General features: G+C 43.9%; 1 protein-coding gene across 3 annotated transcripts; it reads right to left on the bottom strand.

The window, feature by feature from the left end:
- Window positions 1-14,651: 14,651 nt before the first annotated feature.
- HOS1 (ubiquitin-protein ligase) lies at window positions 14,652-106,215 on the bottom strand. Of its 3 annotated transcripts, XR_015541994.1 has the most exons (12): window positions 106,021-106,215; window positions 92,690-93,068; window positions 92,374-92,508; window positions 92,097-92,272; window positions 69,665-70,105; window positions 46,723-46,881; window positions 45,311-45,841; window positions 18,084-18,218; window positions 16,888-17,025; window positions 15,714-16,672; window positions 15,161-15,451; window positions 14,652-14,874 (listed from the first exon to the last, which is right to left on the bottom strand). XR_015541994.1 is itself a non-coding variant. In XM_087383656.1 (11 exons), the coding sequence occupies exons 1-11, from the start codon at window positions 106,063-106,065 to the stop codon at window positions 15,268-15,270; spliced, it is 3,282 nt and encodes a 1,093-aa protein (XP_087239782.1). In that variant the 5' UTR covers window positions 106,066-106,215; the 3' UTR covers window positions 14,900-15,267. The 3 variants fall into 3 exon arrangements, 2 of the variants coding, with proteins under 2 accessions (XP_087239782.1, XP_087239783.1); XM_087383656.1 differs by lacking the exon at window positions 14,652-14,874 and having other exon boundaries at window positions 14,900-15,451; XM_087383657.1 differs by lacking the exons at window positions 14,652-14,874; window positions 106,021-106,215 and having other exon boundaries at window positions 14,900-15,451; window positions 92,374-92,499; window positions 92,905-93,059.
- Between the last annotated feature and the right edge of the window lie 24,742 nt (window positions 106,216-130,957).

Consider the following 130,957-nt stretch of genomic DNA (forward strand, 5'->3'; position numbering starts at 1 on the left):
TTCTAGTCTTGTAAGTTCAGGAATTTCAAAATCCAAAGAACGGGCAAAGTCGCATAAAGTAAGATGATGCACTTCCTTATCCTCCGGCCACTGTTCTTTCAGCCTTGAAAGAGTAGCAAGAAGAAAAGCTCTCTCTCACATAGAGAGCTGAAAACATGCTGTCAAAACCTCCATATCCAGCCACTTGTTTGAGCCTCTATCCCACAAAGACTTCCAAGTGGAAATACCTTGATTATTAAGCATAACTGACAACCGAGGGTTGACTTGAATTGGGGCCACATTGTTCCTAAAAGGATGATAATGAATCCAAATATTCTGACCCAAGGAAGCATCACCTTGAAGTGTTGAAGACCCTACCCATTCACAATCCTCCAATCACTTTCTCCATATCCCAATAAGCTTAGATAACATTTCAGAATGCCTGAGATGAAGCAAAAACTTACACATAAGCAATTCTTGCCAAGTTGATGAATTCCTTGAGATGCAAAGTACACCTTGATTCTGAATTAATCCTTGTGCAATCTGAGCCCAAGGCTGAGTCGACTGTAGCTTTAGAAGCAATTTCCCACACAATGGATTAATCTATTTCCCAACAGTTCCAATTCGATTTCCATACCTAAGAGGCATACAAGATTATTTAACACAAAATAGCCAAAGACATTTCACATGTCTTCCACATGGCACTTGTCACCAATAATCCGCACATGAACAAACTCCATTCTTAAAGAGATGGAAACGAATAGCATCCCTCACCATAATATCCCGATGAATAAGTTTTGAGATAAACTTGATGGCTGCAATCGCAACCCTTAAAAGACTACAATCTAAGACCACCGTGTTGGCGGGGCAAAATCATATAGCTCCATGGGATTGAATGCCATCTTGATAGCCAAATAAACTCTTTTGCCAACTTATCCCCTCCGCAAACCCTCACTGAGAAAAAGGCAGCACAAAAGAAGTGAATACTAGCATCGGCTCAATAAAGTGTTTAAATCCTGCCCAGAGTGGAAAGGTGTTTAGATCTCCACTTTTCAATCTTGGCATGCAGTTCGTTAAGACACCATTCCAAGCATTGCTACATAGATACACCAAACCCAATAGGACAGCCAAGATAACGACAGATAGAACCCTATGGAACAATCGAGAAAGCCATATTGCATCAACCAAGCAAAAGGGTCAGCCCAATCCAACAAAAGTAACGTGGACTTGTGCTTATTGTTACGAGAATTGGAATTATCCCATTAATTTAATCCTTCAGTATTTAGTTTAGTGAGATCCAACATTTTTGTCACGCAAGTGATGCATGTGTGCTCGCTGTTCCGTAGTGATACATGTGTGCTCCTACATCGTTGGATATACGGCTATGGCGGCTGTATGAGTGTGTAGCATTGTGTGCACCACTTACACGATGACGGTATGTGTAGCATGTGTGCACCATCCGTATGATTTTATTCATGTGTAGCATCAGGTGCACCATGAGATGGTATGTGTTGCATGTGTGCACCATTCATTTGTGATTTATTGATTTCGCATTGCTATAATACTGAAAGGTTGATTGATTGTGGTGATTAATTCCAAGGTTATCTTATGCTTGAAATATTTTATTACTATTGATCGTGTGAATCCAGGGGAAAAGTAATTGATCGGGCGATGGCATCTGGCAAGCATGATCCGCCATATTTTGGGTGCGTAGGTGCAACTCCAATGATGCGGGGATGAATAAGGCTTATGCCTAATTTTTTATATTACAAAAGCTTATGTATATATTTGAATTTTGGAATATTAGTGGCTTGGCTAAGTGTATAAACTAAAGTTAGAAAAAGCTTTATTTTTAGAAAAAGCCAGCTATTCTAGAAGGTGGATGGGCTATTTGTAAAAGGGTGTATGGAGGAAAGCAAGGGGTCTTTTGTATGATTTTTGCTCGAAAGCTTTTTGGGGAATATACATAAATACATAGGAGGTGGAAGGAGAGCACCACTCCTATGGGAGGAGATTGTACCTAGCACGCTTGTTCTGTCTCTTTCGTTTGTGAGTTTTGAGAGTTTGGGCGTATTTTCGAAGTGTTGCTTTGTTTTTCAAGGATTTGTAGGTTCTGTGAGTGTTTCCCATCGCAATGGTATCAGAGCCAGGTTTCGTCGTCCATAGCACGGGAAGCACACACACCTCGCGTTCTGAACAAGAAACCGTAGCACGCATCAGATTCCCACCGCGTACAAGAGCGCAACGAAGTTCGAAGCAGTAGAAGCGAATAGCATAGAATGGCTCGCGGGTAGGAAAACATGTGGCGAAGAAAAAAAATCATAGCAAAAGAAGTCGGTCATATGTAGACAGATCAAAGCTTGTGAACACACACCCACACCTTAGCTCCTCCAAGCGTATGACCAAGGCGGCGACTAAGGCATAGTCCTTGGCATACTTGGCACTGAAGGCACCGTTGGTTGCGCATAAGGAAGCCTTGGGAGATTGCTCTTAAAAACTTCCCGAGAGGTCCCCCATCTCGGTACTGTTCTAGCTCAACTCCGCTTAACAATTGGTGACTATCCACTAGATCAAGTCACTTTGTTGCTCTATTCTTTGAAGTTCCTAGTCTCATAAAGATATCCTTCAAGGAAAAAGTGCAAACAAGGGAGCAACCCAATGGATTTTAAAGAGGAGAATCTCAAAAGCAAGTGTTCACAAGAGCAGAAGGCAGTCTACAAGTGCTATCGGACACGAGCTTTACTTTGCAGCTTGCAACATGGATTTACTTGTTGGAATCGTGTGAGTTCAAGAGCCCATGGAGATACTATTCGACAAATAGCCACTTTCAAAGCTTGGAAACTGAATTGAGATAAGTCTTGTGTTTGTGTGTATTTCCTTTCATAGTGATTTTTTCTTTGCACTGTGCACATACTTAACTATGTCTGGAAGGCGTATTCCATCAGAGATAGGTTATCCTGAAGATCTACATCATGATGAGGATGTGGAAAACGATCACCATCGGTCAAGAAGAAGTTCAACACCGATGACACTTACTGAGGAAGAATGGCGAGAATGCTATTAGCATGAGAAGCAACAACATCAAGAGATTGAAGATGCTCTATGCCAAGTGACGACAACTTGGAAGCCACCTTTATCAATTGAGGATGAGGAACCTATGCATGCATCAAATTCACTGGATGCATGGAAACATTATGCACAGGATCTTGAGCAGGAACTTGAGTACATGTGCAACATGTGCGACACGCAACGAAGAATGCACAAATCGAGTGTTAAAAGAGATGACTGAAGTCACAAAGAAGCGTATGAAGGACAGAGATGATGAAAAAAAGTGAAAGCAGTAAATCATCAGAAACCAATGATAGTGAGCATGGAAGAAGCAAGACGAGACATCAAAGGAAGAAGAAGCGACATGTGAAGACTTCACTACAATGACATCATGACACTACTCCTTCACATGAGTCTAGCCGATGAAGACAACGTGGGAAAGACCATCTTGAAAGCACTCAAGTTTCGTGATAAGAAGAAGTCTGGTAAGATTAATTGCAAAACTTTTTCTTTTCCAAAATATGATGGTAAAACAGATGGACAAGCTTTACTTGCGTGGATTAGTTCTTTCAATCAATACTTTTTGGGAGAATGGTACGAAGAGATCAAGAAGGTAAAACTTGCTACGAGTCACATGACAAGTAGTGCACAATTATGGTGGACTGTGGTTGCCGAAAGCACTCATGTTCCAAAGACATGGGAAGCATTAAAATCAAAAAGTGCTTCCTACCTACACAGTTTGAAGAGGATACTCATAGGCAATGGCGAAGATTTAGGTAGTTGGATAATGAGAGTGTGGACGCATACACCGAGAAATATCTTTCCTCTCTCCTTCAATTGCAAACAATTGAGAAAGTGTCCCGAAAGGAGCAATGTCGTACCTTTGTTGAGGGTTTATGCCCTACTATTCGTGCTGATGTACGTATGCTTCGACCATCTACTACTTCTGATGCTATGGATTTGGCATTAGAGTCAGAAAGAAAGCAGGGAAGAAGCTTTGCTACTCGCACCCCTCAAGCAAAGAAGCATAATTCATACTTCAAGTAGGAGGGTGTAAGTGGTAAAGTTGGTAGATAGACGGTAAGTCTAATTGGAAACTTGCTAAGTCACGCATTAATCAAAGAACCAAAGAACTTGTCACATGTTACGAATGCAAAGAGAAGGGACACTACTCTTATGTACCCAAGCAAAGAATGCTACCAACAACAACGGAGGCAATGGAGGGAGGACCAATGGATGTACCAATGGTAATAGTCAGTGCAACAACTTCGCACGGATCAACTACATTGATGATGGATCCCATGATAAATCTTTCAAGCAAGAGGGCGAGGATGAGGATGACACTAAAGATGCCGACTACACCCCTTCAAGTAAGTATTATTCAAGTAAAAGTGCATCTTATTTTCGTACTTCTTTGTTACATATGACTGCACTATTGCACGAAAAAGAACATAGTGTCTTATTTGATGATGGAAGCACCCATGATTTCATTTTGCAATGTTTAGTTGAAAAGTTAGGGCTCGCAACCATCAAAACAAAATATAAAGTCAAATCATCTTTTCAAGGATTGAATTATAATTGTTTTCAAATGGTTAAGGATCTTGAGGTGACTTTAGGGCCATTAGTTGAGAGCCGTGATTTCTTAGTCGCTCCTTTGCGTGAACAAGATCTCATTCTAGGGATGCCCTGGTGTATCGATCATAATGTCAAACCTGATTATCTTGAATGCACCATTACTCTGACTCAAGGCACTGAGACTATGACTCTAGAATGCGATAAGAATCTTCCCTCTTAGCCTATATTGTCACATACCTAAGCTAAAAGAGCTTTGCGTAAACGTGAGAAGACATATCTGGTTATGGTCAATAAGATTGAGGCTAGTCTTGAGACTAAGAAAACTAAGCAAGAGCCTTTGGATCCTTTTCTAGCTACCTATAACGATTGCTTTATGGAAGACTTACCCCCTGGCCTACCTCAATCTAGACCTGCTGAGGATCATAAGATTGACCTTATTCCAGGCATAGATTCATTTAGGCTACCTTACACACCATTTAGTAGCTATAGACAAGCAAGGAGGTCAAGGAACAAAATAGTACCTGAGAGACTTGAGGACTATACCCCAAGATATTCATTAAATTAATTATCAAGCATCACAAGGTTAATCTGACTATCTGCTAGTACCTTTTGGTTTTAAGTATCTGCTAGTACCTTTTGGTTTAAAGTAATACTCCAACTGTCTTGAATCAGATGATGAGCCGAATATTTCAAAAGCATAGATATTTTGTGTAGACATGATTGTTGTTGGAGCTCTTAAGAATTTGAACTCATGATCATTCGTAATATGGGAAAAGTACTTGCTATGGTTGAGTTTCCTTACACAACAATACAATCTATTCGAAATAATCTATGGTAAGCAAAGACCTTTGCCAGTTATGGCTAACAAAGATGAAGTATTTGCTACTGAAAAGTTCATTGAAGATAAAAAATCAACTTATCATTAGGGGAGAATTGGGGTCTCAAAAGGGCCTCCAATTAGTGTTTCCTAATTTCAAGGGATTAGAGAGTGATTTGAGGTGTACCAATGAGAGTGCTAGAAGGTGTGGGGCAATGGTATGTTGAGGTGGAGGGTGGGCAGGCCGGCAGAGAGTTTCTCCCCTTACACTAGGGACCACCCAAACCATCCCCCCCCTCTTAACCCATGTTTAACCCTCCTACCAGGTGCACCTCCCCCACATGAGCCCAAAATTGCCTTTAATGGAATGGTAGGGCCCTTGTGGCAAATTTGTCTTCTCCCCTCCCTCTTTCTAGGACCTTTGCCCCCCAGTGTTCTGGTCCACTAGCCTGCCAAATCACTCAGATTTGAACCAAATCCCATGCATTTTCCCTCTTCCCCCTCTTTCTCTGCTCCCTCCTGCTCTAGCCTGCTTGTTGCAGCTCCTCTCTCTCTCTCTCTCTCTTCCCTCTCCCTCTCATGTGCCTCTATTGGAGCTGCTTTGTCTCTCTTCTTCTCCCTCTCCTGTGCCTCTGTTGCTGTTGCTCTGTCCCTCTCCTCTGTCCCTCTCCTTCTCCCTCCTATGCCTTTGTTGCTGCTGCTCTGTCCCTCTCCTTCTCCCTCTTTTGTGCCTCTGTTGGAGCTGCATTACCTTGTGTAGGAGTCCCATTCTTGCTGTTGCAACCTCTGCAAGCATGGTAAGGAGAAAGGCTACAAGACCACGCAATGCTGTGACCTCTTGTGTCTTCCACAACACCAGAAATGCATTGGATGAGTGGATCCCTTGCACCTACAACTTAAATGACTAGATAGTGATGAAAGGATCAGCCAAAGGTCCACATAAGCTTCCTAAGAGCAAGAGAGATGACATCTTGCATGAGTGGAAGGGGCGCATCTTGACGTTCAAGTTTGGGAAGAAAGGATGGCTCGCAAAAGTGCAACATGTTTACATGGGAAAAGATATGCGAGTTCCTCCATCATTCAATCAATTTAGGATACCATCACACTGTGAGCCTTTCTATCTATGTACCTTTTTCACCTATAAGTGTAATGAGTCCATTTGGAAATTTTTTGTTTGGTTTCTAAGAGCTCTTATTCATGGTGGCAGATGTTTTCTCTTTGGACCTTGAGGAGTGGGAACCAGTTGAATCATTCATAGGCAAGTTCACTACGATTCATGAGGATTTAGGTAAGCAAATGCATGCTGGGGAGAAGTTGGCCTCCTTGCGAATGAAGAATGTGTATTGGTTTAATGCAACATACATCACTCCAATGACATCATCAAGCTATGGCCATTTGCAAACCATTGCACCACCACAACTTCAAGACATGGATTGCAGCAATGTGGACTCGAGGACATTGCAATCGTACAAGGACAAGATTGCAAAGGATGTGGGCATGGCCATGAAGTTTACATTTGGATCCAAATGGGCAAGGTTATCTTGGTTTATGCATCTGCACATTTTTACTTCTTTATATACATATGCATAGAACAAAAACTATGTGGTCCTGCAAGCATGTAATGAAGATGCTCTTGAAGATTTACTTGGGATGAATTGGGGAACCAGGTCAAGTGACCAAAAGGGTGATGTGTTTCAATGTCACGCATGTAAAGACAATGTGGTTATTAGATACCATTTGTCATGCCAAATGTTGTATTTAGCTTTTCAGTATAGGCGCTGGAAGAAAACAAATGGCTGGTGGCTTCCCCTAGACTCTAATGATGAAGACAATACGGGGGTAAGTTTGTCTATTGATGTTGAAGAGCGAGATGTCAAGAATGTGAATGTCACATCACAATGGACTCTAAGGGATGTGCGAGAACACCTATTGGTCATGGAGGATGGCATGTCAGTGTCCTTCTACTTTATCTTAAATGGTGGTAAGATCAGCCACCATGTGGAGAAGCGCATGCATAGTGCCAATTTCATTCCTCCTGCAACTTTGAAGATTGCTAACAATGTGTTTGACTAGTGCAGCATTTAATTTTTTGTCTGTCAAATCCTAGTTATTGCTTCAAAAGATGATGGACAATTAAATTAAAATGTTATTTCTTTTAATGTTTTCTCCTTTCAGTTCATGGTGGTAAATGTTTTTCAAAAAATTTGGGGATTTTATGATTAATTTTAATTTTTAGGGTTTTGATATATATTAAGGGGTAAGAGCCCTTTTTACATCACATTCTCACTTTCACATTTAGAGAGCCATAGAAACTCCTGTCCTCAAAAGTTACTCCCTCCATCAACTGCTATTTGCCATGGATTCAACTAGAACTGCGTTCCATGACTTCATCTCATGAACTGCATTTGCAGATCATGAGGAAGAGCTATTTTTAGTGTTTGATAGGACTTTAGATGTCCTAGGCACATATATGCGAGCCAAGGATGACTTCTCAAATCTCATCCTTTGCATGCAAGATAATTTCTCAAATTTTTCCTATACACTTGACCACACTTCAAAGAGATGGGTTCCCACAGATTACATAAAGTATCTGTTTGTAGAGGAACCCAAGTTTGTAAAGCGCTTGGCCCGCTTTTGTGACAACCTTATAGATGAAGGGTTTAGGACAGTCGAAGTGTAAGACATCCTAGACGTAGGGATCACAGGAAATACAGGCACCAAATTCCTTTCATGGGAGATGACATTCATCTTCCTGCTCCAAGAAGGAAATCTAGAAGAAGAAGCCTCATTGTCTAGCACCCCCTCTATTAGAACTACTGATCTGATCGTCGCTAGACTAGACTCGACGGACATCTACATGGAAGAGAGTCTTGACGATCCAACAAAGGAGATGGAAGCATCTCAAGCATTGAGCCTATTTCAAGAGCTCCCATTAGAGCAAGAATCTGCATCGGAGACCATTGACCCAGACTCAGAATTATGGTCCTTGTCCCCCCTCATCATCAATGGAGAAGAGTACGTATTCCTCCATGACATAGAGATTCTTTTTGGACTATGAGAGGACGAGGCACTCAGAGTCCTATCGGGGTTCAATGTTAACACAAGTGTCAAAGATCCTAGGATTTTAGGTACTGAAGGCCAGACAATGGAAGACTTTCTCTTGACGGTGCTGGTTTCAATGAGGGATGCAGACATGTTCGTATACGATGCACAACCCTCTCATGCAGAAGCTTCCACCTCCAACACAGGTAAGGAGAAAGCGTCCACCTCCCAAATGTAACATCACACAGCACCTAGTTCCATCAACATTGCAAATGAGGAAGGGATAGATGCTGTAGTGGTAAGTTCGAACAATATTTTTTATTTTGATGTTCTTTCAGTATAATTTGTTTTGTCGGTCTTCTAATGTTTGTTGAATTGTTGTAGGATGCGTTCGAGCTTGATGAATTCTCATCTCGACAAGGTAATGTTCGCAGAACATTTAGGCGAAATCATTATTTGGCCCATTACCTTGGTAAAGTCACAGAGCATATCGTGGTCTTTCACGGCAAATTTTCTCCTCGAGGTCCTTCGGAGCTGCTGAAGTGCAAGGCATTATCGCGCGCTATTGGATACTCCAACATTACTCGGAATGCCGACAAAGTCATTTTGGTACACCACCTGGCTGCTATCAATGCCTTTGGATCGAACATTCATGGCAGGGCATTGACGGCAACGACTATGTCTTTGGTAGCAGGAGAGGAGGATGTTAGTGCTGTTGCTACTAGATTTATATCTAGGAATCCACTAGGGGATTCAAAGACCCCTATTCTCGATGTACTCGAACTAGCCAAGCCTGTGAGGCCTTTTGTATATATAAACATATAGATAAATGGATATTTCAATGGATACATGACTACATGTCTTTATTATTTGTTTTAAGTTATTATTGCTCGTCATGAATTCCATTGTATTTTGTTTAAGTCGATGATATATTTTCTCCATCATTTTAATTGTGTTAATTTAATAAATTCCTAGCCAATTTAGTATCATTTTCACCAATTCTAGGTATCAAGAGTTCATTTCTGTCAAATCCTGAAGGAATTTCATCGTCACGCAAAAGGGAAAAGTGTCTGGCACGTCGCAGGACCCCAGAAAGCCCAAAACCCGCCACGGCACGAATTTGGGCATTTTGACTTCATAATGCCCAAATTTGCATCGTGGTGGGTTTTGGGCTTTTTGGGGTCCTAGCGACGTGCTGGACACTTTTTCCTTGTGCAACCATGAAATTCCTCTAGGATTTGACAAAATTCAAAACTTAACTTAAAATGATCATTTATTGCAAGCATTGAAATGGAAAATATACAACAATGCGATAGTGTAGAGAATGTCGATATATTTTATTAAAAAAAATCGACCCTTGGGCCTTAGATACAAGATAGTGCCTTCAAGGGCAAGGGGTGGTCTAAGTCCTAACAGTGGGCTGCAAGAGAATCTAGGGCTTCAAACTTGGGTCACTCCGTAGCTGCTTCGCCAGAGCCATGTCCTTGTCCATGACCGTGATGCGCTTTGCATGGATGGCACACAAGTTGGCGTCCTCGAATAGAGCGGTGGTCACTTGTTCTGTAGCCTCTTGGAGTGTCCCCATAGCTTCTGTGTTGAGGCACATGTCATCCTTGTATCCCTATGCGATCTCCCATACCACACGTTGGAAGGGAGCACGGGGGATCAAGTTGTCGGTGGTCTTCTGCATTTGCCTGATCTCCCTCAGGGCCCGCGCACCTGGTTTTGCTCAGTATGGCTTCCTAACTCTTGGTGGGGGCGTTACAGGTACCGGAACACCTTCCCACGGCCTCTTGTCTGCCTTGAACTTCTTCTGCTGCTCCTGTCTGCGTTGGTCCTCCTTCGAGTCCTCCTCTCGTTGACGTCTGGAGCTTTGGCCTTCTTTGGGATGGGGCTTCCTCGGAGTCTGCTTTACCCTCCTCATGGGCATAGGGGTCATCTCTGCCATGGGATGTATCTTTGGGAGAGGGAAGATGGTGCTCTTCCTGGCAGTCTGCTGACCCTCAGGAAGCCTCTCTATATCTGGGAGGTTATCGAACGCATTTTGTTCGATCGGGAGAGGGATCTCATGGGGAGGGGAAGGTCGAGGGGAAGGCTGAGGGGAAGGCTGAGGGGAAGACTGAGGGAAAGGTTGAGGCTGAGGGGAAGGCTGAAGAAAAGGTTAAGGGTCATGCTGAGGCTGAGGCTAAGGGGAAGGCTAAGTGGAAGGATGAGGGGAAGGCTGGGGAGAAGGCTGAGGGGAAGGCTCATGCTCTTGGGACTGGGGAGTGGGATCACAGGATTTGGGAGGAGAAGAAGGCTCAGGAGACTGGGGAGTGGGCTCACAGGACTTGGGGGACTTAGGGGAGGGCTCACGAGAGTCGGAGGAGGCGCCACCAGACCCGGATAGGTTCGTGTGCACGGATGCCATGGAGGTCGTGGAGCTAGAGGAGGAAGGGTGGAGGCGGCGTCCAGTGGGTCTAGCAGTGTTCTTCACTCTTGCCATTGAATAATGAGAGTTAGGGTTTTTTTTTATATGGGCCCATCATGTTTTGACATCCCTTTTAATTACATTTAGGGTTTCATCGTGCCCCTTGCCCATGCCCTAACCCCTCCAACCCCCCCCACCCTCGTCGCCCTCCCCCCCCTTGCCCTCCCTCTACTTGCCTCGCCCACACCCGTTGCCCTCCCCCATACCCCCATCCGCCCCCCCAACCTTGCTACCACTCCACCCCTCCCCTTGCCCCGTGCCCCACGTCCCTCCCTTCTCTCCCCCCTCCTTCACCATGTCCCCACTTTCCCCAACGTCGTGTGAGTACAAAAATTGTGGTCGAAATAGGCAAGATATTAAAGAGTGAGTACACAAATTGTGGTCAAAATAAGCAATCTATTTATTTCATATTTGTATACAATTACACCATAGCTTCTGTTGGTGGTTGGACCCATCTGCTCCCTTCTCTCACTCTAGCTTGCAACCAACATGCAACTCCTTGACTCCTTATGGATGCTTTCCAAGCACTATGCCTTCTATTCTTTGATACAATTTAAACTGCTTTTGCAAGTTCTGATGCCTTTGCCTTTCAGACTTCAAAGTCCTTCCTAGTAAACATCTAAAAGACCAGTCGAACATCTCATGCAATGCATTGCTGCGAGTGACACCACCACCATGCCTTGAGTTCTTGAAGTAGGCTGCCTTGGCTCTATAGTGCGACTTCTCCATGCCTTGTGTATTCCAAATTGACAAAGGACCCCAATTTTGTACAAACCATGGTCCGTGTGCATAGAGAATATGCTGCAAACAGGATGAGAATCAAATCAGCAACAAAAACTGTTTGTAAAGCAAGTGCTAAATATTACGATGGTGCCAAGATTACCATGTAATGCATAATGTGCGACTCCCCCCATGCTTTCACCATTAATTGCATAAACTCTTTCATAGCCATCCTGAACCTTTCATGATACATCTCATCGATTTAAACTTGGCGAAGCAATTTTATCAATGCATCTACCTTTGTCCATACTTTAGCTCTCAAAGTTGCTACTTGAGGATGAGAAGCCTTATTGGTCGTGCATTCACACAATGCTTTCCAGTATTGCCAACCCAAACTACTTTGAGACAATGTATGTTTGTCTTTGTCGAGATTGTGGTTCGATAGGAATCTCTTGCCTTCCCTCCACCCATGGACACTTTTCGTATGTAAATATCTCTTTTACGGTATTATGGTCCTTCATAGGTTGAACACAGGATCATTGAAGTTCCTTTTCGTTTGTGTCTTCTTCCCCATTGAAAGATTCATAATGCTTTTCACGTTAATTTGTTCAAGCATCATGAGAAACCTACACCCTCACCATTTATTGATGAGGCGCAGCCAGACGTGGATGATGAGGATGAGGTTGTCATACCTAAACAAATCCTTTTTCTCAATAGAAGTGTACGCGAAGAGGACAAATTAAGCGCAAATTTCTTGTGCAATTTTAGAACTACCCTACTATCAATGCAAAGTGGGTAGACCAATAGCTTTTTTTAAATTATCCTTATTTGATTCAACTTTATGAGCAAGCACTTCATTTGAGTATCTTTGCTTAGTAGTTCTAGGTGCGAACAACTGCTATAGCGACAAAGGGAATGTAGCACACCTACACATTTTTTCATTGGCATTATTACTACACTTCCATTTACTGATATTCATTTATTACTTACTAATCATGCATGTGAGTGTTTTCTATGGGTTCTTACATCATGACACTTTACCAACTTAACGTAGTAAGGGCAACTTTCTATTGAAGGATCGGCCACAGCTGACACTTCCTATGTGTACAACTTCTCGCGTTACATTGACAAGATGATGGGTGAACTCCACTACATAGTTTTATTTCACAACCTATAAGGTTGCCCAAGACCTTAGAACTTGATTAATTACTAGATCACCCACCACCTACCAACGTGCCTCACTAATTTAAAGGCATTGCACATCAACGAGGTTTCCATATGCAACACTATAGGAAATTTTATACCCTTCAATCTTTATACTAGCTTTAGCAACAATGTTGAGTCTTCCGAGAACTGAATGAGTTTAAATCCATTAAACATGTGATTAGGATATAATCTCTAGAACCAATAATCTTTGAGAGTGATTATTTATACCATGATTACTCACATGCACATTAGATAGTACACATCAAGTCATAGGGTTTCAATTTGGGTAGATTCTGCTAAGTGTAGATCAAGTTATGACCTTAGCAAGCCTAAGGTACAATTAAATGTTCAAGGCCTAATTGTGCATTAACTATGTGCATGGTAGAGGAATCATGGGACAATTTTCAAAAGAATTAAAACTCATCTAAAAGCTATTCAAGTTGGGAAATCCTAGTTTAATGAATATATCCACATTTTAGATTAACTAGGAAACATTTTGATTTTTTTTTAAATAATTTTAAGACACCAACCAACCATATGAAGCACCAGTTGCTTTTCCCGTATCATTCTTGCACGCTTGCTATTGAGGTCTTGGTTGCTTCCTCGCTTTTCAAGCTACTAAACCCTAAAACAACAAACTTGAATTAAAGTATTGCCTCCTATTGACCTCCAAACTCTAATTCCATTCACCAAACACCCTCTAAGGAGGTCAAACTCTAATTCCATTCACCAAACACCCTCTAAGCAACAATTAGGATTAATTTTTCGACATGTTCCTATTGTTTCGGTCCACTATATTTAGAAAGCAAACCTACTGAAGATTTCCTAAAGATACCGAATTGCTCCAAAACAATTGTAATTTGATATGGGAGCCAAATGGTTGTTGATTTTGCAAATTTCATTCTTTCCAAGTTTCTTGTTTTAGTTCTTTATCTGCCCATTCTTCTTCTAGAGGAAAAGTGAAACTTGACCGAGTCACCAAGCATCTAACAAAAATAACATTTGGCTGAATTGCAATTTGCTAGAAGCAAGCCCCGATCAAATGCAATTTGTTCTAGTTTGATGTTTCCATACTCTAATCAATTTCAAGCATCATATGGTATTGCGATTTGTTTCTTCTAGTGACGTTTCTTACTTTCGAGACCAAAGTTTCTACTTCTAAGTTGAGGATTTCATGTCAAAACACCTTTCATCAATGTTCGGCTCAAAATCTTAGGCTTTGACATCATCTGGCTTCTTTTTTTCATTTCATGGCCAAATTGAGGTGGAATCAATTTTATTGAGAACGTTGGAGGGGTTACCAATATTTTACCTATTTTCACTTGTGGGAATTGGATTCCTAACACAAAGACTGTGTCACAATCACTTCCCATGTTAGAAGGTTAAGAGGAGGAAAAAAGCATGCGGACTTCAGTTTGAACCTAGTATATTTGCACAATTTTGGGCATCTGATAAGATTCCAAGCGTATGCCACATTGACTTCATCTACTACTATTGTTCTACTTACGGAAGCTTAGTTTTATAAAGGAGTGGTCATCAGTTTTTTGTTCTCCTAGGATTCTAGAGGCTCCGTCCTACATTATAGAGTATTTTTGGAATAAAAGGCAACATTAATGAAATACAAACCCGACGTGACCTCGCTTTATTTTGTGTTCCATTCTCAGTTTTAAACAATGAATGTTGTGTGGTGTTATTAATTCTCGGTTCATTGTAATTAAATAAATCCTCAAAAACATGCTTCGGCATAAGACGGCCTTCACACTTGCAATATTTTTCAGAAAAACAGCTTTCTACATATTCAAATAAGCAAGCCATGCATAACCCATAATGAAATGTAGTGCCTAGCTTTCAAATATCTGATAAGTAGTTCCTCCATTTTATAGAGGAAGATTGACAATTGAAAGCATGCGCACTCGTATCACTGGTATTAGCAGTTAATTGATCTTACAAACATAAGCCTTTAGTTATGTTGGAACAACGTGCAACTAGAGACATATTGCAAGCCTGCATACAGCACCTGCATAAAGCAGATATGCAGATAAGTTTGCATCAAGATTGTATGATTCCTCACCACAAGATAATTCTAAAGCACTGTAACACAACAATATATTTTTCGTATTTCTTAATCACTCAGGTCAAAGAACAGCGAGGAGAATCCAGAAACCTAGGCACACAGATGCAAATAGCTTTTAAATAAAGATTGCACCCAAACTCGTAGACATTATCATTCAGAAAAGAAGTTGCCACCACCACATGAAACAGAATATCATGGTGCAAGTTCTGTGTCCAATGGCAGAAAGTACCGTCGAGTCCATGGCAAACTTTGTGCTCCCAAAGGCAGACGGTACCATGGGGTCCGTGGTCAGCTCAACAAATGATAATGGTTCGCTTCCAAGATCAGTAAGATCACCTACATTGCATAGCTTCTGAATGATCTGCTGCCACTGATTGTCCTTCCCACATTAGACACAGACTTACTCTTGCCAGTGGGTATAGTAACTGAAGATGACTCCAAACCACCATCTTCTGCTCGCCACCTCAAGCTACTGTTCCTCTGCAATCTGAATGCAGCAGTATCACTTTCTTGTGACAATCTGCCATAACCCAAAATAAAAAATCATTCCTTTCAATTTAAAATACATGTTCGAAGCTTATAGGCATCCAGATTGGAAACGAGTACTTAAGACATCAGTATCGGAAGATCTGTATTTCTCTATCAGGTACATAGTATTTAACGAAAAAGAGTGCACACCTAGTCTATTTCTTAAACGAACGCTTTTCAGAGATGCCTTCCTGGAAACTGCTTTAAACCTGCCTAATCAAAGAGCAACTGAACTCCAGGAATGAAGGGCCTACCCCTGTTGCAGGTGATGCAGTGTCTTTTGGCTGTTGTCATTGAAAAGCCCACCTGCTCCCTCCAATGCCCCCTCTGAAAATGCATCTAATTGCAGGTGGTCATCTGCTTTCCTCTTCCCATTAGGGCTTGCATGTAGCAATTGCTTTCTGGGTCTGTGTTTAAAGCCCTCTGAACTACCTGACAATTCTCTGTTTTCATGTGCTCCATTTTCTGTCTGCCTGAAGCATAAACTGGATGGAGTTGAAGCCATTGCAAAATCACCATCCTCAGATGGATGTAGTCCCCCATTCTGTGCTCTTTCTAATACATTTCTCCCAATAAACTCACCCTGCAGTAATTCTGCATTGCCATAAGACCATACTCGTCCAGAGGATCCATTTTCTCCTTGTGATTCTGAAGCCAAATTCTGTGGGACAACTCTATCCTCATGGTAAGTATTCCCCTTTGTATTGTCCCTTGGATGGTCCAGCACATTTGACATTTTCTGATTAGAATTCTGCGTTGACTTCCTGATGGCATATGAAGTAAAATCACCCTCCCCATTGTAACTTAACCTTCTGCCTAAAATTGGACTCACTAGTCCCTCCCCACTGTCCCTCCGAGATGCAGCGCCACTGTAAGCAGGTTGTTCCAACTGAGACAACAAAGTGGAGCCTCCTGATGAAGCCTTAAATGAGGGCTTTCCATGAAGTATAGAGGGTTGTCGGAAGTCCGCCCACCTAATCGGCATATCAGATGATGTCTTCCTGGACAAGAATGATGATTCATTCCTGCCATTGAACGTAAAATGTGATACAGATGGAGAAGCTTGTACTCCCTCAGATGAAAATGGATCCTTTGTATCTACAGTCATTAGTTTGCTAGGACTATCCTTATGTAGATCCATTGATGAAATAGGAAGAATAGCATCCTGAACTTGGTGCCGCTGTTTTTCTTGCAGCATCTCAATAGACATTTTCTGAGACCCAATACACAATACATTATTAGCACCTCATCTAAAAGAGCTAAAAAAGGTAAAACATTAGAGTTGGATTCTCCACTCCGTATGTCTGCTAATATCTGCATTTCCTTCAGCAGCATACTTAACAAGAATCCCACCTTCAGGAGAGTACTGGTAATCTTTAGCACCTCCCTGCCAAAAAAGAAGACAGCATACAAAGGAAAAGCTTGTACCCCATCAGATAAATTTGGATGCCTTGTCTGGGCATCTTCTTTGTTCGTATACACCGATGAAACAGGAAGCATAGTATCCAGGACTCCACTTTTCAGTTGGTTCCGCTGAATTTCTGGCAACATCTCGATACACTTTTCCTGCCTCCCAATAAACAAATTATTAGTAACCATAAAAGAGGGATTAAACTTCACAAGCAAGGACATGTGAGCCCATAAAATTTAAGAGATTCTGGTTTGATATACTCTTGAGGGCTCCAAGTTGTCACAAGAAACCTTATAGCCTTCAAGGTTGCATCTGAAATTTAGACTTTACCCAAGGCTACATACTCAAGGAAAGAATTGGAGAGAACCAAAAATCTTTCAAGGAACCTTATAGCCTCAAGGTTGCATCTGAAATTTAGACTTTACCCAAAAGCCACAAACTCAAGGAAAGACTTGGAGAGAGAACCAAAAATCTTTCAGAGAATCCAAAAACTTGGTAATACCTACGTATCTTCCTCATGAACGTATCTTCCTCATGAACCTGACAAGATAGCTGCACTTGGGAGACAAAATACTCAATAATTCAAAATTTCAAAGCAATGTTGCCCATGAAGATTAAAAAAGGATGAGTTGAAATCTGAAGGGGGCATCTCGATTGTAGAAGACCAAACTTATATGCACTTTTAAGCCTTAGTCGACCAGACTTAATGGAACACACATACAGTAATTCCCATATAACGATACAAAGAACCTCTGGGTATTGTTCCGCAAGAAAAGTTCAATGATGGGTTTCCCAATCATTTGCAAAGAAAAAGCCCTACATATGAAGGATGACATGATACCATCCTTACAATGTGTACCCTATGTGTCCACAGAAATCTTGGAGTTAGGCAAAACACTGGTCAATGCTTAAAGCAGTATGAAGGGTTCTCATCTTCTTCTACACCAGAAAATTACTGCTGTGCTCCTAATCATAGCAATCTTTACTTAGACAAGAGTGATCCAATTGTTTGGACGCAGGTCCACACTGTTCAGCATAAAACCTAAATTCACTCATTTTGACCATTCTAACAAATTTTGAGACTACATTCAGAGTGATTCTTACGTCTGCACTTGTCCAAGATTAGACCAGAACAAGAGGAGACACTTTTAAATGAAAGGCCAACAACATACCCGTATAGTTGACATTTATAAAATCTAGGCTTTCGACTCACCACCAGAAGTGCTCGTTGTGTACATATATTCCTCAAACAAGAGTTCTTCCCTTCATCACCACAACGGTCCATATAAGCTTTCTCTGTTGCACATAGCCTTTTGTGCACAAGGTATGCCTCCACGTTGCGGCACCTCTGCCCACAAACAAATCAAGCCACTATAAGCTTGTAGAAAAGCCCACCCCTCCCCAAAAAAACATCATTCTGTTTTGCAATGGCACATCTACACCATTGGTAGTAATATTTCTTGACTTCTAGATGACCCCACTCAAAATGTCTTCCTCATGTTCCTTATTAATATAATTGGCACTGTTGAAATTATTTTGGTATAACCGCAAAAGAATCAACAAAACAATTTTCGATTAGAATTGGTTGTATACAAAATCATACCAATACCGTCAATTGTCAGTAGATAATAATGCCTGCCATCAGACACTCTCTTTTCATTGCAATATCCTTTGCAATCAACAGACTTTGACTTCAGCGACAAGCATTAATTTTACTTTCTATTACAATATCATTTTTTGTGAGCAGATTTCAACATCAATCAAAAACATTAAGATCGCATTTCATTAGTAGTTATAGTGTAAAGAAACACTCAGATTTCCACGTCAAGATTTTACCCTTAAAACAAGACAGTTTCCTGTTTCTATAGTTAGCAACCGTTTCGCAAGGAAAAGGTGTCTGGGAGAAGGAGAAGAGAGGGAAAGGCTAAAAGTGTTATATCAGCAAACTCTAAATTCAAAACCTAAAAGAATGAGATCAATACCTTAAACTGTCCAGTCCAAAGACTATAAGCTCTTAGTGAGAATCTGATTCAGTAAGTTACTTGAACATGTCTGACAAAGACCCCTGGATTCAAGTAATTGTTTAAGAAGCATATCCAGCCCATCAACTATAAACCATCATTCCTTAGGAGCTATTTAGCCACCAGTCACAATTTCTATCATCAAGCCTAGCAGAAACAAGGAAGCTTTATACAGAGCACCCCATCTATACAGATGAATCAAAGCTCAAATCAAAGAATTCTTGTAAAATCAAACAATTTCTGCAGAATCCACGAGTCAAATATACTCATGCAGGAGACAGCCTACACACTCATCGAGACCTTGAAAGTAGGAAGAAGAGCAAACGAGTGGAGAATGCAAGACACAAGCACATATTATTTTTTTCTTTTCAAGAAAAAGACTTCTATTAAGTATGAACAAAACCCACGAGAGCAAGCTCAAAGTGGAAATACAACATGCAGTGCATGAAATACAGCCTCAAGATGGCTCAAAAAACCTCCTCAAAAGGAGGTAGAAAAATCCAAGGTTGAGGCTGAAAATGCCATCTCAACCCTGTAGAGGACTCCCAAGAAGAAGGGGGACACAAGAACGTGTCCCATTATGAATCTTCAAAACTCGATAGTATAAACTTGAGTGCCCTACCCTAACCTTACAAAAACAAATACTGGAGTTTAACCTCCATTATCATTACATTGTAATTGTATCCTTCAATTCCCCTCTTTAGATGCTATGGCTGAATCGCTTCTAGAAACATCTTAGGAGTGCCTATGATAGAAAATCAATACTCCACATTATGGACTTCCACGGTTAACACATAAGGCCACATACGAGGAGAAGTCAAAGAGCAAAACAATGGGTGAAGAACTCAAGCATCTTGGCCTAGCGGTGTGGATATGGCAGATGGTCATGCAATGCTTGGTTTCCCATGTAGGCCATCTTCTCCCAGTCGTATTGATGCCCTCTAGGCCCTGGTATGTGCCATGTAGCTTTAGTTATTGGCACTTAGATCACCTCCTCTAGGCCTTGGTATGTGCCATGTAGCTTTAGTTATTGGCAATTAGGTCACCTAGTACTAAGACTGTCTTATGACACCTAGTACTAGTGGTACCACTAGGACACTAGGTCCTAGGGTTCTCTTTTATAGTACTTTGTACTTTCATTTTCATTCTTCTAGTTGATGTGACGGCTTCCACTTCTTGCTCCACTCTTGTGCATGAGCCTACAGTGGTATTAGAGCACTTCCTTCCCGAACTTGTTCCCTACTCCTAGCTTCCTACTTCTAGCTCCAGCTCCCGCACTTCAGCTCCATCGCCAAGCTCAGCTACCGGACGTCCCGCACAGCTCCGACGCGATCCCGCGACCTGCTGTCCGTATGATCTTGTACAATCTGTACGATTGTACACAACCCCACGTACGGTCGTACGATCCCCGTACGGTGCATCAGGTCGTCCATACAGTCGTACAAATTTTTCGTACAACGCGTCAAAAAAATCTGTCCATACAACGCGTCATATTTGACCGTACAGTTCCGTCCGTACTGTTTTGTACTTGCAGGATTCATTTGCAGCTCAGCTGTGCATTCAGCCATTGTTTGGCTTCGAGTTTGAGAGCAGACATTGCAGTAAATCTGCAATTTTTGGTGACATTTGGGGCTTTTGCATTCGGGCTACGATTTTGCAGGTAGATTGCAGATTTGTGGACAATTTGGGGCTTTTCTTGAATTTGCCCCATTTTTGGCTCAGTTTTGCTTTACAAATTGGGGCTTTTGGGTCTATTGCAGGCAGATTGCACGATACTTTCAGATTTGCAGTGAAATTGTCAAGAAATTGCAGGCCATTTAATCACATTTGCAAATTACAGCTTATTTTGGGACTTTTCCAGATTTGGACAGCAAGTCCTATTTTTTGCAATTGCAAGCCTTGAGGCTCTCTTTTGGGTCACTTTGTCAGTGCTTTTTGACTTGTCCCATTTGCAATGGCTGGCAACAATCATGATTTATTTGGCATTCTTCGTGAAGATGGTAAGTTGGATGGCACCAACTATCCGATGTGGTCTTATCTCATGAAACATATTCTTGTTGCAAGAAATTTTTGGAACATTGTTTTTGGGATTGATCTGAGGCCAGCCTATGCTACAGTGGCTTCCCCTACTGCTGTTCCCTCTGCAGAGGGTACTCCTCTTGATGCTTTATACTCTAGCACCCCTGTTGCTGCTCCTCCAACTCACGAACAAACAAGATGGGATGCAAGAGATGCAAATGCACATTCCTGTATTGCTTTATCATGCAAGAGAATTATTATTCCACACATCCGGTCATGCAAGACAGCAAAGGATGCTTGGGACAAATTGGCTTCTCTTTATCAAATTCGCAATGAGGCAGCCATTGCCTTGGATATTAATATTTATAACACCCCTGTACAGTGACAATGTCAAAATGTACAAGAAATAATATCAATTACCAAATGGGTATAAGTTTAAAGCTTTGCAAAAAGCCTCAAACTTTAAACAAGGTAAGGCTTTGGTGAAAAGGTCCACCACATTTTGATGTGTAGGAAAAAAGACAAGTTGATTTCTACAAACACCCAAGTGAATCTTGTGAAGTCATCAATGAAAGTGACACAAAATAGAAATGATCCCCAAGAGACCATGTTGTCATACGACGACAAACATCACTACGACCCATCCGCAATTTCTTTGCAACTCGAACTACACCATCCTTAGAGAACCTATGCATTTTTCCAAGAATACAGCCCTCACATATATGCTTAGGAGGAGTTTCCAAAGGAGGCAAGGCATTCACCATCTGAAATTTCTGCAAAAGCATAAGACTACCAAAGTTGAAATACCCAAACCTGGCAACCCACAACTCTACATATTGCATGGCAAAAGTGGATGTAGAAACTGAAAATGTACTTTGTGCCCTTTTCTCACATGCATCAAGCTCTAAAAGACTGCAATAGAGTATGCCTAATAACACTCATGCATAGTCGTTCTCTCTTGCACGAACCGTACACCTATCATCTTCAAAGATGACCTAAAATCTCCTTCTAGTGAATGAGGGCTCCAAGAGTAAATTCTTCTTTATCCCAGGGGCATACAAAGCATCATGGATGCGGAGATCAAAAAGCAATTGATGACTGTAAGAAAAAACTCACCAATCTCGTAAAAAGGATAAGAAGAGTTGTAGGCACCAATTTCCAAAGATACCTTGTTGACATGCCAACAAGAGCACACACATGATAGCATGTCAAACAAGTCCTTGGACGTAATGTGTTTGGATGCACCACTATCAAAATACCATGTATCAATAGTTTCGTTAACACTAAATGTGAGTAAATCCTAAGAGGCATCATAACTGCATGTGAAGCAAGCCCCATCATGGTCTATAAGATTTACTGGGGCATCATTTTTCCCTACAGGAGTGGCCGGAGAGCTTGAAACAGCCATATCAGATTCTTTCTTCTTCTCCTTTGAAATCCTCTTTCGACACTCGTTGCTGTGATGAATTGGTTTTTCACAATAATAACATTTGCCTTTCTTCGTAGGCTTTTCGGCATTCTTATATCCTTACCACAAGTATGCCCAGAAGTATGTCCAGGAGTATGACCTAGATCATATTTGGGCTGATATTTGCCTTTGCCTTTATCTCTTGCAACCAAATCTTGCACTTCACTACGCGTATTCATTGACATTCTGCTCCTCTTGCAAGAAGAGTCCAGCCAATTCCTAAAAGGTGAGATGGTTGCCATTACCCCCTCATGGAAAGATTGAGTGACGTATGAAAAGAAAGATATGACTCTACTAAGGAGTTCAGTGTAGTAGAGACAAGTTGTGGATCTACAATGACTTCATCAATATTGAATGTTGCTCACGCAAGTCCTGAATCCTCCTGACATTATCTGCCCTAGAATCTCCTTCATTGATGAGCACCGAATCAAACACTCTAGCTTTCAAAATATCCCAAGCACCCTTCGAAGTCCGGTAGGACCGAATATGAACTTGAAGTCAAAGTCAAAGCATGTGCATTGTGTATATCCCATCTCCTATGCTTGTGCTTGGAGTGCAGCCTCTTATTGTCCACGTCCTACACCTCGATCCCCTTCTTGCTGCAAAGGAGTGCCTAGTGTGTCGAAGGAGCGGGACGGACTTCATCACTAGTGTTATCGTCCCAAAGGCCCTTACCAAAATACTTTTGACCATAAAACTCCACAGAGAATAGTTGGTGCCATCCAACTTACCCTCTTGGGCAAGCACACCAAAACCATCATTCATACATTGACCCATATCAAACAAGAGGCGCACATGCCTAGAGCATTGCCCCCAAGTGGCTGAGTATAAATGATGTTGTACCAATTTCAAAGGGCATCAAAACTAGCAAGTTTGTAGTAGCTAGAGCCCTGCCCCTAACGAGGCATTGCTAACAAATGCACAGAGGCAACAAAGTCTGTCAAGTTCAACTACAAAAAATATGCTCACTTTCCAAGACAATGCTTGGCTTGAGGATGCACCTCCAAAAACTGTCAAGACCAGATGGCAACGGTTCACTATTTGAACAGTCCCAAAATCCATGATGCAAAACAGCTAATCCGTGACCAAATGGCAGCACCGAGTGTGCTCAAGACAATAGTCTTCTCAGCCTGAGCAAAAACAAAAACTTTTGAACCTCTACAGCGGCTGGAGACTCTAGCTGAGATAACTTTGTACTGCGCTCAATCCAATTCCCTTTTATAGTAGACCTTTTGGTCAATGTTGTAATATTGCCTTGGGCCAGCTCAGGGTATCTTCCCACAGATTAGACGTTGAGGCCGGCAGGATGCGTCGTACAGCTACCGGACATAGACCCAGGCGAGAGACTAGGATATGCCCTTGTTGCACTATGGGGGAGGTGGAGACTGAGGAGCACTTTGTTTGCAGATGCCCTTTATATTATGAGATCCGTGGCAGATTTTACTGTTTATTTGGGCACGGATTTGGACCTCTCTCTCGGATTATGGAGTATGAGGATCAGTATTGCTTAGCGTTGTTCATCAGGGAGATCACCAGATACAGAGAGAGATTCCTCAGAGAGCACCGTCGCATCCCTGCCAGAGACCTGGTTATTCATGAGGAGCAGGACGAGGCGCAGGACCATGAGCACAGAGATAGCCCATCTTGCCAGAGAGCACCGATGGTTCCACCCCGAGGATGTACATATGACATGATCCGGCAGCACCGCAGGATGATCTTACACAGAGGCCGTACCCGTTGCTTTATTTCTAGACGACGGAGGATGATGGCAGATTTTCGGAGGAGATTGCTCCATGGAGACTTGGCACCGCCAGCAGCCCATTTGACACTTGCCCAGATCTTCACACTCATGGCAGGAGGCATGGTCGATGGCCATGACTTCCATCATTTCTTTGGATCACAGACCCCTTAGGGAAGACGATGTTCCTCATATTCCATATTTTACATTTTGTATCTAGGCAATTTTGGTACTCTATTTCATTTCATTTTGTATCTAGGATTTTTGTAGCCATTTTTGGCATCTTAGCGGTATTACGATGAGGCCACCTAGTTGGCGCATCGTTGATGATGTATTTTCCTTTCGGATGATTTTGTGTCCCATAGGCCATGTATGGCCTTCCGTGGACCTTTAATAAAATTTCTTTCTTTCTTTCTTTCTCTCTCTCTCTCTCTCTCTCTCTCTCTCCCCCCTATCATCCTCAGCAGAGGGATTGCAAAAACATCTAAAGGCTCTCGAGATGTTCTGCAGAGAGAGGGACTTGACAATTAACCTTGGAAAAACCAAGGTTATGATCTTCAACACCTCACGAGCAGTGTCCCTCCGCCATAGTTTCCCATACCGAGACGAGCCAGTGGAGATGGTGCAGTCTTACACATATTTGGGGGTAGTGTTCATCGGACCAAGTTTCACGATGATCCATGCAGGTATGGTACGACTCACACGAGGACGGGGTGCTTTGGACTGACTAGAGAGGCGGTGCTTCCATGCATACTTCTAAGACCCTCCGACGAAAAGTTGGCCTTTTGACACGCTGGTGAGACCGATTGCCACATATGCAATACCTTTTTGGGGGAGTGATATTTCAGCGACAAAGTGGAGGAGATCTGAGAGGCTACACGTGACTATGGAATCCAGAATGATTCGGAGTAAACCCTCAGTCCCCCATCAAATTATACAGACAGAGTTCGCCATGACCCCTCTCCAGGTTGATGCCATCTTTCAGACACTGACGTTCCTCCACAGAGTCTGGGCCTTACCCCAATGGAGATTACCGAGGTTAGCATTAGAGTCCTCCAGGGGACTAGCAGAGAACGGTGTTGATACGGCATCGTATGCACGGATATTCACGTGGTTTGGTAGTCATGGCATTCAGATGGACAAACTTCCCCCCTTTCAGTACACTCTTGATGCACCACCCAAGATGATCCCACGGGATGAGATCAACCGTATCATACGGTTGGATCTCCTCCAGCTCCATACATCTAGGGATTAGGGGGGAGAGGAGTTCTCCACCAAGATCGATTTCTACCATAACCACTTCCTGAGGGTCTCGGAGCATGGTCCCGTCATCAAACCTCAGTACCTCGAGGATAGGAGAGTCTCACATTCATTGAGGATCGTCATCGGTCAGTCGCGAGTCTCGTCATATCCGATGAGGAGTGAGGCAGGGAGAGCTGAAGGCATACCCAGAGATAAAAGGATTTGCACACTATGCCAAGACAGAGGAGCACTTTTCATGTGTCCGTGCCATTAAATCTTGCCCATATGATATGCCTTTATGGTTTTGCGTACTGGAATGAAATGGCCCTGCTTGCTGAATCTATCAATGATAGTCCATATCCCATCATTCCCTGATTTTGATCTTGCAAATAAAAAATGAAGTCCATTGCAATACTTTCCCATGGTGCCTGAGGCACAAGAAGAGGCATAAGTAGGTCAGGTGTCTTTTGCCTGTCATATTTGACCTTTTGACTAGTGAGGCATTCTATAAGAACCTGGTGTATATCTTTACTCATAGCTGGCCAATAAAAATGCCTCTCTAAAGCCTCACTAGTAGCTGCAATTCCTCTATGCCTAGCATATGGAGGTGCATGGCATTCCTCCAAAATCTTTGTCTCATATCTCAGGTGATGCATACGCAGTCATCCTTCATGAATAATCCGTCTTCCAAGGACTACTAAAGATTGCCTTCCTGCATTTGCTCAAATATTTCCCCAAGGTCTGCAACAGTAGCATAGTACTCTCTCACAAAGTATCAACCACTCTATTCTAATGCTCTCGGAGTATGAACAATCTGAAAATGATACATTGACAGCATATTTGCCCATTTCATGTGCTTCTCTGAGAGCTTAGTCTTAGTCTCAGACTTTGGTGGTCATACTTCACAGTAAAGTTTGCACCCAAGAGAAAGCGTTTCCATGTTTTAATGGCATGAATTACAGCTAAGAATTCTTTTTCATAGATTCCCAAGTATCTCTCAGCATCTCGTAGTCTTTGGCTTTCATAAGCCACTAGATGACCATTCTGATGTAATGCAGTCCCAACACACTCTCCACAAGCATCAAAAGGCTGATACATATCAGGAACTATCAGAATTGGCTCTACGGTCAGCTTCTCTTTGAGTGTAGTGAAATTCTTTCTTCTGTGGAATACCCCATCTGAAGCCTGCATTGTTCAATGGTCAACTCATGAAGCGGAGCACCAATATCAGCAAAATGCCTAATAAATATTCTGTAATATAAAAATGCAGTAATATAACTAGGGAATTAATCTAATGGCTATGGGATGCAAAAGTACCTTGGGGAAGACATATTCATCTTCAAAAGGCGAAATGAGACCCAGGTAGCATGATCTAGAAGTAGAGAAGGGAAGATAGACAAGACCCAGGGTCCCACGAGAAGAAAGAAAATGCAAAATCTGCCCCACATGAGAGATGGAAAATGAGCAGCATGTACTCGTAAGATGTCACGCCTATGCACACGTCAGAGAAAGATACACGCGTTCTAGATTGATGAGGTCTCCCCAAATTACCGGATACAGGAGCAGAGCATTCAGCGGATAGAGCTCCATGAGGTTGTCCCTTCTAATAGCCTCGTTCCTCATTCTCCTCCAGAGGACAGCATATGGGAGGTAGGAGGTAGTAGCCAGTCTGGTGATGGCCGGTTCCACCCTCGGCTACCTTGGTCGCCATCTGGCAGAATATCATCTACACCCTCCGCTCCACCTGGGAGCATGGGACCCAAGGCTCTAGGGTGACTATCGCGAGGCATGCTCGATTCTGCAAGGCTTGGCCTCGCCTATAGGACTTTTTTACATATTCACACCTCGAGGGTTTTGCTGGTTGTATAGTCCCCCCACCTGACTGTTAGCCCCAGTGCAGAGACCCCTAGGCAGTGAGTTGGGTTTCTATGGAACAGGTCGATTTTTTCTTCTTTCAGCCTTTTTCCAGTTTTTCCATACTCAGCACCTTCGGGGCTGCTGTTTTGTATGAAGTCTTTCAAGCATTAATAGAAGATCTTTATGTAGAAGTGAAAGAGCAGGAAGCCAGAGTACATAATAAGAAAATACAACCCATTGGGGGGATATCAGAAGATTGTCTTGGCTGCTTTCAAGATGAAGGATACAATGAAGAGGAGAGAATAACATGCCTAAGAAAGGAGATGGCACAAGTTAAATGGGATGCAAATGGTAAGGTATAAAAGGCAAACAGCTACAAGTTTATTTCAATGAGGGCAAGAAGAGTAAAGATTCTTCACCAGACAAACAAGCTACGCCTCCCTGGCCCGACTAGAGAGACTACAAGTTTATTTCAATGAGGGCAAGAAGAGTAAAGATTCTTCGCCAGACAAACAAGCTGAAGGATATGCAGACTTGAGTAGAGGTTACGCCTCCCTGGCCCGACTGGAGAGACAGTGCTTCCACTCACACTTTCAGGACCTGCTGACCAAGGTTCTCCTTTTCGACTCCTTGGTCCGACCTGCAGGCATGTATGGTAGCACTTGTTGGGGACCAGACCTCTTCGACACAAAGTAGACTTGAGTGGAGAGATTACAGGTTCTTCTATTCTCACGGATGATACACAGCAAGCCATATGTCCCTCATCATATCATTCAGGCTGAGTTCAAGGCATCCCCACTGCAGTTAGATCCGGCATTCCAGACTATCACTTACCTCTATCGCGTCCGTGCGTATGGCTCATGTACCACAGGGCGACGCAACTACCTTGGTTGGTACTAGCATCTTCTATGGCACTAGCAGCACAGGGTGATCAGAGATTATGGTGTGCGTGCACGCACATGAAGATGGTTTGAGAGATTGGGTTTTCATATAGACAGGCTGCCACCCTTCCTGTACAGCATTGACGCTCCGTTTCTCCCGTTCCGACGCAACGAATTCAACCCAATCATCTCCTATAGCTACACACATTCAAGACATGGCTAGCACAAGCAAAGCTTCCTATGAAGCTCAGCTTCTATCGGGACCACTGCTTGCACATTTCAGCAGAGGGTTTCATCATTCCACTAAGATACACCCAGAGCCACCTACCACATTCACTCACGATTGCCCTTCGGCAGTTACGTGTCATCGTACCGGCTTCGTATCGAGAGCGGGTGTCACAGGGACGTGAAGTTATGAGCTGTGACTAACTTTGGCTTAGGGGACTAGCCCAGGGGAAGCGACACTTCCAGAAGTCCCTAGGTGCACACACCAGGCCTACTTGCTAGGGGCAAGGCAAGGTTTAGAGGGGTCTAAATGTTCGGCCCAAGGAGAAACCAATGTTTCTTTGGTTGGAAGGGGTTAGGACTTTAATGTGAGGGGGAAACCAATGTTCCATTGGTTTGGGAGGGTTAGAGCATTAATGAGGGGCCCTGTGGCAATCCCCCATGCATGCATCTCCCCCCTTCATTCCTCTCTCACGAATCTTGAGGCACCATTAATGCTTGTACGGGCTTTCTGACGTTGCTGGTTTTCACTCTCATTTTCACGCATCCCAAGGCTGTTGTGCAGACAATTGCACACACCCCGAGGGAGCTTGGACCTTGAAACTTTGTTGCTCCACCTTTCCTAAGGTGATTGGAGCTGCAAACTCTGTTTTTCTGCACCGATTTCACGGCTGGAACAGTCCCCAACGCTGGCACACACCTCAAGGAGAACCCTTGCAAGCTGTACGGCCTGTTTTTGCTGCTGTTCTCTGCATTTTGGAGTTGGCACGCACCCCGAAGCAGCATCTAGAAGCTGTACACTGGACTTTCTTCCATTTCGAGCTGTCTTCTTTGCTGGTGTCTATGATTTGCACACATCTCCAGGCCTTGGAGCTGGTGGACTAGGCTTTCCCTCTCATCTTTTGGCCTCTTCACCAGTGAGCCTTGCTCTTCTCACATTTCTCAGCTCCCAGTTTTCTTTTCTCTCTTCCTTCCCCTCTCCTAGCCGCCAGTTCCTCCTGCTAGCCTCCACACTGGATCTGTTGCTCCTAGAGGTATTTCGGAGCTCGATTGAAGTCAGATGAAGCTGGTTTGAGTTCTCTTGTCGCTATCCCTTTCATGTTGATTGCATTTGGTGATTTTGGAAGCTTGTTATTGCTCCATTTGTTGTTGGAAGCCCCTCCTGGCCATTCAAGTAGTGATTGGGCACCCAGTTACAGAGGGTGTAATCAAAGGGGCAATGTGTGGATTATCTTCCCGTATTGTGGTCACTTGTTCAGCCTGAGATCTGTTTGAAGCTTGATCACCCCGAGAGGCTGGTCAGTGGGTTATGGGATTGCCAGTCCTGGTTGAGTAAGTTGGATGCTTTGTGGAATGCTTGGACACCTTTACACTTGGTCATGGACAATGGTGAATGCCTTAGCCTTACCTTGGCACTTGGGTACTAGTGTGTGCACTAGGATGAAATGCAAGTTGTAGCCAAAGTTTTGCTTGGACAGTGGAGTTGCCCGTGGGGCAGAGCACAAGGGTGAGCCCTTGTTGTATGTACCAATTACATTCCTAAAGAAATAAATTAAAAATACCGGAAGGGGCGCCAAGTGTTTGGGGTCAATGTGGTGTCTTGTACTTTGTTTCATTGAGCAGGGGCACTCTAGCCTCCATCTAGTTATTTCTCATATTGTTTCTAAGTGGTATTGTTTAAAGTTAAGTGGTTGGAAATGATGCAATGTGGCTGTGAATAATGAATATGCAATGATAGTTATGGTCTACTGCCCTTTAGGAAACTGAAGGCCGGTTACAGTGGGCGTGCAGAAGGGATACCCAAGGAGAGTCGCATCTGCACATTGTGTGAGCGCCATGAGGTGGAATCAGAGGAGCACTTTCTTTTCCGTTGCCCAGTCTACTATGAAATTTGTGGACGATACCATTGCCTTTTCAGAGACGGATTTGAGGGCCTCTCTAGACTCCTCCTATACCCAGATCAAAGATGTCTGGCAGCTTTTAATCACGAGGCAGTCTGACATAGAGACCGTCTCATCACATCTGGGAGACAGGAGCAAGGTACCGTGCCCGGCCCATCTCAAATTACGATCAAAGATTTTTTCTAGGCAAAGCAGGTTGCTATCCCGGCCATTGTCAGTAGGAGAGGGAGAGACTTTGAGACCATGACACTGCACACCCGGCAGAGGACAAACACACAGATCAGACTCGCTGACACCTCCTCCATGTTCAGACCTAGGGTGCTGCCGACCGGGGTTACAGTGGCACTCGTCAGACGTCGGGTAGCAGCCAGAGGAGGGCACGACAGGTTACTCGTCTAGATAGCAGACAACGATCCATTACGGGCTTCTTGCCTACACAGCCCAATCCGCCATTGGGTGCAGCTTGATGGTCTCTATGCCTATTATATTGTATTGGATCAGACTGTGGCTCCACATGAGTTTAAATCAAAATCAAAAGACTCTCTCTCTTTTATTTCAATCTACAATTTAGCTAATTTAAATAGCTTGGAGTTGCTATTTGCACTCCTTAAGAGCAGCCTTGTGCCCTCCTAAATCAGATGTATTAGTTGGAAGATGTCTTTGTTGTCCCATAGACTCTTTGTTGTCCCATGGACCTATGGTCTCCCGTGGACTTTAATAAACTCTCTCTCTCTCTCTCTCTCTCTCCACATGGAATGAGATTGAAAAAATGCAGAAAGCTTTCCTACAAAGACATCTAGGAGTCAAGGCAACTACCCCTTATTCAGTCCTCTTATTGGAAACAGGCAGGCGGCCAATTGAATTCCATGCACTGATCATAGTGATGCAGTACCTAGTGGAAGTACAACAAATGCCAAAAGAAAGATTGCCACATAGAGCATGGACTACTAGTATGAAACTTCAGAAGAATCATAAAAGCAAGATCATCTGCACAGGATGGGGGACAGATATAAGAAAATGGTTCAGCAAATGGAAAGTGGAATCATACCTGACTATGCCCCCTGAAAAGGTCAAGATGCAAGAATTCCATTTGTCCCTACTATGCACTCTACAAACCCAATGGTTGACATTAGAAAAGAGGACCAAGCTAGAATACTATCAAGACCAAATAAATCCTTTATGCTGGTCATCTTTCATGACACCAAATGCCCCTGCTCAGCCATACATCAATACTCCCATACCTCTTCTCTATCGCACGAATATTGCCAAATTCCGCACACGGTCACATACCTTGGCAATAGAGACAGGAGCTTGGCTAAATCAGCCGCGACATGTCAGAGTTTGAAAATTTTGTGATGCGCAGACAGTAGAGACAGAGGCACATATAGCCCTACACTGCCCCCGATATGCACACATCAGAGACGACTATCAGCAAATACTGGCAGCCCTACACTGCCCCCGATATGCACACATCAGAGACGACTATCAGCAAATACTGGCAGACACCACTCAGATTCTTGTCAGTTCTCTCCACTGCCTCTCCAGCAGCGTTGGGATCTTTTGTCACTCGTCTTTTTTTACACCGTCAAGAACTTGAAAATTCTTGACCCCTCCACAACGGAGGAGATTTTTGTATTGAGGATTAGGTCCCATGGGTCATTTTTGGCCCCCCGAGGACGATAATAAAATTCTAATTCTACTTCTCTCTCAAGCTACTTCCAACAAATGATGAATGATACATTGGACTCACAACTGTGCCCGCTACTTCCAACAGATGATGAACAATATATTTTTGCCGTCATTACATCTCTTGATGACATATTGTGTATAGGTGAGGGTTATCTTAATATATTGAACAATTTAAGGTGCTTTTCACTATCCTTCGAAGAGAGGTTCTATCCACAGAGATGACCAAGTATGGGTTCTTCCAAAGAAGACTATTATACCTTGGCCACATGATTTCTACTATTGACAGTATCCATAGTGACCTAGAAAAGGTCAAGGTAGTCAGTGAGTGAGCAAATTTACATATTTCCACAAAAGTGAGATTCTTTTAGGATACATGCGACTCTTTCAAGTTTTTAAAAAAATCTCATTTGGATGGGTGGTCTCAACGCCTACTTTAGGAGTTGAAGTATGCGGTGACTATTGCACCTATGTTGCATATTGTGGATACAAGTAAAACATTTATGGTTGAGCCACATGCCAATGATTCTGCCATTGGCGCCACCTTATTCCAGGATGTTCCACTTGTAGCTTTTATTAGTCAAGCTGCCACCAACAAAGGTCAAATAACCTACGCATGAAAAAGGAGCTATTTGTTGTATACAGCTCATGCATTAAAGAAGTGGAGGCAGTACTTACATGCCTCGAAGTTTGTGGTGTGTGTGGATAACACATCACTCAAGTACTTCTGTAGTAATTCATACTTGCGTGGTCATAAGGCTAGATGGTATGATCTTATGCAAAATTTTAAGTTTGAAGGGGTAGATTGTGAGCTTTCTGAGTTCCCTTGAGATGCGAACTGATCTCTTTCTATCCCTAAAAGGCTCATTACTTCAGTTGTAGTTGGCATCATGCCCAAAAGACCCAGGTGATTCAAGTTTAAGAGGGAAAGAAATCCAAGATCTGCATCCCATTCAGAATGGTCTCTTGTTCTAAAAGCGTAAAGTCTACATACCAAACATCCAAGACAGAAGGAAAGATATCCTCTTGGAGGGTCATGATACCCCTTGTGCTCGACATTATGATGTCGAACGTTATGTTTGAGAGTGTCAACGATGCCACGTCAACAAAGCAAAAAGCTTGAGACAAGTTGTCTTGCTACATCCATTGGAAATACAACAAGAAATGAGAAAGCATTTCCATGGATTTTATTATTGGATTGCCACAAACTACACATACAGGATGCCATATGGGTGGTTGTGGATAGACTAACCAAGATGGCCAAGTTTACTCCAGCAAAGCCTACAATTTCGGCCCCACAACTAGCACAGATGTTTCTAGAGAAACTGCTTAACCTTCATGGGATTTTGGCTGAGATTATCAGTGATAATGATCCTAAATTAACAAGTCACTTTTGGCAAGAAGTAGTCAAGAAGTTGGACAATAAACTCAGTATGAGTTTACCTGAACATCTAAAGTCAAATGGACAAACAAAGCCAATTAATTAGATTCTTGAGAATATGCTTCGCATGTATATCCCTCGGGAGCAAATTGAATCGACAGAGTACGTTCCCATGACTGAGTTTGCATACAACATTGCAAAACATACACACACTAAGATGACTCCACTTATCTTTATGTATGGATTCCAGCCTAATGTGCTCCGTGGACAGTTGGCCTACAAAAGATAAAGGTTGGAGTGGCTAGCCACCGCTGCTGATTTTTGGCTTTTGCAGCAAGACATGCTATGATTTGCAAAGGTAAACCTTTGCACAACTTTGGATAGAGCCTAAATCATTCACCTCGAGTTGTTGCAGAGGACTACTTTGTCTATCTCGAAATCCCAAAAGATTTTGAAGCCCTACAAATTGATGAAATTTTAAGCTGTTAGCACATTAAGGCGGACCTACCAAGGTTATCCACGTGATTAGTAATGTAGCTTATGAGCTGGAACTATCACCTCATGTAAATGTACATCCGCGATGTCATGCAAGTCACCTAAAGGAGAAATTAGGTGCAGCTAACAACTTGATTTTAGTGGAAGAACTTGTCCGGCTACAAGATCTATCAGCATATATTCCCTATGAACCCGAAGAAGCTCTGGAGTACAGGGAGAGACCCCTCTCAACAATAGGGTAGTCCCTGAACTTCTTAGTAAATGGAAGGACATTCTAGCGATGACACCTATTGGGAAAGTGTTGCATTTGGGCAGCAACAATTTTCTGATTTCCTATCCCAAAAGTTCCTCCTATAGGTTATTTTGTGATGGGGGAAATATTATGATCCCAAGGTCATAACATGAACTGGCATTGTTGGGGTTCTGTCCAATTGATGGACCCTTTAAAAGGTGTCAAATAGTATACCAAGCGTATGGGAGCCCTTAGAATAAGAACACCCTCCGAAGAGTCTATATATATGAGATGTTGACCATTTACAAAGATCTCTCGGGATGGACTTCTTGGGAATACCGGAATCTTGAGTAGGACTAACACCTCGACAAGTAGACTCATGGTATGGGGAATAACCCACGGTTCCCTGGGGTCAAAGTGGCCACAAAACGGGACTCTTGGGGGCCCGGGCTAGGGGCACTTTTCCTTTATAAGATTTTTTTCCCCCAACCTCAATGGGAGGTTGCGTTTGTGGGTGAGTTAGTCACCACACAAGTTTTGACACTAGTTAGGGTTCATCCTACTGTTTTGTCTCTATGACAACCCTAGTGTAGTCTTTCCTTCTTGTTGTTGCAATCTCACTTCAGCTTCGTGTTCTCCTGCGCACTCGCTTATGTTTCCAACATCTAATGGATCTATGACTAGGTGGTGAGCTTGCCAAGTCGCCCAACGTGATCTTCTTAATTTAAGATTGTTTTACAGGACTACACTCTTGGACCTACTCTAATCCAGCAACTTACCCAAGCTTGGACCTAGCTAACCCTCACCTTGGGTGCCCATTTCATTGTCTAACCTGAAAAATAACCAATTATGGGATGAGAGGTTGGGATGCTAAGAACTACCTTACTCGCAATGATGCCAAGGAAAGGTTTAGTTGTTGTCTTCCAACCATTCAACATGACTCGTGTGAGGATTTCACGATGCATAAGGCAATGCCAACTCCTCCCAAAAGAAGAAGAAGAAGCTATAGATCCATTTCCTTTAATTCGCTCCAACCCATGCAAGCACATGCCACCGTGCTGCTTACTTTCATCAATGATTTTAATAGGATCAATGACATGTATAGTCAAGAAGAAATCAAAGGCATTCAAAAAAGTGCAAAAAATGGTTGGATATAGTTCAAAATCATGCATGAGTGTAGTTGAGGAGTTCAAGAAGAAATATGGTACTAACCTCACATCACCATAGTTTGATCGATACTATCAAAAACCAAGGAACCCAACATAAGCTTACAAGAACTCAGACTCCAAATCACCAAAAATGAAGTTGGCTATGTAAGAAAACAATACAACGTCTGTGCTCAACAGATAACAGGATCTCGTACGCAAGAGAGAAAACAGATAGTATGGAGAATCAAATATTTGATTACTATAAAACTGATACAATAGATGGCGCTGCCTCCCAGCCGTGTGCTCTTGTGAAAGAAGCTTCGATGGCGAGCTGGAAACAGTAGAAGACGGAGGCTGGATGCCAAGGAATCAGGGTTGCTGTAGCTAGTGATGAAATGGGCTTCATGGGCTTGCTCTTATATAGCCACCAGTCGTAGTCGGTTAGACCCAACTGAGTGACCGACCCAGTCCGCCAAAAACGGTCGACTGGGGGTCGGTCCCGAAATAGGCCACCGACCACACGATAGAACCGGTGCACAAAATAGAGCAACAGCCATCCGGGATCATCTGGGACTCCAAACGGGCCCCGCAACCCGAGAGTGGGCTGCCCCGGGAAATGCTCCGTCTACCCTCAATGCGGTCACTCATGGGATGCCTTCCCGCACTTGCATGTAGCCTAGTTGGCAGTGTGCCAACTCCGTCCAGCCATCAGGCCACACATGGCCCCCATCTGGTGTCCAAACCAGGACCTACCGGATAACCGAGCTACTGAAATGCCTTCTCCTCATATGGGGGGCTTTACAAGTAGAGTTAGCTGGTTCCTGCGTAGTTACACGAGAGTGGAGCATTGATATCTAACAGGCTAACTATTCCATTGGTGAGATGGCTAGCAGCATGGTCAACAAGAAGTGACTTTCCAACTTATTTAGCAAGAAGCGATACATACAACCATCTACTTGCTCAACAACAGAATCACGAAGGCAATCATGAGTGACATGTGAGACTTTATACAAGACTATTCATGCAAGAAGACTTCTATTGCGTCTTTGAAGATCTTTGGTTCAAATTTCTTGGTTAATCCCATTTGGGTTTGGCTATGCTGCCGGGGATCCAATGTTGGGCAAAGATGGCAATGGTCCAAGATATGTCTATCAAAAAAATTGTCCCAATACTCCTCAATTGTAACCAAATCCACATGGGATTAGTTGAGAAAGCATTCCTCCAGGAAACCTCACATTGGTTAATCCCATTTGGGTTTAGCTGTGCTGCCGGGGATCCAATGCTGGGCAAAGATAGCAATGGTCCAAGATATGTCTATCAAAAAAATTATCCCAATACTCCTCAATCGTAACCAAATCCACATTGGATTAGTTGAGAAAGAATTCCTCCAAGAGTGATTTTCATAGTCATGTATAGAGTCCAAGGGCAACATGCTCAACAAATCTCGAGACAAATCAATAGATAGTGGTCTTCCAATAACCATGATAGGTGAACAAGAGGAGCTTCCAACTCTTAGTCCCAAAAAGGAGTTATCACCAGCACTTTATCAGAGACAATTGTACACTATTCACGATGTGAAGAAGGATAAAAAAGAAGTGGAGCCCAAACAAGAGAAGGCTCCAATAAAAGAAGAACAAATTATTGTATTGAATATGTAGGCAAGGAGTCTAGCACATTAATGGACAAGTTTGAGACGCGTTGACACGCTCCGTTATGTCAAAGCCTTCCAAGTCAAAAACAAGAACCAAGGGGACAAAGCCAACTTAGTCAACTTTGTCCACGTTGATCAATATTTTGGAGATCCACAACCATAATACTCGACAGAGGCTAACAATGGAAGGATGCTCGCATCAAAAATAAAAATCCACCATCCTCAATCACACTTGGGATTTTGTGGAGAGGCTTATAAAACGGGGTCTTCTTGAAGAAGTAAGACTATCGCAATTATTAAAAAAATTACAAGGCCAAGCTGGTAATCAAAGGCTACACACACATGGAAGGAAATATCAACTAAGAGTTGTTAGCTCTAGTGAAAAGAATTGCCTTATTCAAACCATTATTGCATTGGTAATAAATTGTAGAGATATACAACCACATTCAACTCACCAATATGTGTATGAGCCATTGCACCAGCTCCCGAAAACTCATTTGCAGATTTAGGCCGCACAACAACAGCTCCAGCTCCCCATCAGAACCGGTCCGCATTTGCCCGCCATCTGCCCGTGTCATGATCTGTGACGTATTCCTTTCTCTATATCTAGACTTATGGATGGTTTGATGAATGGACACTTGTGGAAGGGTATGCCCTTTCGATGGGACACTTCCTATGAGGCACAACCCTTCACAAGAGACATTCTATTGAAGAGACACTCCTATTGTAATGTACCCTCTCATCAAGGGTCACACCCTTCACAAGGGGTACACACCTCTTCATGCACATACACTTTGGAGTACACACCTTTTCATGTGTGACTCTTCACTCTCTATATAAGAGAGGCCCAATTGTATGGATGACACACTACAGACACTCAAGCAATACAAATATTCCTTGTTCTCTGCTATTTCAGTCTCCTTTCTGTTCCTTAGCACATTTCTAAATATAGTAAATCTAGGATTTCTTACAGTGGTATCAGAGCAAATTTCGCTCCTGCCTGTAGGAAATATCTCCCCACCTTCTAGCGCCTATCTGATACATCTCTTTCCGCTAGAAGGATATCCATGCACATTGTGCATGGAAGAGATGGAGAGAATGAGCGTAAAAATTTTTAGCGCCAACCCCACCTAAAGTCATCAATGGCCTCTCCATCTCCCCCACATCACGAGTTGATGTGAATGGACACGACAAAAATCATGTCTTTTCATGTGCTTGGGCTGTCCCAAAACCAAGGGACGCACCTTTTCCACCATCGGACACACCGTTTGATGAAGAGTTTTGACTCCTCACCCAAGGGACACACCCCATCGTGGAAAAAAGGACACCTCTTTTCATGTGGTGACACGGTCACACCCCTTCATGAAAACGTACACCTATTCCAAGGGTCACACCCCTTAGAATAGGCACACCTTTTGGCACCAAGCACCCTACAAAAGGGTACCTAAAAGGGCTAAAAAGGGGAACCAGCCCTATACCCAAGGCCTAACCCTAGACTACCCAAGGGTTAATTAAACCCACGTTTTAATTTTCTGGTAACCACCACCCAGCACTAGGCGCCCAAATCAAAAAACGCGAATTCCTGCATTAAGTTTCGCCTTTTCTGCCGTACGTGTTTGCGCCATATCCCTGCAGCAAGCAGTGCCCCTCGTCAGGCCTCCATCTTGCATCGTTCTCGATGGCCTGCACCAGCCGGCTCTATTGCATACCTGCCTGCAAGACCTGGTGATCCAACAGACCCCCTTTGTAGCCTCTATCGTCAACTTGCTGCCTCGATTTCTGTAAACAGTGCCAAGGTGCCAGAAATTTGCTATGATTACCTGCGATCAACAGCCTTTGCTGCCCGCAAATCAGCCAGGAAGCAAGAACAGCACCAGATGCAACGATTTGTTTCAAGCCTTTGCCAGCGAATTTCTTCTAAGCCTCCCCTGCTTGTGATCAGCAGCCTCGATGCCCTTTTCATCTTGATTCAGACCAGCCTGGATCCTGCTGGCTCATCTCGCCACCATAGCCTGTGAACAGCGGCAGGCCAAACCCTGCACTCCTATGGTACGCAGCAAATAGCACAGTTTCCAAGCAGAAGACAGCGCCAGGTTCTACGCAATCTGCCCTCTTCTGTTAGTTCGCCTCTGCCACGCCTCAATCAGCCTTGAAAGTCTCGCCAGGCGCCCCTTAATTGATGGACCTCCGGACAAGAGATTTTCAAGCCTTGCTATGCAACTAATGGCAGATCTAATCTATGCCAGGTGGATTCTCTCCATTCTATTTCTAAGGATTCTCTTTCATATTGTTATTTGACACTCAAATTACAGCAAATGAAAGCCGCCTCCTTAAAGCATGGAAACCCCTGGTCATTCCCCAGTCCCTTCAAGGACACCTCAGGCATCATCTACCACACAATATCGTGTTCAGATTGCACAACCAGCCCATTTCGAAGCTTTTGCATCGTGGGTCTTCTGTGTCACGTGCCCTTCCACTCACTTGGACCACATCCTATACCTTCTACGTGAGGCACCTCAGTTACATTACTTCCTCAGCACAGTCCAGGTTGTGTTCCACGAGACACATAGATACCCAGAACCTGATATTCCTCACGAGTTTGCTGTCCATCTTTGGAGAGACTTTTACCTCTCAGCTTCAGCATCTCCAGGGTACTCTCCACCTCCTTCAGCTCCCAGATATCCTCCTGCACAGGTTGTACCTTCCCCAAGACAGTATTTACACTTTGAAGGCACTCCTCCTGGATATCCTCCACTTCCGACAGCAGCTCCTTATCCCTTCTCAAATCCGTGGACTCTGCAACCTACCCCTGTACGCTCACGAGCAGTAACACCCATTTCAGCATCACCAATGTTACCTCAAACAGGACCTCCTTTACCAGATTTCCACGGCTGGTTCCATCCTGCTTCTCCTGCCCCCTCCAACATGAGCAACCTCAAGGAGCAGCCCGAATCTTCTTCCAGGAATGGTACAAACTAGAGCGTAGGTTCGTGCTTTTCTCACAGGGATCTCAGATATGTCGCAACGCTCACGTGCAGCCTCTCCAAAGATGAGCGACTCAAGTCCAAAAAAGACCCCTGAAGTCAACTTACAACGCGAAGCACTACTTCAACTTCAAATTTCCCAGCTTCAGGACAGCATCTCCGACTTGGTCCAAAAAGTCCAACAACTCCAAGATTCTCGCAGTACCACACATACAGAGGATGACGTGACGCCACCAGACGACTATGTGGACTCGTTCCCACTTGAGGTAGAAAACACTGAACTCCGTGCCCTCTACCGGTTACTCCAAGCTTCCAAAACTAAAAGACTTGACATTTAACTTCCGGAAGCCTACACTGGTCAACAAAATCACCGAACACTTGACCAATGGCTCGCAAAACTGTGCATGTACTTTGATACTGTTGACCTCACTGAAGGCAAAAAGATTGCCTTGGCAGCCTCCCTCCTCAAGGATACAGCTTTCCTATGGTGGCAACGGCGCTTAAAGGACGGCAAAAGTGTGTTAACTTGGGAACGTTTTGAACACGTGCTTCGTAAGCAGTTCATACCTGCCAATGCGGACTTCCAAGCACGTTCAAAACTCCGACAGTTGGAGCAAACATGCTCCCTGTCTTCCTACATCTCTCAGTTCACCACATTGGTGCTGGAGATTGATGGTTTAACTGATGATGATCGCCTTCATGCTTTCATCTCAGGCCTAAATCCCTCGTTACGCATTGATGTCCTCAAAGCAAACATCACCACCATAGCTGGCGCTATTGCTTACGCAAAGCGCATTACAGATTTCCAAAATACAAGGAAGCAGAGTGCTAATAGAACACGGAACTCTACTATGGCCAAAGGTGCTCGCCCTCAAGATAACCCCAAGTTTAGAAAAAACTCGGGTAATCAAGGTCAACGACAGTCTCAAGATCCCCACAAGTCTCAGAAATCGTATGCTAGATTCCAACAGAAGCGCCCCTCCAAGAATCGCGCCTCTTCTTCTTCATAATGTCATTACCGTCATCCCCAACATAAAGGTGTGGCCACTGACAAGAAGAACAACTCCAGCACAAAAGGACTTTGTACCATCTGTACAGGCGACCATAGATGGTTCGATTGTCCCAAGCGACCAAAACCAAATTCCAATATGGAACCTAGCACTTCCCAAACAGAAGATGCTACCCCAGCACAAGACAAGAAAGGCAAAGCTGTTCGAATGGCAAATACCATCCACATGAGCCTTGCCAGCAACCCCGAACCTTCCCTGGCCACTCAAGTACTTTGTGTTCAAGGATCGATTCGTGGAACAACGGTCACTATCCTCATCGACAGTGGCTGCCAGTTCTAGTCCCATGGACTGTCAGATTGAACTCGCCAATGGAACTACCTTCTTGTGCAACACCAGGATCACAAACTTGTCTTTTCGCATCCAACATTATACGAACAAGTTAAACTTCGACATCATGCCTCTTTCTCGGTACGATGTCATACTTAGACAACAGTGGCTCTACGACTATGATCCATCAATCAGTTTTCGCAGCCATACTATCCAGTTTGTCCACCAGGGAAAACTTATTGAGCTAACTGGTTCTAGGGACTCTCCTTCAATCCCAGTTGCCTCTGCCCTACAAGTAAAGAAGTGGGTTCGTAAACATCAAGTAAAGACTTACTTCTGTTAGTTACGGCAGTAGAGGAGACACCAACAAAGGATCCTCCTGAATACCTCAACCAACCTTTTTTCCAGCTCTACCTGGATATTTTTCCATAGGAATTGCCAAAGCATGTTGCACCAGCTGAGAATGCAAATGCTTCACCATCTCATGCAAATTTTGCAGGAGGAGGAAAGGATTTTGTATTTACTACAGTTCAGGACAGATTTGGTGCCAAGGGGAATTCAGTTGCATATGATGCTTCTCATGCTTCATCTGGTGATTCTTGTTTTGGTGCCATAGATCCTTGGTATCTAGATAGTGGTGCATCTAAGCACATGACTCACAGAAAAGGGTGGTTTGAACAAATCAAACCTATTTATGGCGGGCATCTAAAGACATCATAGGAGTGTGAGATGTTCCCATCCTTCTCGATTCAGAAAAGAAAAAGTATATCTATGATGTCTAGTATAATCCTAACTTGAGAAAAAATCTTGTTTCAGTTCCATCCACGGCCCATGATCAGCATATGCTCGTGGAATGTCAGGATGATCAATGCAGGATCAAGGATCCAAAGAAAGGGTATGAGATTATGGCTACGGGCTCTTATGAAGCCAACATGGGTCTTTACAAGCTTGATGCTCACTCCTATAATCAACATGCTTTGGTTGTCTCGTATGCTACTCCTAGTGATTTATGGCATACTAGGTTTGGTCATGCGCATCACAGAGCTCCTACCTTTCCAAAGGATGGCCAAGGTTCAATAAGAGCACACAAGGTTTTGCAAATTGTACATAGTGATGTTTGTGGACCAACGAATGTAACTACTCATAGGGTGTATCGGTACTTTGTTACATTCATTGATGACTATTTCAGGTTCACGTAGCTCTTTCTCATGAAATGCAAATCTGAAGTGTTCAATTAGGTTCAAGGTATTGGCTGAGAACCAAACCAATTCTAGAATTGGAACACTCCATTCCAACAATTGGGGAGACCACACTTCAACTGCCTTTGAAGGGTACTTAAACAATTCAATTGCAGTGAGGAAGAACATGACTCTCATGGAGATGACACGGTGTATGCTGAAATTTAAGAAAATGTCAAAAGCATTTTGGGGTGAAGCAATAGCTACAGCCACATATATTCAGAATCAATGCCCTACAAAAGCATTGGTTGACATGACGCCTTTGGAGGCATTTTATGGCTACAAGGCCAAAGGTGAATCATTTTAGGATATTTGGGTCAGTTGCATATGCTTTGGTACAGGCTCATAATCGGTCCAAGCTTGATGATAAGAGCATTAAATACATCTTTGTGGGGTATAGCACTGAAAGTAGAGGCTTCAAGCTTTTATGATCCAGCCACAAGGAAAGTAATCATAAGCAGAGATGTTTTAGTTGCTGAGCATGATAGCATGCTACCATCATTGAGGATTTTCTCCATATGATGATACACCTTTGGATATTGTTCAGTTTTAGGATGATGCTAATTTCGGTCCTTCAGTTGATTTAGGTTCTCCAGTTGATATTCCCTCTAACCTCTCATAGTCCAACTGAGTTGCCACATGTTGAGGATGCTTCTCCCTTGAATGTTTCAGATTTGCAGCCAGCTCATGGAGAGGGACAGCCCAATTTTTGGAAGCATTATCACCATCATTGAGTATGAGGAGACCTTTGCTCCAGTAGCCAAAATGACTACCATTCGTTGTGTCATTTCCTCAACTGCAAATTATGGTTGGCCAGTCTTTCAAATGGATGTCAAGACTGCTTTCTGAATGGGGATCTCAATAATTTGCAGAAAATTGCAGTAGTGAAGTTCGTCTTATGTCAGACATTTGACATGACAGATCTGGGATTACTTCACTATTGTCTTGGCATTGAGTTTTGGCAGACCCAAGGGGGGATCAGCATGTCACAGACAAAGTATTCCAAGGGCCTCTTGCAGAAATTTAAAATGGAGAATTGTAAACCTTTGGCTACTGCATTGAAAAAGGGAATCAAGTTGATGAGGCTGAAAAGTTTGATGGCACACTCTGCAGGCAGCTCGTGGGTAGTCTTATATATTTATGTTCCACTAGATCAGACATTGCCTATGCCACAAGGTTACTCGGTCTGTTCATGCATTGTCCCGCAGTCACGCATTGGAACGCAGGAAAAAGGGTTCTCAGATATGTACATGGTACACTCTCTTATGGGCTGCCTTATGCCCCAGATGGTGACTTACTGCTGAGTGGTTTGTCAAACTCAGATTGGTCAGGGTAAATTGATGACCGCAAGTCCACTTCAGGTTATTTCTTCTCATTGGGCTCCACGTGCATATCATGGCTCAGTAAGAAGCAAAGCCGCGTCTCTCTCTCTCCTCCAGTGAAGCTGAATATAAAGCGGCAAACGCAGCCACTATGGAATGTTATGTAATTAAGGAAGCTACTACATTCTTTACATCATGCTTGGGATGGTGAGGCATCTCCAATCTTTTGTGACAACCAGAGTTGCATCGCCATTGGCAACAATCATGTCTTTCACAATCGCATGAAACACATTCAAAATTACTATCATTGTGTGCGGGATTGTATTCAGAATGGCTTCATTGATCTTACATATTGTTCCACTGAGGACAATGTGGTGGACATCTTCACGAAAAGCCTGTCAGCACCTCTCTTCACACGTCATTGACATGGCTTGGGGATCAGAGACATTCAAACAATGTCAAAGAAGGTTGTAAAATGACATTGTTTTTCTTTGTACTCCCATAGGTTGCTATATCCACATGTGGATAAATTTGTGCAACCATGGTACTTCAGGTACTTCGGGTGCTTCTGAGATCATTCCAGAGTAATTCAGCATATCATTGAGGTCGGATTTGCAGAGATATACAATGATATGGTGGTGTAGGATAGACTAGGACTTAGTCTATCTTGTATGTTAGTACTTCAAATCTCCTCAATTGCTACGAACAGCTCTATTGGTGCTGCCTGCGCGCTGTTGCTGGACTCTTTCTTTACTGACTATATATACCAAGTACATGTACTTCATTTTTTTTAACATTTCAGTTGGAGTTCACTTGTGTTCACTTCTTGTTCTCTTGTGTTCCCAATCCATCTCCATTCGTGTTCCTACATAGATCATAACAAAGGTTTGTGTCATGAATGAGTGTTTTTTGAATGATAGTCTCGAGGAGAAGGTTTATGTTAAGCAAACACTAGGGTTTGGAACCCTCATTCAGCAAATGAATGATAGTCTCGAGGAGAAGGTTTATGTTAAGCAAACACTAGGGTTTGGAACCCTCATTCAGCAAATAAAATGTGCATGCTAAGTACAGGTATTTAAACAAAACTTCTCTATTGGTCATTCAATCGCAAAGACTTCAGATAGTCATAAGAGCAAAAAGGATGCCTTAAACACGAATTACAGACATTTCTAGAATGGCATACATTCAATGAAACAACCCCTGACTCTTTTAGACAGCAGGTGTGAAACTCCCACAGTTCTTTAAAAGGAACAGGTGTGCAATTCAAAAACAAGTCATAAGAACACAACATGCTTTAGCACTTCAATGGCCTAAACAGGAAGTGAAGATGAAAAACAATGAACAGGATTGCTCCTCATGCATCCATTTATCATGGGCCTACGCATTACTGCAACAAAATATTACCACCAAGCCACTAATAATCATTATTAGTGATTTCAATTATCCGTATGTTTTATTATCTAGAAATGAGAGGATCTCTACCAGATAGAGATCACAAACCTCTATATTGATTTACAACAAGCATGATAGGAAATTCAAAGCTTTGGGTGCCTTTATTGAAAAAAAGAACTTCAAGCAACCAATAACCAGGCTCAGCCGACAAACAGTCCTTACCATAATGTAGAATACAACCATCAGACTGCCAGCAGGAGACAATGGATCTTCAGTCGCTTGCTCCAAAAGGCAATTCCGAACAACAATTTCCTCATCTCCATGCCAAGGAAGTTCCACCAGTTTATCCACGAGATTCCTTCGAATACATAACCAACATATTTCTCCAACCAACAGCTCCATTTCGGTAAACCAGCATCTCCCACCCTTCCCATCCTTTGGATCGCCAGACTTCAGTTTTGACATTGTGTGCTTCATTACGTGGTTTTTGACTCTTGATGTATGTGCTCTCTGATATAAGAATGCTTCAGTAAGCAACCCGCATTCCAGCCTCACCCTTAAAGCAGTAATAGCATCCACAAGATCAAGACTGTCCACATTGCTCATAGATCCTGAAAGATTAAGCCTACCACCCTGAGTACTACACTGTAAAAGGTCCAAAGCTGCCTCTGGCTTCTGCCTCTCAAGAAGCACACAAGCGACTTTAGGATGTATTTTCCCGCTCACAACCTCAGGAAGAAGATGACATGCCTCCTGAAACGGCCACCAATAATAGCTCAACCTCGGGACATAATAACCACCAGAACTATGAATACAAAGCACTGTTCAATACTGTACCTAGACCCCAGAATTCAGATACACAGTGACTTCTACACAAGTACTTCCTGTTTATTTTCCTACAATATGATTGAAAATAAGCAGCACAGACAAAAGAAAAGGTGAAAACAAAACTATGAAATGAAATCTTGACAACAAACATCATGGAAAGCTCAGCTCTGTTTCTAAACAAAGTAATATGTCCTAAAAGAAGCGCCCATTCATATAATTGCAAAAACATAGATACCACGCATGTGAAAGTACTTTGAGATGACACCTGCAAAGACATGTCCACTAATCAAACATTCAAACAAATACAGTCATACTGACTTTCTGCCAATTGTCCAGTAATCTAAGGCCATTAAGGCAGAATCAGCTATTCATATGGCCAAAAATTAATTCCAATGCAGTCATTACAATCCATTCCACCAGAACCGTCATATCACTTTCATAAACATACTTCTTAAAAAAACTCACTAGCTCAGCAACCGTGCCCGTACACCAGCTCTCAATAACTTGAAAAAGCTCAATGCTGCTGTACAAACCTCCATAAAAACAATGTATCCCTACACTCTTGTCCAAAGATGACAATGTAACACAAGCAGTCCAAGTCTTCCTTTAAGACAAAGACCTACGAGAGTGGACAGACTAGATAAAGTTTCCTTTGGTACACATATCTAATTCCTTTCCATTGTAATCAACCTTTCTACCTCTTACAACTACTGGCCATGTCAGCACTGAGGCATTTTGTTGCGAGCATTCCATTTGTTAAAACTTAAACAATAATTGTAGAAGTATTAAATGGAATTGATCAATACCTCCAATGCTGCATCAGTGTTATTATCCAACAAGTAGAATAAAAATGATTCCAGCATAACCTCTCCAGGTATGTCGAAAGAATGCATATAGTCATCTAAGACCCTCCGCCATTCACCATCGCTCTGAGGCCAATGCCTGTCAAACAGGTAGTACACAAACTGCTTCCAAATTAAGGATTCCAACATAAGAAGTATTATTAGTCCCTTGCATATAGTCATCTAGGAGTGCCAAACAAATTAATACAAAACCTTCTAGCAAAAAGGTCGTGCAAAAACTTCTGAACTATGGATTCCAAAATGTGATGCATACAAGTCTCTCTCTCTCTCTCTCTCTCTCTCTCTCTCTCTCTCTCTCTCTCTCTCTCTCAATACTCAGCAAAGGGTCTTACTGAGCCCTCTTACCTCAGCCCCCAGGCATATGTCACTCTAATATTGTACATTGCCTCATGGGCCCACCAGTCCTCCTAAAGACATCAATACATCTCCATCTCTCTCTCTCTCTCTCTCTCTCTCTCTCTCTCATGATTAGTCATACCGTGGTGAAGATTTATGGATCGGTTCTAGAGAGGCAGACTCGGAATTACCGCACCCTTATGATTGGTCATACCCTTGCCAAGATTTATGGATCGGTTCTAGAGAGGAAGTTCAATATTCATACGAAGGCTCGTGGGCAGCGAGCCATAGGATAGGCAAGATTTCGGAAGTAGCATTTTACCTTAGATCACATATTCACTTTGAGAGCTGTCATTGAGGAGGCAAGATGTAGGGACCAATTCTCGAGGACAAAGGAGTCTCTCATGCACTAAGGATTGCCATTGGACAAATGCGTGTTTCATTTCATCAGTTGAGGATCAAGACGGGGAGAGCAGGAGGCATACCCCGGGAGCAACGGATGTGTATGCTTTGCACACTAGGAGTAACTGAGACAGAGGAGCTCTCCTATGTGCCTGCCCAGCCTATACATGATGATATCATAGAGTTCTCCATACAGTGAGACACCCTCCTTCTTCGGATTTCAATGCAAGGTTGAGGGATAAGCAAGTGGGCTCACTTGACTTCACATATGAGAGAGACCCCCACATGATGCCGGAGTTCGATGCAGCAAAGCTTGGGATTCAGAGACATTTTGCAGATACCCAAAGAGATGCGAGCCCACCTCACACGTGAGTGAGCCTTGGGCCAGTTGACGTCACATGAGGCACACCGGATCTTTCAACGGCTGACATGCCGCAAGAGACTAGCCTTCCTCACACTCAAGATGGATGAGATCATCAAATCATTTCACGGAGGAGACCCGACCACTGGATGGGGACTTCTTTCGGGCGGGAAGCCACCCATCCCCATCATTGATCCGAGAGTGTGGCACACTTATGCATGCTCCCTATATGATGTCCCAAGGCAAACACCGCCAGACATGTCCTCTATGCCCAAGCCCACTACCTGCCATCTATTCACTATGCAGAATGTGCGGTCTGCACTTCGCCGGCTCCAGAATCGGAAAGCACAGGATCATGAGGGCCGCATTTCACACATGGGCAGGAGGTTCTAGCCCCGATTCTTGCACATATGTCTAACCTTGCAGTTTGTCATGGCTTCCAACCGGCATGGAGCACCACCACTATCGTACTGATACACAAAGCATGACACTCGGAACTATCGCACCCTCGTGATTGGCCACGCATTGGCCAAGATCTATGGATCGGTACTAGAGAGGGAGATCAGCAATCATACAGAGGCACGGGGGTAGCGAGCTCTACGGCAGGCAGGATTCAGGAGGCAGCGCTCTACTCTAGACCACATTTTCACTCTAAGGGTTATTATTGAGGCGGCGAGGTTCAAACATCAGAAAGTCTACACATGTTTCTAGACTTTTGAAAGGCTTTCGACACTATCCCACGATCCCGTATGATCAAGAGACTACAAGAGATGTAGGTTCCAGAGACACTGATCTGGGAGTGCTGAGCTTATATGAGTCAGTCAAAGATAGGGTCCGTGCTCCAGGCGGTCTATCACATTGGGTCAAGAGCACAATTTGAGTGAAGCAGGGGTGCCCTCTCTCACCAACTCTCTTTGATCATATCTTTCATAGATTGCCTAGGGGGCGAGGGTTCATTACGGGGTGATCTCCTCATACCAATAACCTAATACGCTAATAATATAGTCCTTATATCCTCTTCGACGGAGGGGCTGCACACACTGGTGCAACCAACTGCCATGTATGCAGCACCCTTCTAAGGATGTGATCTTCCAAGGAGAAACTGGAGGAGCTTCGAGCGGCTACAAGCGACGATGGGGTCTAGGATCATCCGATGTAAGCCCTCAGTCCCACATGAGATAGTACAGGCAGAGTTCGCCATGACACCTCTCCAAGTTGATGCCATCTTTCAAATAATGACTTTCATCCACAGAGTCTCGAACTTACCCCACTGGAGACTTCCGAGGTTGGCCCTAGAGTCATCCAGACGGCTAACAGAGAGCGAGGCAGACACATGGTATGCACACATATCTACATGGCTTACCAGGCACGGTATCCAGATGGACAGGCTTCCCCCCTTTCAGTACAACATGGATACGTCTCCTGAGTCGATCCCACGAGATGAGACCAACCGTATCATACGGTTCAACCTCCTCCAACTTCATACATCCCGGACTTGGGAGGAGAACCACGAGCTCCCCACGAAGACCCAGTTCTACCGCGATCACTTCTTGAGAGTATCAGAGGAGGGATTTATCATCATAACCCAGTATCTCCAGCACAGACGAGTCTCCCATGCATTGAGGATTGCCATTGGTCACATGCGGTTTCGTACCATCAACTGAGGATCGAGACTGGGAGAGCAGCACGTATACCGTGAGAGCAGCGAGTCTGCACACTATGTACGCTGAGGGCGGTTGAGATAGAGAAGCATTTTCTTTGTGTTTGCCCAACCTACTACGAGTTCTGAGGGCGCTACCACTGTCTCTACCTAGAGGGGAGTGGCTTCTGTCCTTTATCACGACTTATCCATTTCCATGACCAGGTCTGTATCGGGCTTTATCTGATGGAGATATGTCGGCACAAGGAGACACTACCGCGACAAATCAGAGAGCAGCAGGGGATGACCAGACCACCACAGGACCTAGAGGATGACCAGGCACAATGACGCATCACAGACTTCTATACATTTGAGTCAGCCCCAAGACATAGTGCAGTGGAGGAGGATGAGCTAGCTGACTTTCAGTCCCAGGACATAGTGGAGTGGAGGAGGAGGAGCTAGCCGACATGAGAGCAGTCTGGATCAGCAACCGACATGGTACCACCGAAAGAGGAACACAGAGACCACATGCGCGACAGAGAGTCCTCAGAGTACACTCTATTGAAGTCCGACCTATCACAGCCTTCCTCAAGGAGGATCGATAGAGACGAGGGGCCACTCTAGACATAGCTCAGAGAGTTCAGAGAGCGAGGAGACCGTGTCTCCCACAGCAACGCGAGACAACTCGACCAACACAGATACCAGACATCTTTGCAGCCCACCAGAGAGCCATCACTATACCAGGCTTCAGTTTCTGATTCTGTTTCTGAGTCCCACTGTCGAGACTAACTTGTTTTTCAGTTTGTACCTGATACTGGATAGATTGATCTGGCCTACTATGCAGTTGCAGTTGACTATTTCTATTCATGATTATGATTTTGTTAGCATAGATTAGTACTCAGCAAGGGTCCTAGTGTGTCCTTTGTTTCAACCCACTGAGACTGAGACTTCTATGACTTCGCTTTTCCGTGTACTTTGTCTCATAGGCCCACGATGTAGGGTCAAAGTACGTAGAGAAGCAAAGTACAAGGACACTGCAAGCAAAGCTGAAAGTTGTCTCACTAGAATAATGAAAAGAAAGCAAGTACAAAGTATATTAACGAGACCGTAGGACTAAGTGTCCTAGGTGTAACATAGGACTAAGTGTCCAATGTGGCATAAAAGACACTAGAACACTAAAGTGCCTATAACTATGCTTACAAGGCACATACCAGGGCCCATAGGGCATCAATACGACCGGGTATGAGCTGAAGTATCCTGAAAACGTTGCAGAATACCTGGTATTTTCAGGTCATGGTGGCACATGTTCATCCCAAGGGATATAGCCACCTATGAATGTACAAGGCAGGGCAGATCATGTAACAAAGGGAACCAAGTGTAAAGCCTAACGAAAAGCTTCAAACTTGGGACGAGGAAGTGCCTTTGTAAATAGATCTGCTAAGTTGTCCTCAGTCGGAATGTAGGAAAACTCTATGTCTCCCGCTGACAAGAGCTCTCGAACATAATGATAGTGAACCTCATGTGCTTGGTATGCGCATGAAAGACTGGATTACGCACAATAGCCAAAGCACTCTGGCTTTCAGTGTAGGGAGTAGTGGAGGATGGCCGACATATATCAAGATCTGCAAGTAACTGTCGAAGCCAGACACACTCAACTATAGCACTGAAGGCTGCCCTGTACTCAGCCTCACAACTAGAAGTGGCAACTGTAGGTTGCCTTTTGCTGAGCCAAGAGATGCATAAGTTGTCAGAACAACCTACCCAGTCACTGTCCGTGTAAGCATGCATGACAAGTGAACCCTGATCACCATAGAAGAGAGCTAAATACTAAGTACCTCTGAGATATGTGAAGACTCTCTTCACTACCTACCAATGATGTGAACTAGGCATGTGCATGAACCGACTGAGTTGGGATACAGCATACTGTAAATCAGGACAGGTGTGGCACAAGTAAATGAGACATCCAACAGCCTGCTGGTAGAGGGTGACATCACATGGTGGACTCCCATCAGAAGTAGAGAATTTGAAGCGAGGTTCCACTGGAGTAGAGATTGGCTTGCAATCCTCAATCAGGAAACGTTCAAGGAGCTGTCCAATGTACTTGGACTGAGTCATCATAATACCCCCCTCAACATGAGCAAACTGAATGCCCAAGTAATAGTGCAGCTGTCCCAAATCTGACATTTCAAATGATTGCTGCAAATCAGCCTTAAAATCTGAAATATGATCACTCTAAAACCTGATGTAGCAAAATCCGAAATTGAAATCAAGTTGACTTCAATGCCAGGCACAAAGAGTACATTGGTTACAGTAACACGATGGCCTGAAACGGATGCACATTACCAATGACTTTGACAGCATAGGAGGCATTGTTTCCACAAGTAATTGTCCCCCCTCGAGGTGCATCAACCAAAAATTGAAACAATTGCTTGCAAGATGTGATGTGCTTGGGAAGCACCAAGACTGAGCATCATTTGCAGAAAAGAATGCATCAACTTTGGAGGGATCAAAAGAACAATTGACAGCCCATCCCCACTCTTCCTGGACAGCATGTGCATGTGAAGCATCTACTGGTGCATTGGATTCAACTACATGTGAGGCATCAACGGGCATTCCTGCCTCTTTCTTCTCCGAAGCAATGCGCTTATGGCATTCTGAAATATCATGACCTGGCTTTTTACAGTAGTTGCATCTCTTTTTCTTTGGCTGAGCTGGACTTTTGGAGGCATTTGAAGAACTGCCATTAGTGATTTTAGGCTTACCCATGGGCTTGGGTGCCTTTCCTTCTCCTCTCTGCTGCGAGGCAAAGGCATGATCAGCTATAGTGGCATGTCTATTGACACGGCTCTGCTCCTCCTGCAAAAGCAAAGTGACCAACTGATCAAAGGAGTAGTGGGTCTGGATTACCCATGGCCAATAGTCGAAGAGTTATAGCAAACCCTTGATATGTATCCGGTAGCCCATTTAATGTGGTATTGACAAGCTGAGAATTTGGCACCACCTAATCAATATTGGCAAGTTTGTTCCATGAGGTCCTTGACCTTTGTCAAGTAGGCATCCATAGAGTCACCTTCATTCATGCTGACTTCCCGCAATTGCCTTCTTAAATATGCAGCATGTGCCTCATTGCGAATCTGATAAAGAGAAGCCAATTTGTCCCAAGTATCCTTCGCTGTCCTGCATGACCGGATGTGTGGAATAATGATTCTCTTGCATGATAAAGCAATACAGGAATGTGCATTTGCATCTCTTGCATTCCATCTTGTTTGTTCCTGAGTTGGAGGAGTAGCAATAGGGGTGCTAGAGGATAAAGCATCAGGAGGAGTCCCCTCTGTAGAGGGACTAGCATTAGGGGCAGCCACTGCAGCATTGGCTGGCCTCATATCAATCCCAAAAACAATGTTCCAAAAATTTCTTGCAACAAGAATATGTTTCATGAGATAAGACCACATCGGATAGTTGGTGCCATCCAACTTATCATCTTCACGAAGAATGCCAAATAAATCATAATTGTTGCCAGCCATTGCAAATAGGACTAGTCAAAATGCACACACCAAGTGATCCAAAAAATAGCCTCAAGACTTGCAGCTGCAAAAAATAGGACTTGCTGTCCACAAAATGACTGCACAAGTGCCAGTGTCAATTGTGGCAAAAGCCCCAATTCTTGAAGAGAGCAAATATGCCAAAGAGAGGGCAAATGTGGAAGAGCCCCAAATTAAGCTGCAACTTTGCAAATGTGACCAAATGTCCTGCAATGTCCTGCAATTTCTTGGCAATTTCAATGCTCCTGCATGCAAGGTCCGTCAAATTCCCAAAATTGACTGTACTAAGTCAATGTCACTGCAAATTTCAACAAAATTGACAAAAGCCCCAATTCTAGAAGGGCAAAAATATCAAAATTGGGGCAAATGACCAAAAGCCCTAAATTTTGCTGAAATATAGCAAAGGTGACAAAATGTCCTTGCAAATGCCAATGCAATGTCTACTAAAATGCCAAAAATAGACTGCCCAAAATGGCAAATGGCTGAAATCTCACTCAAAATGAGTGGATAAATACCTGCAAATCTGCCAAATACCTTTACTCCTGCAAAATCGTAGCCCAAATGCAAAAGCCCCAAATTTGGGGGAGAAATTGGGCAGAAATTGGGGCAAATTGAAGAAAAACCCCAAATCTGTAGATTTATCTGCAAATTTTCCAAAAGCCCCAAATTGATATGCAAATCTGATCAAGTCTTCCCCAAAAATCTGGTTGAATCACAGCCAAAATCCCAAATGCGTCTGTGCGGAGAGAAGCAAAGAAAACATGTGCACCACGAAACCTGCAAAGAGAAGATCTGCAAGAGATCCTTGTACTCCAAGCAGGAAAGCCACTGTACGACTGTACGTAAAACAAATTGCAAAAAAAAACATGGATACAGCAAGCGCACGCGCAAAAGAATGGTTGTTGTACTGTATGGCGCTCTTGACTGTACGGACGAATTTGGAAGGGACCGGCTGTTTGCAGGTATGGTCGCGCGTGTGGGAGCTGCTACCAACAAATACAAAATGCGCACGTGTGGGAAGAAGCACGTCAACGCAGGAACAAGATTCCGTACACTGTACGACTAGAGTTGCGCACACGTTCAACAAAACAGCGCATGGTTGTACGATGGAGCTGCCCCCATGTACGCCAAACCAACAAGGAGTTGTACGATTGAAGCAGCAGATCTGTACGGCTGTACGATGGAGCGTAGCGCAAGTGTAGCTGTACAATTGTACGATGGAGCGTAGCGCAGGTGTACGACTGAAGCGGCAGATGTGGGAGCTGAATGGCAAAGCCGCTGAATGGGCAGGTCTGGGAGCTTGCAGCAGGGAGCTAAGCAAGGCTCAGGAGCTTGGCAAGGCTCTGATACCACTGTAGGGTCAAAGTACAGAGACAAGCAAAGTACAAGGACACTGCACAAGCAAAGCTGAAAGTTGTCTCACTAGAATAATGAAAAGAAAGCAAGTACAAAGTACATGAAAGAGACCTTAGGACTAAGTGTCCTAGGTGTCACATAGGACTAAGTGTCCTATGTGGCATAAAAGGCACTAGAACACTGAAGTGCCTATAACTATGCCTACAAGGCACATACCAGGGCCCATAGGGCATCAATACCACCGGCAGAAGATGGCCTACACACGAGGCCTCTTGAGGATATTAAAACATCTCTCTCTCTCTCTCTCTCTCTCTCTCTCTCTCTCTCTCTCTCAGCCCGTCATCGCTCAGCTCGTCGTCGCTCAGCCCGCCGCTTCAGGCCGAGCTCAGCCCGCCGCTCAGCCCGTCGTCGCTCAACCCGCCCTTCAGGTCATCATCGCTTTCTCGCCGCTCAGATCGCTCAGGTCGTCGTCGAGACTCTTCTTCTTCCTCTCCCCACTCTTGGCTGGGCTGTACCCCAGGCCCAGTCAAGGGGTTAGTCCAGCCAAAAGGGGGATAGTCGATATGGCCAAAGCTTTACTCCGCCATGGCAGCCACAACCCCTGCTCCCTTTGACAGGACGTACTCTAGGTATAAGATTCAACCTCCCCCGACGCCGACCAAGCCGCAAGAGCAGATTTACCATCTCCAGTAATAAGTGCGAGACCTGAGGTCCCAGCTCACCCAAGCCCTAGCTCGTATTGCAGCTTTGGAAGGCCCACGGAAGTAGGAGATTATTGCAGCAGCAATACAAACATGTAAAGCTGAGCCCCCAACATCACAGCTGATTTCCACGGTTAGAGAGCTCATCCAAGTGAAAGTGACAACTGAACCCAAGGTTGACATCCAAACAGAGATCCAAGAACATCACCTTCGGAAAGAGAATGCTATTAAGATTCGAATAGGGGAAATACCCGATTGGCAGCATGAGAATGACACTTTCGATGAGGCAATCGAAAGAATGAAGGCAGCAGTCCTGGCCATTGATTGGTCAGCAAGCCCAACTGATGACAAGAATGATGATGAAGAGGAGTCTTCCCCAGTTTATTTATCGCCCAAGAATGGACACGTTGTCATCACCTTCAACTCGAAGACACTCAAGAAGAGGATTCTACGACAATCCTATAAGCTGAAGGGGACAAAGATATGGATTGCTGAGGAGCTTACAAGAACCCAACTGAAGAACAAAGCTACCGAGCTTGCTAAGGTTCGGGCAACCAGGGAAGCAGAAAAATGGGCAGTCTATCGTGACGGTCTTGCAGTGATTAGAGAATTTAAGACAAAACCTAAAGACCCTCAGTCTTAAACTGATGTAATGGCCACCCCATAGCCTAGTACCTAGTTCTTTTTATGTTTTATGTTCTATGTTTTTAGGTTCTATGTGTTTTGTTTTTTGGAGGAATCTGATGATACTCCCTGGGAGGTTGCCTATGGCCCTCTCTGTACTGATGTATAAGCAGGTCTCTGTTGTCCCATAAACCTTTTAGGTCTCCAGTGGACATTAATAAACTTTCTCTCTCTCTCTCTCTCTCTCTCTCTCTCTCTCTCTCTCTCTCTCTCTCTCTCACATAAAGCATGGAATGCCAGCACAAAGCTTCAAAAGAACTACAAAAGTAAGGTCATCTGCACAAGATGGGCAACCGACATAAGAAAATGGTTCAGCAGATGGAAAGTGGAAGCATATTTGACCATGCCGCCTGAAAAGGTCAACATGCAAGAGTTTCAACTGTCTTTACTGAGCACTTTGCGGGATCACTAGTTGACAAGTGAAAAGAGGGTAAAGCTAGAATACTACCGAGACAACATAAATCCCACATGGTTGTCTACATACATGTCCATGGAGACTCATGCTCAGTCTTATATTAGCACACTTATCCCCCTTCTATATCGCAGAAACATCGCCACGTTCCGTACCAGATCCCATACATTTGCCATTGAGCAGAGAGCTTAGATACACCAGCCCAGACATGCTAGAGTCTGTACACTTTGTGACATGCAGACAGTTGAGACGGAGGCACATGTAGCTCTACAGTGCCCCTGATATGCACATATCAGGGAGGACTACCAGCAGGTACTGGGGAACTCCGCTCAGTTGACATCAGTTCTCTTCATTGCCTCTCCGACAGCATTGGGATCTTTTGTCACTGGTCTTTTTACCTGTCGTCAGGAACTCATGGACTCCTGACCCCTCTCCTTGAGGAGACTCTTTTTACATTGTATCCAGACGGGTCCCATGGGTCATTTTTTGGCCCCCCGAGGACGCTAATAAATTCTACTTCTACTTCTCTCTCGGACAAGGGCCCATCAGGTACCACTTCTTGAGTTCAGAGATGATTCCACACTACTGGCAGATGTTGACCTTGAGGAGACAGGTATGCTACGGGTTTCGGCTGACAGGCGAAGTCCATTCTCATCCTATGGGTAGGCCCTATTAGACCTAGGCAGGATACATGATCTCATTATCTATAATGGTCTTGACAGATGGCCCGCTTCAGGTGGTTTCACATGCTTTCCACATGGGGGGGGCTCCAGTGTTGTTGATTACATCATGGGATCCCCTGTCTTCACATCTCGCATTACTGACTTCACTGTAGCACCTCTCCCCCCAAGGGCTGATCATACATACCTTTTCTTTTGCATCTCCACCTCCCTTCGCACAGCACCTTCCACCCCACTCAGTGCTTACTCCACCTACCACGATATACGCTTTGATCGAGATCATTCACCTTCTTACTCTGGCCGTCTGTACATACTTTTCGCTTATATTGACTTCATACCCCTTTTAGAGGATCGTGCTGCCCTTGTCACCCGCTCACTACACGAGGCTACCATTCACGCTTTTCCCCACACCACCCGCTCCACCCGCCCACCACCCCCTGGAACCGTACCCTGTAATAGTTGGTACGATGATGAGTGTAAGGCCTTACGCCGTCAACTCATATTCGAAACCAAAAACAGTCTTCCGAGCGCACCAGATACGCTACGTGAATACTGTAGACTGGTGCGGAGAAAGAAACAAGACTTCGTTCGTCGAAACGAGGAGGAGCTACTGAACATTTTGTTTAGTAACAACTCTAAGGACTTCTGGCGGAGATTTCTAGAAGGACGGTCCCCTCCGCCACTCACTGACACCCAGATCTGGTTTGATTATGCACGCACACTTTATGACATCCCAAAACAGCCAGTCCCTAGCCTCTCACACATGCCTCGTCCCACATCTTGCACCCTCTTCACTAGAGGAGGGGTAAAGGATGTTGTAATGAAACTTCATAATGACCGAGCGAAGGATCATGAGGGACTATGCACTCAGTTCATTGCATATGGGATTAGCAAAGCTTTTTAATGAAGCGGTTTGTTTGGGATTTCCACACTTGGACCATTAACACTATGTCACCCATCCACAAGGCAGGGGATCCCATGAGCCCGGAGAACTACACGACCATTATGATTGGACATGTCATGTCCAAGATTTATGCATCAATACTTGACTCCGAGGTTAGCAGACTTGCAGAGTGTCGAGGACTCAAAGCAGCAGGACAGGCCGGATTCCGGCGTGATCATGGAACCATGGACCACATTCTGACGCTCAGATGTATCATCGAGGAGGCGAGGTCACGAAAGGAGAGGATTTATTGTTGCTTTGTGGATTTTCGCAAGGCATTTGACACGGTCCCGAGAGCCCGCCTCATACGACGCCTACAAGACTTGGGTTATGACAAGGAGATCATTTGGGCTGTCATGGCACTTTACGAGAGAGTTTCTGGCAGAGTTCGGACAGGATCCGCGTGGACAGACGAGATCATGAGTACCATCGGGGTCAAACAAGGGTGTCCTTTGTCGCCTACCTTGTTTGGCCTCTACATTGACGAGCTTGAGACAGTGATGCAGACACAGGGGGGTGTAGGTTGCTCTCTTGCAGGCATGCTAATCCAGATTTTGCTCTATGCAGATGACGTGGCTCTCTTGTCTTCCTCAGCAGAGGGGCTTGAGAGACACCTAGACGCACTACAGTCCTTTTGTGAGTCTCATGATTTGAAGGTCAACCTGGGTAAAACCAAGTCATGATCTTCAATACATCTCGATCCATCATGCGTCAGGAGCAGTTCACATTTGCGGGGTCATCTGTTGAGATAGTTTCATCATACACTTATCTTGGGGTTATCTTCTCCGGACCGAGCTTCACTATGAGACCCGCGATGCAGGCACGCTTGAGTAGAGGGTATGCCTCATTGGCCAAGCTAGAGAGGCAGTGCTTCTGCTCACACTTTCAGGATCCACGCACCAAGGGGTTGCTTTTTGACTCCTTGGCTCGCCCAGCGGGGATGTACGGTAGCCCTTGTTGGGGGCCACACTTGTCGGATACAGAGTGGGCCCGTGTGGAGCGGCTACAGGTTCTCATGCTATCACGGATGATTCATGGTAAGTCATCAATTCCTCACCAGATCATTCAGGCTGAGTTTGGGTCACCCCCCTTTACAACATCTACATTTCAGGTCATCACATATCCGTATCGAGTTAGGGAATATGGGAATTATACCTCGGGGCGTAGCAAGCTACCATGGATAGCTCTATCCTCTTCTATGGCACTTGCAGCAGGAGGAGATCAGCGGTGCTGGTATGCACGTACAGAGAGATGGTTTGAGCGACTGGGGCTCCACATGGATAGACTACATCCCTTCCAGTATAGCATGGATGCTCCGTTCTCTCCCCTCTTATCACACGAGGTCAACCAGGTTATCCGTGAGGATCTACTACAGCTAGACACTTTTCACACCTAGTTGGAACCGAGTGAACTCCCAGTGAAGCTTAGCTTCTACAGAGATCACTTCTTACATATCACAGCGGAGGGATTCATTGACCCACCAGGATACACACAGATTCACCTACCCCAGTCGATGAGGATCTCTCTTGGGCAGTTCCGGGTCTCTTCACACAGACTTCGCATCGAGAGCGGCAGAGCAAAGCGACTACCCATAGAGCGACGCATATGCACACTATGTGACATATAGGAGGTTGAGACAGAGGAGCATTTCATCTTCAGGTGTCCTATGTACTATGAGATCCAAGGACGTTTCCACTGCCTCTTCAGAGATAGTTATGGGATTTTAGCCCATTTTCTCTCCTACCCAGACCAGCAGTGTTTGGCACGTTTCATTCATGAGGCACTTAGACACCGCGAGAGGATACTCCGAGCACGGAGACAGGAGCAAACTTCTTCCTCGGTTGATCCCTCTCAGAGCTCTATCACGGAGTTCTTTCAACTAGATCACATGGACCCCAACGAGACGAGGCCTCGACATGACCGTGACCGCAGCCCGTGACCCAACAGCGCAGACAGAGGGTCGACACACAGATCACACTTGGAGACATCCCCTCCTTGTTTAGAGTCGGAGCCCGACCGACGGGGGTCACAGTAGCCCTGGTTAGACGCAGAGCTACGACCAGGAGACGTGCCAGGACTGCACCTCTGAGTGGCCGACAACACTCTATTGCCGACTTCATGCCTCCACTGCCTCATCCATCCTGATATCTTGCTCTTGCTGGGGATGATGATGATATTGATGATGATGCTGAGATTGATATATATAGTCGACCATCGACATGACTATGTTGTACTTAGGACTTAGTACTGCCATTTTGCATTTTTGCATTTTTGCATTTTTTGCATTTTGCATTGGTATGGACGCTCGTTTAGTAGCTCCACTACCACAGCTCATTGTATCAGGATTTTTGCAGTCTCATAGACCCATCGGTCTTCCGAAGACTTTAATAATCTCTCTCTCTCTCTCTCTCTCTCTCTCTCTCTCTCTCTTTCTCTCTCTCTCTCTGCCCGCCTGCTGGCTTTCCGCCGCCGCAAGCTCTCTCTCTCTCTCTCTCTCTCTCTCTCTCTCTCTCTCTCTCTCTCTCTCTCTCTCTCTCTCTCGCCTGCATGCTAGCCTCTCCACCCGCTAGCCCTTCTGTCTACTAGCACCTCCACTACCGCCTACTAGCCATACCTCCCGTTGTATAGCTCGCCGTACAGGGGGGTTTCGTCAGCTAACCCAGCCTCAGGCTGAGCTGAGCCCCTGGCTCAGTCTGAGGTGTTAGCTCCAATAAAGGGTCACTGATTGCGCAGGTCGTTTTCAATATGGAGTTTCCGAAAACGAAGCTTTTCCCATCGACTCCAGCCACCAAGAAGCCATCCTACGCCACCATGGCATCGACGCCTTCCCCCTATGCTCTGACTTATCACAAATTTCAAAGTAAGCTTGATCCACACGAACGGATTTACTTCCTACAGCAATAACTCAGAGATGCAAACTCCACATTGCTTATCTCGAGAAGATAGTTTCAGAAATGAAGAATGAAGGCAGACAAGAGGTAATACAAGTGCAAGCGCACTAGAAAACTCAGCTGAAACAAATGCAAGAAGATATGGCTCGGATAATTAAAGAAAAAGCCAACTACCATGCCTCACTCATAAAGGATTTGAAAGGACAAAGTTGCCACCCTCAAAGCTGAGAATGAAGCATTGAAGGCATGCATGCAACGGGAGGAGGGTATATTCCAGCCACCTTTAAATGAAGAGCTCAAATCCCTCAAGGCACAAGAAGAAGAAGAGAAACAAAGAAAGCATTGGAGGAGCTCAAATCTGCAAATGAAACTTTCAGGAAGGAGATGGCTGCAATTCAAGCCAATATGCAGGGCAAGCACGCAGAATTCATGCAGCAAATAACACAAGGGAAATTAAAAAATTCTATAATGAAAAGAAGTGGTCAAAAAAGGTGCATCAGCCACGAAGAAGGCCTTCATTTCTGATGCGCTAGAGGAGAAGCAAAGAGGAAGCAATAAAGCCTTAATGTGCTGGTAAGAGGCTTGGTAGTGGGTAATACCCTGATGGTGGATGCAAAGGCACTCATGACCAAGATGAACATAATTCTCACCATTCAGGCTGCTTGGCGAGTAGGAAGAGATGACGTATCCACGACGCCACTCATAATTAAGTTCAGGACTGCCATGGGTAGATCCACTTTTATGAGTATAAGAGCCACGCTGAGAGGGACTAGTACATAGGGTACATTTCAATCATGCCCTTGATGCAGTTTATATGAGCCACCTGAAGCGCGGGCTAGCGACTCCCTTGAGAGATGATGCAGACCTTGCTCTTGCCTCAAATACACTGGTATCAGTGATCCATGATGGCGCCACCAGATCATTCCCTACTGAGGGGATGACGCCACGGAATCCTTGGTATGACGATGAGTGCCGAGAGATGAGATCCTTCCTCATTCGAGAGCATGCTTTGGGACACTTGACGTGGTCTTCGGCACAATGGATTTTACAAAGTCTGGCACGGCGTAAGAGGCAAGCTTTCCTCTTACATAGGATGGATGAGATAATTCGATCATTTCGTGGAGGTGACCCCACTTTTGCATGGGACTTTTATCCGAGCAGAAGCCACCTATACCCATCACAGATCGAGAGGTGTGGCCCACATATGCGACATCCCTCTACGATGTCCCAACTCAGACACCACCCGACATGTCCGCTCTTCCTCGGCCCACAACCTGCATCCTATTCACCCCGTAGAACGGGAGAGCGACATTACACCCGCTCCACAATCGGAGAGCCCTGGACCACGAGGGTCTAGGGACTGCACACTTTGCACATGGACAAGAGGTATTGGCCCCAATCTTATCACAGATGTTCAACCATGCGGTATGCCATGGTTTCCCTCCTGCTTGGAGTACCACTACCATTGTATTGGTACCACTACCATTGTATCAATACACAAAGCAAGAGATCCCACGAATACGGGGAACTACCGCACTCTCACGATAGGTCACACGCTAGCCAAGATCTATGGATTGGTACTAGACAGAGATCAGCTCCTAGAGATGCATGGGCGGCGAGGATTGGGGCAGGGTGGATGTAGGAAATAGCATCCCCACTCTGGATCATTGGGGCCCCGCGTCTTGACCAAGTCACTGACGTAGCTATGGGTCAATGTCATGTACACATATTGGCTTGGTGCTCTAAAGGAATTCATCATCGCTACGATCAAAACCTCAAACCCTAAACCAAATGGGAAGTACTCTGCATACTCCATCAAACCTGTCATACTTGTGTCCTCCCTTTCCAAATTCTTTTGTAGTGCCTTAAAGTCAAATCTAGTTGGATTTTTCTTATACGGTATGATTGTTGCTACTTCAGATGACTTATCACCATGTCATGTTATGTGTGTCTCACCACTCCCCATTTCATCACCTCCATTGCCTGTTCCATCAATGCCTATTTCGACCCTATTTCGACACCTCCCACTTCTCCTCCTACACTTGTCTCTTTGTCTTTAACTTCTACATCTTGTTTATCCCCAATATTTGTTATTCCATGTGACCTTTTGTCCTCACATGTTGTTTCTTCCTCGTTGGTCACTGCAGCCTTCTCTTCACTGTGTTGTGTGAACTCGAGGCTTGATCCCTCAATATCATTTTTCTTGGTTCTTTTAGAAACTTTTCTATTCTTTTTATTGTCTTGATGTATCCCTTTTGATACTTGATCAAAGCCTTATAATATTTGCTGGTTGGTATATTTTTTGGCTCAATATTCCAACCCCTAGTTATCATCGTGTCCTCTCCAATAGCATCCACACTCGCATGATCAAAACAAGCAGGATCCAGTTGATACACGGTGCCACCCAATGTATGAATATTGAGACAAGGAAGGTTATCTTTCTCAACCTTGGTATCCTATCTTGGGCCTTGTTGTTGCTGAGTGATTGCCTAGGGCCTCTTCCCCAGCGGGATCCTTTGGGGGGGCGGACTCCTCCTCCATGGTCTGATCTCCCTGAGACTGAGAGGTTGCTGCCTCGCGCTCAACTTTCACCTTCGCTTTAAGGCGGTCTCTCCTTCGTCGGTTCTTCAACACCTTTGTCCACATCCCACTGGAGGGCTCCACCCAGGGGGTCTTGGTCTACTGCTGCCGCCTGTGCATGTGACTCAGCCTATCCACCTACGGCTCTCGCTAACGATCCTCAACTGAGAGGAATATCTCGGGCCTCGAGAACAATCCTTGGCTAGGTGTCCATGCTCTCTGCAATGGAGGCACTGGCCTATAAACCTGAGATCTCAATCTTCTCACATAGCTTCCTCCACGAGAGTCTTGAGAAGGATCCACTCCGGGATGGACACTAGGTCCTCTATCACCAATCAGAGTCTGGAGACCCCCTCGTCTGTCACCATTGAAGCGGCTGACTCTGGGGGGGACTTTATAATGTGCCAAATGCTCTGCCAATGAAGGGGAGGATGGGCATGTAGTCCCTTGGGAGTCCTAGAAATCAAAGTGTTACCAAAAGATGGTGACCTCCTAGATGTGGTCCCCCTCTAGCGCTAAACTCACCTGTAACCAGGCGCGGATCTACTCCTGGAAGGGGTGAGCCCTACTATCCGGCCCATTGCTACTCTTTCCGTAAGGGATTGAACTGCTTGCTTGACCTGTTGTTTGTACTGGGGAGATAGAATAACCTTGACGGCTGGGGGAGTCGAAGGTGCTGCCATTGAGCCCTTTTGGCCCAACAATTGCCACCACCAAGTTTCCTTTCTCCGAGGCGTAAACAATTAACCCAAGCTGCGTGAAAAGGAGAATGGGGGGCTGAAAAGGGGGGGGGAAAAAGGGGAAACCGAGGGAAGATAGCCAAGGCTGAGGGCTGTCCAAGAGTGTCCCAAGCTCTACCAAAAGAAGGATTCGGCCTGTCGATAGTCCTGTGAAGAAAGGGGGGGGGGCTCCGAGAAGACCACCTAGAACCTTGCAAAGGCTTTGGTCCTAGAGGAGGACACGCTCGGAACTTGCACGCAGGCCACTATCAAGGCCCTTGTACAACACAAACTTTTCTTGGCGACTGTGGCTGCAAGAAAAACTCTGCTGCCAACCAGCTTATCACGCTCCACCCAAGTCTCGAAAGAACCACACCCTCCACATTGCGCACCGGAGCGGAGCTGGAGCTTGAGGCTGACCGAGCTGAGGAATGGCATGACCAGGCCCGTGCACCCTTTCACGAAAAGGCGCGACCAGGACAGGCTTCTCCAAGGAGTCGTACGGACTGGGAGAGCCTAGGGGGGCAAGTAGACAGTGCCAATAGCTGTGCGAAAATCAGCAGAGGGATGAAGAAAGGCCTTCAGCTCGCAATGCCACGACCAAGGAGCTACCAACAACGAAGGTGAGGCCTTGGAAGGGATAAGGTGAGCAGATGCGCGAGAGGGGAGAGATGAACGAAGGTGTCAAGGGGATGAGGAAGGTGGAAGTGGGCAGCTAGCAGGAACAGGGAGCAGCTCTTCTAGATTCACACAAATACCTAGTGCTTGATTTTCTTTCTTTCTGATTTCTTCTTTGATGGCTGGCCTGAATTATTCTAAGACTAAAACCCAGCAAAATAACGATTATTTTTGCCTTTAGCCAACAAGGCTTGATCATCATCATGCACTTTATTAGACATATTTTTCCTTGTCTATTCTACCTCCCACAAGTTCCTGAAACGTATTTGGAACTCTACCTCCTGTCATGGACAAATTTTAGAGAAGTATGAAAAGTCAAATAAATCTCTAGCAAAGAATTAAGAGTTGTAGATATAAGTTGACTATCAAATTTATCAATGTTCAGTAGTTGTCTCTAAGATCTTGCATCTTAGTCAAATGATCTGACATTGAGTCACCCTTTAGCATCTTGACATTATCAAGGTCTCTTTTCAAGAAAGACACCTTGGCCTTGTAGGCCATTCTATGGGATATCCATAGGTGCCGCTTATTCCTTGGTATGTGCCTTGTAGGCCTAGTTATAGTCAGTTAGGACTATTGGTACAGTTAGTATATGTACCACTTAGGTCAATTAGGACACTAAGTCCAGTAAGGGCATTTAGCCCTAGGGTTTTGTTATCTTGGCTCTCTCTTGAGCCTCCACTCTCAGTTTTTCAGCAATTCATTACAACATCTCGCTTTTCTCCTTCTCACCTTCATTTTTTAGCTTCCAATGCTTGCCCTAGCCAACAATGGTATCAGAGCAAGTCGGGAATCCATTCCCTCAGCCATTGACTTGGTGAAGTTATATAAGATGGTATGGTTGTTGATCTTCCAAAAATGCATATGCCTTCAAAACATGTTTGTTAACCATGCATGCTTGGTAAGATGCACCGTCCATGAGGATTGCCGCTCTTGGGGGATGCTATTATTGTCACTTTTATTGATGACTTCACTAGGTACACTTGGATATTCACCTTGAAATCCAAATCTGAAGTTTCATCATGCTTCAAGCATTGTATTGCCTTGGCCGAGAATGAGAGTGGGCTGCATATTGCTCACCTTAATACAAATCGGGGGGGGGTGGATACATGTCAAAGGAGTTTGTTGTTTTTTTGGCTTCATGTGGCATACATCATTGATGGACGGTGCCTTATACTCCTCAACAAAATCCCGTGGCTATGCGGAAGAATAGGTCAGTGATGGAGATGGCCAGGTGCATATTGAAAGGCAAACATTTGCCTAACAAGTTGTGGTTGGATACCGTCATGTGTGCTAATTACATCTTGAACAGATGTCCCACAAAGGCATTGCAGACTATCACACCTTATGAGGCTTGGAGGGGTCGTAAGCCTCGCATTTCTCGCATGAGGACTTTTGGATGCTGGGCCTACCCTCATGTGTCTTCACAGACACGCACTAAGTTGGATGATAAAGCTGTCAAGTCCATTTTTATTCGGTATAGCTCAGAGAGCAAGGGCTATAAGCTCTATCAGCCCCGCACGGGCAAGTGTTTTGTCAGTCGGGATGTTGTGTTTGATGAATCTACCACATTGCCTTTGCTGGACTGTCAAAAACAACCCATTGTTGATGCCCCATATATTTTTGACAGCTTGATGCCTTTGTTTACATCCGATGCTCAGGATAATGTTCCATCTAAGGTTGTACCTCCTCCATCTGTTGGTCATTTGCAGCCACATGTGCAGCCCGATATTCAGCCTGATATGCCTCTCATGGATCAGGCAAATTTGCATAGGGCTCTTGACCAGGAATCAGAGATCTGCTACAGCATTCAGAGCTGTTCTGGGGAGCCAACTTCTACTTTAGAGATCTACTGTTGTATTTTGGTACAACCACATATCTGCTGAAACACTTCGGTTTACTTTGGAGCTATTCTGCTTAGCTGCTTTACAAATTTCGAGACATATCTTTGCTGCTCTCAGATTCGGGTTCATATTTGGAGCATCTCTAGGCATTTATATCTGTTCTTTTGCACACAAGGAGATTGCTGGTCCTTCATCTTAGCTTGATGCCCGCCTTCACGAAGCTCTCTTGAATCATGACTTCCTTATCTTCAAGTTCTATCCTCGTGGAAAAGTTTTAGGGGGAAGGTTTTCCCACGTGGCAAACCAAGAAGCAATTGTTGCTGATGCGTGAAGGAGTTTGGGATGTTGTTGAGGATGACCAGGTTGAGTTACTTGATCAACAACACCAAAAGCTTTGGAAGCAGTGGAATGCTAAGGCCATTGCCGTCACTGGTCTTTGCTTAGCTGACTCTTTTGTTTGCTGTCTTTTAATGTGTCAAGGAGCCAATGGGGTACCTTTTTGGGCTCCTGAATTCCAGCTCTGAAAACGGGTGATATAGATGTCCTAGAGGCCTCAAAACAGCTCGAAATTCTCTCTGGCATAGGCGGTCAAGATGCAGCAATCTCAAAACAGCTCAGGGACGCCTCAATGACCTCCAACTTCTGTAATAGATGTGTTGTAGATGTCTGCAGCAGATATTCGAAGGCTGTCCGAAAATGCAGAGCCAGACCTGTATGCAGCACTTGGAGGCGTAGAAAATGCTCAGGAGTGGCGGCTATGGCGCTGGAGCTTCTCGGAGCTTCTCCGGAAAGAGCATGCTAGTTTTTGTTGCTTCCGCATGCAATGAAGAGCCATATGTCATCAAGATGCCTTTCAGACTAATTGTTGGTTGAAGGCTATGCAAGCTGAATTGGATTCTATCCATCAGACTAACACTTGGGAGTTGTGTGATTTGCCTCCTAGCTAGAGCGCCATTGGAACTAAGTGGGTTTATAAAATTAACGGAAAGCTGATGGTTCAGTGGACCATTACAAAGCCCATCTTGTTGCTAAGGGCTACGCTCAACAGCAAGTCATTTACTTTGAGGAGACTTTTGCTCTCACTTCCAGGATCACTACTATTCGCATTGTTATTGCCTTTGCTGCCCCCTACACATCAGAACATTACAGATCTTTTCACCAAGGCCCTATCTAGAGAAAACTTGTAACTTTTCATAAGGCTTTGGGCTTACTTTCCTTTGGTGATTGAGATTGCTCCTTGTACAGCAGGATATGGTCACGATAGGGGCGGGGGGGGGGGGGTATTGTTGGAAATATCGTAATATAAAGGCAGTGGCCGCTTATTCTAGTTTGAGAGTACACATTCAGAGAGATCTGGACCATGTTGATTTCTTAGTTGGGCCACTAGCACATGTTGACGTGCGTGTGCGTTTGGTAACAGCCATGGCATTAGCCCACATATGATCACACAGAGAAGACAATTACACCCCAACAACATGGGGCCATTTGGGGAACGAGATGCAGTGACACAGATTCGTGCTTTTTCAGAGACTCACGTAATTTCTCAAGCCTTATCTAGAAGCAAGCACAAGCTGCCACATTAGGTAGTTTTGGCACAGTTGCATCCACCCCTGTCAAATTACATGCAGCCTTTCAAATGGTTGGTTTTGGGCAGAGGGTAATAAGCGCTTATTGTGTGTGACTCCCCATCAAGACAGGCCGGCCTTTCTTGGCTAGCACCCAAGTCTCTCATAGGGGATGTTTGACTGTTGGTATGCCTATGTAGTCAGATGCTTCGGGGCATATGCTGCCACTCTAGTATCGCTTGGATAGCTATCGGGCCGCTAAGCTCTTCAAGAACAACCCTAGCTATTGCTGACAAATTCCTGGACTCCAACTCAAGGTACCTTAAGATCCACCTCTGACATGCTTCGTTAAGTATGGCCAGAAGGCAATTGAGGATATCTTCCGACCACAATCTCATTGAGACTAAGAGATACCTAGGGCCACCCACCCATGGATCAGCAAATATGCCATTGGAACGAGGTCAATTCAAAGAGACACTCGATTTACATGTACATTCCACAAATTCATCAAAGCAGCGCTTTCGTGAGGCTTAAGTGTTAACCACCCAAACCAACAAGGACCAGCCATCTTGATATATTTCATGACCTATCATGGACAGTAAATTTTTGCCCCAACTAGACCACCGACAGAATTGATCCCAAACTCTAATCACAAAGTCTCAAGGTCTCCACAACTAGGAAGATCCAACAGTCTAGGGCCTTCTCACCCTCACATAAACAGAAGGTCTCAAGGTGAGACTCCAGAGAGGGCGCATATAGCATCTATCCCTAATTTCTTTTGTCAATCTGCCATTTGGAGTTGCTATAAACCGAAAGTGCATCACATCTTCAAGATTAATTCAGCAACAATCAGATCCCTCCAGAGGCTCTTGGAAAATATCTACCGTCAGGATGTTTCCAGGCACAAACATTTTCACTCTCTCTTCCTCAAGCCTTCGAAGCTTTTGGTGGAGATAGCTTAGCTGCTTTTAAAAAGGTAACCATTTGGTCTTCCGATAAGTTGCCACAAACCAAAAGTGCATCACATCTTCCAGATCAACAATGATCAGATCCCTCCAGAGGTTCTTGGAAACTATCCACTGTCAGGACGTTTCCAGCCACTAACATTTTCCCGCTCGCCTCCTCAAGCTTTGGATGCTTTTGGTGCAGATATCTTATGCTTTTGCAAGGGTAACCAAAATTTCGCCTAACCCAGAAAACTCAGTAAAGAAGATCATGCATTGTTTGTGCTGCACAAAAGTTTGTAAACAAACAAAAACGAAGTAAAGATTGAATGACATGATAAAGAAAAAACTGCATTTTCTCCGACCACTTTGCTTTCAAAGAAGCATCTTCTCTAATCACTTTGCTCAAAAAAAAAGCATCTTCTCTAATCAGTTCAGTAAAATTAAAGGACATTAGATTATTTTTTTTCAAAAAATAGGACATTAGATTAGACAAATGCCTGTTAAAAAATCCCTGAAAATAAAACAACTGATGAATGTGTACACCATCTGAAGCCATGATTAAACTACTAGAATAAATGGGAAAGCATGTTCAGATGGAAGGATACAATTGCTTTTTTCGCAAGAATAAGATCTGCACTTGCTTCTAAAAACAACAGATCGACAGCCATGCGCACACTTTCTGGAGGGTACATCAGTGAGGATCCATGTATGGCAGACTGTACTGCAGCTGTTTCTCTTCTTCTGAAAGGTGCTGGAGGGGTAGGACTCCCATGTCGAAGAAACCCTAGTTCTAAGCTGTCCCTAAGAAACTCCTCCTCGTGATCCTTTCCATATCCAACATTTAACATGGCATCCTCTATAAAGAGAGTTGATAAATGACCAGAACTTGTTTGCCATGCATTTCTTGTACGTTCAGGCCATGCCCTGTCATTGGCTGCTGATTTGCGCCCTCTAACAGCCGTCCTCCAATTACTGGCAGAGGAATGACATGATGGCACATTCTCAAGGAATTGATGTCTGACACACCAGCACATCACCTCTAGATGCTACAAAATCAGCAATATTGTACAATCAGCATATTCCCCTTCCCCCCCAAGACAGAAAAAAAGAAAGCAAAAAGAGAGATGGAAAAAGAACAGTTTGTCCAAAACCCACATAAAGCAGAGCGAGGGGCACATGGACATGCATCGATCTAAGAGACTACTTCAGCTGTCTATTGAAGAGACCAGTTCAGCCCTATACATCCTCAAAGCAACCCTGTATTAACATAAATAAAAGGTGCCAAAGGTCCTGCAAGTAAAAAGAGTAGAAAAACAATATGCACGACTCTTTGCCATAGAATGGAAATATGCCTATAATCATTAACTCAAATTGAAAGCTGAATTTCAGGTCTATGAAAACGGAGCAGCTGACAATGTTTATAAATATATAGAGGTATATTGGTAGTTAGGTGCTATATAAGTTTTACTATTTGGCAGACCTGAGCATCAAACAAGTCTACCAATGTAACACACCATCTCACTTTTCATCCATGATGACAGAGTCTCCACCGCCAATAAAGGTGCAGTAACTTTTTGATGCTCAGAGAGTCACTGACCTGTGGCCAGAATCTCCAGCACGGCTGCTACTCAAAAAAATCATGCGTTCCAGACAATGAAGGTTGGCTCTGCTTGTGATTTCTATAACTCTCCCAAAGAGATCTTCAGTAACCTTCAGTAAATCTTGATTTTTGCATTTTCGTGTGAATGATTGCCTCCTTTCTTTAAGTTCTTGACTTGTTTTGCTACACAAAACCAGCTTCACATAAAGTTCCAGTTGACAACTCCCTTGTCACCATATTTTGATTCAGATATTCACATCTAGCTTGCAATTCAGGAAAGTCACATGTTTCTCTAGTATGTCTCTTACAATACTTTCGGAATGTGTCCAAAATAGAAGTTTTGAAATGCATTCAAATTTTTCCAAAGATTGCTACCTCTACATGAAAGTACATTTGTGTTCAAATATGGGGTTCTTCTGCTTCTGTAAATGTTGTATTATGTATACTATGCCCATCTTCCCCTTGCACAATGACCATACGTTTTTTCTCTCTCTATGCAGAGAACTGGAGGATAGTCAATTGTTAACCACATTTGCTCCTATTCACAACTATTACTGCATCCTGCTCATTATATTAGAACAATTCTGTCAGTTTCGAAGTTACTCAACTGTGCCTCTTGATGCGCTTCGCTTCTGAGCAAGAAACCTGCACAGCTTGATACTAGTAAGCCTAATACGATCAAGTTTGATTCATTTGATTGCAAGATTAACTGAATACAAATCAACTGTGTGTGTCATCTGTCCACCCCCGTCTCTCTCTCTCTCTCTCTCTCTCTCTCTCTCTCTCTCTCTCTCTCAGGCTCAAAACGACCCATCCTTGGGCAACAAGATCAGATTTTATATCTACAGCAGACAGTGAGAGAGCTACGATTGGAACTGGCAGAAGTAAAGGCTCGACTTCACATTCTGGAAGGGCCTGGTAAGCAGGCACTAATTGATGAGGCTGTAAAATCTTGTAAGGATTCCCCCCCTACCCCGCAGTCAATCTCTATAGTCAAAGATCTTGTTCACATTGCAGTACAAACTACTAAGAAGGAGATGATTGTGGAAGTGGACACCAAAGCAAGTAAGTCTGATATTCAAGCAGAGATTAAAGAACACGAACATAGAAGTGATAATGCGCTAAATATTAGAATAGGGGGGCTCCCAGAAGATTGGTACAAAGAGAAGGACACATATAGTGAAATATTGACAAAGATCAAAGCAAGCTTACCCAACATTGAATGGGTGGATGATAATGAGCAAGATGATGACGACTCTAGGCCAACTTCTATTATACACTATAAAGGTCATGCAATCCTTACACTGAAGTCAAAAGATATGCGGATAAAGCTCCTTCGACAATACACCTCTTCCTGAGGCATTTTCACTTTGAAAAACAAAAGCTGTGTGCATTGGTTTATTGCTCACTATGTGAGAATTCACAAAACTCAGGCTAAGTTGCAGAGATGGCTTTGCAAGACCATACACGTTCACCCCATGAGGGGACTGCAAAATCTACCCGAGTCAGGCAAGAAGAGGGCATGCAATCTAACAAGGAGAGTTTCTACTGGGAACTGCTTGCTCAGCTAGTAGAGGCAAGAAGGGATCCTTTGTTTTGCAGATTGGTACTGTCATAGGGACGTGAAAAGTGAAATAAAGTACTTTGTAACTCAACCCACACACATGCATTGCAAAATGCTTCAAAGCAAGAAATGCAAACAAATGGAAGTCCAAAACCAAATACCCGCTGCCCGTGGCAGAGGAGCGAGCTTTGTTCCTCGCGCCTATTCCCTGTCAGGCCCCCAGCAGGGCGTAGGAGTCTTTTAGCTTCCAGGAAAGGAGAAAAGGAGCAGATAGAAGGCGGAAGGGACAACGAGAAAGAGCTGTAGAGGGTAATGGTCAGCAGATCTGACCCAAGGTACCAAAGGAATAGCTATGCCTCAAGATTTGTGCTAAAAACCACCTTGAGAGGCGTGCCAAGGGAGGACAGCTCGAACTATGCTCCAATGAATAGTACAGGCCATGGAAACTGGCTCGAAACTCACGTCAAAGGGCCGCACAGTTGTTCGTACAGTTCGTACACTTCCTCGAATCTCACACCAATCAGCTCCTGCAGTCCGCACACTGTACAGACTGCCTCAGGAAGAGTGCGGCAGCAAAAGCATGGAAAAACCAGCAGCATGTGTGTTGGAAAGGTCACCTCCCAATCTGTAAGCCCCTATATGAGGAGAGCATGGGGGAGGGAGACCTAGGGCAAGACATGCCCAGAGGGAAAATCCTAGAGAGGGGGTTGCCACATGGGCAACACCTCACAGCAAAGAAAAGAGAGATAGAGGGGCTGCCACATGGGCAGCAAACAGGCTGCCATGTGGGCAGCATATTCATGGACTTACTTGGCCAAGAGTGGAGCCTCTGGAGGAGTAATATTGTACAAGGTAGACACATAGCTGGAGCAGACAGGTCGCAGCAGTTCTGGGTAGGTTATGGTGGCTGTAGTATGGCGACTGGAGGACACCTTGAGCAGGACAGCGTGGAAGGTCTGCAACAGTTCAGACTGTTGCTGGTGCTGCACGGAGCAGTCCACATTAGAAACAAACTGAATAACCTTCTGCCCCCACATACTCAATGGACTCCATCCAAATGCTAGCCAAGCCGAGAGGTTGGCTTTCCCTCCTCATCAATAGCTTTAATGAAAAAGCTGTCACCCCTGGAGTATGCAATGATACCCTGAATAGAGCGGCTCCTAGTATCACTCCATCCATCTCCCATCAATGTGACCACATTTCACCCATATGTCTTTAATGGGAGTCAAAGCTTGCTCTATAGCGGTCTTCTCTGTTGCCAAAATTGTGGTGCGCAGGGCCTTATCTGTAAGTGCCTGAAAACGTGCCATCTCTGAATCTGGAATATTCCCAAGGCAGCAGTTAATATTTATCCTCTTTACTCGCAACAAGTGATGTCGAACTCGCTCGAACTCGCTCTGAGCCTCCAGATTTTTCATCTTGGCAAAATTTGCATCTCCACTTGCGTGCTCCTCCTTTTGACTTGTTGTCTCTGGAACAGGGTTCCACGCGTTCCGGATAGGGGAGCTGTGTTCCCTGGTAACTATGAAGCCAGCCAATATCCTAGCTATTTAGGCCCTAATCCTCAGCTAAACTAGCCCTAGAGATAGCAACTAGGAGGAAAAGGACAGAACAGCATGTAATCATGAGTATCCAAATGCATAGTCACAATGAGAGTACCTTTGGGCATCCATGACTTGTGCGGTGCTACACAAGCAGTAGGCTAGGTAGAAGAGTCCTAGTTCAGCTTAGAGCAAGAAAGCTCAGCTGTAAATGTTGTTCATGAGATGATTCAGAGTATCATATGAGTAAAAGGTACAACAGGGTCCCCATGTATAGGGATGGGCCTGGACAAAATATCTCTATTCTTAAGGGATGGCTGCCCTAAAATGCCACGTGGCAACATTAGGCCATCCTACTAAAATAGTACTTTTTCCCCCAAGAGCTAAAGTACTACTTATTTACAAAACCATTGAAAGGCTATGAGGCTAGAAATTAACTAAGTAAATTTGACCTTGTTACAGTCCACCCTGCTCAAAGGAAATTTGTCATATTTGCAATGGTGCTGTAACAAGGAGTTACAACAATAGAATAAAGAAATGAAACTCTTATCTGATCATACATGTATGTAACAGTGGATGCAGTGAGTATTCTCCGCTGCAGCTGACAATAGTCCCAACTAAGGCATGATGATCTACAGCAACAGTGATGATAGAGCAGTAGGTAGAACAGTAAGTAGAATAGGTGAAGTTTCAGCAGCTCCACACAGCTGGATTATGGCCATATTTGTCCAAAACATCCACTTGCCTCCATTTTTGTTTCTGTACCCGCAGGTGTGCTGGATGGAAGTCTTGACAATAAAGGTACATGAACAATTGCATGGATAGTATCAATGCCTGTATTACACTATGAGTTCACTTGCAATCCTGCCCCACTACCAACTAACACTGGAAGACTGAAGAACACAAGAGAAAAGCCAACCTTATCTCAAACGGAACTTAGAAGGATTCCCTAATGCTGCATACACATCTGCAGTGATATGAGCATCACATATGCTCCAGCTATGACTAGAAGTAGTACCTTTATTCCTCTATGTGTGCCGAAATGGAAAAGCTGAATTTGGCCTGCCACTAGCTCCACCAACACGACACCAAAAGCACAAACATCACTTCCTGTTGTCAATTGCTCACGCAAGACACACTAAGGATCCATGAACCCTATCGTTCCAGCTTGTGAGTATAGGGAGAGTAGAGAGCAAGAGTGTGAGCAAGACTGAGAGCTGAATAACTGAATAGAAGAACTGAAAGTACAAGTGAGAGTGACGGTTTTGTCTGAGTGACAAAACCCTTATCCTATCCACTAACCGTAGTTAGGGATTGGATTGTGGTTAGGGGGGAAAGGGGCAGCTCTACAATGGCAGGACCTTGGAAGCCACAAGTCTGGACAAGGAAGGGGCCTAGCCCATATATAAGGTCACCATTGGACCCTCATTCTCTACAGCAAGCCATCATTTTAGTTAGGTCTCTTACAGGATCAGTGAGAGCAGGATGCATAGCTCATGGAGGAGCCTTGAATCAGCCCAAGAATTTCAGAAGGATATCATGTATTCATGGTCATTGGCGTTCATCCCAATGTGGCCGACACTCTCTTTTGGAGGGGGCAATCATGTGTCATCTCTTACATGTGTGGCTCTATGCATGTTACATTACTTTCAGCGAGGAGTTGTCTCTATGCATGTAGGGCAAGCGAGCAGTTGGCTCTATGCATGTTACATTACTTTCAGAGCACAGTACAAAGCAGGTTGTTCTCATGAGATGGCAAGTGAATGAGATAGTTAACAGTACGAAGCAGGTTGTTCTCATGAGATGGCAAGTGATTGAGATAGCTAACAGACAACTTCAGCTACATTTGTCAAAAAATTAGTCTCACATGTGAGCTATATGCGGTGGACATCGGGGCTGACACTTGAGATTTCATGTTATGTTTACTTTGGAGATTGATGCATGTGCCATGTGGGGAATATGTGCAGTGCTTGTTGGGTGTGGTGTCCACAATGGACAGCAGCCACATGAATGGAGGCTCTTCTAGGAGCCTTGGATTGGCTACCACATTGGTAAGCACCGAAGTTGCCATGTGGGCAGCTCTCTAGGCGGCTATGTGGCTCTCAGGAGCAAGTTGGAAGGTTTGAAGTTGACTATTTTAGGGCTAGTGTGTGGGCATATGAGGCTGGGTTGAAAAGATCTAGGTCTGTCTAGATCTGCTTGAGTTTGCAAGCTTGGCAAGGGGCAGAATCACCCTCTATATAAGGAGCCTATGTGCCTATTCTTACTGAAGCATGTAGTGATCAATCACCAAAAGGAGATAAGTTTAGGGCACTGCGAAATGCCTCAAACTTCTCACGTGGAAGTGCTTTGGTGAAGATGTCTGCAACATTATCATGCATTGGCACATAGATCATATTGATCTCCCCTGCATGCAACTTCTCTCTGACATAATGATAATGAACCTCAATGTGCTTCGTGCGAGCATGAAACACAGGATTCTTTGCCACTGCTATAGCACTCTGACTATTAGTGAGAATTGGAGAAGGACCCTCCAATAAGAGACGAAGATCAGCAAACAAACGACACAGCCAAAGACATCTAACTGTCGCTATGAAAGCTGCCCTGTACTCAGCTTCACATGAGGAAGTAGCCACTGTAGATTGCTTCTTGCTCAGCCAAGAAATGCAAGCTTTGCCCAAAAAGAAAAAAATTACCACTAGTGGACTCCCTGATATCATAGTCTCCAGCCGAATCTGAATCATTGTAAGCATGCATCTACAAGTCACCCCCCTGGGAAACATCAAGCCATAAGACTTTGTGCCTTGCAAGTAACAGAAGATGCGTTTTACAGCCTGCCAATGTGTAGTATTCGGGATGGGTATACCTGCTCACCTAAGATACTGCATACTGAATATCGGGCCTGGTATTGCACAAATAGATGAGGCATCAACCAGCCTGGCTGTAAAGTGTGACATCCACCGATTCACCTACATTATACATAGTAAGCTTCAGCCCTGGCTACATAGGAGTGGCTATAGGCTTACAATCATGCATGTTAAACCTATCCAAGAGCTTTTGCACATACTTGGATTGAGACATAACTATGCCACGTTTGTCTTGTATGAACTGGATCCCCAAATAAAAATTTAATATGCCCAAATCTGTCATGTCAAATTCAGCTTTCAACTCAACTTTGAAATCTGCAACTATTTCCTCATTTCACCCTATGAGCAAAATATCCCCCCATCCTTCTTAATGTAGAGAGTGCTTTCCGTGGGACTATTATGTAACCCCTTACGTGCCAGGAATGCATCAATCTTGGCATACCATGCATGTGGGGCTTGTTTCAGCCCATATAAAGGTTTATCCAGCTTGCAAACTTGAAGTGCATTGCCAGAAAGTTCAAATCCAAGAGGTTATTTGACATAAACCTTTTCCTGCAAGTCCCCATTAAAGAAAGCTGTTTTTATGTCCAACTAATGGACATTCCACACAAAATTTGCAGCCATGGCAATAACTGACCTGATGGTGGTCATCCGGAATGTAGGAGCAAAAGTGTCCTCATGCCTGTGTGCCTTACTGCACCACGAGTCTTGCCAGGCAAAGGTGTCTCAAGCTTACTCTCCCTGAGAGTCTGTAGCAACCAAAGGTGACTCCAAAGGAGACAATGCATCAACCATAGCATGCTTCTGAAGTGCCATCAAGCTGACATAGCTCATGTGCCCACATCTGGCATGCCATAACTCTGCATTCTGCATCGCAGCACTGCTGAAAATGCAAGATCGGATCTTTTCTCATAAATGTCAAGCTCAAAAAGACCTCGATACAAAGTGCCACACAACATCAAAGCATAGTCATTCTCTTGGTCTCAAACTGCACACTTAGCATCATCAAATATAACCTGAAATCTTCCTGTATTGAGAGAGGACACTGAAAGCAAATTCTTCTTTATACCTGACACATAAAGAACATCTGTAATTCTGAAATCTGTGCAATCTGTGGATGTGAGGATGATGTCCCCCACTCCACACACTGAATAAGAAGAATTATTTGCACATGTCACATTCTTTTTAGTAGGTGGTGGATGCAAAGATGCAAAAAGGCTCTTCTTAGAAGTGATGTACTTAGAAGCACCACTATCCAATTACCAAGTTTTCAGTGTCTCATTGACACTGAGAGAGCATACATCCTTTGAAGGGTCATAACTGCAAGTCAAGAAAGCATACGGGTCATCCTCAAGAGTGGCAGTAGTATCTGGACTATCCACTAAAAAATCTGAAATGCAAGACAAAAAAGCATAGTGCCCTTCCACACAGTTGGCTGTAACATCCCCTCCGTCATGTCCATTAGGAGCTGATGCATCTGAGACAGCCATACCTGAATCCCTTTTCTTTTATTTAGCTATGCGCTTCTTGAAGTAGTGACAAATGCCCTTCTTCTTAGGCTTATCTGCATCACCTTTAGCCTTATAAGAGGGCTGTACTCAATCAGCTTTATGCTGATGTGCGGGCTGATTGGCGTGTTGCTTTTGCTGCCCTTTACCTTTAGGCTTTTACCTTTAGGCTTAAACTTAGAAAGCATGGCATGCTCGCTAGCCCATGTTGCCATATTTCTTCTTGTCCGCTCTTCTTGCAACAAAAGTCCTACCAACTCATGAAAAGAGAGAGGATTGTTGCCTCCCCCTCAATGACAAATTCAGTGAGGTGTGAAAACCAAGATAAGACTCAGGAAGGGAATTCAGAGTGGTGGTAATCATCTCTGAATCGGGAATAACTTCATCTATATTTAGCAACTGTCCCCTCAAATCCTGAAGTTTTGTGAGGTGAGTATTCATGGAATCCCCCTCATCCATATGCGTATGAGATAGCTCTCTCTTCAGGAAGTAAGCTCTGGCATCATTTCTTGCTGCAAACATATTCTCTAAAATCTCCCAAGCTACCCTTGAGGTCTTGCATGACCGAATGTGAGGAATAATGAACCTCTTGACAGAAAGAGAAACCACAGAAAGAGCTTGTGCATCCCTAGAATCCAAGCATTTATGCTCTGCTGTGGGAGCCACTAGAGTAGCAGATGCTCCAATTACTTGTGCTGCATTTTGACCTCTACACCTGCCTCCAACTGTAAGAGTGACAAGTGTAGCCAAAGATTCTGGCCTTGCCTCATCTCCATTGACATAATCCTAGAGATGTCTCCCAACCAAGATGTTGCAAACCATAAAACTCCACAAGGAGTAGTTGGTCCCATCTAACTTATCCTGCTGTGTGAGGACTCCAAACACCTCATTGGGGTTGTTCTGAGCCATTTCTGCTAGAAAACTCAAAAAAACGCAGCAAACTAGACAAAGTAAAATCCCTTCCTGGGATATAAAATGCGCAACCAAAGTCTGCCAAAAAATTCTGCCCAGAGTGACAATTACTGTCACAGCCTATCAAAGGCTTGAAATGCACCACAATGCTCTGCAAATGCCCAAAAATCTGCAAAGAGTGGCAAAAGTCTGCAATTTGACTCACACTGAGTCCAAAACTGCTTGCAAATCTCCCAAATGATATTTCAACTGCCAAATTGCATCTAAAATGCAAAAGCCCCAAATTTCTACAAGAGATTGCACCTAAAAGGGGCAAAACGACTAAAAGCCCCAAATTTCTGCAATTCTCTGCAAAAAAGTGCAAAAGCCCAGAATGCAGGCCAAATAATGGCTCTCTACACGAATGCCTACCAAAAGAACACCTTCCAAAGTCCACCTGCAAAGAAAACTCTACACATGACCACCTTGCTGGAGTACCCTGCAAAAGTTACCTTGCTCTGTAGGCCTGCAACAGTCCGTACAGTACGAACTATACAGCTGTACGGACACTAACGGCAAGCAGGTACGAAATGACCTGTATGGACACTGACGACTAGCAGTACCGACGACCTGTACGGAACTATGCGCTGGCAGTACGGAATCTATACATTTGTACGAACGACGGTACTGACAATACGGAGGCAAGTACAAAATGCGTGTGGGAGCTACAGGTGTACGGATCTGACGTACAAGTACGCACCACAAGCACCGACACTGGTACGAAATGCGACATGCAGAGCCGTACGGGTGTGGGCAGCAAGTACAGAATCCATACAGTCGTCTGGACTGTATCGAATGGATGTTGGAGGTCGTGAGATCGAGGGGGATGGAGACAGGAGGACGGGCAGCAAGAACCTGCTCTAATACCAAATGTGAGAACAAGGAGAGTAGAGAGCAAGAGTGTGAGCAAGAGTGAGAGCTGAATAACTGAATAGAAGAACTGAAAGTACAAGTGAGAGTGACGGTTTTGTCTAAGTGACAAAACCCTTATCCTATCCACTAACCGTAGTTAGGGATTGGACTGCAGTTAGGGGGAAAAACCTCAATGAGGGAAAAGTGCCCCTAGCCTACTTATTACAATACATTCCCACTGCCTAGAATATAATAATAATTCTAACACAGCTTCGTTTGTTGAAATATGAGTATTAAGCTCCGCATTAGCCCTTGAGACTCCAAAATCTGCCACTTTGGCAACAAGTGATTCATTCAAAAAGATATGAATCACTCGTGGGTCAACAAAAGAGTGTAAATAGTCCAATGCAAAACCGGCCTTCAATAAACAAAAGGGCAGTGATCTTCTTCTACTCAGTCATAAACTTCATAAATAGCCACAATGCAAGCTTCAGTCACTTAAATCACTTAGCACAACTCGGAAACAAGCTTCAACAACAACAAAGGTTAGGCTAGAATGCCCCTGCTCAATGAAAACAGTACACAGTGCACCCACTGGCCCCAAATGCCTTGGCGCCCCTTACAATATTTATTTAATGCTTCTGAATGGAAATGCTTTACAACAAGGGTTCAACCCTGCACTGTTCCTCTCTGCAAATCCTCTACTTGTCTTCAAGGCATCTAATCCCAATGCACCACTAGAATTCCCACTGGCAAGGCATACTCGGGCATTCACTTCTGATCTGACACAACTTAGAGGCATTCAGGCATCCAACCCACTGGCAAACTGAGCTCAAGGCAGCCTCCAGGCTATCACATGCATCCACACTGTCCTTAGGCCTTCCACAGGATCACCCTTGCCTTTGGGTGCTTCCTAGAACCGGTTGGAGTCCTGAAAGGACTGCACACAACACACATGCACTGCAAAAAGCTGCAAAGCAAGAAAGAACAAGGAAAAAACAGAACCTGGAACCAACTCCCGCTGTCTGTGGCAAAGGGGCGAGCTCCTTCCTCGCACCTATCCTCTGTCCAGGCTCCCTGCAGGGTGCAGGTGTCTTCCAGCAATCAAAAGAAGAGAGAAATGAAGGTAGAGAGCGGAGGGTGAACAAGAAAGAGCTGTAGAGGAAAGATGGTTCACAGATTTGCCCCGAAATGATTGCCTCGGGATCTTTGCCTAAGTCCTCCTAAGAGAAGGTGCCAAAAGCAACAGGGAAAGTTCCTCCTACAGCCTGCACTGCTTCAGAACAGCTCCAGAAGCCACCACACAGACAAAAACATGTACACAAAGGTTCAGCACAACAAAAGACAACCCCGGGCACCTGCTGGAGGCAGCTGAACACGTCTATACGGATTCCGTACAACCGTACGGACGTCGGTACAATCCATACGAAAATTTTCAAAAAGTTCAGAAATGACTTCTGGCACTTTCTAGAAGTGCGTACTAGCCTTGGAACAGTCAAAACAGAGTTAAAACGGCTTAAAACAGGCTTGAAACAACTCAAACAGCTCAAAACTGCACAAGAACAACTGAAAACGTCCAACACCTCTGGGAGAGTGAGGGGAGAGAGATGGAAGGTGGGGGAAGGGCATGCATACACATGCATGACAAATGGCATCTCCTCCTTGCCATTTGCCCCTTCATTAAAGTCCTAACCCCCATACCAAGGACAACGTTGGTTGTCCTTGGGCCCAACTTTTAGACCCCTCTTTTAAAGCCTTTTCCTTGCCCCTAGGACCTAGTGGTGCACCTAGACTTTGCCCTTAGGAACTTCTAGGAAGTGTGCACTTCCTCTAGCCAATCCCTCACGGCCAAACCATTACAACACTTAACCATGGTTAACCTTGGGTTAAGCGTAGGTTAAGTTACGAAGATACTTTACATCACTTTTCACGTCCTCGTGATAGCTTGTGCTACACCAGAAGCTATTTCATGCCTCTTGCTATTAAGGGTAAACTTGAGCTGGTACAAGAAATCACCAATGGGTATGTCATATGTGTTCCTCTCAGCATAAAGTTTCCATCCCGTCTGAGGTCTGAAAAGCTCCTGGTAGGGTCAACAAGTTCCATCTCATTGTCATGCCATTTTTTATTCTTTTCAGCTATCTTCGCAGCATACTGCAGAAGTATTTTGAGGACGTTCCCCTTATGAGGCCTCTCATGGCCATTTTTACTGTCTGACTGCCATTGCCTATTGATTATAGGTCTCAAATTGACACCTTCGGATACCATTGCATGTATTCATGCATCCCAAAACAATTGATCAACGATTGGCATTTTCAGATGCATCCTGATCTCCATATGCTGTTCTATTGATCCGTGATCTGAAAGTGCACTTCATGAGCTTTTGTCTCTAAAGGCTTGTGCTGCAATTCTCAAATACAAAACTTAGTTTTGTCAATTGAAAGCCTCTCACCAGCATGATTCTACGTGTTCTCTTGTCCCTGTATTTATAGAGCATCTGCAACCAACATAAAGAGGGGCAGATAGTAGATATAATGCCCTTCGTGAGAGCCTTCAAGGACTATAAGACTGAAAAAGTGGAAAATGCTGGAACCAACTTTTGAATTAAGCCTGACAATTGATGATCAACACAACTTTTCCAATTGGAAATAAGCAGGTCAAATGGAAAAGAGGGCTCCCTTTTGGTCCCATGAATAATCTCAACATCACACCCTGGCCTTTATTTTCGCTACCATGAAATTCTGACTCTGCTGCACGGTCATCTGAAATGGGGTCATCTTCAATTTCAATTACCATGTTCAACTTTGCACCTAACTTACCTTTGCAAACATTTCTATGCTCAAGGGTCCACTTCTCCCCACAAAGATAACATAAGGTTTTCTTTTTCCTGTCATCAATTATAGCCTGTGATATTTGCTTTACCACCTTATCCTTCTTGCCATTTGTCGCCTCCTTAGGGCTAGGCCTAAGCTGCCATAAACAGTAGGATACCTAGGAATAGGAGAGGTTACTGAAGAAGACTCCTCTTGGTTTGAAGCCATTGGAGGCTAACCTTACTCACAGGTCTGCTGTCCAAGTGACCAAGACTACACGCTTCTCCTTCAGATTGTACTTGGGTTCATATAATTCAGTAAGTCTCATGGCTTCCTTAAGGGTGCTGGGACTTTGAGCTGACACATCAGCAGGTATGCTGGGATGAAGTCCATGAATAAACCTCAGCAACTTGCTCCTATCATCAATGCCATGGGAAAACAGAGATAGCTTCCAAATTTTCTTAAAATAGTTTCTATTCACACACAAGCTTGTCTCTAGCACGAGTCTGAAACATCTGCTCCTTAAAGTCATCCCATGTGTTGATAGAGGCCCCCTCTTGTTGGAGGTGCCTCCACAGCTTAGGCTCAACGGCAAATGTTGTTCATTACATTGCATTCAAAGTATGAGATAAGTACAAGGTACAACAGGGCCCCCATTTATAGGTATAGGCCTGGACTAAATACCACTTTGCTTATGGAATGGCTGCCCTAAGATGCCAAATGGCAACATTAGGCTATCCTACTAAAAGTACTATTGTTTACAAAGCCATTTGAAGGCTGATTAAGCTAGAGATTAACTAAGTAAATTTGCCCTTTGTTACACTAATGGCAAAGCTTTATGGCATGATCCTTGAGCAAAAAATCAGCAAACAAGCGGAGGAACATGGACTCACCGCGCCATCCCAAGCAGAGTTTCATCCCAAGAACTCAAAAGGGTAATCGCTTGGTTGCCATAAGGGCTGGAACAAAAGAAGCCAAACGTAGGAAAGAAGCAGTCTAGGAAGCCTTCGATACAATACCACGTAAGAAGCTATGGCAAAAGGCTGAAAAAGCTAGGAGTCCCTCAAGAACTCCAAGAGACTACATACGGACTATATGAGAGAGTTCTAGTGGACTTAGTTCAGCCGTTAGTGGATGGATCAAGCTCCAAGAGGGAAGCTGTCATAACCAGTCATACAGGGGTTAAGCAGGCTGCCCTATCACGGGGACGTGAAGTTATGAACCGTGACTAACTTTGGCTTAAGGGACTAGCCCAAGGGAAGCCACACTTCCCAGAAGTCCCTAGGTGCCCACACTAGGCCTACATGCTAGGGGCAAGGCAAGGTTTAGAGAAGTCATAAAGTTAGGCCCAAGGAAACCAATTTTTCATTAGTTAGAAGGGTTAGATCTTTATTGTGGGGGCAAACCAATGTTCCATTGGTTTTGTGGGGTTAGAGCATTAATGAGGGGGCCACGTGGCAGCTCCTCATGCACACCTACCCTCTTGCTCTCCTTGCACCTTGGTTTTGATGAAGGTACGGTTTTCTTTGACTCTGCTTGCTCCTCTCTTTCTGCACGTACCCCGAGGTCACCTCTCTCTCTCTCTCTCTCTCTCTCTCTCAACGGAAAGGCTACAAACACACAAGGGCTAGTGGCTGAAATGCTGAAATGGGGGGGTGAGAAGACAAAGAAAATGCTCACTGCACTCATGAATTGAGCCTTAGAAGAAGGCTTTCCCAAGGAATGGCAGCTTAGCAGGATCGTACCAATCCATAAGAGCGGGGACAACAAGGTGGCCAAAAACTACAGCACCATCATGGTGAGTAGCCTAATGGCCAAGTTATATGCAACAATAATTGAGCAAAAACTCAGCAAATGGGCGGAAGAGCAAGGAGCCAGGGCACCATCCCAAGCAGGGTTTCTTCCTAAACATTCGACTATAGACCACTTGGTTGCCATACGGGCTGCAACGGAGGGGGGCAAGAATAAGAAAGAAGTAGTCTACTGTTGCTTTGTAGACTTCAAGAAAGCATTTGACACAGTTCCACGCAAAAAGCTATGGGAAAGACTGGAAAAGCTCGAAGTCCCTCTGGAGATCACAGAAGCCACATACAGGTTATATGAGAGAGTAGACGCCTCATACTTTGAAGGAAAAGTCATCATAGTCAAGCAAGGCTGCCCCCTCTCACCAACTCTCTTTGGTCTGTTCATCGAAGAATTGGAAGAGTGGATGAGAACACACAGCGGCGAAGCTGTCCAAATCGCAAGCTATGCCCTCTTATTGCACATTTACGCAGATGATGTAGTCTTCTTCGCAAAAAGCAAGAAAGAGATGCAAACACATTTGGATACACTAGGAAAATTCTGCAAACACTCAAGAATGCAAGTCAACATATCCAAGACAAAAGTGATGGTGATTGGGACTCTGAATAAACAGGTTGATTTCACTTTTGAGGGGGAGCCTCTGGACGGTGTCACTACATACAAATATTTGGGGCTAGAATTTGCAGACACTTACAAGTGGAATGCATGTGTGGAAAGAAGAATCTTGGGAGGTTTGAAAGGCTTATATAGCTTCCAAAACAAGTGCAGAAAGGCACACTTATGGAACTGGGAAATGAAAAAGTTTTTGTATATCATGCTTGTACAAACAGTGGTCCTTTACGGGTGCTCAGCCTAGGCACCTAGGCTCTCTAGGGCCTACTGCAACCAAATAGAGACTTTGCATAAACAATTTCTCATAGGGAAGTTAGGGGTGAAAGCACAAACACTGTACCCCATCTTGTTGGCTGAGACAGGTATGATACCTCTCGAAGGAGAGGCATTGTGTCAATTCATGGCATACCTCAACAAAGTTGGAAAGATGGATGCCAATAGGATACCACACAAAGCAATGGAAGCTACGCGAATTGTTGGATGGCACAAAGAGGGGCTGAAATGGATGGAATTATGGGGTATAACCGCAGCTGATATCCCCGAAGATGCATGGGAAATGAGGGAGCTAGTGACGCACAGAATGCTACACAAGCTATGGCAAGAACCGGGGGCAAAAATGCAGTTTTATAAGCAGGAAATCAATCCGATGGACAGCTATGGAATGCAGAAATACCTCGGGGAAGACATATCAATATTTAAAAGACATTTAATCTGCAAAATCAGAACCAGCTCACATGATCTCGAGGTGGAGAGGGGAAGATGGGCAAGACCCAAGGTACCAAGAGAGGAAAGAGTATGTAAAATCTGCCCCGCAGGAGAAGTAGAAAATGAGCAGCATGTACTCCTAACATGTCGAGCATATGCGCAAATCAGAGAATGTTATAGGGGCAATAGAAGCAACCTGAAATCCCTACTGGAGTGGCCAGCCAAAGAGCTAGGCTACTACATAAAGGAAATTTTAGAATATCGCAACAAAGTAAGTACTTGGTCTAGCACACAGGCTAGCACAACAAGTACTCACTGCATAGCACATTTATGCTTTTATTTATGCTATTTTCTTTCAATGGATGTAAACAATCACTACTTGTTGATAGTGATCACTGTCCCATAGATCCTAAAGGGTCTCACGAGGACATTAATACAATCATCTCTCTCTCTCTCTCTCTCTCTCTCTCTCTCTCTCTCTCTGTGGCTCGCTTCCCAAGGCTGCTGTATGGGTTATTTTTACGTATCCCAAGGCAGGTCTGCTGGCTGATACGGTTGATTGGAGCTCAATTCGGTGTATTTCCTGCTGTTGCACATCTCCCAAGGCACTGATTAATGCAGTACAGGCTGTTTTTCCTGCTATATAGACACTTCTACATGCATTCCAAGGCCCATAGGCTGTTGTACGGACTTGTTGGCACCTTTTTTCAGGCAAGTCCTTTGTTGTACGGATGATATTAGTGCTGCTGCTACTGCACGGACTGCTTGGGCACACTCTTCAAGGCTTGTGCAGTTGTTCTTCACGTTTGTCAAGGATAGGCTGTAGGTTTGCAGGTGGACCTTGCCATGGCAAACTAGCTTCCCTCTTGCCTTGGCCTCTTCACCAGTGAGCCTTGCTCTTCTCACATTTCTCAGCTCCCAGTTTCCCTTCTCTCTCCTTCCCCTCTCCTAGCTGCCAGTTCCTCCTGCTAGCCTCCCCAATCGATCTGCTGCTCCTAAAGATGTTTTGGAACCTACTGACAATCTCTCTCTGACATAGTGATAATGAACCTCAATATGCTTTGTGCGGGCATGGAAAACTGGATTCGGTGCAACAGCCAAAGCACTCTGACTATGAGTGAAGATGACAGTGGGAGCTATCTGACGTGCATGAAGCTCTGCAAGTAACTTCCAGAGCCAAACACACTCCATTGTAAAAGCTGTAGTTGTAGCCAAACACCCTTTATTGTAGCTGTAAAAACTGCTCTGTACTCAGCCTCACAGCTAGAAGTAGCAGCTGTAGTTTGCTTCTTGCTGAAACAAGAGATGCATGAAGTAACAAGCATGAAACAGTTGCCACTATGTGACACACGGGTGTCAAAAAAGCAAGTGCAACAAAATCCCAAATGCTAGTGCCTGCAAGAGAGAATCACACCAAATACCAGGTGCACCCATGTGTAGATGTAGGCTATTTCATGGGCTATCCATAGATGCCACTTATACCTTGGTATGAGCCTTGTAGGCCTAGTTATAGTCAGTTAGGACTATTGGTACAGTTAGTTTATGTACCATCTAGGTCAATTAGGACACTTAGTCCAGTTAGGGCAATATGCCCTAGGGTTTTGTTATGTTGGCTCTCCCTTGAGCCTCCACACTTCAATTTTGCAGCAATCTATTGCAGCATCTCGTTTTTCTCCATTGTGCTTCCATTTTTGAGCTTCCATTGCTTCCAACACCCAACAGTGGTATCAGAGTAGGTCAGGAACACATTCCCTCAACCATTGACAACTTTCCCAAGCTGTTTGGCAGCCTCTGGAGCTCTCATTCTTGCTGGTTTGCTGGTTTTCTACTCACCCGTGAGCATCTCTGGCCTCTCCAAGCACTTCTGTCACGGAAAGATCTCATTTAGGAGTACCCACTGCAAAGGAGGACCTATTTTGGAGCATTTTGAAGCCTTTTTCTGCTGCAGCCGCCTCATTCCAGCCTGTTCCAGCCCATTTTTGTTCCGTACAATGCATTTATTGCAAGGCGGCTCCACACGTGTGAGCTGTACTTTGGTACGAACTGTGTACGGTGCAGTACGGAGCTGCTGGCAGGGTTTCGCTGCTGTACGGACCTGCAACAGGCATTTAATGCAGTACGAAATCCATACATGCCATTAATGACTGTACGGACCTGCTGCGTCTGCATTTAAGGCTGTGCGAACTGTGTACGGACCTGTCAGTTGCATTTATTGCAGTACAGACTGCATCAGCAAGCATTCACTGCAGTACAGAGCTGCCTTGGGGTGTGTGCCAGTTACATTGAACGTTTCTCAGCATTTCGGAGCTGAAGTTGGATCTCTTTCTCTCCATTTCTACGTGCTCTCCTCCTCGTGGGAGCACTTCTTTGGCTGTAATTCTCATTTCCAGCCCTCATTTGCTCGCTTTCAAAGCCTGTCACTGCTGTACATCATTGGGTAAGCCGTTGTTGCATTGGCTTTTTCCAATTTCTGCTTCATTTGCATTTTGGAAAGGCCTCGTGTTGCCTTTGGGGATTTTTTTTGCAACAGGTACACCTTGGGACAGCAGATTCTTTTGCAAACATAAGCTTTGAAGCTTGGGCACACTTTTGGTACTTGATTCTGAGAGGTTGCCTTTCTCTCATTTGCTTTGCCAATTGGTGCATTTGCCTTGTATTTCAGCACACCGTCTCGTGACAAAGATGATTTGTTTGGGCTGATTGGGGGCCGATGACAAGCTTGATGGCACCAATTACCCCATGTGGTCATACATGATGGGACATGTTTTGGTTGCCAAGAATCTATGGCATATTGTTTCAGGTTCTAAGGCCAGGCCTACACGCACTGTTACTAGTGCTACACCTACAGCCTCTGCTTCTTCAGGTAATGGGTCTTCAAGTGATGGTTCTAATGCTACAGCTAGGACTCCTGCACCTCCTGCTCCAGTTGCTTTGCCTCCTTCACAAGAGCAAATTCAGTGGGATAGTCGTGATGCCAAAGGACATGCCTTGATTTCTCTTTCAGTGAAACGGGTTATTATCCCTCATATTCGGTCTTGCAAGATAGCTACGCAAGCATGGGATCATCTTGCATCTTTGTATCAGGTGCGGAATGAGGCAAGGGTCGCCTATCTCCGCAGGCGGTTGAAAGATTTAAAGCTTGATGAGGGTGGTAACATGGATGCCTATCTCACTAATGTGAAGGATTTAAAAGAGCCGTTGGCCAACATTGATGAGATTATGCATGATTCTCAGCTGGTTTCTAATACCCTTGATGGGTTGCCTGATTCATATCAAGGCTTTGCTACTACATTGAGGTTGGTTGAGGGGGTGATGCCAATGATTTCTCATTTGACCAGCTTGTTGCTCTTCTTCTTCAAGAAAAGCAAAGTCGTGTGAATCGCAATGCTACTATGGCTAATGATCAAGCATTTGCTGCCCATCACAAAAAAAAAGGTAAAGGCAAGGTTTCAGCTGGAAAGCCCTCTCATTCCCATGCTGATCATTCACATGGCGCCTCTTCTTCAGGGGATAACAAAAAGAAGAAGAGATGTAATTATTGCAGGAAACCTGGGCATGATATTTTTGAATGCAGGAAGCACATAGCATCTGAAAAGAAAAAGACAGAGTCTTGTCTTGCAGTATCTGGTTCTTCTAGTACAGAAGATCGACATGAGTCCGCTAATTTTGCACAAGACCACCATTGGGCTTTCTTGGTTACATGTCAATATAATCCTGATGTTCATGATGCTTGTATGGCAATTTCAGATGTTCGTGATGCCTGGTTCTTTGATAGTGGTGCTAGCAAGCACATCACTTCCTGCAGGAACTTATTCAGCTCATTGGAGCTTACATCTAAGGGGGACAGTGTCACATGTGCCAATAATGCATCATATACCGTGAAAGATATCAGGCAAGTTGCTCTTACTTCTGTCTCTGGTGATATTGTCACTCTAGAGCATGTGCTTTATGTTCCAGGCATTCGTAAGAGCCTCATTTATATTTCAGCCATTACTACATGTGGCTTTCAGGTTATTTTTTATGGTGTGAGGTGTGCAGTGTATGATGTTACACATGCCTTTACCCTGGTTTTGACTGGCATATTGTCTAGCGGTCTTTATAGACTTGATGCTTATGACAAATCCTCAGATGATAATGCTGCACTTGCCGATGCACATGCCTTTGCTATTGATTCTACCATGGCAGATACTCATTTGTGGCATGACAGGTTTGGACACCTCAATTTTGTAGCCCTGGTGATTTTATGCAAAGAAGATATGGTTATGGATCTTCCCAAAATGCATATGCCTACCAAACATGTTTGTGAACCATGCTTGCTTGGTAAGATGCACCGTGCTGCGTTTCCCAAGGATGGGAGAGTCAGTGCTTCACGCTAGGCGCCTCTAGTGGGGCCTTTTAAAACCCCACCAATGACCAACTTCAATCCTAGGGTTCTTTGGAGACCTTTCATTTGCCCCCAAGGCACAACTTCCTAGGGAGAAACTTGCACACCCACATCCCGTAATCATGCCAACTTGATTCCCAAGGTCGTACGCACATGCAAGTACAAAAACTCATGCCCTCGTGATGGAAACCCTGAGAAAGCATGCAATGGTATCTGCCTCAAATCTCATGCTATCGAGGGCATCTCATCAATACATGCTCCTCTGTCTCGATCTCAAGCATATCACCTTAAAGGGCATAGCCTCAAATTATGGCGATGCCATGTGGCACCAATCTTGCAATCTACATTGATCTAGAATAAGATGATGTTCGGAGAAGTGGAGCTATGAGTACCCAATGCCTAAATGAAACTATTCTCAATCAATTATAAGGAAATCTCTATATAGAATGCCCATTTTGTGGCATATGCTTGTGACAGAGAAACCCATCTCCCTGGAAAATGCAGCTACCATATGTCATCTCTAACGACTCGATGAACCTCTTGATGTGTAGCACATAAGTAGGGGCATCATCCGAGTTCTACTAATGTGGAACATGATCAATAGACATGCCATGAGAGTGAAACCATCTCATATCCCACATTTACAAACAATCCTTATCCCCCTCAACTACATAGATCAATATCAAACAACAGCACGAAATTTGAATACACACACTGAAAAAAGGGCTTTGAAGCTCCCAATTTTAATTTTGATTTTGTGTCCAATGTAGCGAGACGACAAAGCAAAACAGAGCAGACTTCTTCCTTGCTTTTCTTGAGTTTAAGTCCTTTCAAGAAAGTACAAGAATTGAATCGATAAATTGTGAAACACATAGATGAGAACTTAAGGAATTCAGAGCAATCACTCCCTACACATATCAGAGATGTTGAGTAAACGTGATGCTTTCTTATATCAGACATGTTTAAGTAAATGTGATGCTTTCTTATAAATATTCAACGTAGCATATTCAGGGCTTCCATTTCTCATAAAAAGCAACCTCTTGAGTATATGAACTGCCTAACTTGACTAAGTTTATGGAGTAAAAATTGGACAAGTCTCAAAGACTGGCTAACACTCGAGCCAGAATTTCTATCTAGGTTCTCGGCCCAGCACTTGCAGCGTCAAATGTACAGGCCCAAAGAGAGAGCAAATTGCCATCTGCTGTCACCGGCCAGGTTTGACAAACAGCAGCGACTGCAACAGCCACAGCCTGAGAATTTCCTAGGTTAAGTCATGAGAGCATGGATGATGAGGACAATTAAATGGGAAAACCTTTTGCATGTCTAGATTTCAATACAGATTCCCCAGCTTCCTGTGCAAGCAATTTTTTTGCACCTAGACTGGCAAAGAAGAGGCTTCCAGTTGAATTCTAAGTGTTCTCTTGATGGTTGCTGCATAGTTTCTTCTAATCAGTCCAGCATGCCATGTTCCATGCATGCTCCACCAGGTGAATGACCTATAGGTTCGAAATAACTTATTTTCCTCTTTTTCCTCTTAAAATGACTGAGAAACAATCAATTGACACCAGCTTACCAACATCACATTTTACATCAAAGAAACCTCTGAGGACCAGCCTGCTTGTTTGCTACTTTTCCCACAAATTCTGCACACTTACCATGCCAATAATATTTTTGGTAATTCTCTGTGAGAAGTACAAAAAGATAGTCTGCACCTTGAAGCTCTTTACACTTCCATCAAGCAGTTCCTTTAATTATCAGATTTAAAATCAATAGTCCTACTTGGAGTATTCTAAATACAATAAGTATCAGGAAAGAGTTTCTTGTGAGTCCAACACACCTGAAATACTCTCCGAACACCCTCTAAGATCTGGTGAAGCTCAAGAACAGGTGTCGAAGCTGCATCAGAAGTGGGAGCCTCAAGAGATTCAAGGACATGCATTAACCCTAATAACTTCATGCCAATCTTCTCTAGTGCACCCACTTTGCCTTCCATCTGCTTGGTTCCTAAGTTATCTGCTCATCAGCTTAAGTCTTACAAAGCAATTCCAATTATAGTGTTCTGCTCCCTTTGGGAGGAATACGGAATGCACAGATTTAAAACAAGCAATGGATACAGAAGTCTCGTAAACTCCTTACGATGTGCAAAAATGTCTTTTTACACCATTCTTTGACCACAGTTCCGTCTAAGAGCATGGAAACAATGGCATTGCTAGAGACAGCACCATCATCCATGCACACATCTGAAACATCTGACAAAATTGTCAAGGATCACCAAAGGAAAAAAACTCTTCCATCATGAGAAGTCAATAGCGTGCTCATTAAAAGGGGTGACATTCGCTAAACAAAGATGCAATGGTCATGCCCAAAAAATAGTGTCAGAATTGAAATCAACTTATGCAGGCATGCTAATCCATGTCAAACAATGGATACAATGAGAAACCACCGATACCAATTTGTTCTCAAGAGCAACATCAAAAAATGACCAGAGGCGCTGAACATCTGTATTAAAAAGTCCATCTCTTTCTCGGAACTCCTCATCCCTCAAAGTAATAAGGCCAGCCTCCACACACTCTTCATAAAGGCGCAAGCGCATAATAGATTCATGTTTTCTAATGGGTACCCTGCAAATAGGGCACACATCACACCTCTGGCTGCATTCACCACAAAGTGAAGCATGACCACATGAGGTCAAAACATGTTGGACCATCCGTCCACAATTCCTCAGGTCCCTTGTTGCTCTGCAGTTTTCAATTATTGCCTCACTACAGAGCTCCTGAGGCTCAAGGTTGACAAGGCGTGATAATGCATCCTGCCAACCATAACATGTTATCATGAGAGAACATATAGAACAAATGAAATAGCAAAGGACACACAATGCACATATGTTTACATTCTCCTGCAAGAACAGCTAAAATCACAGCACATTGATAAAAACTTAAAATTGCTCCCCCTTTTTAGAATGTCACAGAAAGCTATTGCTTTGACTACATCTCTTGTTAATGAGAAGCTTACACTCCCTCCTCTTGCTCATATGAAATCTTTCGAAAAAAGATGCATGATTTGAAACCAAATTTGCAGAATTCGTCTTTCCCAGAGAATTTAACTTATTGTACAAAGATAAATTAGTTGGATAATCAAATAACTAATAAAGATCAAAGTTCCTCTAGCAAAAGCGATAGAAACTGCAGAAAACTCAGTACAAGCACACAGGCATGGTGCCAAATTTACAATCAATGTGCATAACATGTTTTGAGCCATTTTGCATACATGTGCCCACAACCGGGGGAATCGTGTTAAAACTATCACACACCCAGAGTCCTTTAAAGTCTAAAAATGACAATTCCAGATTGTTTCCCTGCAAGTGATGCTACTAGAATCCTTTTGCAAAACCCATGAGGTTATCAAGTACTATTCAACCTTAGGCAGGCAGCAGCAAACAAGGAGCATATTATCTACCCAAAAGTGAGTTGGCCTCCCCAAAGAGCTGACAACTCCAGCCAACAGATCACAATATCATAGTCTACATGTGTCAAAGTATAGAAAAATATGTAGAATCAACGTCCTTGAGATTTCTTGATAGTGAATGTTTTACACTTATTTCTTCCTGATACGAGGGATTATATATTTTCTAGAATCCAGCTGGGATTTTGCTACAAAGCATCCTACTAACGTTATAGCTTAGCGTCAAAGGGACCTTTGCTCTGGTTGGGAACAGGCTTAGCTGTATAGCAGTGTACCAATTCATTAATTTTGAAAGGCATCCTTTGGACTGTTTGATAAGCAGTCCAAAACTGTTCCATAATTTTGTCTTGGAGATCAATTTCTCTGAGTCGAAGCTAAGGATTAAATGTTCCAGCAGTCCATATACAAAGGTATATTGACGGATTGAAGCCATAGGTAAGAGGTGATGTGCAGGCAATCAGATGCGACACATTGGATGCAATCAACTTAGTTCATGAGCAAAATATTTTAGCAACCATTTGCTTATAATCCTTAAAATCAATTGCTGGACTTCTGTTTATACTCTTGAACAGTAGATTTGTGCCTAATAGCACACCACTGCTGAAAATAATATTCATCTAAAGGGCTCTCTGAGTGCTCGCACACACAATGCGTTGAAAGCTACCCATATACAATACTCAAAGTACTTGTCCAGTGTGCAACCAATCTTCAATGCCCAACTCTCCTACTTGGCCTTTACAATGAGGCATTCGAATCTTCTCCTTTAAGCCTCTTGAATCCTCCTTCACCTTGTGCCCTTCATCATGCCTTAAGACACCCATCGCTTGCAAATGGTTCACAAATGGCATTATCTGGATAGAAAACCTTTCGAATGGAGATCCACAATTTCTAGGCTGCTCTTGTGAATGATGAGTAAAAATGTTCCCCATAGGCTCTTCATGAAAGTAATGCATTTGTGGTCCTCCCCTTCAATGCCCCAGAGGCACTTGCATATTTTGGTGACATGTAGACTTTATGTCAGTCCTTAGATGATCGCCCAACTTACCTTAATTGGGCTGACCTCCAAGTATATTATAAGTAGCTCTCTCTCTCTCTCTCTCTCTCTCTCTCTCTCTCTCTCAGCATCAAAGATGCGGCATCTGGCACACGTATACGACCTCACCCCCTAGCCTCTCCGCCTACCCCCTAGTCTCTCAGCCTCTTAAGGGTGTCGCCCAACAGAAGGTCGCCGCCCAGCCCTCAAGGTCGCCGCCCAGCTTCTGAAGAAGGTAGTCTCCCAGCAGGTCGTCGCCCAGCACCAAGGTCTTCCTCCTCGGGCTTTACCCTTTACCCTTTATCAGGCCGTGCAGGTTTTGCTACTGCGCTCACAAGAGTAGAACCCACCTTCCTGTTAGCTCCTTTCCCCACAGTTGTCTTCTTCCTTCTTGACTCTACTGAGCCTCACTTAACCACCTACCACCCTCACCCTAAGCTGGGCTGAGCCCCTGGCTCAGCTTGGGGGTTAGTTTCAAACCGGGGATCTGCAGCTTCAGACCTTATGCAGGCCACAATGGAGTTCCCAAAGATCAAGACGTTTGTCTCTACTCCAACTAAAATATCTTTCTTAGACATTGTGTCCATGAAGACTCCGTCTCCATACCCCAAAACTTACCAGCGAAGTGGTAATATTTCAGACCCACAGGCGAGGATTTATTACCTGGAACAAGAAGTAAGAGAGCTCAAGCTTCAGCTTGTAGCCCTTGGCAAGAAAATGCAGGAAATGGAGAGCAAAGGGAAGCAGGATTTTATATCAGGAAAACAGGAACTCATATCAGAAGTCCTTCAAAAATACAACACAAGTGTTCAAGAGATAGTCCCTGCTCATGTGAGTACAGCCAAGCAAGAAATGACTGCTGAGATTACAGGAAAAATGGATACCAAAATCAACAAATGTGATGTTTATGACGAAGTACAAGAACAGAAGGCAAAGTCGAAGAATGCCCGACTACTACGCATCGGGGGCTTACCCAATGGGTGGCATGAAGGGAGCCAGGCTGAACAAACGAAGAAAATAAGAGAATCAATGCCCCAGATTGAATGGGATCCAGATGAGGACTACATAGCTCAGAAAGGGAATTGTGCGGTGATATCTATGAACGACAAGGCAGCAAGGAACAAAATCCTCAGGCAAAGTAACAAACTGAGAGACACCAAGATATGGATTTCAGAGGAACTCACTCCGACTCAGCTCAAGATAAAGGCCACAGAAATTATTAAAGTAAAGGAAGCTCGGAAAGAAGGGAAGTGGGCTGTTTACGGAGATGGGAAAGCACTCATCAGAGACTTTAAATCCAAACCTAAAGACTCTCAGTCTTAAACTGATGTAAGCTGATCTAGTTCTACTTAGTTTGTGTGTGTTAAATAATCCCGAATTGAGTAGCCATGAGCACTCTCTTCGATGTGTTTGAGTTTGATAGAATAATTTCAAGCTGAGTTGCCATGGGCACTCCTCGACTCTCTGGTCTTTTCCAGATGTAATCTTTCTTGGATGTGTATTTTGTCGCATAGTCCCATGAGGGCTTCTGTTTCGTTAATGTACCTTTCTTTTTTCTCTCTCACTTGAGCTTGACAAGAGGATACATCATTAGGTTGTGGATCTCTGAGTCAATTATTGGTGGAACTTCACTACAAATCTCCTTGCCCCTTCAACTAGGCAAGTAGGGAGAGCTTTATGCTGCCTTGTCTTCCTGTCTTCTCTCTTGATCCTTCGTGAACTCCAACAGTGCCTTCAGGATTGTCGCTGATGAATGCATTCGTTATCTCCTCTTCTCCACTCATGCCTCTTTCTTTGGACCCGTTTTTACCACTATTTGCAGCAAGAAATACAATTAGAAAATCTGTTGATGTCTGCATCGGTAGTCTAAAGAGTGCACAAGAATATTGACTGCAGTCACAAAATGCGCTGTTTGAACTGCATTTTTCACTTAAAGTTGAGATAACTCCACAATATTGCTCAAATTTTAGTCAAATTCCTGGCACAAATCATGGAATGTTCACAATATTTTTGGTGTGCAGGACCCTAAAACAGAGACAAAACCTGCTGTAACATCAAATTCCAAAAGATTTTCCCCCTTTTCTGACAGTTTTTTAATTTCAGTAATATCTGCTTATATTTCAAGCACTTTTGCACCAAACTTAGTGTGCTGAGTCATGGAGAAACAGCATACTTAGAGATGGTTTCAAGATGGTAAATAAATATCAAGAAACCCTCATTTGAGATTTCAACCAAAATTCAAGAAATGTCATAACTCTTTACCCAAGGCACGTTTCCCAATCCGCTCACATACTCTGAATCCTTGCAAAGAGAGAAATCTGCCTATATAAAAGTATTGAGATTATGAACATATTTCAAGTCTAGCATGGAACACTAGGTTCTTTGACAACTGATTACTGCTCATGCTTTTAGAATGAAGTGTAGTAGGGTCACCAGATAAATCTCCAATTCTCTTCCATGGCAAGGCTTCTGACAAAGACTATAGATGGACTCTCTATCGTCCATGCACTACTAGCTGCATCTGCATTTTGTAAAACATAGAACAGTAGATCTACTAATCGATCATATTTTTAGTCCAAAATCCCATTTACCTCTAAGATAATTAAAACTCTTCTAGCTGCATCTAGATGATGCCTTTTTGAGATTCCACACAAACTGACTGAGAACTCCAACTGTATGAGGTGTTAGACCTAGTAACGGTCATATGTATCAAACTTCCAAAATAAGTTGTCTACACTATTGAGGATCTCTATGTTAGAAAATACCCAACAGAGGGTACACGCAGCGGAAATAATGCCCGTGAGCTCACACAGTGTGCGGTGTGGGTGTGGAATCACAAACTTCTTTACTTATGTGCATTCAGTAGGTGTGCAGACTCATCAATAGACAATGAACCAATCAGATAGAGAAACCACCAAAATATATATTTCTGTCCACAACTATGGACACAATACAAAAGAGACAGATCCAGAGTCCCACCAATGGTGTGGTCCTCTGATCTTACCACAAAGTCTTTCTCCTATCTGCTGGCTATCTCTAGACTACAGTCTGCGTGCTCCACCTCGAGCGTGAGTAGACTTTCCGTCTAGGATGATCCTCTCCACCTTGCTGTCTGGAAACCAGCCTAGGTGGGCAGCCTCCTGCAGTCTAGGTCTGCAGCACAAGGTACTTCTTTCTCCTCCTGACTGTAGGCCCAAAGGTAGCCCTGCTGCTGCTCCTTCTGCTGATGGAATTGCTGCTGCAAGTGATGATAAAATGAGGCCTGAATGACCTCTTTATATAGGCCCCAAGGGGGGCTGATAAAAACTGACCAGCCTGGTACAGACTGGCCGACCAGTCTGTGGCTGGTCCAGCCCTATAAGGCACACAAGCCAGGGTTTTCTGGCCCAAACTTCCAGGGCCCTTTGGCCCTCCTTTCAAGGCATATCTCCAGCCTATAAAAGGCCTGTTTCCTGCCCACTGAAAGCCACTTTTCCTGCTGCAGATCTGGGCCTGCACTCCCTGCAATGTCTGTGCCTCTGTTCTTCCCGGCCACGTGTCCTGCGCCGTACGGGTTCCTTGTGCTGGCTACTGCTTCGCCTTTTGCTACTGCAGATCCATCCTAGCTCCAGGTACCCACCATCTCTATGATTCTTGCCCACATGGCATCCAATCAGATGCCCATGTGACAGACACTCAAACCCTAGGTTCACCCCCCCCATGCTCTCCTCATTTGGGGGCTTACAGATGGGGAGGTGACCTTTCCAACACCCCCTCTCACCGACACATCTAGGCCCAATGCCAACACGTCGATGAAAATGCTCCAGTAACTCCCTGGTCGTAGTCCTCTGGAACCTTTTGGTGTCGAAATCTTTTCCTGGCTTTTCATCCAGTGGCTCCTGCTCCACCAGGTCCGCTTCCGCTTCCGCACACCATCCTGGTACACAGGTCCATCTCTGGTAGCACCTCCCGGTACCACCTCCTTCAGTCACATTCCCACCTCTGAACTCGAGCAATCCAGCCGTCACGATCTTCCAGTCGTCCCCCTCATAATGAGTGAACAACCTAGAGTCTTCCAGGCACCATGCTCTGAGGGTCTGTTTCAACCCGTCCTTCCTTTGGCAAGATCTGCAACCAATGAATATTTCCAAATAACCTGGACCATGAACTCTCGCTAAGTTCTCAAGCAGGTACTCTTCTGGCTTCAGTACTCTTTGTCCACCACCTTCTAGCAATCTGCGTCCGAGATTTGAAGAAGCACCAATACTTCCCCTTCTGCCTTCGAAGAAGGCCAATTCCTTCCAATCTCTTATCACCTGAGACAAATGAAGAGCAGAATCTCCCCACAGCATGCTATAAAGGCTCAAATGCAGAATATCAAATACATACCAGACTGTTGTACTGCCTGAATGTTCGCTCTGAAAGCAAACCCTGTACCTCAATGAGGCACCCGCCAAGATCCTATGTAATCCTGTACTGTCCCCTTCTGAAGTCCAGCATCCAACTGACCATGAGACCCTAGGGCTTTCCATGAAATCCACCCTCGTGTCGGTGTCAACAGCTACACACCTGGAAGGTACCAAGCGCTCCATACTGTCCTTCACCTTCACAAAGGTAGCTGACTCCTCGTCGACCCACATCTCTATGTCAGACAGCCTTACTGTGATTTCGGGATCAACATACCTGACCTCGGTAACACTCGGTGATGTCACCAGGAACAATTCTTCGATTACCACATTAGCTTTGGCCTTTCCCTTTGAATCTAGGTCAGACTCCTGTTTGTTTTTCAGATTCGCCTTTTTCTTTCTGCAGTCCTTTGCAAAATGTCCGGGCGTATCACAATAGAAACACTTCTTATTGTGCTTCCTCTTCGAAGTCCCCTCATCGTCAGAGTCATCTTTATTTGACTTGCCACCGTTAGGCTTGCCCTTTCCCTTACCTGCGGAATCCTTCACCAACATCGCCTTGTCGTCTTTGTCCTCGTTGTAGAGCTTCTCCCGAGCTTCCTCCTGTAGCAATAATGGACACAACTCCTCAAATGTCAGAGGTTTGGTCCTCTGGCCTGCTGTCACAGCCGTTACAAAGCTCTTGAAACTCCGAGGCAATCTCCTAGGTACCATCAAGGCCAGATGGCATGAGTCTATCTTCTGACCAATCGCTGCTAACTGATCCCACACCACCTTGACCTTCGTCAAATGGCCATGTACCGTATCGCCTTCTCCCATATCAAGATTGTAGAGTTGATGCTGAAGAAGCACGATCCGGGAGGTATTATCTGTCTCGTACAGATCCTTCAGGGTGGCCCACGCCTCTATTGACATCTCGGCCAGCTGGATATGCAGAAGAACAGAGTCCGCCGTAGTCCCTATGATTATTGCAAGGGCATGGGCATCTCTTTCTTCCCAAGCTTCAAGCTCCTCTTTGTCTACTGCCATGAGTACCTTCCCTTTACTGTCCACCAAGTCTTCCGGCTTCGACTCCTCTCCCGTGGTCAGCTTCCACAACTTCCGAGCCACTAAATGACTCCGGATCTTCACTTTCCAGATCGGCTAATTAGTCCCGTCCAAGTTCCCAGACTCTCCAAAGTTAGGGATAGTGAAAGAGAGAAAACTAGAGGAGGAAGAAGGGATAGCAGGGGCTGAAGAGGCTGTAGATGGCGACATCTCTGCTGTATATACCACATAGCAAAGTCAACCAAACTCAAATTCAGTAAACCAGAACTCTGAATGCACCTGACTGAACCTGAGTCACCCTCCTTCTCGCAAGGGCACAATCCTCCAGTCGTGGAAGTCGATTCCCTAGAGCTTATGAATCAGGGTCGTCCTTCAGCAAGGTCCCTGCCTTCAGGTTCCCACACTTGTGAGCCTCCTACTTGGGCTCTGATACCATGTTAGAAAATACCCAACAGAGGGTACACGCAGCGGAAATAATGCCCAGGAGCTCACACAATGTGCGGTGTGGGTGTGGAATCACAAACTTCTTTACTTATGTGCATTCAGTAGGTGTGCACACTCATCAATAGACAATGAACCAATCAGATAGAGAAACCACCAAAATATATATTTCCGTCCACAACTATGGACACAATACAAAAGAGACAGATCCAGAGTCCCACCAATGGTGTGGTCCTCTGATCTTACCACAAAGTCTTTCTCCTATCTGCTGGCTATCTCTAGACTAGAGTCCGCGTGCTCCACCTCGAGCGTGAGTAGACTTTCCGTCTAGGATGATCCTCTCCACCTTGCTGTCTGGAAACCAGCCTAGGTGGGCAGCCTCCTCAAACAACTCAAAAACTGCACAAGAACAATTGAAAACGTCCAGCACCTCTGGGAGAGTGAGGGGAGGAAGATGAAAGGTGGGGAAAGGGCATGCATACACATGCATGACAAATGGCACCTCCTCCTTGCCATTTGCCCCTTCATTGAAGTCCTAACCCCCATACCAAGGACAACGTTTGTTGTCCTTGGGCCCAACTTCTAGACCCCTCTTTTAAATTTAGCCTTTGCCTTGCCCCTAGAGGCTAGGACCTAGTGGTGCACCTAGACTTTGCCCCTAGGAACTTCTAGGAAGTGTGCACTTCCTCTAGCCAATCCCTCACAGCCAAACCATTACAAGACTTAACCATGGTTAACCTCAGGTTAAGCGTAGGTTGAGTTACAAAGATACTTTACATCACATCACTTCTCCCGTCCCCGTGACAAAAGACCAGTGCAACACGAGATTGACTCAAAATACGAATCAGGCCAATACCACCACCACATACAAGGGTGGCACTATTCCAACCCCTACTAGAGATACTTCACGCCCTGAGACACTTACACGACCCTCTAGCCTTTGGGCCCCTCCAATGATCCCCTCATATCACCCGAGTCTCCGCCTCTACCTCCTCTACCTCTCATGCAGTGCATTCTCTCCCCTCTCAAGTCTCATCTCCCTCCAATCCCAAACTCCCTTGTCCATGACTTCTAGGCTTTCTTCAGCTCACCCTCTGTCCTCCACCCCTCCCTTGCTTCATACATATCCACCACAAAAGCCCTTGATCTCCCTAGATCTCTTACAGCAACTCCTCACAGAGATGCACCGCCTACAAGCTCGAGAGGCTGAGCAACAGCAATCCGGTAATACTGTGGTACATAGTTTTACCGCCGTTACAAAAGCTGGGAATCCGAAGGTTCGCACAAGTATCAACCCCATTCTGTCTGGTGGCAGAGTCTAGACACATCGCCAAGGGATCCATGGAGATTGGTGTAGGATAAACACCCCTTGGCGTGGCCTTCTCAACATCCAAGTTGAGCTCACTGACCTCCGGAAGGAGGTCGGTGACCTTCGATAACGGGCAGATATGACTCCTGTGAACAGTACAGCAGTGTGGAGAAGCACATGGCCTCGTTGCAATATCAAGGAAACCTCCAAGTTGGGTACAGCCATCTCAGGCACTTTACTCGAGCAGCAACAAAGAGCCAATAGGGCTCTCAACTTCAGAGTCACGGGATTCTCCAAACCCCCTCCCATTGTCATAAATGCCACCACTTTTGTGACCTCCATCTTGGGGGTGCAGGAGCATGAGATTGATTAAATGTGTTCTAGTGCTTTAAACCCCTATCTTTTAATCTCCTTATGTCCACCATCACTTTTCAAAGGTTTCTAATATACAGTCTTTTCTTTGGGGGATAATAATAATAGTAATAATAACTGACTGCTAGCTAAGCATGCAATGGTGTACTCCACTGGCTCAAGATGGAGCACTTGTGCAGCTGCTATTGAGCATGCAATGAAGTTTTCAACTGGCCAAAGATAGAACAAGTGTTCAGCTACTACTTGACTGCTAACTCAGCATGCAATGGAGTACTCATTGGCTGAATATGGAGCGTTTGTTCAGCTGCTAGCCATGCAATGACGTATTCAATCAGATGAAGATGAGGCAATTGTTCAGCAGCTAACTCAGCTTGCAATGAAGCATGTAGCTGGCTGGAGATGGAGCACCAGTTCAGCTGCTAACTAAGCAAGCAATGAACCATATAAACTGGCTGGAATGAGCATTTGTTCAACTGCTAACTGAGCATGCAAATTGACTGCATGGGGCTGTGAAACTGACTGAGAATTCAGTTGGAGTGCCTGTCCAAATAGAGAGGTTGAATGCTTCTCCAATATAGGAAAGAGGGGGAGAGATGGCAGCTTCAATAGGGGTCAATGGCCTGCAGCAACTCCAGGAAAGAGATGGAGGATGCACAAGGCTGGGGGAACTAGTTGTAACAGTCTGTAGAAGCTTCAAAAGGGTGGCCATAGCTGCACCAAAGCTGACTGCACCTACTCCAAAGGAAAGAGAGAGGGACGTAGTCACATAGAGAGTGATGACAGCCCATGTGATGCTGTAGAAACTTCAAGAGCTCCATTAGAGGGAGAAGAGGTAGTGCACACGCTGCCGGACTCCAACGCAGCCCCACTTGCATGGCCATTTATGAGCCAAAGATAATATATCACATTGCCTAGGAAAACAGTGTAAGAAAATCAGTAAAGCAGGGTCTAGAAGTAAAGAAAATCATGCAGTTGACAGCGTACAAGCTCTTGCCAAATGATTTTTTAAACCAAATCCCCCCCCCCAAAAGCCAAGATACAAAGCAGAAGAGTTGAATACATGTACACCACTTAGCTGTCATTAGGACCTGGAGAATGTACACTTTATACAAGCAGTTCAGGAAGAGAACCACAACCACGCATCTTATGTAGAATTGATGTAAAGTAATTCAGTCATACCCACCATTTTCAAATATCAAACAAAATTAATTCAAAGAACACTAGCATAAGATTGGTTGACGACAAGCTGTCTAAGTGAAGAACAAGCTAGGTAATATATCCCAATTAGAAAGAAGGCTTGGATGGAGTACAGCTAAGGCACGAGTGCGATCACAGGTCTTTGATCAAGCAAAGCATAAGTACCAGAAAAAACAACAGAACCACCGCCATCCAGCAGCCAACTTTTTGTCAAGTGGATGTGGAAGTGTGTTACGATGATTCAGAGAAGCGTGTGGTTCCCAAACTGATGGAGATGGCTTAAGAATTTTGCTATTTCGATTTGGCCAGTCCTTGGAAAGGACGGCGGCGACTCTTGGTCGTTATGATATTTTGCTGCTTTGGAGGGGGGGAGTCCAGAGGAAAAGATCTGAAAGGCCCCTTCCTCCGCTTCACTCGTCACCAGAACACAAGTTGGGCGGCTGGCAATCGATAAAATTGTTAATTCTGTGGATCAATATGCCCTTCCTAGACAAAATTCATGTATGTATAAAGGGAGTGAGCAGCCTATACAGCTTTCAAATGCCAAGCTACTCCAAGTTGAATGAGCCATAAATTCAAACTTTATATACAAGGCTTAACAACCCATAGCTTGTATGCCCATAACCTTGTATTATCCTGCATATATGCCATAGGCTAGCTTCTAGGGTGAATAAAACTAGACTAGCTTGTATGAGAATATGAGAACCCATTTTTCCATCCAGCGTGCTGCCTAGGCAACTAATAAACCAAAGATAATAGACACCAGCGTATAGATAAACTGGGATAAAAAAGCAGTCAGCCACAAGTACAACCAACCAATACCCCATGGTCCGAAGCACAGAAAATCATACTGTTGACACCTTAGGAACTTTTGAAAAAGAAATTAAAAAAGAACATTGAGCCACGGTACAAATTGAGCGTTAAAACACGTGAACGCTTTGCTGGGTTAGAACCTGGTCAAGGTAACACGTTTTTATACCAGCAGTCCACACCAAAAACCATAACTCACTATCTAGACGTGTGCATGACTATGTCTATACAGAAACCACAAATGCATATATTGAGTGTAAATATTTTAATGAGAAGAAAGCAACCTCTAAAAGACACTGTAAGTTTTGCCATAACTGTTCTGAAACTTGTCTCTTTCATTTCCTAAATAAGCAGTTAATGCATTCTATTATAGAAATTGCCAATTAGGGCTTGGGAAACATAGCTGTTGTGAAAAGCAGGACCAACTGTCAATAATAATAACATGGTGTATCAACGAGCATGGGGTATGCTAAAACACATGGGGACAGGAGCTCTAGTAGTCCCATAAACAAAATGCAGCTACAGAAAACCTAAAATATATGATGCTGATAAGGAGTCTCCCCAATATCCCCTAGACTCCACAAGTGGTTAAACGGCAGGTATGGGGACCCTGCACACTGCCAAAGTAGTGCCTGCATGGCCCATGATGGTTGGTGGCCTTTTTGGGTCCTACAAGTCATATCAGAGCTAAAAAAGCTCTCTCCTTTTGGTAGAGAAGGCAGGTGAATCCATGGATTGTGTGGACAGAGCTGCTCAGAACCAGAGAGTGTCGCGGGGCTGGCAGCCAGGACAGCAGATCTGGCGACTGTGCAACTACAATGTACAGGCTCATGATTAGGTCCCACAGGAGATGGCATCCTGTGATGAAGTTGACTAGCACTGACAGTGCTATCACGCAGTAGCAACCTGCAACAGCAATTCTGACATAAAAATGCAGTAGGGCGGCTTGGCATAATATTATGGGATGCGTCGAAGGGGGAAGGCCTAACGAAATGGTGCATGAAGAAGCCTGCACAGGAGCTCTGGTGGTCCGTCCCATATGCGAAATGCAACTACGAAAGAGCTAATACATATGAAGCTAGTAAGAGTCTCCCCCAGCACTTTTGGGGATATGAAATGGGGTTCCCACAAGCTGCCGAAGCTGTGCCTAAGTGGCACGTCATAATTGGTGGGCCATTTTGAGCCCTACAAAGAGAGAGAGACTCCCAATCACACCCTCTCTATTTTTGAAAATCAAGCATCAGACATTCGGCAACCCCATGTACAAACTGGTTCGTAACGATAGAAAACACACCTGTGCATATATCAGTGTTCAATGGCAGGTTTACAGAGTAAGTACCCAGTTGCTACTCAAAGTTCAACATTTCTTCGTACATGATTGCAAGGGTATACGGGCTATCAATCAAATCCTAACAAGTAATGTGGGGCACGTTATGAGAACCCTGAATCAGTCAGTGCGCACGGTAGACAGTATTAAAAAAGTAAAAGGGTTGCCCTTATAGATGACCTACGTGTATCCAAAAAAATGAACTATCGCCATCATAACGTGGAAACAAATTAACGTTTGATTGGAAACGCGCTTACTACTAGACGGGACATCCATCACCGACACGGAACAGGAAACAGCGGTAGGCACCAACACTCACTAAAATACAACGGAGTTTCAAACTTTTTTCCTCAAAAAGGCTGAAGTGGGGAAGAGAACCTGGCGAGGTGAAGAATGCTGAGACGATGGGAGCTCTGAGATCATCGCGATATCCAAATGCGAACAGCTTAAGCCAAAAAACGAATTACTGCTCTCGAGTTGGAGTTGGAATCCTCCCGAAAAGGAGTGAACAAGGTGGTAATGTGTTTTAAGAAAAGGATGCTACCTCTGGTTTATTTCAAATTGATAGAGAGACGACTTTAAAGAGCCTTTTGTACGTGAGGGGTATTAGAGGGTTTTTGTCATCTATGAAGTTTTTTTTATCGTCATTTTAGCATTTTTGACGCTCAAGCAAGCTCTAGGGTCTATAGGTGTCTTGTCGAGACTTTGTGGAGGCTACCTTCCATTTGATCATTCCAAAGGCTTGGGTTACATTGGAGTAAGGTGCTAACTTAGAGGTAGGCTTGCTTCTAACATTGTGTAGTGTATATGCATTGATTTTCCTGAAAGGGGCCTTAAGGTTACTTCAATTACTTCTGTGGGATTAGGGGCGACAAAAAGATGATGGAAGAAACAAGTGTGAAGGGAAATAAATACACTACTTAGTGCAAGCTGAAAATTCAGGTTAGCTTTTACCACCCAAAAACACACACCAGCTATACCTTGAAGAGCAAGGAGCAAGTGAGAATTCTCATGAAGTGACTCAAATAAAGCTCCTCTACAAGGAGGCAATGCAAATAAAACACTCCTCCCATTTGTTCATGCTAGGCTTAAGAACTTATACTTTAAGGTATGGTTCTCACCTTAAACCAAGCTATGCATCATAGCATGCGCATGTATGTGATAGGAGAGAGAACTCTATAATATATTCCTCCACCCACAAGTGGGAAAAACACACCCCCAAGATGAGCACAAAATCCAGCTAGTGATGGCCAATATCTGTAGGAGTTCTCAACTAGATCCTCTCTCTCCACACGCACCTAGATGCAATAGTAGAAGCTGAGACTTGAGTGCTATTGTTGAGATAGAGAAATGAGAGGGGTATGGCTAGCCCTGGCCTATCTCTAATTTTGATGATGACGCTATTGTTGATTTCTATTTATATTATACTATCCATTAACAATATCCCTTTGTTTATTCTTACTTCCAATTTCCTATGGCCTAGAATGCCACAATTAGTGTAGTTACCTATAGTTCTCCTTAGAGCATTGGACTGGCAATCTCCTCTTTTGGAGTTACCTCTACCCTTTAGGACTCCATGTCTCCCTTTAATTGGAATGACACCTAGTGATTATTGGACCGTTTACTAAGGCTATGTGAATAGTTTCCTCTAGTATTATGTCTTCTAGCATTGTTTTGAGTTCTACCTCTTATTCCTTTGAAACCTTTTCCTCTAATAGAATAGTTTTCTTCAGCATTGTGTCTTCTAGCATTGCTTTGAATTTTGTCTCAAATTTCTGAAAAGATTGCATAAGAATGTTGAGCATGATATCAAATGTCAATGAAGCATCTATAGTGACCATGAAATTTTTTCCCTTTTTTTTTTCATATCCAATTGATGCCAATTGGTATGTTTTTTAGTCAGACAAGATAGCCTCCCCCTATATTAGATGATGACTTCTTGGCATTGTTGAGTTCATTTTAAAGAGTTATGATTCTTAACATAATCCTTATATTGAATTTGTTCTCTAATGTGTTCCATGAATTCATAACTAATGTCTTTTCCTTGATAATTGCGATCATGGTGTCCTTGACATTATAATTGATTACATTAATTGCCAAAGCTATTTCATCCCAATGTGCTTGATTTTCACTGACTTCTTTAGCTTCATCTATTGTTAATTGTGTTGATATAGATGCTAGAGCTTCAAGTATTTCTCTTGCTTGGTAACAATGTATCACAATGTTTTTATTAGAAGATGCTTGTAAGTTTGAACTATAATTTTCATAATTATTGTCATCCAATTTGCTTTTGTCATGCAAGAAAATGATATCATCATGAGTTTTTGTCATGTTTATATACTTTGACGTTGAAATGTACACTTTAGAATTTTAAGGATTTAGAACTATTGCTTTTAGTATGGGGAATTTGTCTACGAGGACAAAACTAAATTTTGATCAACAATGATGAAGATATATGCCCATGATAGAATCAAAACCTAGTGTAGGATTTATGCTCATGTAAAAAATTGTGCCAAATTTGTAAAAAAATTGTATTCCAAAATCTTGATTGTAAAACAAGGAGAAGCTTATAGGAATACTCAACAAAGACCTTTGAAACCCTCATAGGGTTATGAAGAATGTGTGTATAATACTAGCTTATAAAAATCTAGTCTATATTTGACGAATCTTCAATAAAAATAAACTTTTGTTAAAGCAACTAATCTCCAAATCTTACTTAAAAAAAGGTTGCTTGGGTAGGAACAATTGCACTCTATAAAAAAAAATCATTAGAAAACATTAAAACTTCAATGTAAAGCATAAAATATTTGGCATGTTGCAGCACACCCCAAAAGTTTTTCCTATATGGTGGATGGATTACAAAATATATAGTGGCTCATAATGACATGGATAGCCCATGCACTCAATAAGATTTTTTCACAACATGATCATGATGGCCCCAACTATCATGACAACATCTTTACCAACTCCCATCTTGTTGTCATCCCCTTAACTACACTAATACTTTGACATTTACTGTGCGATAGGTGTGCCACGTGGGAATCAGAAGCTATGTATAGTGAGTCTATTATAACTAGCATGTAGGTTCTTGATGCAGAGCATCGGGCACTTTACAAACCCATGAATAGTACCAGTGACACCAACCATCATTGTGGATGGAATACAATCATAGTGGCCCAATAAAACCATGCCAACCAATGTAGGTATGGATGCTATAGCCACCACGATGGCCACGTGGATGAGTATTACAACGAATATGGATGGAACACATGGAACCAGTTACACATTCTCTTGGTGAGGAAGTGGCATATGCAACGTTTTGCATCTTGTGATCACGTGTTGACATGATCACATCATCACACATGGCAATCACATTTCCAAAATCCGTATTCATGTTAATATTTATGATGACCTAATAATGGTTGATCGAATGAGTTGTGTACAATAAACATGGGCTTACCAATGGTAAATATAATATACAAACATTATAATCCTTCTACTAGTAGTATATTTATATCACCCATGTTTTGCCTTATACTAGTAGTAAGTTCAATCTGCCTTATATATAAAAAATTAGTTGATAGCAATGCCGATACAATAGCATGCCCTCTATCTATCATTGTGATCTCTTATGCTACTTATGCATTGAGGCTCATCAATTCTAAGAAAGAGGATAGAGTATAGAGAGTGTGTATTGTGTAGAGCTACAAGGTTGTCCTTGTTTTTGCTGTTGTGATCTCTTATGCCACTTATCCGTTGGGGCTTGGTCACCTCTATTATTATATAATAAAATATTGAGGGTAGATTGAGAGTGAATAGAACATCTCTTTTTCTTGGGATTGTGAGCTCTTTATTACTTTGGTTAGTATAAGGGCTAGGGAAATTGTTTGAAAGAGATCATAGTTTAGGGGGTCTTTTATACATCTGGGTTTCTTGGGCCTGTAAGGTCTTTTACTTCTTTGTTATTGGGGCTTGGAAAATTACTTGAAAGAATTTAGGTTTTAAATTGATCTTTTTATGACTAGATTTATAGGAATCAGTGTACAAAATATAGGCTCTTATGTGCTTTGACAATTGAGTTTAAGCTTGGTTGCAAAAAAGCTTTGATGAATGTAAAGTAGAGTTTTGAGAGATTCTCTATTTCATAGAAGTACCATTGAACTTAAGTTGTGTATGCAAGGAGGAATTATTATGTTGTGGTAGTTATAGCAACTATGGCTACATCAACCTCTAAACCATCCTTAATAGCTCAAAGTACATGAGAGAATCTAATTAAGCCACTTAGTCTTAAGTGGCATTTGTTGGATGGACACAACCAGATTACATCCATTGGAGATAAGATGCAAGTGTACGTGGTCCATGTGGTGATGGTAAACAGTAAATTATTAAATTATTAAATATACTCACAAATCATCTAGCATCTATTAAGCATTGACCTGATGTGTTAGGTCCCTTGTCAAAAGCAATGATCGTAGAGTCTGTATCACAAGCAAAAGTATTGGTGGAAAGCACCAAGAATCTTGATCATGCAACTCCTTCTACTTGGATTTCTTCTTATATTCAAAATAGGCAATCATCTAGCATCTATTAAGCATTGACCTGGTGTGTTAGGTCCCTTGTCAAAGCAACAATCGTAGAGTCTATATCATAAGCGAAAGTATTGGTGGAAAGCACCAAGAATCTTGATCATGCAACTCCTTCGACTTGGATTTCTTATTCTATTCAAAATAAGCAATCAACAAGCATAAGAGCCTTAAGGGAGACCAAACTTCAAAAAGCCCTAGCTGATATTGTAAATGAAGCATGTTGCTTTGGGTCAACTTTGAGTATTGTTTGCAATCCTTCTCATGGCATAGATCCTTGCATATCAATAGGGAGACTAAAAACTTTGTGATGCCATGCACACGATAATGTTAGATGGTCATATCAGAATATGCAACAATGGTTGAATGAATCCATCCTTGATGATTTGAGTTTAATGGGTTGTAAACTTGTTTTAGATGGATGGATGAAGGTCGCTCATAGCCCTCTCATCATGCGATGGTTTTCTCACCCAAAGGAGAAGAATATCTATAAGTCCTATGATACAAGTGGTGAGATCAAATCTGGTGAATACAAAGCAGGTTTATTGATGGGAACAATTATAAGGTGGGATCCAAAATGGTTCTACAAGTCGTCATGGGCAATGTAAAGAATTGTAGACGTGCCAATGCCATTTTTGAAAAAATAGTATAAGCACCTCTACTCTAGAAAATGTAATGCACTTATATTAGACCTTGTCTTAGAAGACTGATATAAAAATATAGGTACAATTGGTACAAGAAAATTGTGGATAATGCAAATTAATTGTCATACTCATAAAGACACATCATAGGGTTCTTGGTATATATAGATCAAAATCCAACAAAGTGCTTAAAAGTACTACTTACACAAGATCATGTACTTATTTCTATACAATGGAGTTAATCTTAAAGAATTGGGATCCTATCATAGCTGCCATGCTTTTCTATCTTCCTCTCTTTAGCTCTTTCTTCTTTGTATTATTTGATCCATTTCTCCACAGTAGTGAAGACAAAAGGTGTTCACTGTGAGAGGGAAGAGGAGCATGTACATGATTGGAGGTGGAATGTAGAGATGAAGACATCAAGGGAAGAGAGTCGTGCTTTACTTGTGAGTTACAAGGAGATACTGATTTTCTTTTTCTTTCCCTTCCCTTTTTTGATGTCTCCTATAACCTGTGGATTATCACTATCATCCCAAAGTCTTGGCATGTCTAGATTTATTTGTACATATCCTTTCAACACCTTCATAAACTATTTCAAAAAAAACATCCACCAACTATGTAGAATTCTTGCATATGCCACTTCATTTGCCAAGTGCACGAGTAGATGCAATTGGATGTCCATAATACTTGTTGGAAAATACTTTTCAATCAAGCATACGGCTTTGATGACAAGAGTTCTCGTTTTTTGAATGGATGATTTCTTGATCTCTTTTTTGGATATCCACCTATCCAATGACATCGAAGAGGCATTACAACTTACTTTTGCAATGAGAAGGGAAATTAGACATGCACAATAGACGCTATGACATAACTTACAACTATACTAAGCTTGTTGATGGAACTTGATGCATCTTTAGTGCTACATCCTTGCAAAGCAAGTGGAAGTACATACTAAAGTAACAATAATGTGTTAGTACATTTGAAATAAGACTCCAATATTTTTTTGAATTCAAGTTGAAATAATGTTACTTGTATCATTTTGTGCCAATGATTTGACTTGAGACCACTGGTTTTCCATTTGAAGTAATGGCACCCTTCAAGTTATGCATTTACCCAATTAGGGTTTTTATACCTACCATGATAACACTCTTCACATAACTGTGTTCTCCCTTTGCCAACACCCATAGTTTACTTCACATAACTGTGTTGTGCCTTTACCAACACCCATGGTGCCCTCGGTAAAATCACCTTGTAGCCTCTTTGTTTTGGCAAGAAGGCCCTTTTCATTCCCATGTCCCTCAAGTCCTCTCATGATTTTTGGTTGTCTCTATCCCCCATCATATGCTTCCATATAGTTTTGTGACATTTTTGAATGTTTTCATTGGGGCCAATAGATATGTGATGTCATGATGCCTCCAATAAGAAAGAGTCTACAATGTGGAAAGATTTTGCATGCTAGGTGGAGGTGTTTGGACATTCAGATCATGCAAAGTTGCTCCCAATCTCTGGATCTCATGATTGGTGGAATATGATTTAGTTCTTCATGGCAAAAGATGGGTCCACTCGATATGGATTGTCCATAGGAAGAAACATCATGTGTTTCTCATACACTATCTGTTAAATATTTTTGGAGTACAAACTACAGAAACTATCTCCACAAACTATCATGTGTTTCTCATACATTATCTAAGAAATATTTTTGGAGTACTAACTATACAAACTATCTCCACAATTTAGAGATGCGTGGTGTCTAGACACTTGGAGACATATTAGAGTGATTAGACACAAGAAACTAGTCTTAGAAGTGAAAGAAGAATAGAATCAATTGCATTTTGATTTTTGGTGAATTGAGAGAGAAATTGTGCAAGACAAGATAATCATGTGTTCTCCACATCAGAATGCATTTTACTTGAAAATGATTTGGCCTATAGGCTTTGACGTACCATAAACCTCCATGATGTTCCATAAAATTTTGCAACTAATCTATCAAAGGGGTTGAATACACATCCATGTTCTTGACCTTATGCTTGCTTAGCACAATTTGTTCCAACATTAGATGCCCCTTCAACCACTAAGGATTATCATAGATCGTGACTACCACTGGCCATGTAGATCATGAAGTGGACTGATGCCCAAATGGATTAACACCATCCATAGACAATATGTAATAGAGATGCCAAGGCTCAAGGCCAAACTCTGGCCACTTCTTTTCTACATGTCTCCAAGCCTTGATGTCAGATGGGCCCCCTTAATGTTGCATCTATGGAGTGGTTGCAAGAATGCTAATCCATAAGTCAAGCCAAAGATCCACACCAAAATAGATGTGAGATGCATGCTAAGATGGGCATGTGTCTACCTTTCCAAGAATCTTATCTCCTTATGTGTCTTGCATGTATCAAGATGCATCACAACGGTGGACAAGTTGTAGAATGTTTGTATGCTCTTCTATAAAGGATGCAATAATTGGTACATGCACTAATTATCTTGTAATCCATTTCTAATGATGCAAGTATTTTCTTCACATACTTTCTTGAGTTTGGAATTGTCTTCGCTTTTGGCAGTAGCGTTTGAAGCAACCCAAGACACAATTTCTAGGCCTAGCACATTTGGTCCTATTGTGACCACCAATGCCCCACTTCCCCATGCAATACCCTCATTGGTAGACCCCTACATGTCAAGTTGCATGCCAAAAGGGGCATCTCCAGGTCTATTTACAAGACAATATTTAGCGTGGTGCTTGGCCCCATAATGACCTAAAGAGACACCAAGCCTTGTCCCATTACAAGGCACAAAGCACTACAAATAGCCTCACCCTAGTGAAAATCCATAATTGATTTGGGCAATAAAAAGAAGCATATGCATCCTAAAAAAGGCCTTGCCCTACCCCAAATGAAACAAAACCATAATAAATCCTTGTCCAATCATGAATTGTAGGCCTACCGATTTTGGTCCCATTTTGATCACCATTGCCCAATTCCATAAGTAGCAGTAATGTTACTAGACCCACATGTGCTATTCAAATGATGATCGGTTCACACTTCCCATGTGCCAGAATTCCAAAACCCAATACATGTCATTAGTTTTGTAACTCTATTATCACATAATATTGATAGATAAATTTATTTCCCCAAAATCCATGTACAAATTGGTGAAATACTGACAATGTCATTATTTTTAATGATATTTCCATCGCTATTATCCCATCCAACTGGATATCAACAAAAATAGTGATGGAAACACCTATACAAATATTGATGTTGTGGGTACAAAAAACATTCCGCGACAACCCTTTGCTTTCATTTCCTTCGGTCAAACTACGAATCTCTCACCCTTCTTGTGTCAAACTTCCACCCAAATCTTTCACTTCCTCCTACACACACTAGGCATCCCCAAGACAAGGAGGGAGGGTCCTCAATCTTCAAAAAAACTTCAAATTCTTCTCCCTCCTCCCTTTCCTCCTCTCTCTCTCTCTCTTTCTCTCCCCTTTCCTCGTCCCTTTTTCTCCCTTTCCTCCTCTCCTTATCTCCCATTTTTTATTTCCCTCACTTTTTTTCGCATACATGGAAGTAGAAAAGCGATAGGAATGAGCACATCATGCATGATTTGTTTGAAAGAATGTACCTCTTGCTTGTAGTTGGTTAGGTTGCATCTTGTTATTATATGATTTGCTCCTTTCCTTACTTTTATCGTGATTCTCTTGCAAAATGATGTATTTTGTTGTTTTGTAGGCATCCAAACCATCCACCTCGACCAAGCACATACCCTAAACCAAGTAAGCATTCATCTCAACTCTCTCACGGTGGTTGTTTTTGTGTTTATTATTTGTAGGTTAGTGTTTATAATAAAATGTTTTCGCTCCTTCCTTATCCACCTAGTCGACCTCTCTCATCTTCCCTCCATCCCCTTCATCCGCATCTACCATTCATCCCTTCATCCTCATTATGCCCTATCCCTCCATTCTTGAATTCCCTCCATCTCCTCCATCCCCTTCATCCCCCCTCCATCCCCTTCATCTCTCCATCCCCTCCACCCCCTCCATGCCCTTCATCCCCTTCAGCCTTCCATCCCCTTTAGCCCTCCATCCCCCTTCCATCCCCTTCATCCCCTTCAGCCCTCCATCCCCTTTCCTCATCCCTTTCATCCCCTTTTACCAATTCAACCCTTCATCACCATCATCCCTATCCCCTTTAGCCCTCCATCCCCTCTATCCCCTTCAACCCTCCATCCTCTCCATCCCCTCCACCCCCTTCATGCCCTCTCTTGATCCCCTTCATCTAATTCAACCCTTCATCCTCATTATCCCCTCCCTCCCTTCCTCCATCCCCATCATCCCCTTTAGCCCTCCATCCCCTTATCCCATTTCCATCCCCTCCATCCGCTTCAGCCTTTCATCCCCCCTCCATCCCCGTCATCCCCTTTAGCCCTCCATCCCCTCATCTCCCCTTCATCCCCCCTCCATCCCCTTCATCCCACTTCTAAAAATGTAATCCAAAATTACATATATATACATATCAAGAAAGAGACTTCTATTAAGTAAGAGAAAAAACCTACGAGAGTAAGCTCAAAGCAGAATACATCATGTAACCATGAGGATAAATAAACCCCCTTAAAATGAGGTGGAAAACAACCAAGGCTGAGGTTGAAAGTGCCACCTCAACCCTGCAAGAGTCTCAGAGAAGAAAGGAGAACCCTTCCATTACCCGAAGAAAGAAGCCCTCCTAGTTGAAGCTGCACGGGAGTCTCCCTACATGCTCATCAATACGACCATCAAAGTATGTATGGTGTCTATCCAGATACTAGCCAATGTGTGCGAGGGATGAACCTGAGTTCCCTCCAATGCCTCTGTGCATCTGGCTCTCCAGAAATGCTAGGCTGCTATGCTCGCCAGTATCTCCCAAGAGGTATCCATAGAGGCATGTACTGCTGCAAAAGGAAGGTGTGGTACCACATCCAATGAACCGGACTCAACCTAATGACGTCAAATTGAAATGGCTCGAGAAGAGTCATGTCTCTCATAAAAGACTTGAGGCCTAGTAAGAGATAGCCAAGCCATTGAGCCCCATGCCATAAAGAATGGGGAGTGCAACAAAGTGACTGAAAATCCTGGTTACCCCCATCCAAATCATCCTCGCTTGTCTGCAATCCCATAAGCAATGTTGAATTGTCTCTAAAGCAAAGAGGCAACGAGGGCAAGTAGGGTCAGCTCTGAATCTGGATCTCTAAAGGTTCACTACAATCCCACCATGGATAGAAAGCTAAAAGAAAAGAGTGATCTTTCTATTCCTGTGGGATTTCCAGAAGCACCTCTGCAAATCTGCACTAATATCAAATGCCTCCTAATGAGGAACTCTGGAAGGTCTCCAACCTCTACTACTAAGCTGGAATCTCCTGGCATTACTGACCATGTAGCGAAAGAAGAGGATGCTCTTCTCTCAATGCCTTGCATCAATCCACTCCCACTCTCCAGGGTCCCACTGCAAATACCTGATGGGAACTCCCCCATAGAGCCAAAGTCTTCAAGATCCATTGGAGAAATGCCAGGGGTCTGGGTCAAGGAACCACTCTGAATCAGATCCATGCTCCAAAAGACCTACAACCTTGATAGGCTGAAAAACAGACTCAAGCAAGATGTCCTTTGTGGACCTGAACAATTTGCCACCATCATGCACATCAAAAACCAAGGCATCTCCATGTGCATCTCAAAAGGCCAAAACTTGAAGAGGAATACCCCCTCTCGTAAAAGCACCTGCCCAAGTGGGAGCAAGTGAGAGACATATCACGTGTGTCTACCCAATCCACTAGAAGGGTTGCCTCAATTTGCAAGATCCTCCCTACACTCCCTCTGAGATGTCCTATCACTGAGATTTAGTCTCCTCTGGAACCCTCCAGAAAGATTTCCATGACCCTAGAGATGAGGCAAGTCCCCTCTCCCATCTGGACCATTGCATGTAGTGTGAAGCACCAAGTGGTCTGCTAAGATCATCCAATATACTATCATTCCACATGACCGGTTGCCTATCAATCTCTTCATGAGAGGAACGGGGGATCCTCCAAAGAGTGCTCCTAAAGCTGGCCCATGCTTTCAGGATGGCAACCATGAGAGGGGACAAGGGAGACCTAAGGTGTGTTGTGGTGAAGATCCATCTAATACTACCCATCCAATCTCCTCCTGAAGAAGGTATGCAAGTCTGTATGCTGCTAATAAAAAATTCCTTCCACAGCTCCTGGCATAAGTCCCTGCACCACCATCTTGCAAAGTAAAGCTCTACACTATAAATCTAGATCAATAATATTGAGAGCCCCTTCCTGTGTAGGGAGGATGAGGGTCTCCCAAGCCACCCTGGCTAAAACATCTGTTGTGCAATCAAGCCCACTCCAAAGAAAATTTATGATCGGTCTCCTGACTTGAATGATGGAATCCTTAGAACGGCACCAACAAGAACAAACAAACCAAGGCCATGGCCAAGAGGACCTAGTGGACCATCAATCCTCATCAATGGGAGGATGTAGAATGGAACACCTTATCCAACCTAGTGGTGGAAACAAACCCCTCAACAGGGGAAGACCTCCTGCTTGAGGAGCGAGGAATGGAACTAAGTGGTGGAAAATCAACAGGGGAAAAAACCTTGCCACCTGATGAAGAAGCCCTATCAACAGGAAACCCAATCACTAGCTCCAAAAGTAGAGGGTAAAAACTCCTCCTCTAGGAAATTTGAAGCATCTGTTAGAGCTGAAAATGAGTTCCTGTGAATTAGGTTAGACATCGGATGCAAAGGGTCCCTTCTGAGGGAAGAGGATCAATAGTGTAAACCCTCCTTCCCCCTATCCAAGGGAGGAAGTGAGGACTACTCAAGATGACCCTATGTTTGAATGATCGTGGAGATCTCTCATGCTTGCAGAATGGGGGAGAGGGTCTAGCATCAAACTAAATAAAGGGGGACCCGTTGGGTCCAAGGGAGAAGCTGCAACTGGGGAGGAGGTCAAAGCTGAAGCGTCTCGGACTGTGCGAGGTGAGACTGGAGGGACAGCTCAAACTAAAGTAGAGTCAACTAATGCATCCTTGTGAACTGAAGGTGGAATTTGCACACGAACCAAAACCCAACGAGGTGTGACAGATGCCCTTGAAGGTCGTGAGGCAATAGGCGGTAGTACCAAAGGAGTGCTCTTTCGATGAGGAGCACTCTGGCGTGTAGGAGTTGTACCACCACCCTATCGAGGCCAAGGAGCAGGTGCTTCCACCCCCCTGTTGAGGCCGTGGAGGGGTTACTGTACCAGAAGTCTTCTTGGGCCTTTTCTTATTCCTAGGGCAATCCCTGGCGAAGTGTCCAATGGTCCTGCATATCCTGCATTGGTCTTGCCTGCTTGCAATCTCTACTCTCTGGCGCAAGAAAGAACCATCCGAGCACTAAAGCATAACATGGTCCATCATGAGGTTAGGATCTTTACGGAGGACCCTAACTCTAGGTATCCCATCAGCCTTGGTTGCCTCTACTGCAGTCAATGGCAACCGAGGGAGGGGGGATCTCAGGAACCATGTCAAAATGCTCCCTAATAACATGAAGAAGTCGATGGTAAACTTGGGGAAGCCTGGGAAATCTGATGAAGAGCAAAAATTTTTCCTTGTATGACTTGACTAGGTCGAAACCAATATTGAAGGTGTCAAAGAAAATCTTCATGTGTCCTAGCTGTAAAATCTCAGGTTCGAGCAAGGTGCTCACAGCCTCTGGAGTGTCAAAGACAACCTGGAAAAAACCTCGTCCTTGAAGATGAACATCTAAAAGTCGTGGAGTGAGGTTTGGAGAAAGAGTTGCAAGCATCTAGTCTCTGGCTTGGGATCTGGAAGGGTGAGACCTGAAGATGCGTGCGATTAACATGGTAGAGCATTCAATCTTTACATCCTTTTTGAGCTGCTGCAACTCATCTTCAAAAAATATAATAGTTTCCGCAGTCGGTGGAGGTGTAATAGGATTGGCTGACGAAATATCCATTGCCAATTGAGGTGAGGCAGCCGATTTGAACACTTTTGAGGCGCCGTCCATTCAAAAAGCGTTGCGGGAGAATGAAAGAGGCAAAAGGCGATAATGGGGAGATAGGAAGCAAATGAAGGGGATGGGAAGGGGAGGCGAGAGAGGTCAGATTAGGGAGGGGAGAAGGAGGAAAGGGGCGGGGGAGGCAAGCTAGAAGGGTAGGGGGGAAGGAAAGGGATGGGACAGGGAAGGGGGGTGGGTAGAAGGGGTAGGGAGGAGGGGCAGGTAGGGGGGGCGGGATGAGGGGGCAGGTAGGGGAGGAGAGGGCGGGGAGGGTAGGGGCAGGGAGGGGAGCAGCTAGCAGGGAGGGTAGGGGCGAGCTGAAGGGGTGAGGAGGGGAGGAGAGGGCGAGGAGGGGAGGGGTGGGGGTAGCGAGGGAGAGGGCTGCGAGGTAGAGAGAGGTAGAGGGGCAGCGAGGGAGAGGGTTGCGAGGGAGAGGGGCTGAGAGGGAGAGGGGCTGAGAGGGAGGGGGCTACAGGGAGAGGGAGGAGGGGAGGGGGAGTAGCTTGGAATGGGGAGGAACAGCAGTCAGAATTGGGGGCAAGGAAAGCCCTGATTTGCCTAAAAGAATTTTGGAAATAAAAAATAGCATCGACATTTTTGTCGAAATGCTCTTTGGAAATTTTACTACATTAAAAGTGCCATCATAATTAGAATTAAAAAATAATCATAGAAACACGTCTTTACTAGCATTAAAAAAACCATTGATAAACATTTGCTCTACCAACATCAAAATAGCATTGAAAATCACTCTATGTTTTTGACATTTTTTCCTTTTGGCCTATAATATCAATGTTTTTGTTTTGATGCTAATAACAATAAGACTATCCACGTTTTCTCAGTGTAATTTTTTTAAAACTTGTAAATTCCATCGATAAAATTGTTGAAAAAGGGTCAATTTGTTATAGTGTCAATATCTTCTAAGATGGACTCAAACTATACCATGTATCTATACTAGGTATGTTCCCCGTGCCAAGTCAATAGCTAAAGTTTGAGCATGACTCAGAGGTCAAAGTAGGAGCACAAGCCCTACGCATGAGCATGGTTAGAGGCTCTAAGTCAGCATGGATGCATGAGAACTCAAAGGTCTAGGGGACCAAGGCACCCACATCTTAGAAATTCTCTTCTGGGTTTGATAGTAGTCTCATACCTAGCAATAACATACATTAGTCTATCCAAAGGAAACCCTCCCCCAAAATTTTTCAAATAGGGTTATTACATGGATGCAATGGAGCCTTTTATAACACAAGGCTAATAGACATAAGAAATACACATGATTACGACAATCAATTTAGGGGACATCATGAATACTCTGATGCACACTCGAAATAAGTTAAACACATAAAGATGTGCGGTAGGCTCCCCCTAAATTTGAAGGATGTCATTATTTTTATAGTGTCATTACATGGCACTATGACTTGGAGATCATGCATGCATGATAAATTAAAATTGGTGATAAATCTAACTCAATGTAGAAGCCCATGCTGATGTAGGAGTCTCTTCAAGTGTCATGGGAGCATAACAAAAATTAATAAATCCCAAAGACTTCATTTTTTTCCCATGTGAAAACCTCTTATAGGAAGACCCTTCTATTACATGATAGAAGATAAGTTTATGAGAATCTTGATGTGCTCTATATTGCAAGAGCTGAAGCAAGTTTGGGCAGTACTACAGGTTGCAATAAGGTAGAGAGGCAACAATTTAGCATTGCAAGTTGCAATAAGGTAGAGATGGCAACACTTTAGTAGCAGAGACAGTAATCTTGCTCTTTCTTCCAAGCATCAACAATGTTGTAGTAGGTGCAATAGACTAACAACGTTCAAAGCCGAGGCTGCTACTACTATAAGGGCATGCATAGTACACAGAAGAAGGAAAGAGATGTTAAGCCCTCCATTTAAAGTGATGTTATCTCGACCAACATAAGGCACATTCTATACCAAACAAAAGAAAACTACAAATAGAACTTCTATGGCTACTGTTGATGGAGCTTTTATGATAGTTGCTCAACTCATGGAATCCAAGTTCCAACAAGGAAGAGATGGACATTGGTGGAATATTCTACTAGATGGGTAAAACCAATAACGAAAGGGAACATGGAGTTGACAACATCAATGCTTGGCATCCAAGGTTGCGAATTGTGATGCCTGAGTAAGAGTTATCAGCAGACTTTAACCTATGAGACTTTGTTGTTGCTGTAGACTTTAGAGGTTGTGCATTGCAAATGATATATGTGAATGTATCCACATCCTATAAAATGAACAAATATAGGGCTCATGGAAGGGGTAGAGTCGAGAAAACTCCCTTGATAGATTTGAAGTTGGGCGACGAGGTGGTAGAGATTCAATTCACCATCAATTCAGTCCAAATCATATGTGGGAAAATAAGATTGAAGAGAATTTACTTGGATAAAATCCATCAAGTGAATAAATGCATGGGAAAAAGGCTATCACGTGGCTCTATTATCAATTGTAGCTTAGGAATTGCACATGCCTATGCTAGGTGAAGGCTTATGGATGATGAAAGATATCCATGGCTACATGTGTGCATGAGAGAGAAAGATGGAGGGAGTGTAGCAATGCTCAAGAGAGACACCACACTTCAAGACTCAATGATAGAATTAATAATCTAGATACATAGAGTATGCATCATTATATATCCACGAGGTCTAAAGGCTTTGACATAACCTATGATGTCATGTTCAACACCTATGATGACCTTATTGGCTCCCAAGGGTCACTTGACCCTTCAAACACTATAACCACACACCACACAATATGTCACATAAGACCACTCCCAATTACAAAAATGGTCACATATACACAGGAGGCTCTAAATACCCAAATTCTTTGCCTTAAAACATAAACAAAAAAGACATTTAAATTTCTTTAGCCTTGACTATTAGAGCTTGTCCTTCTTTACAAAGAAAGCATCACTATTTAGAAGCATGGAGCACATCTTCCTCACAATTTCATCGAGCATAAATCACAAAGGCCTTTAACATATGATTGATAATGTCTTTTGAACTACATGCCTCCTATCTATTATAGATTCTAGTGCCTCATTAGAGATCATACTTGTTTTTTATGCATTGCATACCTTAATTATGCATTTGAATATATCCTCGTGTTAAAAGCCAATGCATGTGAAACAAATATATTTTGGTATGGATTTCTAAAATCTTGAGGGCTAGGTTGGTTATCATTCAACCCACCCTTAAAACACCTATAAAACTTATGTTGCTTTGCTATAAAGCCAATTTTAGGTCTCCCTCAATTGTTTGCTTTTGACATCCCACAATAGATCCAATCCCCTTTGCCTTTCAAATACATCCCTAAAATGGTTGTCTTTTCCCTCATTGTATAAAGTACATTGCTCGATCTTTCAATTCTAAGATGTATTTTGAGTCATCTTGAAACAAGGATTTAAAGATATGTAACAAAGCTTGAGAAATCCTTTGGGTATTCTCCCATAGTCATTTTTGCCTTCCTTACTTCCTTCACTAAATTCTACATGCTTCACACCTAAGAGAGAAGAGACTCATGGAATGCATCCTCTTTTGCTTCTTTATGTTCGTCTTCTTCATCAACTCTTTGCCTTCCCTTAATTCTATGACATTTTAGTCTACCCATGGAGCTTTCTATCTTTTTGTTCCTCTCCTATATAAATGTATGGTGACCTCATGATGAATTCTATTTGATGTATTCTACCTTGCACCTCTAAGAATTAGTGCTTGCACATTTCTAATGCCCCTGCAAAGTTTTCTCTTGCCACATTTGCGTACTTGTAATCCTTGCACATTCCCCCTAATCTTGCATCTTTCACCTCTTGGAAATGTCTCCCATATATTGTGAGAGTATTTAAGCCATTAAATATATGAGAAAATTTATTCGATCTAGGAAATTTAGCTACTTTAAGAAATAATTTTGATCTTTGGTTCTTAATTTCAAGCACATTCCAAACCTTTTATTTCTACAATGTGTTATCATGGTGCCACCTTTAAGATCCATGCCCATGTCCAAGATCCCACCACCATTTCTAAAACTCTCAGAACTATACAACCGATTTAGTCCCACAACCTTCTCCAACCATGATCAATGAAATCAGATGTCAAAGTTTCCATTTCTTGACTTTGATCTATCATTTCTTGCAACTTTGCAACTGAAATTAATAGTAAATAAAACTAAAATTTTCCCCTAATATAATTAAATAAACTAATTTCATTTTTAAATAAATTTGGACAATGATAATACTTTTATTTTTTAATAATTTTATTTTTAATAAACAAAGAAGAGGGTAGGGGGTTGTGGGGGAAGGAGAAGCTAGTAGGGTGAGTAAGAGAGGTGAAAAGGGGGAAGGGGAGGGAGAGGATAGGAGGGGTGGGAGGAGAGGGAAAGAAAAGGATGAGGAAAAGAAAAGGGGGGGGGGGAGAAGGAGTAGCAAGAAAGGGAGGGGAGTGGAGGGGAAGGTGAGGGGGACGCTCTTGATAGGGGAGGATGGGGCCCGAAGGAGTCAAAAAAGTAGAAGGGGGGAGAGGAAAAAGTAGGGGAGGCCAAGCCAAGATGTTTGGGAACAGAATGCCTTGGGAAAGGCCAAGGGAAGGTGATGGTGAGGGGGTGAGGGTCAAGCCGATTGAGGAATGGGCAAGGTTTTATGGATAATTGTTGGGGAAGGCCAAGGGAATGTGAGGGATGAGGATAGGGGGTGTGTGATGAAGCCAAGTGAGAAGAGGGGAGGGTGTCGTGCACATAATGCCTTGGGTTGAGAGGCCAAGGGAAGGTGAGGGGGTGAGGGGATGATGTCCAAGGCAAGGTGCTACATATGCTACATTTTGAGGAGAGGCTAGGGGAACGTGAGGGTGAGAGTGAGGCAAAGAATGTGTTGCCTCATGACACCTTGGCAAAGAAGGAAATAGAGAGTCCAAGTTGAGGGAGAGGGAGAGGGAGGAAAGGAAGGGAAGTGAAGAGAGGAGGTGGTGCCCAAGAAGCAAGAGGAAAAGGGGAGGAGAGGACAAGGATGAGGAGGAGAAGGAGGTCATTCAAGACGAGGGGGACGAGGCAAGGAGGAGGAGCATATGTGGTGAGGAGGAGAATTGGCAAGGACTAGCAAGGAGAACAAGAGGAGGAAGCAATAGGGAAGGAGGAGGGGAAACATCTAGAGACGAGGAGGACAGGAAAAGAGGAGGATGAGTTGTTGGAGAGGAAGAAAGAGTGTGTGAAGAATGAGGAATGATGAGGAAGAGTGTGTGAGAGGGAGGTGAGAGGGAGGTGAGAGGAATGAGGAAGGGATGTCATGTTCAAAGACAAACAAAACATCGACTGAGCTCCCCATTCTCGCCAATGCATCCATGTTTGCAAAATTCATCTATGTGATAGCCTCTATCATGTCCTTTTCTCTCCTTATCTCCTCCTCCTCAAGTCCTACTAAATCCTCATCCCTAGTCTCTTGTACATCATAATCATCAATAGGTCCCTAACCAACCAAAATTTGAGCATTCAGAACAAATGTAGTAGGAACTGAAGAAGAAATAAGTGCTCCTAGAGGTGTGTCCTTCAATATTATTGGGATAGGAAGATTTGATTTTTGGAGCATTGCTAACTTCCACCACTTCTTTCATGCTTTCACGAAGCATCAATATATTTTTTTGAAGTTGTAAGTTTACAAACATGAGTTTCTCCTCCTCCTCTTCCACTTATTAACAAACAACAAAGCTCATTAAATTCATCTTTATATATCAAGAAAGTTGGTATTGATACATGTCCAAAGTATTGTACCCATTGGATATATGTGGATTTAAATAAGATACCCAAGAGTGTGTTTTTGGACTGTTCTGCATGACACTTGGTGAAAAGCATGTTATAATGTGATTTTGACCATCGAAACCATACACGTGCCTCAAGACGGGTGGTGTAGATGCATGTGCAAAGTATAATATCTCATTGAATATGTGCTTGTTTGAATAAGACACCATGGGGCATGTTTTTTGACTGACTTGGTGAAAAACATGAGACTTGGTGAAAAACATGGTCTAATGCGACTTGATGATGCTACCCATCATCTAACACCCCCCCTCAATGTCCACTCGCAAGTGAACTTACTTTTTTGGCCCAATGCCAAGTCAATGAAGATGCCTTTCCAGCAAGTCTCTTCCAAGAGCCTTCGTGAAGATGTCCACAGCATTCTCTGTAGTCGGACAATACACCAAGTCGACCTCTCCATCCATGATGAGCTCGCGTACAACGTGATATTGAATCTCAATGTGTTTTGTGTGAGCGTGGAACATCGGGTTCTTTGCAATCGCCATGCAACTATGATTGTCACATGATAACTGCGTAGGCTTGTTCTGCACTGCACCCATGTCCCCCAAAATCCTCCTCAACCACACTGCCTCACAAGAAGCAAAGCATGCAGATTTGTACTCGGCCTCGGTAGAAGAAAGAGCAACTGTGGGTTGCTTCTTGCTGACCCATGACACAACTCCAGATCCAAGTGAGAAATAGTATCTTGTCACTGATCTCCTGCTGTCCATGTCTCCTGCCCACTCTGAGTCACAGAATCCGGTCAAGATGTTGCCCTTGGTATAGGTGATGCCATAATCAAGTGTGCCTTTGATGTATTTCAGCACCCGCATCCCTGCCCTCCAATGGTTCTCCCGGGGCTTATTGGAAAACCTGCTTAGTACACCAGTCACAAAACTGATGTCCGGCCGTGTGTTGCTTAGCTAAATCAAGCTGCCCACAAGCCTTCTGTACTTTGCTTTGTCCACCAGTGGTGATGAATCCTCGTTCGAGAGCTTCACGTTAACCTCCATAGGGGTACCAACTGTCTTGCACTCAGCCATGCCAAATGCCTTCAGTATCTCTCCAGCATACTTCAGCTGTGAAATGAAGATCTGTTTCGGATCCTGCCAAACTTCAATCCCCAAATAGAAATGCATCAGTCCGAGGTCTGTCATTTCAAACTCTCTTCCTAGCAAATGCTTCGTCTGTGAGACCTTCTCTTCATGGTTCCCTATTATGACAAGGTCGTCCACATAAAGGACCACGATCATACACTTGCCTCCTTCTCTGAAGATATACAAATTTGCATCAGATGGGCTCCTCCTGAACCCGTTTTGCAGAAAGTAGGCATCAATTCGCTGGTACCATGCTCGTGAGGCCTATTTTAGCTCGTAAAGTGCCTTCTTCAATTTGCAGACTTTACCTTCTGAATCGGGGATCTCAAAACCTGGTGGTTGTTCCACGTATACCTCCTCCTTGAGATCTCCATTCAGAGCGAATTTCACATCCATCTGAAACACGGGCCAACTTCCCTGGGTAGCTAAAGCCAAAACACTGTGAATTGTGGTTAGTAGAGCTGTGGGAGCAAAAGTATCTTGATAATCAAAACCATGTACCTGTGCAAATCCTTTTGCCACGAGCCGAGCCTTGTACTTATCCAACGTGCCGTCGGACTTGTACTTGGTCTTGTACACCCACTTGGTTCCGATTACCTTGCGTTTTGGTGGTCGATCCACAAGGTCCCAAGTGTTGTTCTTCATTATGGAGCCATATTCTGACTGCATAGCCTCCATCCACCTATCATCACCCTGTGCCTCTTCAAGCCACTTGGGTTCATCAGCACGGATCACTTCTGTCATCAAAGCATAGTTGACCAAGTGTTCCTGCGCCCTTCTTTGCTCCTCTAATCTCTTGGACCGGTGGTGTTCAGATGGTTCCTCCTCAATGGCTGGAGGTGTTCTGCCGTCTAAAAGTTGCTTTACCCACTTCGGGAATGGCCATTGCCATTGTGGTTCTGCAGGCTCTTCTTCATCTTCTTTGTCTTGAATCCTCCCAAGCACCGTTGGGGGAGTTCGGTCTGCTGTTGGTGGTGGTACTCGATGGATATCCTGGTCCTAGTTGTCTGGGAAGGAAGCATCCTCCTCCCATTGATGCGGCTGTTCTGAGAAGACCACATCGCGACTTATAATTACCTTCTTGGTAAGAGGGTTATAGAGATGGTAACCCTTTGCCTCTTCACTGTAGCTACACTTCCGGCTCTTCGGTTCCCATTTGGTCCTGGTAGCATCAGGGACATGCACAAAACAGTCACATCCAAAAACTCTGAAATGTGCAGCTGAAGGTTTCTTTGCAGAAAAGGCTTGCAGTGGAGTCATCCCGTTCACAGCCTTCGTGTAGCTACGATTCAGGATGTAAACTGCAGTATTACATGCTTCAACCCAGAAAGTCTTTGGCAAATCTTTCCCTTTCATCATTCTCCAATCCATTTCACAGATGACGCGCATCTTGCATTCTGCTACTCCATTTTGCTGTGATGTATGTGGCAGGGGTTTCTGCCTCTTGATTTCGTGACTTTTGCAGTAACTTTCGAATTCAGTTGATGTGAACTCTCCACCTCTGTCTGATCTCAACTTCTTCACCTTCCTCCCCGTTTCTTTCTCGACCATTACATGCGATTCCTTGAACCTACTAAAAGCCTCGTTTTTAGTCTTCAGGAAATATATCCATATCCTTCTACTGTAGTCGTTGATCAGCATCATGAAGTAGTAGGAACCACCCAAAGCTTCCGTTTCCATCTTTCTGCAGAGGTCCGTGTGAACGAGCTCTAGAGGAGCCTTTGCCCTGCTGGCCTCTTTAGGAAAGGGCTGCCGATGCTGCTTGCCCATCATGCAAGCTTCACATACATCGGGCATATCTGAAATTTCTGGTAGGTCTGCAATCATTCCACTTTTATGCATCTTTTTCAAAGACCTAAGGTTTAGATGACCAAACCTCTCATGCCACATCTTAATGTTCTTCACATCTACTCGAGCACTGAAAGTTGAGAGTTTGTGAATGTTGTTGCGCCGTGTACCTTTACCAACGACCTTCCCTTGAAGATCCAGAATCTGTGCACCATTCTTATTGAATTGAACTTTGAGGTCCCGATCCGTGATCGTAGAAAGGGACAACAAGTTCCTCTTAATATCTGGCACATAAAGAACATCGGACAACTGTTTTACAACTCCATCTGACTTGAGAGCAATCGTACCTTTTCCTTTTGCTGGACATTTTGCATCATTGCCGACTGCTACCAAGATGTCATTCCCTACCGGCTGTTGAGAGGTATACCAATCCTTCTGACTAGTCATGTGGCGTGATGCACCACTGTCAATGATCCAAGGTTCATCCGCAGGTACATGAACTGCCTCCATGCAAATCTCCTCAATTGCTATGAACAGCTCTATTGGTACTGCTTGTGCGCTGTTGCTGGACTCTTTCTTTACTCTCTTCTTCTCATCTGCAATCTTCTTTCAGCACTCATTCTGCTTGTGCCTTGCCTTGTTGCAATAGAAGTACTTGATCTTCTTCTTTCTCTTTTTATCATCAAAAGAAGATGGGTTATAAGAGTCCTTACCCTTACCTTTCTTTGATCCGGTCCAGAATGCCGAATCTTCTCCAGTCCTCATCTTTTAACGCATCTCCTCCTCGAGAAGCATCGCGCTGAAATCCTCAAAGTTGAGGGGCGGATTTTTGTTCCGCATATTCAGCACCGTAACAAGACCGTCGTACTTTGGTGGGAGAATCCGTATGCACCTTCGTGCTAGATTCTCACTGGTGATGGTGATGCCAATCGCAGTCATCTGATCACGAAGATTCTTCACCCTGGTGATGAACTTCTCTGTCGCTTCAGACTCAAACAATTTTTTGTTTGCGAGTTGAGTCTCCAGAATTTGAATCTGCATCTGATTCGTGGTCTCGTACTGATTTTTCAAGACCGTCCATGCCTCCTCCGCTGTGGTGACATGTTGAATTAATGCCATGATGGAATCACTAACACTACAGACAATAGAACACAGTGCATCTACATTTCTTCTTGTCCACGTGAGAATCTCATCTGCAGTTGGTACTATCTGTTGTCTTGCATTGGCTGGATCCGGTCTCATAACCGGCCTCATGTCCACCCGAGTAGCAGTGTCCCAAAGCTTGTATGCACTTAGGATGGTCTTCATCTTGAACTTCCAGAGTGGATAGTTAGAGCCATCCAACTTTTCGCTTTCGCCGAACGATGGGATTCACAGTCTTGCGGGTTGGGCCATCTCTCACAATCTACTTGCAAACAGAAACACACTACCAAATCTTCTTGCTAGAGTCCAGGCTCTGATACCATGTAAGAAAATAATACAACGTCCGTGCTCAATAGATAACAGGATCTCGTACGCAAGAGAGAAAACAAGATAGTATGTAGAATCAAAAAATTGATTACTGTAGAACTGATACAATAGATGGCGCTGCCTCCCAACCGTGCGCTCCTGTGAAAGAAGCTTCGATGGCATGCTGGAAACAGTAGAAGACGGAGGTTGGATGCTAAGGAATCAGGGTTGCTATAGCCAGTGATGAAATGGGCTTCACGGGCTTGCTCTTATATAGCCACCAGTCATAGTCGATTAGGCTCAATTGGGTGACCGACCTAGTCCACCCAAAATGGTCGACTGGGGGTCGGTCCAGGCCACTGACCATACGATAGGAGCGGTGCGCAAAACAGAGCGACCGAGATCATTTGAGGCTCCAAATGGGCCTCGCAACTCGAGAGTGGACTACCCTGAGAAATGCTCCGTCTACCCTCAGTGCGGTCAGTCAAGGGATGCCTTCCCAGACTTGCATGTAGCCTAGTTGGCGGTGTGCCAACTCTATCTGAAGTCGTCCAGCCATCAGGCCACACATGGCCCCCATCTGGTGTCCAAACCAGGACCTACCGGATAACCAAGCTACTCAAATGCCTTCTCCTCATATGGGGGGCTTACAAGTAGAGTTAGCTAGTTCCCGCATAGTTACACGAGAGTGGAGCATTGATATCTAACAAGAACACATGGGCTACTTCCCTTTTCTTGGATGGGTGGCAAGCTTCATCTCCATTCAAGAAGAACATGCCATCGGCTATACACTTCAAAGTGGCACCATCTACCTTCAACTGCTCATGCATCAATGCTCGCTTTATAACAAGGTTCTACAAGCTTTAAACTAGGAAGCAATCCCATTTGACCAAACCTAATGCTTCTTTGGCATGTAGCCCTATTCGTTCATTCACTTCTCATGCAAACTCAAGCAGTGCTGGTCAAAGAAAGTGTCATGGACTCTGTCATCTAAAATAAAGAAGTGAACTGTTTTGAGGACTTCATCCCCCTTGTAACACTAAGTAATGTGAACATATGCATAGAATGAATTTAATTCTACTCCTTGGAGTATTTTTCAGCAAAGAGATCACAACATCATCAGGGAATCTCAAAATGCACCCTTAAATTACAAAGCTCGCCAATGACACACATAATTGTGTTGGATGAAGTATCATAGTTGGCTCTTTAGAAAAACAAGAAAATCTCTGTATTGCATCTCCTTGCACCTGATACCTTTCCTTTTGTTTTTGTTCCCCTTCTTGTCAAGTGTCTCTAAGTTTCATGGCAATACTCTTCCCTTGAGAGGCAACTCAAGCAGGCAACATGGTAATTTCTTCACTCCACATGATTTGCGTTTGCCCATTAGACACTTCCAATGGTGGAATGTAGCCTCCTCCTATTTTGGACATAATATTAACTCCCAAAGTGTAGTAACACCTTTGTACATGTGGTCAATTGATGTGCATCCATCACTTCTATTTTCACCTCCACACACAGTGCATTCACATTGACATGAAGATACATGTAGGCTAAAATTGCAAGAGCACATCTAGTTAGCGAAATCTTTCAAAAAGGACATCTACACAAGGTATATACAAAAGCACATATACCCATCCTTCAATTTGGTAGACAAAATAAGGGTTCAATGACTCAAAAGATCTTGACTAAATTTGGCAGTCTAGATGTTGTGCTTTGAATTGTTAGAACAACTCGGCATGGAAAAAGCTAGCCAATAGTTGCATTCAAAGACCAAAATCAACATAGTTATTACGATGAATAGCATTACTCCTAGTTGTAAATCTACAACACTATACAGAAGTCACTAATTAGAAGGTGTAGTAGAGTTGTAGACAGTAGGGTTGTTCACCACATAAATGATTTTAGTGCACATTTTAATAGTATTGTTGCTAGTGT

Source organism: Dipteris shenzhenensis, chromosome 13 (assembly GCF_047967505.1).
Source record: "Dipteris shenzhenensis isolate YYH24624 ecotype China chromosome 13, Dip_SZ_1.0, whole genome shotgun sequence".
NCBI classification, from domain to species: domain Eukaryota; kingdom Viridiplantae; phylum Streptophyta; class Polypodiopsida; order Gleicheniales; family Dipteridaceae; genus Dipteris; species Dipteris shenzhenensis.

Coding starts and splice junctions, on each gene's coding strand:
- HOS1 (XM_087383656.1), bottom strand. CDS start 106,065: ATGATCTCAGAGCTCCCATCGTCTCAGCATTCTTCACCTCGCCAG. Junction 92,509..92,689: donor GGTATCGGTGGTTTCTCATT/GTATCCATTGTT, acceptor CAATTTTGTCAG/ATGTTTCAGATGTGTGCATG. Junction 92,273..92,373: donor AAGGAGTTTACGAGACTTCT/GTATCCATTGCT, acceptor GCTGATGAGCAG/ATAACTTAGGAACCAAGCAG.